Here is a 136,382-nt window from a genome sequence, read left to right on the forward strand (position 1 = left end):
TTACCATCTCTCTCTAGTAATGGGCCAACACCATTGTCTGGATTTTTTTTGTTCCTGATGGATTTAAAATTCTCTTCTTATTGTCCTTAGCCTAGTCAGTCATGGATTTTCCTAATGTCTTTAGCATCCCTTATCAATTTTCTATACTTCATAGTTTCTAATTTATATTCACTGTTGCCTAGTTCCCTGTTTCCCCCCATGTGTTATATGTTACTTTTATTTCAAACGTATGCCTTCACTTTGCCACTGAACCAGTGTGGGATGTTAGCTAAATTTGTCCTCTCTCTTTAATGTGGAATTGTGTTTTTTTGTCCACCTAATAAACTCTTAAAGAACTCCCAATTTTCATTCACATTTTCTGACCAAATCAATTTTGCCCATAGCTTTCCACAAAACCTAGTTCTCCAAAGCTGAGACGCTCCAAGCATACATATCTCTTGTTGGGCCTCTCCTCTGTTTACTCCTGGGGGAATTCTGTGTCACTGCACATGCGCAGAATTCATGTCCCCCACAGATTTATTTGCTTCCCCACAGAAAAATGACTTCTGACAGGGAAACCAAGGGAACCCACAAGAGTGGTCACATGCCCCTCCCCAACCATTCAGGCAGGTTGGTTTGCATGCCCAGAGCAGCTAAATCACCCCTGGAGGCGGGGTGGGGAGGTTGCTGGGCAGAGAGAAAGACACTCTGTCCCTTTGGTTTGCTATTGCAGTATGCTCAGCTTGGCAGGGCAGGGATTCAGGATGTTTCGGAGGAGGTAGGCGAAGGGCAGGCTATGTCCCCTCAGACAGAACATAATTTAGCAGCCTGCCTGCTTAGTGAATTGTTCCCATTGTCTTTGTGAATTCTCCCAGGAGTATAAAACAGGTGTCAACGTTTTAAGGCTCCTTTACATTGCCAGAGTGGGGTAAAGGACAGTATGGCCTTAGAAATGCTTATGGTGCTTCACTGATTAGAACTGGTCTGAATTTTTGGACTGAAAACATTTCCTATCACAATGTGCTCCATGAACTGTTTGCTATGGACCTTTCTGGAGATGGTCAGTAGCAAATATAAATTGTGAGTTTGATTTCCCAGCCCTCACTTGCTCTTCAGTTGCCTATGATGCAACACTGAGCATGTGGCTGCATATATTTGTTGACTAATAACTAGAAATAAAGGTTCAAACCTAGCTACGTTACTATTAGACGAAGGGGGTTTAGGGATCTCCTCCAATACTCCCCCCAACTCCCATTCTCCATCTATTGTATTGTAGTTTAAATAAATTATCAAAATAATTGAAACCAGCATGATTATATTGTGTTATTTTGACAAATAAAAATGTTCAGAATTTTGCAGAATTTTAAAGTATTGTGTGCAGAATTTTTAATTTTTTGGCACAGAATTCCCCCAGGTGTATCTGTTTGTCCATAATGAATACAATCTGGTCACGATCACTAGCAACCACCAACTCTCTGAGAAGCCCTAAAGCAGATGCCTTGGCTGCCTGTGTTCAGGCAGGAAGCCACTGCACGCTGCCGCAGCATCCCAGCTGAATGCCAATCTGGCTAATTAGTCTGCAAATCTCTAAGGCCCCCCATGGGTGCACACTCAAGCTCTGCTCCCTCTCCCAGGCACTGTGGGTGCTACACAGCTGCCCCCTATTTATTCCTTCGCCTGCAGGACAGAAGGAACCAAACCTTTTAAAATGTCTGATGAGATCCAACTTCAGTGTTTCCTGACAGCCGTGAAAGCCTCTCTGATCAGCCCAGAGGGGTGACAGACAGACAGATCAAGGCTCTCATAGCTTCAGAGCTAAGGCCAGAAGGGATCACTGTGATCTAGTCTGCCCCCCCCCACCCCCATAGCCCAGGCCAGAGACCTGCCCCACAGGCTCCTGCACTGAGCCCAGTCACCTGTGAAGGAGCTGGTGTCTCTTGTAGGCAGCCATCAGTCTGGGTTTAATGACTCCATGTGACAGAATCCAGCATGTCCCTGGAGAAGTGATTTCTTACCCACGAAAGCTTCTGCCCCAATAAATCTGTTAGTCTTTAAGGTGCCACCGGACTCCCCATTGTTACTGTGGATACAGACTCACCCGGCTCCCCCTCGGATACATGTCCCTGGGTAAGTTGCTGCTTAAACTCAAATTGGAAATCCAATGCGTGTACTGACAGGGAGATGTCTGGCTTCAGCTGCCTGCGCTGGCTCTCGGTCAGCCTCCGCCTGCTAAATTAGAGAGCCCCCCGGGCAGGTTCCTACAGACCCTGATCCAGTCACCCCCAAACCATCCCTTGGATAAGCTAAATACATCCAGCCCCTTACGTCTCTCAGAGTTTCTAGCTCTCCGCCGAGTCCCCCAGCCCCCGGGATCCTCCCAGATGTCTGATTCCCCAGCTATGAAAATACTAAACAAACTGGTTCCCAAAAAGTAGGGAACGCCAGCTGGAGCAGGGCTAGCAGGAACCCAACCCACCCCTCAGCATGACTACCAAGCACTCCCTAGGAGGGCCTGTGCTGGCCTCTTATATAGGGCCACACTGACCACACCCCCTTTTTTGTCCGCTGGCCGTCTCTTCCCCCAGGCTGGCGTGACACCAGTTCCATTCCCCCACGCACAGAAAGGTTCCTAGCCAGCAGCGGCCCTGCGTTCGGCTGCCCAGAGCTAGTGCAGGAGGAGCCCCCGGGGGCCTGACTGTTGCTGCCCTGCCTAACAAACTCGCTTTACAAACTGGAGAGGAAAAAGGGACGGTTCTGCAGGCTTGGCCATGATGGGAAGTGGGGGAGGGCTGGGCCCAGGGATGGGGTGCGTGAGAGTTGCCAAGTCCAACTACCGAAGGAGCCAGGCTGTTCCCGGTGCAAAGTGCAGAATGCCGCCGGGCAGCCTCCCTTGCGTGAGATGCAGCCGATCTGCCAAGCAGCCGGAGTTTCCTGCTCTGTGGGGTCACTTGTACCACAGCGGATGGATGGGAGCAGCTCCCCCCGGAGATATTCCGAGAACACCACACCCATGACTGACTGGGGGCCCACATCTCACCTGGCAGGAGTCTGCTCTGGGCTGGGCACTGCGGGAGAGCTGTGTGTGCCCGGGCAGCCTGCCCCACACTGGGCACTGCGGGAGGGCTGTGTGTGCCCGGGCAGCCTGCCCCACGCTGGGCACTGCGGGAGAGCTGTGTGTGCCGGGCAGCCTGCCCCACGCTGGGCACTGCGGGAGAGCTGTGTGGGCCCGGGCAGCCTGCCCCACGCTGGGCACTGCGGGAGAGCTGTGTGGGCCCGGGCAGCCTGCCCCACGCTGGGCACTGCGGGAGAGCTGTGTGGGCCCGGGCAGCCTGCCCCACGCTGGGCACTGCGGGAGAGCTGTGTGGGCCCGAACAGCCTGCCCCACGCTGGGCACTGCGGGAGAGCTGTGTGGGCCCGGGCAGCCTGCCCCACGCTGGGCACTGCGGGAGAGCTGTGTGGGCCCGGGCAGCCTGCCCCACGCTGGGCACTGCGGGAGAGCTGTGTGGGCCCGGGCAGCCTGCCCCACGCTGGGCACTGCGGGAGAGCTGTGTGGGCCCGGGCAGCCTGCCCCACGCTGGGCACTGCGGGAGAGCTGTGTGGGCCCGGGCAGCCTGCCCCACGCTGGGCACTGCGGGAGAGCTGTGTGGGCCCGGGCAGCCTGCCCCACGCTGGGCACTGCGGGAGAGCTGTGTGGGCCCGGGCAGCCTGCCCCACGCTGGGCACTGCGGGAGAGCTGTGTGGGCCCGGGCAGCCTGCCTCATGCGAGCAGAGCAACACACATGCCCAGTCCCAGCAGCTCACGCCTCCCCACCTCACCTCCGGGTTGGGGGCGGGGGGTTGGCTGAAAGGGCTGCTGTGTCCTCTGCCGGAGTCATTGCCTGCCCCAGAGAGCCCACGTGGGGCGGGGTGAGGGGTGTGTCCCCCCACAGGCTGGGGCTGGGGCAGTGTGGGCCTGAGAGGCCTCGCTGACGGTGACACCCAGCGGGGGCTCTGGGGTTAGGAGGGGGCTGCAGATAGGGAGGGGCTGCAGGTGGGAGTCTGCCCTCACTCTCTGGGGTCGCGGAGAAAGCCCAGCGGGGATAGCCAGTGACCGGGAGCCGGAGCACCCCGGCGGGGGCAGCCAGTGACCGGGAGCCGGAGCGCCCCGGCGGGGGCAGCCAGTGACCGGGAGCCGGAGCGCCCCGGCGGGGGCAGCCAGTGACCGGGAGCCGGAGCGCCCCGGCGGGGGCAGCCAGTGACCGGGAGCCGGAGCGCCCCGGCGGGGGCAGCCAGTGACCGGGAGCCGGAGCGCCCCGGCGGGGGCAGCCAGTGACCGGGAGCCGGAGCGCCCCGGCGGGGGCAGCCAGTGACCGGGAGCCGGAGCGCCCCGGCGGGGGCAGCCAGTTACCGGGAGCCGGAGCGCCCCGGCGGGGGCAGCCAGTGACCGGGAGCCGGAGCGCCCCGGCGGGGGCAGCCAGTGACCGGGAGCCGGAGCGCCCCGGCGGGGGCAGCCAGTGACCGGGAGCCGGAGCGCCCCGGCGGGGGCAGCCAGTGACCGGGAGCCGGAGCGCCCCGGCGGGGGCAGCCAGTGACCGGGAGCCGGAGCGCCCCGGCGGGGGCAGCCAGTGACCGGGAGCCGGAGCGCCCCGGCGGGGGCAGCCAGTCACCGGGAGCCGGAGCGCCCCGGCGGGGGCAGCCAGTCACCGGGAGCCGGAGCGCCCCGGCGGGGGCAGCCAGTCACCGGGAGCTGGGCACAGGCCCTGCGCAAGCCCGGGTGGAGTGAGGCCGGGCCAGCAGCCATGGAAGCTGTGCCAGAGGAGCCTCCCTGCCCGGTTCCTGGCTCCTGGCTGCCTGTGACCTTCCCAGGGCTCCCCACTGCCTCCCAGGTGGGGCAGGGCCCCTCTCCCCACAGAGCATCTGCAGGCTGGATCCCACTGGCAGCACCATGCCCGGGTGGCGGGGACATGGGCTGGGGCTGCTCTCGGGCACCCAGACCCCTGCCCAGGGCAGGTGGAGGGTTCGGTCTCCCCATAGCAGCCTGGGTTTCCTGGACAGCACTTACCACTGCCCAGCTCCGGCTTCTGGCCTGGCCAGGGGCAGGGAGGGCCCTGGGGGGAAGAGGCAGAGCAGGGGCTAGGGCCAGCGTCCTGGTACCGGTGGCCCCCGCCCACTTCTACTCAGGTTCCAGCATCCTCTGTGGGGCTGGGGCCACTGGGCAGAGAGCCCTGAGCCTGGGCGAGGCACACGGGGGCCGGAGGAGGGAGCAGAGACCTGACTGAGGGGCAGCTGGTGTGTTACCCTAGAGTGTGACCGGGCTGGAGGGCCAAGAGGTGGGAAGAGAGACCGGCATGGGGCGCGGGGGGCACCAGGTGGGGACAGAGCCACTGCGCCACGCTCAGCCATGACGGGCCGCACCAGCCGGGGGGGCCGGGAGGACAGGGGGGAACGCTGGCCTGTGGCACCGGCAAGAGCCCCGCTCCCCATTGAAACCGCTGGCTGTGGGCTGCCCAAGGGGGTCCCAACGTCCGGCTCTAAGGGACCGGCTTCCATGGGGACTGCGCGCCCTCAGCTCCCCTGGGTACAGAGCAGCGGCAATCAGGCTGCTCCCGCAAGGGCCCCACGAGGGGTGCGGGGCTCAGGCTAGTCACTTGGGGCTGAGCCGGCCGGCACTCCGTGCTGTGAGAAATCCTGACCTGGGGGGGGTCTCAGTCGGGACCCCAACTCCCCCTCCTGGGACGATCTTGGCCCCTGCCCTGCTTTGGGCCCCCTCTCTGAAAAGCCCAGCCTGGTGCTGCTCCATAGCCTGGCCACACCTGGCCCAGCCCGAGCCCCATGGCTATGCCCGCTCTGTAAGCAGGAGGGCTGTAGGAGTGGGGGTGGGGTCATAAAACCCCATCGCCTGAAGTCTGGGCTCCGGGCCGGGGCTCGAGCAGCATTAACTCCGCGGCTGCTGGAGAGCTGCTCAGTAGCCCAGTCAGGGGCCGCTCGCAGCCGGGGAGCAGCCACCCGTGGCCACGTGTCCACAGGTGCTGACCGCGGGAAGCGCAGTGGCTGAGGCCCTCGTGGCGAGGCTGGGCAGCAGCCGGGTTTCAATGCTTTAGATGAATGTCGATGGATAATGTTGACATTTGGGTTTAAGCATTTTTCTGTCCATTTAAATGTTCCCAGTTGTGCAAAATGAGAGTTCACCCATCTCCTCCGATGGTTATCGCTTTAAGTTGTCAGTTGTGGGCCATTACGGCGGGGTCAGAGAACGGTGCGGGGGGGCAGACGATAAAGTATTTAATGCCAGTGGATGCTGAGATTCAGAAAGGCGAAGCTTTATAGCTGTGCCATCGCGGATTGTCACCGTCACGTGTCAGAGTCCCCGGAGCAAACAACCTTACACCGAACTGCAAACAGGCTGCGCTTTCCGGCTGTAGCTCGGGGTGAGCACGGATGGAAATATTCCTTCCTCGGTTTGCGTGTTAACGACGTTTCCCCGTGGAAATCTCGTCCTTCCAGGCCGACCCGTCGCTCGCCGGGGCGATGAGGCTGAGCCACCACTAGAGGGACCCGGAGCCCTTTGGAGCCCGCCAGCCCCAGGTGCCAGGGCTGCATTTCAGGGGCCCTGCCCAGGCCCACAGGGCCCTGGCCTGGGTCCGTCCCTTGATGCTCTGCAGCCCTAGGGCGTCACAGGCCCCCCCACTGACCCCACAACCTGGCCTGTCCAGCGCAGGGCGTCAGCCCGCTTGGCAGAGCGGCAGGTGCACCTGGTGCCAGCAGCTGGGATCCCTCCCAACGCACCCACTCTCCGGGCCCCTTGCTGCAGGGTCTCCGACATGCTGACGTGTGGGGAGAGGACGGCTTGGGCTGGTTTGGGGACGCAGAGCCCTTCCCCCGCAGGCCTCTGGGAATGTACCCCTCTGCATCGGCGATGGCACGTGCCCCCACACGGCCTGTTCTGTGCCCCGTGAGACAAGGGGTCTCTCACCGCCGTGCCACAGACCCCTTGGGCATCGACGGGGCTGAGCTGGCAGCTGGATGTGTGCAGCCCCCTGCCCTGGAGCCCCCGGGAACGGTGGGGCATGCGTGGTCGCTCTCACAGGGGGCTGTCCTGGGCGCTGAGGCTCCGCTGGATGGGCAGAGGGAGCTGCCTGGCGTGTGGTGTTGCCGATGGTGTCACGGAGTGTGGGGGAGTCCGGGCCCTGCACCCCTCTTCCTGGGATTCACCGTGACTCTCAGCCAGCCAGTAAAACAAAAGGTTTATTGGACAATAGGAACACAATCTAAAACAGAGCTTGTGGGCACAACCAGGACCCCTCAGTCAAGTCCTTCTGGGGGGCAGGGAGCTTAGACCCCAGCCTTGGGGTTCCCTGTGTTCCAGCACCCAGCACCAAACTGAAACCAAACCCCCCCCAGCAGGCTCTCGCCTGCAGCCTTTGTGCAGTTTTCTGGGCAGGGGTGTTACCTCCCCCTCCCCCTCCTGGCTCAGGTGACAGGCTCTCAGGTCTCCCATCCCCAATGAAACTCCCCTGCCACATTCCCAGGTCAACACTCCCCCCTCCCTGCTGCATCACATCTCTCCCCCCTTCGAGACTGAACTGAGCGGGGTCACTGTGACCAGTGACCTGGGAAAGTTCGGGGCCCCCTCTCCGGGACAGCGCATCCGCTATCAGGTTGGCCCTTCCCTTCACGTGGACCACGTCCATGTCCTAATCCTGCAGGAGCAGGCTCCATCTCAGGAGCTTGGCGTTGGCTCCTTTCATCTGGTGCAGCCAGGTCAAGGGAGAGTGGTCGGTGTACACGGTGAAGTGTCGCCCGAAGAGATAGGGTCTAGTTCCTAGAGGGCCCACACCATGGCCAGGCATTCCTCCTTGATGGCCGCGTAGTGTTGTTCCCAGGGTAGCAACTTCTTGCTCAGGTACACGATGGGTGTGTCTCCCCCTTTTCATCCTCCTGCATTAACACCGCCCCCAGTCCCGTGTCGGAGGCGTCGGTGAACACCATAAAGGGCTTGTCAAAGTCTGGGTTTGCCGGAACTGGGCCACTGACCAGAGCCTCCTTCAGCCCCCGGAAAGCTTCCTGGCACTGCTCGGTCCAGACCACCTTGTCTGGCTTCCCCTTCTTGCATAGCTCAGTGATGGGGGCGGCTATGGCGCTAAAGTGGGGCACAAACCTTCGATAGTATCCTGCCATCCCAATAAAGGCTTGGACCTGCTTTTTGGTGTGGGGAGCAGGCCAGTCTCTGATCACCTCCACCTTGGCTGGTTCCAGCTTTAGGCGGCCGCTCCCCACCCGATGGCCCAGGTAAGATACTTCAGCCATCCCCACCTTGCACTTCTCCGCTTTTACAGTCAGCCCATTCCCCTGGAGTCGGTCCAGCACTTGTCTAACCTGGGACACATGGTCCTCCCAGGTCTGGCTAAAGACACAGATGTCCTCAATATACGCCACGGCAAAACTCTCCACCCCCCTCAGTAGCTGATCCACCAGGCGCTGGAAGTCCTCTAGGCCAGTCCTCTAGGTCCCCCCCCCATCAAAACCTCAGTGGGCAAATGGTGGTGTACCCCCACGTCCTTGGGGCCCTCCTTGACCCCCTATTTCAGGTGTACCCTTGCCACGGGCACCTTGAATAGGGTCCTGCCCACCCCCTCAGGGTCAGGTAGGTTTCGGGCACCACCCGATCTGGGGCCACCACCTCGGGCTGGGCCAGCGTCACCTCCGCGCCCATATCCCAGTATCCATTGACCTTCCTCCCATCCACCTCCAGGGGAACAAGGCACTCTCTCCGGAGGGACAGCCCCGTGCCCACCCTGTAAACGGAGCACCCTCAGTCCAGAGCCTCCAGCCCTCTGGCGGAGCTGGCCTGGGGTACTCTTCCCTCCTGTGCAGGTGGTAAGCTGGCAGCCCCCCTTGCCTGGGTTGTCTGCCCCTCGTCCAGCTGGGTCCCTACCCAGTTAACTCTGGGTAGGTTGGGTCTGTTCAGTCTGTCCCTGAGCCCGGGGCACTGGGTCCGTACGTGGCCTCTCTGGCCACAGTGATAGCAGCTCAGGTCACGTTGGTCCCCTCGAGCGGGTCGGAGGGGCCCGACGCCAGGCGTTCCTCTTTGGAGGGGGTTCCCCCTATTTCCCTGCTGGGAGGTCCCATGGTGACCCTCTCTCTGCATCGGGGGGGCCTGTTCTTTTGAGACCTGAGGCGTCCTCCTCCCTGTTACCCCTTGACCAACTGTTCACAAACTCGTTGGCCAGCTGCCCTGCGTGCTGGGGGTTCTCTAGCTTCTTGTCCACCAGCCACAGCCTCAGGTCGGAAGGGCACTGTTCATACAGTTGCTCCAGTACGATTAGGTCAAGCAGGTCCTCTTTAGCTCGGGCCCCAGCTGTCCACTTGCGGGCATATCCCTGCATCCGGTTGACCAGTTGTAGGTAGGTGACCTCAGGCGTTTTACACTGAGTCCGGAACCTTCTCCGGTACATCTCGGGGGTCAGCCCAAACTCACGGAGCAGGGCCTGTTTGAACAGTTCGTAGTCCCCTGCCTCTGCCCCTGTCATTCGGCTGTACACGTCCACAGCTTTGGGGTCCAGTAAGGGGTTGAGAAACTGGAGCCTGTCTGCAGGGTCAACCCTGTGCATCTCGCAGGCATTCTCAAAGGCCGTCAGAAAGCTGTCTAGGTCCTCCCCCTCCTTACGCTGGGCCAGGAAGCACTTATCAAAGCTCCTTGCAGTCTTGGGTCCCCCCTCAGTCACAGCAGCCCCACTGCTCCTCAGCCTGGCCAGCTCCAGCTCATGCTGATGTTGCTTCTCCTTCTCCTCCCGCTCATGCTGATGTCGCTTTTCATGATCCTCCAGCTCCATAATTTTCATCTCCCTCTCCCATTCCAGCCGCCTCCAATCCAGGGATGGGGACCTCTGCCGCGAGGATCCCCTGCTCGCTGCAGGGGTCAGGGTGCCCTCGGTATTCACTGGGCTTCCCCTAACCCTTCCCCAGGCATAGGTAGGAAAGGTCTCGGGATGTCCTCGGCAGCAGTCTGACTCCTCCCAGCCCAGTCAGGCCCCAGGGCCCACGCTGTGTCTGCCGGGCGGCTTCCCTCCGGGACAGGGATCGGGTCATCCAAGCGATCCCTCTCCTCCAACTGGGCAATCAGCTGTTCCTTGGTGGACCTCCCGATGCGCAGCCCCCTCTGCCTGCACAGCTCCACCAGGTCACTCTTAAGGCGTTTAGCGTACATCTCCCTGCTGGCCACTCGCAGGCCGGGCAGCTTTCCATGGTTTCCAGGAAGAACCCCTCGTGTGCCAGTCCTTCTTGAGGTCACCACGTCTTTGCCAGGGTCGAGCTGCAGACTCCTCCGCCCCTGGGACAGCTCGCTGCAATCCCCCGGGGGACCCTGTTACTGCAAAAGTCCTTCTTGCTGGTCACACACTCCCAGGGGTTAACCGCCCCCTGAAACCGTCTCTCTCTAAATCTTCAGCACGCCTGGTCCCCATCAATCCCCCTTCGTTTTACTGTTCCCCAGTCACTTACTGCAGGAAGCGCCGTTCACGGGGTGCAGCTCATCCCACCGCTACCACCAGTTGTCACAGGGTGTGGGGGAGTCCGGGCCCTGCACCCCTCTTCCTGGGATTCACCATGACTCTCAGCCAGCCAGTAAAACAGAAGATTTATTGGAAATAGGAACACAGTCTAAAACAGAGCTTGTGGGTACAACCAGGACCCCTCATTCAAGTCCTTCTGGGGGGCAGGGAGCTTAGACCCCAGCCTTGGGGTTCCCTGTGTTCCTCCACCCAGCACCAAACTGAAACTAACCCCCCTCCAGCAGGCTCTCGCCTGCAGCCTTTGTCCAGTTTCCTGGGCAGAGGTGTTACCTCCGCCCTCCCCCCCCCACTCCTGGCTCAGGTCACAGGTCTCCCATCCCCAGTGAAACCCCCCTGCCACATTCCCACGTCAACACTCCCCCCTCCCTGCTGTGTCACAGGTGGGAACACAAGCCCCGGGGTGCTTCTCCCCGGCTTCTGCCCCATTCACACTCCTGCCCTGGCCTTGCCCCATTACCGCTGCTGGAACAGGGATTGGGGTCTGGCCTGGCTGGAAGAGAGTCTGGCCCCAGCTGGGATGTTATTGAATGTTTGAAGCCAGAATTTCCCTGGATTCCCCCAACATGTGAACCCACCTCAGCCCAGGGCCTCTGCACCCTGGACCCTCTACACCACTCCGGATCTGACCCTCTGCCCGCCTCCCTCTTGGAGCACCCCATGGAGCACCCCGTGCTCCTCTGAACTCTGCGAAGATCCTTGCCCCAAGGAGCCACGTTACTGCCTGGGCATGCAGGAGGCCAGCCCAGATGACCAGGATGGCCCCTTCTGGCCGTCCCAGCCACAGCTCTGTGATGTCTGGTGGCAGTGAGTTCCACAGGCAAAACTTTGTTCTGTAAAAAGTCCCCAGGGGAATCTGGAGGTTTCCGTTTGGGGAATGTTTTTATGTTGCACATTGGGGCTGGCAGGGGACCCCCCACTTGTTCCCAGCATCCCTCTGGCCTTGTCCCAGAAATGTCTGCCAACTCCCCATCCCCCCTGCGGTTTGGTGAGTTTCAGGATCCCTGGATTTCGGGCAGTGCCCAGACAGGAACTGAGATTGTGACATCATGCACCAAGCCCACAGCTTCCCTCAAGCCCCAGGGAAGCACCCAGCCTCCCCAGAGCGCAGACTATGCGGGGGATCCCAGAGCAGGGGGTCCCTGGATCCATGGGGCTGTGGGTGCCCCGGGAACAGCTGCGCTGGGCAGGGTCTGTGGGGTGCAGGGGAGTCCGTGGAACTGTGCTGAAGTCTGTCTGCCCCCTTGAGACTTGGCTTCCCCCTTCCAGTGCTGCAGCCAGCGCAGCCCCCGGCCACGTGCTGCTCCCCCCACCTGCCCCTCGTGGCAGGCAGCAAGCTCCTCAGGGCAGAACCAGGCGCCCGGTGCAGTGGGCCCTGCTGGGAGCCTGTGGGTGCTGGCACAGCGGGGGGCGGGGGCAGGGGCAGGGGCAGGCTGTTCCCCTCAGGGGGTGTGCCGGGGATGTGGGGGATGGAGCACCGAGCTGGCTCACCCCGCCCACAGCAGGCCCGGTGGGCGCTCCGGGACTCACAGGTCCATTCGTCCCAGCCCTCATGCACGGGAGGCCGTAAGCAACACAGGCCCAAGTGCCTCTCGACAGAGAGCCCAGCCACCCCTGCCCCGTCGCCGAGCCCCCAGCGTCTGCAGGAGCGGGGGTCTCCACGGGGCTCCCCTCACCGGCCATGCCATGCTGTGCTCAGGAAGGGAAGCTTCCCGGGCTGATGCAGGGTGAGAGCACCCCCTCCTGGGGGCAGCACAGACAACCGCCCCACCCCAGCCCCCGGCTTGCGCTGGCCCCGGGGAATCTGCAGCTGAATTCGAGTGGCCGGGTCAGGTGTTGCTGGCCAGCTGCCTCCAGCTCTCTGGGGAGCCGTCACGGGATAGCTCTCCCAGGCGGGCGGGCGGGCGGCTATTTTGGGCAGCCCCAGACTCTTCAGCTGTTGTGCTTCGCACAAGAGGAGTGGGGAAGCGGCCGTGTGCCCCCTGCCGGGGCAGGAGAGGGCGGAGCTGAGAGCCCCGGGAAGGGCCGGGCACTGGGAGAAGTCCTCTTGGCCACAGGCCCCCACCGGGGTAAGGTGGGTGGCCCAGACCTGAGCCGATAGGGGAGGGCACAGGGCTGGGGGCAAGGAGTTGAGGATTAGGGCAGTGACTTGTGCCCGGTGTTCTCTGCCAGGAGACCTCACTGGGGCCCAGGTAGGCTGGCAAAGGTCTCGGACAGGCCCCGTGCAGACACCCACGCAGTGTCGACACCATGCTATGCTCCCCAGTGGTGGGCTCCCCTGGCACCCTGCTGCGGGGCACAAGGGGGCAGTGGCCAGGGGAAGGGAGCATGGCCTGGGTGTGTGGTGCTCCAGCTTTGTCTGGCTAGGGCCCTCCCAGCCTAGAGCAATTCAGAGCCACCTTGTGACTGCTCTGACCTACTCCAGGGCCGAATAGAGACCAGCACCAGGGGGAGGCATAACGGGGCCTTCAAGTCAGCCTTGCAGCGTCTGCCCCAGCAGGATCTGACCTAGAGGACATTATAAGTTTTCTAATGCCGCTTATTCAGACAACCTCCCCCTCCCGGGCCTGGGGCAGTTCCTGTGTCTCGGGCTTGCCAGGCCCTGGCCCCACAGCTCTGTAGGGCAGCGGGCCAGCGGGGTGGGAGGATGGGCCAGGACAAAAGCTCCCACCAGCCATGGCCAGTGCTCCCCAGGAGTGGCTCGCAGGGGGACCTCTGGCTGGGGCTGGGGGGTTGGCATGCGGTCGGATGCACAAAGCTGCAGCGAGGCTCCGGCCTGACGGGACTGAGAGACAAAGGGGACAGCACCGGGGTCTGCGGGACTCTTTGGGCAAGGAGGGCAGTGCCAGGGCTGCACAGGGCAGGGACTGGCCAGGACGTCTGCCCTGGGATTCCCTCACCCCACAGCTAGGCACGAAGGGGATAAGGAACTGCCTGGGGAACCCAGCACCCCAGACGCACCCCCTTCCTGGCACTTGGGGGGCCATGGAGTGGTGCCTGTGTACGCCAGCATCAGGGGCAGCAGAAGGCAGGCAGAGCAGCCCTGTCTCCCGTGGCTTGTTGATGCCCTCTGCCCCACGGTGTGTCGGGATGGCAGGGGCTCGCTGGGCTCTGGCTACGCTGGCCCACGGCCTGGCCCTCAGGGGAGCCAGGCCCTGGACGGCAAAAAGCCGCCCGCCTTGCCCCTCAGAGGCATACGCCCGAATCAGCTGAGAGCGGGGTGAGCGGAGCATCGGCTGTTGCACTCCTGTGTGGCTGTGTAGCGGGGTGGTCACCCAGTCCTGCCCCGAAGGGCTTGAGACCAGCCCGGGGAGAGGGCTGTGGCTAGGGAAAGCAGCAAGCCGCAGCTGACTGGGGAACTTGCGGCCACACCCCACTCAGAGCCCAGCTGGCCTTTATAACAGGGCAGTGGGCCAGGAGGCCACAGTCTCCCTCTAGACGTTGAGCGGGAGGGGCCTGACTGCTGGGAGCTGAGCAGGGCTGGGGAAAGGCCAGAGGAGCGGGGGGGGCTCTGGCCTGGGAAACCCCCAGGCCTTGATGAAGGCCTTGGAAAAGGGGTGCTGGGGTTGCAGAGGGCAGCCCAAGGGTTGGCAGAAGCAGCAGGTCCAGACCCTCCTTGCCAATGATGAGGGGCAATCACACTGCAGTCGGCCCCAGGGAGCGGAGGCTAGATGGTGCCTGGCAGTAGCCAAAGACTGAGGCGAGGTGGGGATAAAGGGTGGGGGTTCCCCAGCGGGGGAGACCCAGATCTCTGGGGGTACTGCCAGGGGACAGCACCCTGGCGTGAAAGGGGCACTGGGGTCCGGGAGGGACTCGGGGTCCAGCGGCAAGCGGGACACCACCCTGCAAAGGGCGCTCTGGAGGCTGGTGAGCTAATTCCCTGGACAACCAGCAGGAGGTGCTGCGCCGGTGAGTCGCCGACCCACTATAGACAGAGCCGTGGGGGGCGAGCGACCCACGGGGCCTGCCAGGAGCTGAGAGCCGGGCAAAGAATGGGCCAGGAAGTGTGCTGGTGCGGGGCAGCGGGAGGGGCTGGGCACAGACAGGCGCACCCTGCAGCAAGGTTACACGCCTCTCCCTGGAGCACGGCTTGGCAGGGCCGCGCTTGTGCAGTGCAGAGCACCGTGGGCAAGCCAGCGGTGGGCCCCAGCACATCCTGGGACATTGGCTGGGGCCCTGCCGGGGGCGGCGTAGGCTGTGGTGGGCACAGGGGGCTTCCTGCCAGCTGGGAAGATCGGGGTGCCCAGGCTGAGTGACAGATGCACGTGGCTCCCTTTGGCTAGGCAGCTCCCTGCGCGGGCTGAAGGGCAGAGGGCTCGTGCCCTCGGCTGGAGGCGGAAGAGGCCCTATGGTCCCTCTCCAGGCTCTCCGGAAGGATTGCTTGGCCCCGGGCTTGTGGAGGTTCCCAGGAGGGCTTGGAGTGGTGGCTGGAGGCTGAAAAGACAAGAGGGTATGGGGTTTTAACCCAGGGGGCTTTCTCCCCAGTGTTTCTCAGGCATTTGATGGACAGAGCTGCATAGACCGCGAACCCAAATCCCTTCCTCTTCGGGCCATGGGGGCATCTCCACGCCATCCTGCGTCCCGGCTGCTCAGCCTGCCAGGGAAACGGGGGACACGGTGGGAGTGTCCGAGGGAAGAGGGAATTGGAGAGAACCGTTCTGGACCCCCCCACCCCACCCCAGCTCCAAGCCCCTGAGGCCCCCAGAGCTCTGGATCATCATTGGGAGGCAGTTTGACTCGTGTGCCAACAAGGACACGTTGGGGTAGGGGGTGTAACAAGGCTGGTTCTGGCGGGATCCAACAGAGAGGCGCCAATTCAGGACAAACTGCTTAGAGCAGGGCAGTTACAGCCCTAGGCTGGGGTTCCTATGCCCACCAAGGCAAACCAAACCAGCCAGACAAAGGACTTCAGTTTTACCCCACTGGCTAACCACAAGTCACACAAGCAATTCCCTTAGACACTCCAGTTTCCCAGTATCCCCACCAGTGCCCCTCGTTATGGGGATGAATGGCTATGAAAACCAATACCCCAGTAAAACGAAAAAAGGTTCCCTCGATCCCAAAGGACCAAGCCCCAGACCCAGGTCAATATACAAATCAGATCTTACCCACAAATCACGCTGTTGCTGATCCTTTAGAATCTAAAGGGTTATTCATAAAAGGAAAAAGATAGAGATGAGAGCTAGAAGGGGTGAAATGGAATCAATGACACACAGTGATGGCAAAGCCCGGGGCAAAGTGGTTGAGTCATTACGCAAAGTAAAACTATTTCCCCTTGTTTATTCCCCCCCCCCCCCACACACACACAGTTTCTCAGACGTTCTTGTTAACTGCTGGAAGTGGCCCACCTTGATTATAACTACAAAGGGTTTTCTCTCCCCTCCCCGCCCCCACTCTCCTGCTGGTAATAGCTCATCTTAAGTGATCACTCTCCTTACAGTGTGCATGATAAACACCCATTGTTTCATGTTCTGTGTGTATATAAATCTCCTCACTGTATTTTCCATAGTATGCATCCGATGAAGTGAGCTGTAGCTCACGAAAGCTCATGCTCAAATAAATTGGTTAGTCTCTAAGGTGCCACAAGTCCTCCTGTTCTTTTTAAGTTCACTGAGAGAATACAAGTAATATCCAAAGTGTCTAGAGATGAGAGTTTACCTGCCATCCCCTGCATTCTCGAGAGATTAACTGCACAGTTGTTCTGCTCTGCAGACTCAGCTACCCAGTCTCCCCTCTGAACCTGAGGGTATGTCTACACTACGGAATAAGGTCGAATTTATAGAAGTTGGTTTTTTAGAAATCGGTTTTATATATTCGAGTGTGTGTGTCCCCACAGAAAATGCTCTAAGTGCATCAAGTGCATTAACTCGGCGGAGCGCTTCCACAGTACCGAGGCTAGAGTCGACTTCCGGAGCCTTGCACTGTGGGTAGCTATCCCACAGTTCCCGCAGTCTCCGCTGCCCATTGGAATTCTGGGTTGAGATCCCAATGCCTGATGGGGCTAAAACATTGTTGCGGGTGGTTCTGGGTACATATCGTCAGGCCCCCGTTCCCTCCCTCCCTCTCTCCGTGAGCTCTCTCTGGGAGCGCCTGGACAGACATGGGCGCAGGGACTAAATTTGGAGTGACTTGACCAGGTCATTCTCTTTAGTCCTGCAGTCAGTCCTATTGAACCGTCTTATGGTGAGCAGGCAGGCGATACGGATTGCCAGCAGTCGTACTGTACCATCTTCTGCCGGGCAGCCATGAGATGTGGATGGCTAGCAGTCGTACTGTACCATCTTCTGCCGGGCAGGCAAGAGATGAGGATGGCTAGCAGTCGTACTGTACCATCTTCTGCCGGGCAGGCAAGAGATGAGGATTGCTAGCCGTCGTATTGTACCATCTTCTGCCGAGCAGCCATGAGATGTGGATGGCATGCAGTCCTTCTGCACCGTCTGCTGCCAGCCAAAGATGTAAAAGATAGATGGAGTGGATCAAAACAAGAAATAGACCAGATTTGTTTTGTACTCATTTGCCTCCTCCCCTGTCTAGGGGACTCATTCCTCTAGGTCACACTGCAGTCACTCACAGGGAAGGTGCAGCGAGGTAAATCTAGCCATGTATCAATCAGAGGCCAGGCTAACCTCCTTGTTCCAATAAGAACAATAACTTAGGTGCACCATTTCTTATTGGAACCCTCCGTGAAGTCCTGCCTGAAATACTCCTTGATGTAAAGACACCCCCTTTGTTGATTTTAGCTCCCTGAAGCCAACCCTGTAAGCCGTGTCGTCAGACGCCCCTCCCTCCATCAGAGCAACGGCAGACAATCATTCCGCGCCTTTTTTCTGTGCGGACGCCATACCAAGGCAATCATGGAGGCCGCTCAGCTCACTTTGGCAATTAGGAGCACATTAAACACCGCACGCATTATCCAGCAGTATATGCAGCACCAGAACCTGGCAGAGCGATACCGGGCAAGGAGGCGACGTCAGCGCGGTCACGTGAGTGATCAGGACATGGACACAGATTTCTCTGAAAGCATGGGCCCTGCCAATGCATGCATCATGGTGCTAATGGGGCAGGTTCATGCTGTGGAACACCGATTCTGGGCTTGGGAAACAAGCACAGACTGGTGGGACCGCATAGTGTTGCAGGTCTGGGACGATTCCCAGTGGCTGCGAAACTTTCGCATGTGTAAGGGCACTTTCATGGAACTTTGTGACTTGCTTTCCCCTGCCCTGAGGCGCATGAATACCAAGATGAGAGCAGCCCTCACAGTTGAGAAGCAAGTGGTGATAGCCCTGTGCAAGCTTGCAACGCCAGACAGCTACCGGTCAGTTGGGAATCAATTTGGAGTGGGCAAATCTACTGTGGGGGCTGCTGTGATGCAAGTAGCCCACACAATCAAAGATCTGCTGATATCAAGGGTAGTGACCCTGGGAAATGTGCAGGTCATAGTGGATGGCTTTGCTGCAATGGGATTCCCTAACTGTGGTGGGGCCATAGACGGAACCCATATCCCTATCTTGGCACCGGAGCACCAAGCTGCCGAGTACATAAACCGCAAGGGGTACTTTTCGATAGTGCTGCAAGCTCTGGTGGATCACAAGGGATGTTTCACCAACATCAATGTGGGATGGCCGGGAAAGGTACATGACGCTCGCATCTTCAGGAACTCTAGTCTGTTTCAAAAGCTGCAGGAAGGGACTTTATTCCCAGACCAGAAAATAACTGTTGGGGATGTTGAAATGCCTATATGTATCCTTGGGGACCCAGCCTACCCCTTAATGCCATGGCTCATGAAGTCGTACACAGGCAGCCTGGACAGTAGTCAGGAGCTGTTCAACTACAGGCTGAGCAAGTGCAGAATGGTGGTAGAATGTGCATTTGGACGTTTAAAGGCGCGCTGGCGCAGTTTACTGACTCGCTTAGACCTCAGCGAAACCAATATTCCCACTGTTATTACTGCTTGCTGTGTGCTCCACAATATCTGTGAGAGTAAGGGGGAGACGTTTATGGCGGGGTGGGAGGTTGAGGCAAATCGTCTGGCTGCTGGTTACGCGCAGCCAGCCACCAGGGTGGTTAGAAGAGCACAGGAGGGCGCGGTACGCATCAGAGAAGCTTTGAAAACCAGTTTCATGACTGGCCAGGCTACGGTGTGAAAGTTCTGTTTGTTTCTCCTTGATGAAACCCCCCGCGCCTTGGTTCACTCTACTTCCCTGTAAGCTAACCACCCGCCCCTCCTCCCTTCGATCACCGCTTGCAGAGGCAATAAAGTCATTGTTGCTTCACATTCATGCATTCTTTATTCATTCATCACACAAATAGGGGGGTGACTACCAAGGTAGCCCAGGAGGGGTGGAGGAGGAGGGAAGGAAAATGTCACACAGCACTTTAAGCACAGCACTTTAAAAGTTTACAACTTTAAAATTTATTGAATGCCAGCCTTCTTTTTTTTGGGCGATCCTCTGTGGCGGAGTGGCTGGTTGGCCGGTGGCCCCTCCACCGCGTTCTTGGGCGTCTGGGTGTGGAGGCTATGGAACTTGGGGAGGAGGGCGGTTGGTTACACAGGGGCTGTAGTGGCAGTCTGTGCTCCAGCTGCCTTTGCTGCAGCTCAACCATACACTGGAGCATACTGGTTTGGTCCTCCAGCAGCCTCAGCATTGAATCCTGCCTCCTCTCATCACGCTGCCGCCACATTTGAGCTTAGCCCTCTCTTCAGCCGGCCACTTACTCTCTTCAGCCCGCCACCTCTCCTCCCGGTCATTTTGTGCTTTCCTGCACTCTGACATTATTTGCCTCCACGCATTCGTCTGTGCTCTGTCAGTGTGGGAGGACAGCATGAGCTCGGAGAACATGTCATCGTGTGTGCGTTTTTTTTTCTTTCTAAGCTTCACTAGCCTCTGGGAAGGAGAAGATCCTGTGATCATTGAAACACATGCAGCTGGTGGAGAAAAAAAAAGGGACAGCGGTATTTAAAAAGACACATTTTATAAAACAGTGGCTACACTCTTTCAGGATAAACCTTGCTGTTAACATTACATACATAGCACATGTGCTTTCGTTACAAGGTCGCATTTTGCCTCCCCCCACCACGTGGCTACCCCCTCAACCTTCCCCCCTCCCCGTGGCTAACAGCGGGGAACATTTCTGTTTACCCACAGGCAAACAGCCCAGCAGGAACGGGCTCCTCTGAGTGTCCCCTGAAGAAAAGCACTCTATTTCAACCAGGTGACCATGAATTATATCTCACTCTCCTGAGGATAACACAGAGAGATAAAGAACGGATGTTGTTTGAATGCCAGCAAACATACACTGCAATGCTTTGTTCTACAATGATTCCCGAGTACGTGTTACTGGCCTGGAGTGGTAAAGTGTCCTACCATGAAGGACGCAATAAGGCTGCCCTCCCCAGAAACCTTTTGCAAAGGCTTTAGGAGTACATCTAGGAGAACCGTGAATGCCAGGGCAAAGTAATCCTTTCACATGCTTGCTTTTAAACCATGTATAGTATTTTAAAAGGTACACTCACCAGAGGTCCCTTCTCCGCCTGCTGGGTCCAGGAGGCAGCCTTGGGTGAGTTCGGGGGGTACTGGCTCCAGGTCCAGGGTGAGAAACAGTTCCTGGCTGTCGGGAAAACCGGTTTCTCCGCTTGCTTGCTGTGAGCTATCTACAACCTCATCATCATCATCATCTTCTTCGTCCCCAAAACCTGCTTCTGTATTGCCTCCATCTCCATTGAAGGAGTCAAACAACACGGCTGGGGTAGTGGTGGCTGAACCCCCTAAAATGGCATGTTTCAGAGTAACAGCCGTGTTAGTCTGTATTCGCAAAAAGAAAAGGAGGACTTGTGGCACCTTAGAGACTAACCAATTTATTTGAGCATGAGCTTTCGTGAGCTACAGCTCACTTCTGTAGCTCACGAAAGCTCATGCTCAAATAAATTGGTTAGTCTCTAAGGTGCCACAAGTATTCCTTTTCTTTTTTCTAAAATGGCATGCAGCTCATCATAGAAGCGGCATGTTTGGGGCTCTGACCCGGAGCAGCCGTTCGCCTCTCTGGTTTTCTGGTAGGCTTGCCTCAGCTCCTTCAGTTTCACGCGGCACTGCTTCGGGTCCCTGTTATGGCCTCTGTCCTTCATGCCCTGGGAGATTTTGACAAAGGTTTTGGCATTTCGAAAACTGGAACGGAGTTCTGATAGCACGGATTCCTCTCCCCAAACAGCGATCAGATCCCGTACCTCCCATTCGGTCCATGCTGGAGCTCTTTTGCGATTCTGGGACTCCATCATGGTCACCTCTGCTGATGAGCTCTGTATGGTCACCTGCAGCTTGCCACGCTGGCCAAACAGGAAATGAGATTCAAAAGTTCGCGGTTCTTTTCCTGTCTACCTGGCCAGTGCATCTGAGTTGAGAGTGCTGTCCAGAGCGGTCACTATGGAGCACTCTGGGATAGCTCCCGGAGGCCAATACCGTCGAATTGTGTCCACAGTACCCCAAATTCGAGCCGGCAAGGCCGATTTAAGTGCTAATCCACTTGTCAGGGGTGGAGTAAGGAAATCCATTTTAAGAGCCCTTTAAGTTGAAATAAAGGGCTTCATTGTGTGGACGGGTGCAGGTTTACATCGATTTAGTGCTGCTAAATTCGACCTAAAGTCCTAGTGTAGGCCAGGGCTGAGACACTGACTGTTCACTCAAAGGATCAGCATGGAGACATTCCTCTCTCAACAACCTTGTCTCCCCAACAAGCTGGCCAGACACAGCCACTTGGTTATAGGACTGTTCAACTTTCTTAACAGCTTTCACTCCATCTGAGACCTTCTCAGAGCTATCCACACTGGATCTTTCAACAGGAGAGTCAGTGGATCCATTCACAGCAGAAAATTTCTGGCTGTTAGGAACTGAAACTTTCTTGGTTAAATCACTTTCACACCCTTCAGTTGCAGTAAACTGCTTGCAAAGACTCCATGAGGATTCCTTTCCCTAGGGGCTTTTCTATGCAACAAATCACAGAAATTCTGCTCTTACCCTTTTTACCTAGGGCTTGCTCTAGAGGAACACTTCCCTGAGCAACAACAGACTCTTTCTGGGTCTCCCTTACATCCAGAATTACCTCTGGCCCATCCGGCGGATTCCTACACAATTCCCTTTCAGGCAAACTGACAGACTTCCTAGATAAAAGGTTAGAAGCATTCTCCTTCCCTTGGCCACACACAAGTTCAGGAATCTTTTCTTTCTTGCTACAAGTTTCCACACCCTCAGTAGGTAACACAATCAAATCACCTTTCTGCTCTCCTTATGCCCTGGCTGGGTATCATCCTGATCTGTTGCTACACCCTTTCCCAGACACACATTAGCAACAGGCAAAATACAAGCACCAGAATTGTCTGGTCTCTGGGATTTTGCTAGGACACTAACTGGATGCAACCTAGTTACAGGGCCATTCTCCCGAGCAGACACAAACTTAGAACCATTCCCTTCCTGGGCTTTAGCTGAATCCAGAACCAACTCTGAGACCATTCTCAACCATCACAGGCTGAAAGGCCCCTTCTGTCCTCTCCAGACAAAGAAGAGCCAGAGACACTTTCTCCTTTCCCAGACACACAGCTTGGGATCTCATTCCCCTTGTCCCAGTGCACAGGGCTGGTCACAGACAACTGCTTGGAGACCGGGGTAGCTCCCTACATAGGCAAGTCAATACCCCTGACAGACACAGGCACGTTTCCTTCACTCTCACAATTCTCCACCCAGCTCACAGGTAAGGTCCAGGGACACTCATCTTCCACTCTCCTCGCCTTCCCACCCTGCTGACTAGACACAGCCATCAGCTCACAAGGCTGCCTAGGCTCATCCAGACTTTCCTTACCAAGCACCTTGCCACTCCCAACAGGTACCCTGCTGCTCTTCTCACTACCATGAGCTACTTCCAGCAAATCACAGTTTCCCTTTCCAGGTTCACTTTTACAAGCTGTGCTAGCCAACAATCCATCACCCATCAAAAATCTACCCTTTCCTTCCTCAATTAGGGCTTCAGCCTGGCCATCCACTTTAATCTGCTCCTGAGAAGCATTGTCGTGACCAATGAGATCTTTCTGCTCTTGATCTAACTCCAGATTCACTTCTGAGACATTAGACAGACAGTCAGAAACTTCATTCATAGACAAACAGCTTTTTTGCACAGACAAACAGCTATTTCCCTCCAGGTTAGAGTCCCCCTCTCCCTGGCCATAGCACAACTGCTTAAACACAGAAAACTGCTCAGAGTAATACAATATATCAACAGAGTTGTAAACCGGACTTTCAAGAGGATACAGTTTCTGCTGTTCTTCCGTTGCTTTTTTGACTTGGAGCTGGAGTCTAGCTGTCTCCTGTTGCATTTGTTGAGCTTTCTCTGCAGCAGCCAGCAGCTCCAGATGCCCCCTGCGAGCCCTTTCCTTTCTTTCATCAGCTTCCTTCTCCAGCTGGGCCAAGGCTTGCTTCTCTCTCATTCAAATTTCTGCCAGATTTTGTTCATGTTCCAACTGCAGGCCGTCTCTCAGGGCTTGCAGTTTCATTGCTTCTGCAGCATCTTTAGCATCAGCCCACCAAGGCAAACCAAACCAGCCAGACGGAGGACTTCAGTTTTACCCCACTGGCTAACCACAAGTCACACAAGCAATTCCCGTAGACACTCCAGTTTCCTAGTATCCCCACCAGTGCCCCTCGTTAGGGGGACAGATGGTTATGAAAACCAATACCCCAGTAAAAGAAAAAAGGTTCCCTCGATCCCAAAGGACCACGCCCCAGACCCAGGTCAATATACAAATCAGATCTTACCCACAAATCACGCTGTTGCCGATTCCTCAGAATCTAAAGGTTTATTCATAAAAGGAAAGAAATATAGATGAGAGCTAGAATGGGTTCAATGGAATCAATGACATACAGTGATGGCCAAGTTCTTGGTTCAGGCTTGCAGCAGTGATGGAATAAATGGCAGGTTCAAATCAAGTCTCTGGAGAACATCCCCAGCTGGGAGGGGTCCTTCAGTCCTTGGGTCAAAGCTTCAGTGTAGCAAAGTCCCTCCGCAGGTACGAAGCAGGATTGAAGACCAGATGGAGGAGCTGCAGAAGCGTTTTATAGTCTCATGCCATGTGGTCTCTTTCTTTGTCCCAAGGACAAGCTGTCCATCCCAAACGCCTCAGAGTTCTGTCCATGGGCAGGTCCCTGCACACCTGGCTGAGTCCCCAGGCGTGTCTGCCTTCTCTCAATGGGTCAGTTGTGTCACTGAGGGTCCTTAATGGGTCACCCAGCAGGCTAGGCAGAGCTGACACCAACTTGTCTGGGATGTCCCCCAGAAGCAGAGCACAAGTCTGAACTGCAGACAGTACAGAGCCAATATTCATAACTTCAACTACAAAAATGATACACACATACAGATCGCATCATCCTAACCAGCCAACCATAACCTCGTCTTAGACACCTCATTTGACCCCCTTTATACAAGATTTGGTGCCACTACAGGACCTTGGTTGCAACAATGATCTGTATGGTCCCAGTTCAAGTCAATAACGTCACAGGGGGTCCCGCCCCGCCCCTGATGTTGCTCCCAGGGTGGCAGCGTGATGGGATATTCCCTGGGGTGGGGCTGTTCCCACCACAGGGGCTGGGGCACCAGGCCAGGAACTTGGCTCCTTTACAGGGATTTGGATGGGGGCTGTCCCTACCCAAGACAGCCAGTGACCGGGCGGGAAAATCTCCACATCTACCCCTGGGAGCTGCTTCTCTTGCCCTGCTGGGGCAGCCCTGCCCTCTGCTGGAGTGCTTGTGTGGACCATGCTACCGAGCTGTGAGTACAAACAGCTCCCTCCGAGCCAGCCAGGGCTCAACCCATGGTCTCTCCTCTGGAGCACTGGAGGGCACCAGGGAATGACAAGGCCTATGTGCTCCTGCCTGCCAAGGGGCAAACCCACGAGCTGGGGCCACAGGCTGGAGCCACAAGGAACCCGGGCGGGGTGGGTATCTGCCCATGTGCAGAGGCAGGGAACTGCCCCAGGGCACAGTGAGTGCCAGGGGTCTGCAGACCCCCTGAGCGCTGACCGTGGGAGCTGCTGGTGACGCAGCACCATCCTGCTTGTGTGCTGAGCCCAGTGCCACGGGACCCTCCCAAGCTGGCTGCTGGGTACCACTGCAAAACGGATCGTAGGAACTGGGCACCATCCTGCTCCCCATGATGCCAGCCTCAATGCAGGCAGGGGACTCACTCTGGATTGACACCAGAGTAAGTGGGAGCAGAGCCCGGCGCTGAGGCAGCAGCGGGCTGGATTGTCCTAAGCCAGGCACAGATGTGACGTTCCGAGGGCCGCTGCGTGTTCCAGCCGACCAGCTGCCCGGCCTGGCTCCCCGAGTGGCACAGGGGTTGCTTAGGGGGATCTGAGGCACCAAGTTCCCGGAGGGGCTCAACCCCCACCCCGCCCCAGGACCCTATTCTGCCCCACCCCCACCCCATTCTGCCCTCCTCCACCTGCCTTTTCCTGCCCCCTCTCCTCCCCCACCAGCGCCTCCTGCAGGCTGCGAAACAGCTGATGGCGGGAGGCGCTGGGAGGGAGGGGAAGGAGCTGATCGGCAGAGCCGCTAGCAGGTGCTGAGCATGGCGCCTATGACGGGGATAACTTGGGGTGATCCCGGCTCACGAGCTAGCGAGAATGTCCTGAGCTAATGCGCTGCCCAGCTGGGTGGCTGATTATCCCTGAGCTAGTGCAGCAGGGAGCAGCCTGCTCTCCTCCACGCTGCGCTGGCGTGTGGCCCAGATCCCTGGGCTCAGCCGCCCATGTGCTCACAACCAACATGGGCACCCTAGCCTCTGGCCCCTCCCCATCTTCTCAACTTCTCCTGCCCCTCAAAGGGGGGTTATATAGTGACCCCCCAGGCCACGTACAGAGACAAAGACCTGTGAGCCAGGGACCGCTTTCTGCCAGCTGGCAGCAGGCACATGGGGCGCCGAGGGTTTTATAGGGATATCTGCGCAAAGTTGGTGTGACACAGGGCCAGAAAGGGTGACACAACCAGCAGGCTAATTAACCCAGATTCAACCTTTAAAGGCATTAGTAGATAATATTTGTGGTTTTGTGTGTTTACATACGTATTGTTTCAGAGTAACAGCCGTGTTGAAGTGAGCTGTAGCTCAGGAAAGCTCATGCTCAAATAAATTAGTTAGTCTCTAAGGTGCCACAAGTCCTCCTTTTCTTTTTACATATGTATTGTTAGAGGTTGACACTGTAACCAAACAGTTCCGTTCTGTCCTGTCGCTGTATTCTGTTAATTCAGAGATCAAAAGGAGATATTAACATTTAAATGAAGTGTATCATAGTGATATCACTGTCTCGATTTCTCTTTGAAGTATACAGCAAACCACCTGCAAATGGTGGGAGACAGGCAATTGCCTTACGTTAATCCATGTAGCTAATTTCCAGGGATGTTTAGGAAACAGAAGGTTACTTCCAAGACACTGTTGTTCACCCCAGGACTGCCTGGGTCAAGAGGCTGAAAATGTATAAAGGGCTTTTGGAAGGACCTGGTCCTTTCGTCTCAAATCTGCTTATGCTTCATCAGGGGAGATTTGAGCCGCAAGACTGAGCTCTCCAGTTCCATTCTGGGTCACTCTGATATTGAACATTGGACTGAAAGAACTCGGTGCACCTCTGAGCTCACCATCTCTACTGTGAAACTAACCTAAGACTTTTATTCCAGTCTGTCTGTACAATGATTTTCTAACCAACACTACTCTCTTTTCTTTTTTAATAAATATGAGTTTAGTTAATAAGAATTGGCTGTAAGCTTGTGTTTGGGTAAGATCTGAAATATTCATTGACCCGGGCGGGTGCTGTGTCCGATCCTTTGGGATTGGTAGAACTTTTTCAGATGATGAACAAGATTTTCAGTAATATATTTAACTTGGCTGTCTGAGAGGAAGCCCAAGGCTGGGTTGCTTTTAGGGAACTGTGTTTTGGCTTCCGGGTAACCAGTAAGGTGCTGTAGAAGCTGTTTTGTCACTGGCTTGGTAAATCTAAGTATTAGAATAACCACCGGTTCTGGGGATTGTCTGCCCCATTCTTTGCAGTTTGCAATCTTAGCGTAGCCATGAGATCCCAGTCACAGTTGGCATGTGAGGTCTTTCCCTTGGGCTAGTAGCCCGCTGTCATCTGAATCGTTGCAAAACATCTGTACATGATAGAGAGGAGCTATGTATCAATATGGAAAAGTGTGTTCTTAAGGCCCTGGAGTTCAGGCGTGTCACCAGGACATGACGTACGGCCGAGAGGTTCTTTCAGGCTGGACGAACTGACAATGATCACCCTGCCAGGCCATTGGGGTACTGTGCATAGGGTGATCAGATGTCCCAATAATATCGGCTTTGTCCCAGTATTAGGGGCTTTGTCTTATACACAGCTATTATCCCCCCAAAATGTCCCGATTTTTTTACACTTGCTATGGGTCACCCTAACTGTGCCTTGACTGCCTGGTTGCACAGGGGGCCAGGTGCAAATGGCGAGACTGCGGGTGTACAGGAGAGGAGATTACAGGAGGACACAAACAGCCGGGGTGCCTGTTCTGGAATAAAGGTATGCAGCTGGACTGCCCTGTCTCGGAGCACAAACCCGATGCGTCCTTCCCCGAGGAGAGCAACCGACAGCCTGCTCGTCCCATGACCGCAGGGGCTCTGGGGGCCGATGCTCTGCTAGGCGGGACAGTAACCCAGTGACTAAGTCCAGGCTCTAGAATGCGCATTATGATTTGATGTTATATGTGGCCACTGCACACTGGGCTTTGTTACATAAATGGATTCTCAGTGTCACTGTAAACTTGTTTGAGTGCTGGGAGGTCAGCTGGGTTGGTAAGCTGGGGGGTCAGCGGGGCTGCTAAGCAAGGGGGGCTCAGCGGGGCTGGTAATAGGGTGACCAGCTGTCTCGATTTTATAGGGACAGTCCCGATTTTTGGGTCTTTTTCTTATATAGGCTCCTATTACCCGCCCCCCCCATCCCCTGTCCCGATTTTTCACATTTGCTGTCTGGTCACCCTAGCTGGTAAGCGGGGGTGGGGTGGGGGGTGTCAGCGGGGCTGGTATGCAGGGTGCACTGTTCCTTTGGGATGTCCTGTATCGGCCCCAGGTTTCTGTCCCAGGCCCTGATGTCCTGTATCAGTCCCCATGTTCTGTACCGGGCCCTGATGTCCTGTATCGGCCCCAGGCTATGTTCCCTCTAATTTTTGACAGGCTGTGTGCGCAAAAAATTTCTTCTGTGCAAATATTTGTGCACGAGGTGTTTCGCCTTGTGCGCGGGGTTTAGGATCTGTCTGCGCGCACAGCTTCGAGGGAACAGTGGTCCCAGGGTTCTGTCCCGGGCCTGGATGTCCTGTATCGGCCCTAGGGTTCTGTCCCAGGCCCTGATGTCATCGGCCACAGGGTTCTGTCCCAGGCCTGGATGTCCTGTATCGGCCCCAGGGTTCTGTCCCAGGCCTGGATGTCCTGTATCGGCCCCAGGGTTCTGTCCCAGGCCCTGATGTCATCGGCCGCAGGGTTCTGTCCTGGGCCTGGATGTCCTGTATCGGCCCCAGGGTTCTGTCCCAGGCCCTGATGTCATCGGCCGCAGGGTTCTGTCCCAGGCCTGGATGTCCTGTATCGGCCGCAGGGTTCTGTCCCAGGCACTGATGTCATCGGCCGCAGGGTTCTGTCCCAGGCCTGGATGTCCTGTATCAGCCCCAGGGTTCTGTCCCAGGCCCTGATGTCATCGGCCGCAGGGTTCTGTCCCGGGCCTGGATGTCCTGTATCGGCCGTAGGGTTCTGTCCCAGGCCCTGATGTCATCGGCCGCAGGGTTCTGTCCCAGGCCTGGATGTCCTGTATCGGCCCCAGGGTTCTGTCCCAGGCCCTGATGTCATCGGCCGCAGGGTTCTGTCCCGGGCCTGGATGTCCTGTATCGGCCCCAGGGTTCTGTCCCAGGCACTGATGTCATCGGCCGCAGGGTTCTGTCCCGGGCCTGGATGTCCTGTATCGGCCCCAGGGTTCTGTCCCAGGCACTGATGTCATCGGCCGCAGGGTTCTGTCCCAGGCCTGGATGTCCTGTATCGGCCCCAGGGTTCTGTCCCAGGCCCTGATGTCATCGGCCGCAGGGTTCTGTCCCGGGCCTGGATGTCCTGTATCGGCCCCAGGGTTCTGTCCCAGGCCCTGATGTCATCGGCCGCAGGGTTCTGTCCCGGGCCTGGATGTCCTGTATCGGCCCCAGGGTTCTGTCCCAGGCCCTGATGTCATCAGCCGCAGGGTTCTGTCCCGGGCCTGGATGTCCTGTATCGGCCCCAGGGTTCTGTCCCGGGCCCTGATGTCATCGGCCGCAGGGTTCTGTCCCGGCCCTGGATGTCCTGTATCGGCCCCAGGGTTCTGTCCCAGGCCCTGATGTCATCGGCCGCAGGGTTCTGTCCCGGGCCTGGATGTCCTGTATCGGCCCCAGGGTTCTGTCCCGGGCCCTGATGTCATCGGCCGCAGGGTTCTGTCCCGGGCCTGGATGTCCTGTATCGGCCCCAGGGTTCTGTCCCAGGCCCTGATGTCCTGTATCGGTCCCCATGTTCCATACCTGGCTGGTGCTGTTACCACATTTATTAACGATCTGGACGGGGGAGGGAGCTAAATCTGCAGCCGACACAAAACGACGTGATTAGACAAGCCCTGGAGAAGAGATCAAACCCACCTGGGATCTCTTCACTCTCGGGGGTGGGGGGAGCCGAGAAGGGAAATTCGCCCCAGGGCGGAGGGCTGATCCCAGCACGAGGTACCACGTACGCTACGTAAGCAGCATCGCTGTGATGACAGTCCTGGCATCAGCTCCCTGTCCCCTCCGAGAGCCCCAGCCCGCCAGCAAGGCAGCTGGAGCGCACTGCTGAGCAAGCCGGAGCCCGGCAGAGCCAGAGGTCGCGCACCCCTCAGGCCGCGCGGCGTGGGGCTCGGCGTGGGCCGCCGCTGGGCAGGAAAGCAAACAAGCAGGAGGGGGACGAGAACGACGGGAAATGTTGCGTAAAGCCGCGGGGCGCAGCCATGGGCAGCTCTGGACGTCCTGTCTCAGGCAGAACAGAGGGGCTCAGAGCCGGATGCAGTCAGAGGCCTGGAGAGGGTCTCGCCCGAGGGGGCTGGAACTGGTTACTTCAGAGAGCTGGGGTTGAGCAAGACCCTCTAATGACTGGGGTGGAGACGCTGGGTCGCGCCCGCCAACTTCCCATGGGTCCAAGCACAGGGGGGCGGGCGGGGGAGTGGGAGGGAAGAGGCCACAGAAGCCCAAATGGAGAAAGCCGGAGTGTTTCCCACGAGGCAGCCGGGGCCTATGGATTGGGAACTCGCTGCCACATGAGATCAGTGAGGCCGGGAATCGGACCCCCAAACTAGCGCCCCCGGCCAGTGCTAGAGAGACGTGCAGTCACCCGCATCTTGGGGCTCTTTGCTGGCCGGGGGACACATGCCCTGGGCAGGGCTCACACCAGGGCCAGCACCGCTGCAGAGCCGCCCACACCCGTGAGGCTGAGCACAGGGCTCTGCCCCCGGCGTGGTGGGTACGAAGCTCGTTCCTACCCCACCCCCAGCACAGACACCGGAGGGTCCGGCTTTCCTCTGAGAATGAGAAACCCCAGAATCCCAGCAGAGTAAAGCAGGGACTGATCCTCCGGCTCACTGGCTGCCCGCTGTGCTGGGTTTACAGCGCTCCATGGAGCCGGGCCCATGCTCAGAAGGGGCCCCAGCCTGCTCTGCTTGCCCTGCGCCCCGAGACCCCGCTGGCTCCCCCCGCCCACCACTTGCTCCTCTTGGCCTGCCCGCCGGCTGCCCGAGGGCTCCTCTCTGCCCCCTGGCCTCCCTCTCTGCTCCTCTCTGCCCCCTGGCTGGACTCCAGTCTCTGCTTCCCACCATCTGTGGGGCCCCACCTGTCTCCCCGGAGCTGAGCCTCCTGGGACTGGGGCAGAAGCCTGGCCAGTCTCAGCTGTGGGGGGGGGGCAGGACATGTGGGAGACTTGGCTGGGCCCCTCCAGGCAAGTCAGTCCTGAGGGACCGCGGCTGAGGCAGGTCCTGGCCTGGCTGATCTCACCACTCGGTTCTCACCTGTGAGCTCGGGGGGGGGGGTGGTGGTGTCTCAGGGCTGGCTAGCACCCTCAGAGGCTGGGGACAAGGGGATGATTTCGGCCAGTTCCCCCCTGGACTCATGCTGCACCAGGAAGCTGGCACCTTTCACCCCTGCCCCACTGCATCCCCGCTGCACCCAGGGGTGGGGAAAGGAGCAGCGGGGTGGGGCGCCTCTAACTGCACCTGGACCCAGTCCCAGTTCCTCTAGGATAAATAGGGGAAAGGCAGAAGCCGAGCGCTGGGCTTGGCCTGCGTGAGCGTCTAACCCTGCCGCTCTGGGAGACACCTTCCCGAAAGCAGGGTGATTACCCCTGCCTCAGCACCTTGCCCCCCTAACCAGCCCCCCTACAATTGCTAGGGAGGCGTGTGATCAAACCCACCTGGGCCCCCTTAGCTCTTGGGGGGCAGGGGAGCTTAGGAGGGGAGATTCGGCCCGAGTGCAGAGGGCTGATGCCATGTCTGGGCACCTGGCGTTCAGGGCTCTGCCGGGTGGGGGGGCATTTCTGCCCTGTGAGACGCACAAGGCTCCTTCCCGCCCCAGCTGCCCCCGCCCCGGTGCTTCCATCTCAGATCCCAAAGTGTCTAGCAAGGCCTCGGCCCCCCTCAGACCCCTCCCCACCATCCACAACAATCAATGGTGGCCTATTGAACACTGCCCCCCACCACGGCGACCAGCAAGCTGTCAGGAAAGGAGGAGAAAGCAAGAGACGCACCGGGCTTCGACTGGCGGGCTCCGCCTGGCCAGGGATGGCACCGCTCCAGCAGGGGAACAGGCCTGGGCTGGTGGCATTGCCCCGCGCGGGGCATCGGTGCGAACAGGGTTATAGCCGCCTGCTGGCTCGCAGACCAATGCCCCCCCCGGCCGTCCCGTCCCACCCCCCACCGCCTGCCCTCTCCCCCTTGCTGTGACTGTGTGGAGCTAACCAGGAGGAGCTGCATTGGGGAAGCATCACGGCAGTCTCGCCCCATCCCGCAGTGCTGGCCTCCCAGGGCAGCTGCCCGAGCTGAGGGCACCCCAGTGATTTATGCCAGGGATGGGTCCAGCCCACAGTCTCCCTCCCGTCACTCGGGCCCAGGGCTGCAGTCCCCTGGTGGGAGCTGCTGTCATCCCGTAGCCACCATCCCTCAGCCGGGCACCGCGAAGGCGCTACCCGAGGCCTCGCTTGGCAGGGCCAGTGGGTGGAGGCTGTGATGCCAGAGGGGCAGGGGAGTTGGGGGTGGATAATCCACTGGGGTCAATAAACCCCCCGCCAGGCCTTCGTGAGCAGCAGCTGGGCTGCCTGTACCTGGCCCGGCACCTCTCCGGCTGGGCTCCCCCCAAGCAGTGGCTGCATCTCAGAGTCGTGCCCCAGGCCTGGCGGCACCAGGCAGAGCGGGCGTGGAGCTGCCCTGCTGCGAGGAAGCCAGCAAGGGAGAGGAGCTGGGCTTGTGCTGCCGACCGACCCGGGCCCTGGCGCCTCGGAGCCCCCTCGGAGGGACCAGGCCCAGCGGCTGGGACCACATGGTGGGTCTGGGGCCAGCTGGGGGCCCTGGCACTGCTCAGGAGAGACAGGCCCTTTGCTGCTCTGCAGGGGAATGGCCATAGAAATCTTCCCCTGCCAAGCCGCAGCGTGCAGTGGGGTGCAGCAGGAGTTGGGGGAGGGGTGCAAGGTCAGCGCTGCTTCCAGGGGACCCCAGCCCAGCCTGCTGCTGCCTCACAGTGAGAACATCACAGTCGCTCTGTACAGCTGGGGACAAACCCTCCAAGCCAGCCCCCCGCACACACACCCCCCCCGGCCATCTCCTCATGGGGTCAGGGGCACAGGGCACAGCACTCGTGGATGGATGGGGCGCAGCTGTTCAGGAGGCTGCCGGCAGCGGAGGGGTTGGCTTGAGCATGGTCCTGGGCGTGCTGGGAGGGAAGGGGCAGCTCTGGGGAGGGCAGGAGGGTGCCCCGGGGAGCTCACGTGGGGGGCTGGGCCCTGACTCTCCCGGAGCTGGGAGTGTGAAGCCAGGATTCGGAGATGTTAGTATGGGAGGGGGGCACATGGCAGGCTGGGTGCTGCGGGCAGGGCGCTGCTCCTCGTGGTTGGTGAGCGTGGCCTGGATGTCTCGGCACCGGATGCCATCCCCAGATGGCAGCATGCTGTGCTGTGCCACGCATCAGCGGGCGGCAAGACGTGGCAGCAGGAACATTGTCTGTGACAGGCTCATCTGGGCCGCACTGAGGGATCTGCCTGGTCTGGGAGCCCCCTCGCAGCGCCAGCCACGCCAGCTTGGGAGGCTGGGGGGGCTGGGCCACCTGTGCATGAGAGGGGCTGGAGTCTGCAAGGGCTGGGGGGAGGGATCATCTTCTGCTATTTGTAACTGAGGTGGGAACAAACTCGTTCCCTGTTGTGCGTGAACCAGGTCGTGCCTAGGTCCTGTGCCAGGCGCCCTGCACTGCGGTGCTTTCCGCCCATCCAGGGCACCATGACTCTAGCCTGCAGCTACCGACCAACGACTGGTGCCAGATTAATGCCACGTGCCCCCAGCCTTCCTCCCTAGGAGGGAGAGGTCTCTGCGGCCCCCGCTGTGCCTTCCAAGGACGGGGATGAGGAACATTGCGGACATTCCCTGGTGGTCAGAAAGCAGGACCCCAGGGGGTCTGGGTGCATTGAAATATCCATTGGTTAAATGTGGGGGTGGGGAATTTGAGGCCTAATTCTGCCAGATCTGCAAGGAACATAGAACTGCCAGGCCAGGTCAGACCCCAGGTCCTGCTAGTCCAACAGCGGCTAGTACCCATTGCTCAGGGGAAGGTGCAAGGTAAAATAATCTGCCTCCATGACAGTCATCTTCCGCTCTAATCGGTAGAGGTTTGCTGAAACAGCCAGATGCCAGGTCCTACATGTAGGAACAAGGGATTCTGACCACATCTGAAGAGAGGGGGGCTGTATCCTGGGAAGGATCCAGGGGGCAGAGTGGACAAAAGACTCCTTGTGAGCTCCCAGGGCCATGCTGTGAGCCCAAGGGCTGATGTGATCCTGGAGTGTATATACAGGAGAGTGGGGGCAAGGAGGGGGGTTTACCTCTGCTTATGCCATTGGGGAGACGGATTCTGGGCACTGCAGCCAGTTCTGGGGTCCATGTTTTTAAAAGGATGTTGAGAAAATTGGAGAAGGTGCAAAAACTGAATGGAGGGCTGGAGAAAATCCCTGACAACGAGAGCCGGAGAGCTCGGGCTGTCCAGCTTGTCCAAACAAAGAGAGAGGCAGCCTGGTGAGAGGACCTAAGGACCTTCCCAGGGAGAAAATCCGGTACTAGCAGACCCAGGACTGAAATCTGAAGCCAGACAAGTTCGCTCAGAGATCAGACCACATTTCTTTTTCTCTCTTTTTTTTTAAATTTTGGATTGTTTTAATTTGTGCTCTAGTTTTCGAGGCTCTACTGTTCACATTTTCAAGTGTTTTGCTGCAACCACAAAGGCTAGAAATGTCCTGATTTCTTCTTCTTTCAAAACCAAAACCAAAAACCTCCTTATTTCAGAAGTGTTAACACGATCACAAATCCTGCCATGTAAATATCAGAAACTCAACCATCATTACGAGAGTGAGCTTGTGCTTAAAGAGACATTGGACAATGTCAGATCCTTCTGTTTAACAGGGTGTCACCATAGTGCAGAGTGAGCATCATTGAACACCTGTGTCGTTTCTAGTGATTTTATTCAGTTCAGTGAAATCTCTCTATACACATATTTACCAGATCAGGTATGGCTGTTAACTGTTAATATTAAAAAAAAAAACTGGCCAGGTGTGCTGGGCGTTTTGCAGGAGAAGGTACTTTGTCTGCGTTCTGAATAAAGGTAACCAGATCCCTAAGTATCCACCTGCCCTCTGTCCGTTTGGCTGGGTACATACTTTTTCCATAACCACAACCTCCCACATTTTTTTAACCATTCCTCGATGATTGGGCTGTTTTTCTTTTTCCAGTGAGGACTGAGAGGCCACTAACAGCCAAGCAGCCACGAGCAGCTGAGAGGTTAATTCTTCATTCCTCCCCTTGTGACTGTTCCTGCTAGGAAGCCCCAGGAGGATTAGCAAAGGGTCATTTGGCAATACCCATCCGTTTGGGATGTGCGGATACGGACTGCATCCCCAGACCCTCCAATGACTAGCCAGGTCATAGAATCATAGAATATCAGGGTTGGAAGGGACCTCAGGAGGTCATCTAGTCCAACCCCATGCCCAGAGCAGGACCGATCCTCAATTAAATCATCCCAGCCAGGGATTTGTCGAGCCTGACCTTAAAAACTTCTAAGGAAGGAGATTCCACCACCTCCCTAGGTAACCCATTCCAGTGCTTCACCACCCTCCTAGTGAAAAAGTTTTTCCTAATATCCAACCTAAACCTCTCCCACTGCAACTTGAGACCATTACTCCTCGTTCTGTCATCTGCTACCACTGAGAACAGTCTAGAGCCATCCTCTTTGGAACCCCCTTTCAAGTAGTTGAAAGCAGCTATCAAATCCCCCCTCATTCTTCTCTTCTGCAGACTAAACAATCCCAGTTCCCTCAGCCTCTCCTCATAAGTCATGTGTTCCAGCCCCCTAATCATTTTTGTTGCCCTCCGCTGGACTCTTTCCAATTTTTCCACATCCTTCTTGTAGTGTGGGGCCCAAAACTGGACACAGTACTCCAGATGAGGCCTCACCAATGCCGAATAGAGGGGAATGATCACATCCCTCGATCTGCTGGCAATGCCCCTACATATACATCCCAAAATGCCATTGGCCTTCTTGGCAACAAGGGCACACTGTTGACTCCTATCCAGCTTCTCATCCACTGTAACCCCTAGGTCCTTTCCTGCTGAACTGCTGCCGAGCCATTCGGTCCCTAGTCTGTAGCGGTGCATGGGATTCTTCCGTCCTAAGTGCAGGAATCTGCATTTGTCCTTGTTGAACCTCATCAGATTTCTTTTGGCCCAATCCTCTAATTTGTCTAGAGGTCCACTACCTCTGCACAAAACCTCCTCTTTCACCACCATTTCCCCAACATGCATCCCTATTCAGTGTGTTTTTAACCTGCTGTCAAGGTTCCTTCCCCACTCTGAACTCCAGGGTACAGATGTGGGGACCTGCATGAAAACCTCCTAAGCCTACTTTTACCAGCTTAGATTAAAACTTCCCCAAGGTACAAACTATTTTACCCTTTGCCCTTGGACTTCCACTGCCACCACCAAACGTTTATCTGGGTTTATTTTTATTAGGAAAGCGTTGTTTGGAAACGTCTTCCCCCCCCCACAATCCTCCCAACCCTTGCACCCCACTTCCTGGGGAAGGTTTGGTAAAAGTCCTCACCAATTTGCATAGGTGACCACAGACCCAAACCCTTGGATCTTAAGAACAATGAAAAAGCAATCAGTTTCTGAAAAGAAGAATTTTAATAGAAGAAGTAAAAAGCAAAAAGAATCACCTCTGTAAAATCAGGATGGTAAATACCTTACAGGGCAATTAGATTCAAAACATAGAGAATCCCTCTAGGCTAAACCTTAAGTTACAAAAAGACACAAAGGCAGAAATATCCATTCCTTTCAGCACAGCTCAATTTCTCAGCCATTTAAAGAAATCAGAATCTAACGCAGATCTAGCTAGATTACTTACTAAATTCTAAGACTCCATTCCTGTTCTGTCCCCGGCAAAGGCATCACACAGACAGACCCTTTGTTTTTCCCTCCCCCCAGCTTTTGAAAGTATCTTGTCTCCTCGCTGGTCATTTTGGTCAGGTGCCAACGAGGTTATCCGAGCTTCTTAACCCTTTACAGGTGAGAGGATTTTTCCTCTGGCCAGGAGGGATTTTAAAGCATTTACCCTTCCCTTGATATTTACGACACCTGCCTTGTGTGAGGTATCACTGCAACCGTGTCTTAAAAACATTTTCTTTTTTGTGCTACAGACAGAGGTCACTGATGTCCTCTTTTCAGGATCAAGCCCCATTCCTCTGGGGTAATTTGTCTCCCCACATCCTTTTCCCAGCAGGTCGTCTATGGACCCTTTTTTTGTTAGGAAAGCTACCTGCAAAGGCTGGTTTGAATTAGTTATAATTTTTTGTTTCCTAACTGACCAGATGCCATGGCTTCTACTAAAGTTAGCTTGCTGCCTAGGTGTTCTAGAAAGTTGAGAAACCTAATGCCTGACTTGAAGTACTCGTACCAGGGGAAAGTGGGCCAGTTAAAGTTGGTTTTGATCTCTAAATAAGTTAGAGAAGTGTCTTTACTGAACGGCTGGCCATCTGTGTGTATTCCAGGGCTCTCCCGACCTGTGAAGCAATCTGGTTTGCGATTGGGGTTAAGAGCTGGATTATTTTCAGGGGGTGTCATTGGTGAGGGAAAAGAACTGATGTGGGCCCTAGTTCTAGCCCAAACCCACAGAGCAGCCTTTGCTAAAAGAGGTGTGTAAATTTCCGGTGTGATTTTTTTTTATCAATCCGTGGTAGCCTAGGGATGTTTACACTGCCCCGAGTTTCTTGTTCCATAAAGACCCAAGGTTTGTCCAGGTTAGAGTGCCCCCAGTACTGCTTTGAGCTGACTAGCTTGATAGCACCAGAGAAGATTTGGAACAGTGAGCCCACCCTGTTCAATGGTCTTGTACAAAGCATCTGCTCACTTCCCTGGTCTTTTCTTACTCCATATAAAGTCTAATAACATCCTTTGTGGTCCTGCTAGGGTTTTATCTGGGGTAACAACAGAGACATTTTGAAACAGGAAAGCTATCCTTGGTGGAATAGTCCTTTTGACTGTGGCTATTCTTCCCAACCCAGAAATCGCAGGCTTCCCCCACCCCTCCAGGGCCCTGCTCATTTCCTGATGCCATGTCTTCACATTTAAATCATAGAGCAATTCTAGGCTGTCTGAGATTTGAATTCTCACCTATCTTATAGAATTTGTTGCCCATTTTGTACCCGAACGTTTTCAGGAGGAGAGACTTTTCAGAGTCTGGCAGGTTTATAGGGAACATTTCAGATTTGGCATAATTGACTTTAAATCCAGACGCTTGCCCACAGTCCTGCACTTCTCTAAAAACAAATTTTAGGGAAATATTTGGTTTAGATAAAAATAATATGACATCATCGGCATCAAATGCGGGTTCCTGATGTGCCCTTGTGCCTTTTATTCCTGTGGTGGATCCCTTGTTCCTTATTCCGCAGCCAGTGCACAAAGTAAAGGAGACACAGACTCATTTCTAACAGTGAGGCTGATTAACCACTGGAACAAGCTACCGAGGGCAGTGGTGAATTCTCCATCTCTTGATGAAATTCTCTAGCCTGTGCTACACAGGGGTCAGATTAGATGAGCTAATGGTCTCTTTGACAGGGGAGTGGTTAATATTCCTTCTAAAACTCTTGACTATTGTTTAATATTTGTTATTATAACTCAGTCTCACTATCCAGAGAAACCGCTGATCGTTTTTCAAATCTTGCTAAGTTATGGCGTCAGTGACATCCAGTGGCAGTGAGTTCCACCGGATATGTGTGTATTTCCTTTTCTTCATTTTGAGTTTGTCCACTTTCATTGTCACTGAACTGCCCCTTTATTCTTGGGTTCAGACACAGGGTGAACAAACATTCCTCTCTAGCTTGCGTATTCCATTCATCCACTTCTGTCCAGTCCCCTCTGATTCATCCCCTCTCTTTTCACCTCCCATCTTTTCTGTCTCTCTTCAGCTGAGTTTATCCAGGCCCTTCATTCTTGTCTCCCTTCTTTGAGCCCCCTCTAATTCTTGTGGAGTAAGGTACTACTTAGCTAGAGTAATGATGGCAGAATACGGCCTTATCAGATTTATCTAATATTGATATTTTAATGGCTTTTAACTGTGGTAAAAGAAAGCCTGTATTATTTCTCTGCTGATTCACCCTTCTGAACAGCCAGCCTGGCTAACGAGCTCTAGGAACCTGAACTAAACATTCTGGATTGCAGGATTTTAGCCACTTGTAGTCATCAAAAATACCCAGAGTGTGTCAGGTTTGTTACTATGGGGAGCTTTTCTTTCAAATGTGGAGGTAAGTGGGGCTGGGCTGTAGTGCTCAGTGCCTTGGAGAGGAGCGGGGCTGAGGCTCACAAGCAGGGCCCGGCACTACCTGCTAGCAGGAAGCGTACAACTCTCTGGCTCTGTGTTTATCCCCTGGGGAGCTCAGCAGTGTTGGTCCTGGCAGCTCAGAAGTCGGAAGGCAAGGCGGATATGGCCTGCCAGCGGGAGACTCGGGAGAGAATTCCCCAGCGTCGCCTTAAAGCCATTACAGCCATACAAGAACTGTCCTGGACAAAGGCACCTAAGCAGGTCCGTCCCCTGCTCTGTGCTGGGAACCTCAAGTGTGACGGTCAGTTACTGCCTGAGGGCGGGCTCACCCCTGTGCAGAGCAGCCAGCCCAGTGCATCTCGTCAGTCCCCCGACCCCGGGAGCGCGGTTCACTGTATGTTTCAGATCCAGGCCTTCCCCGGCACGCCAGCCCTTCGCAGCACTACGAGCTAGGGCCCAGGTGGGTTTCAGGAGACAGAGGAGCCGTGTGCTGCCGTATTGCCCTGTGTGGGCGCAGCGCGGAAGGGAGATGTTAGCGCGCAGCAGATGGCAAAGCAGAGCTGCCACGTGCATTGAGGCCCACTTTGCCGTCCCCAGATCCAGCTGAAATGCTTCGCTGGGCAGCACCCTCCTTCCTGCCACGTGCTGGGGTGGAGTTTCCTCAGTTTGAACACAGGAGAAGGAAATGCTCGGTGCATTGGCCTCGCAGGCTCAGGGTCCCAGAGTGGGGAGCAGGGGGGGTTCAAGCTCTCACCCCAACGTAGGCCCCTCAGTCCTTGTTTTCTCCTTTGCCTCAGTGGGCAGGGGGTTAGGGGTTAAATGCCAGGCTCAGAGCAGAACCTTTGCAACACAGAGAAAGGGCAGACCAGACCAGCCCCCACCCACTGGCACACCGACCCCACGGCACTGCTGTGCCCAGCACAGCCCAGAGGATTTCGCCAGGGACTCAGCCCGAGGAGTCTGGGCTAGTGGTGAGAGCTGAGGAATGCGGGTCCCCGCTCTGTCCCTGACTCCCTGGGTGCCGGGAGGGGTGGGGGTGGGGGGCAGGTGTGAAGTAGCACCAGGCTGCCTGGGCAGTGCCCCTGAGCCAGGGAGCTCCCTTGGGCCAGACGCAGAGCAGCAGCCAGCCCGCAGCCCCAGGTGTGGCATGGAGGTCGGGGGGCTCTAAGGTCTCCAGTTCCGCTGGCTTCTTCCCTCCCCACTTCCGCCAGCCCCCCCAGACTGAAAGCAAACAGAGCAGGAGCAGCAGCACTGTCCTGCCTCGCCCCGAAGAGATGCCACCTTCCTACAGCGTGGGCGCCATACACGGCCTGTGCCCTCTGGGCTAAGGGGCTGGAGAGCACCAGGCCGGGAGCCGCACGGGAGAACCCGGGCACCTGTGCAGCTGAGGGCAGAAATGGAGATGCCCACACACAGAGGCCACGAAGACACCAGCTCCCTGCAGCCGGCTGGCGCCCCCCGGGGCCGTGACCTCGCCAGAGCCCATGTGCCCCGTCAGACGGGGCCGCAGTCAGAACCGGGTGGCAGACCCAGCGTCCGCAGGGGGCAGCGCGGGGCTCTGCGGGGACCTCTCCCTGGGCACAGTGCTGACCCCACTGTCCCCCCAGGAGGCAGCAGTGAAGGGGGCCCAGAAGGGGGCACTGCATTGCCCCGGGTCTGGGGCTCTGAGTGTCAGACACAGTCACACTGAGCAGCTGAGCCCTGCAGCCCCTCAGGGCCTGGAGGTCTGAGCCCAGCTGTCCCTGCTAACCCTCCTTGGGGGAATGACCCGGCCTCCCGACCGCCCCCTGCCCCTCCTGCGGCACTGGGCTTGGCTTGCTGCCCCAGCAGCTGTGCGGCGGCTGGCTCCACGCCAGAGGTGGCTGCATGTCCCTGGCAGGGGGCAGGAGAGACGGGCCGTCCAAAGACACGTTTCCGCGGCGCTTGGCAGGGAAGGCGCGGCATGAAAGCGAAGCCGATGGTGACTCGGAGGCGCCCAGCTGTGCCCTGCCCCGTTCGGCGGAGGGCAGAGCGCGCGTGACGCAGGTGTTTACACGGGGGGCCGGGGCTCAGGGGAGGGCAGGCAGCGAAAAAGCGGAGTTAGCAAATTCTCCGGCCGAATTCACTCGGAGCGCGGCAGGGGGAATTGGCCCGGCCCGGGGCCGGGGGCTGGGGGCCCTGCAGCCCCATCTGCGTCCCTGCCTCCTGCGCTTCGCTGGAAACATCTGGTCCGGATTTGGGAGGGAGGGCGAGGGGGCCCTCCTGCCGCCGAGCGCTTCCAGCTCCCGGCTGGGAAAGCGGCGCGCAGCTCCGCCTGCCCCGAGCCCGGCCCAGCGCGCGTCTGCGGCCCCCGGGCTCGCCAGGCTCGGGGCGCGCTCCCCGGCTCCTGAGCTCGGGCCGAGCGGAGCCGAGCAGGGCCCGGCGAGCCCGGATCAGCGGGTTCCAGAGCCTCGGGCTCGGCCCTGGCGGAGCCTGTGCGCAGGGCTCGGGGTCTGTCCATGGTGCTGCGTGCGCGCCCGGGGGTGGGTGGGTGTGTCCCCGCCTGTCTCCACGGCGGTGTGTGGGTGTGTGATTGTCCCCAGGCGGCGGGGTGTAGCTCTCCGTGCCCAGGGCTCTGTGTGTCCCCGTGGCGGTGTGTAGCCGTGTGTCTCCAGGCTGGTGCGTGTGTGTGTCCAGATCTGCGTGCAGGGCTCTGAGTGTGTCTCCAGGGGGTGTGTGTCTCTCCAGGGCGGGGTGTATCTGTGTGTGTGTGTGTGTGTGTGTGTGTGTGTCTCTCCATGGCGGGGTGTATCTGTGTGTGTGTGTGTCTCCATGGCGGGGTGTATCTGTGTGTGTGTGTGTGTCCAGGGCGGGGTGTGTGTGTGTGTGTGTGTGTGTGTCTCCATGGCGGTGTGTAGCCGTGTGTCTCCAGGCTGGTGCGTGTGTGTGTCTAGATCTGCGTGCAGGGCTCTGAGTGTGTCTCCAGGGGGTGTGTGTCTCTCCAGGGCGGGGTGTATCTGTGTGTGTCTCCAGGGCGGTGTGTGTGTGTATCTAGCTATGTCCATGGCTGTGTGTGTGTGTGTGTGTGTGTGTCTCCAAGGCGGGGTGTGTGTGTGTGTGTGTGTGTGTGTCTCCAAGGCGGGGTGTGTGTGTGTGTGTGTGTGTGTCTCCATGGCGGGGTGTGTGTGTGTGTGTGTGTGTGTGTGTCTCCAAGGCGGGGTGTGTGTGTGTGTGTGTGTGTGTGTCTCCAAGGCGGGGTGTGTGTGTGTGTGTGTGTGTGTGTGTGTGTGTCTCCAAGGCGGGGTGTGTGTGGCCGTGTCCATGGCTCTGCGTGCCCGTGGCGGGCCCAGCTCCCCGCCCCCGGCTGACACCAGGCTGTGTTTACACGCGCACTGAAGGAACGCGGAGCACACTCCCCCCAGCCCCAGGAGGGCGCGGGGCCGCGGCGCGGGGGGCCTCGGGGCTGGAGCCGGCCGGCGGGGGGCGGGGCCGGCGGGCGGGGCGGGGCTTGCCTGGTTTTGCCCCCCAGCCTCCCAAACTTTCCCGCAACTCGGCAGCAGAAGCCCCGCGAAGCAGCCGCCGCGTCCCCAGCGGAGCCCGGGCGGGGAAGGAGCAGCGGGGCCCGCGGGCTGGATCCGGGCTGCCCTGGGCTGACGCAACCTCCCCGCGGGGATCCACCTGGCCGGGCTGGGAGCCGGCCCCGGGCGGCATGGAGGGGGTAAGGGGCGGGGTGCGGAGCCAGGGGGCACCGGGGGGCGCAGAGCCAGCTGGGGGGGCGCAGAGTCACTGGAGGGCGAGGGGCGCAGAGCCAGTGAGGGGGCGCAGAACCAGCTGGGGGGGCGGGGGGCCGGGGGGCGCAGAGCCAGCTGGGGGGGCACAGAGTCACTGGAGGGCGAGGGGCGCAGAACCAGCTGGGGGGGCGGGGGGCCGGGGGGCGCAGAGCCAGTGGGGAGCGGGGGGCGCAGAGCCTGGGGGCCGGCGGGGGTCGGGCTGGGGGGCGCCGGAGGCGGCGCTTTGCCCCCCGTGCGCTGGTTGTTGCCGGTCCGGGAGACCGGGCGGAGCTGGCTCCGGGGGGCTCCGAGCGCTGGGGGGCCGGGAGGGGTCAGTGAGGGGCGCTGCCCGGGGGTCGGTACATGGGGAGGGGGGGTATGTCAGGCGCTGGGGGGGCGGTGTCCGAGGGGGGTGGCCAGGAGCTGGGGGGGCGGGGGGGCAGTGGCGCTGGAACTAGGGGGGCTGCCGCACCCCTGGCTTGGAGTAGTAACAACAAACAGGGAATCCATGGTTTCCATGGTTCCCGTCAGCAGCCCCCCCCCCGTCAAAATTGTTCCAGCACCGCTGGGAGGCGGTGCCCGGGGGGGGCGGAATGTCCAAGGCAGTACATGGGGTGGGGGCGGTGCCCAAGGAAGGGGGATGCCCTGGGGGCGGTGCCCAGGGGAGGGGGGGTGGTTCATGGGGAGGGGGCGGTGCCCGGGGGGGGCTCGGTCATGGGGCCCCCTCGCCTCCCCATGGGCCCAGGGTAGCTCCGCTCCTTGGTTACGTTAGTTGCTCTGAGGCTCGGCGAGCCCGACCCGCATCTTCCCGCCTCGGGTCGCCCCAGGCCGGCGGGGGCCGGAGCTAGCCTGGGTAGCCCCCGCTGTTCCCACGGGGCCCGTGCTCCGCCCGCTGGAGACCCGGGGGGCCGGGGTCGGTCATAGCCGGGGCCGGGGGGCAGGGGGACCCCGAGGGGGGCGGGACAGGGGGTCCCCATCTCAGTAATTTTCCACCCGGCATGTGGAGGGGCAGGGCCGAGGAGTAACCATGTGGCAGCTGATGTAACCCCCCCCCCCATCCCGCTGCTTAAAGGAGCCGGAGCCTCTACTGGGGATGGCTTTGGGCTCTGCTGGGGCCACCGGGGGCTCTCCTCCCTGAGAGCCACTGGCCCCCCCATAGGGACCTGAGGGGCTCTCCTCCCTTGGGGCCACTGGCCCCCCCATAGGGATGTGGGGGGTTCTCCTTCCTGGGGGGCCACTGGCCCCCCCATAGGGACCTGAGGGGCTCTCCTCCCTTGGGGCCACTGGCCCCCCCATAGGGACCTGAGGGGCTCTCCTTCCTGGGGGGCCACTGGCCCCCCTCTAGGGATGTGGGGGGGGCTCTCCCCTGCAGTCAGTTGCCTCGCAGAGTCAGGACAAAGTGTTATGTTGGATTAAGACCCTACTGGGTGTGGGGGGCGCGGGGGTTCCTAACCCCGGGCAGCAAGAGGAGCCGTGAGAGCCCCTGACTCCGTGGGCTGGGGGGCGGCATCCCAGAGCTGGTGTGGGGCTGGGGCCGTTGTGACCCGGTCTGACCCCCTGTACAGCCCAGACCAGAGCCCTGCCCCCGGTCACTCCTGTTAGACAAACAGCCAACTTTGGTTTGGGTTGCCAGCCCTGGAGAATCCACCCGACCCTGGGGAAATTGTTCCAACAGATAATTACTCTGGCCGTGAAACATGCGCACCTTATTGCCAGTCCGTCTGGCCTCAGCCTGCAGCCGCTGACGGGGGGAGGACAGGGGCCATGATGGGGTGGCGCTGGCGGGGGGTGCCAGGCCGTGGATCTGGTCAGTCACGCCCATCGCCCTGTGTGTGAGTGGGAGTGGGCAGAGCACTTGAGCTGGGCTCAGTGAGGCTGGAGCTTCCAGACGGGACGGGCTTGGAGCTCGTGGGCGCTGGGTGGTGATTAGTGCTAGCACCCGGAAAGGTCAGTGCCAAGGGCCTGGGGGGGTTGGGAGGGAGGGCAGGGCCTGGGGTGCCATGTCCCGTGGCAGACAGAAGGCCAGCGCCAGGGGAGTGGGCAGGTCCGGTTCGTCTGATTCCCAGACCCTGCAGTGCGGCGGGCTTGACAAACGCTCAAAAAGGAAACAATTCACGATGCGCCATGTGACCCACAGCGCTCCCTGCCCCAGAGGCTGCAGAATCCGGACCTGAGGCTACGTTTATAGGGGGCTGGCTGAGCGTGTGACCAGTGGGGTAGCTGTGTGAGCTGCAGGAAGGGGCATCAGCTCTCAGGCATCGGGAAGGCCTCTGGCTCCCTGAAAGACACAGTTCTCCTGCCACTCTCTGGGATGTTCTCCCCCCTCGCTTGTGGTCGGAGTCCAGCCCCGAGCGGGAGCCATACCGCCACTGAGGGTCGGATGCATTCTCCATTGCTGGCCACTTTGAAGTCACAGGAGCACTTGGGTGTCAGGCCCCGGTGAGCCAGGTCCATGGTCAGGCATCTGTGGGTGACGCAGCCCCCGCCAGCCCTTAAAGGGGCCATGCACCCCTGAGCTCGTTCTTGAAAGGGCAGTTATCTGGGCCTGATCCTCTGAAAGGAACAGTGTAGTCCAGCAGGTCTTGGAGAGGCAGGACGCCGTGCCAGAGCCCAGTCCCCTCTGAAAGGGATGGCACCGCTGCCCACCGCCCCAGGATCTAGTTCCGGAGGAGATGAGAGAGCCCCTTTAACTCTTAAAGGGATGCTACCTCTCCCCTTCTGTCTCAGCCCCCTGCATCTCTGTACAATTCCCTACGCCCCCTAGCCAGTACCTAGCGGAGAACAAGAACCAGTGGCCGGACAAATGACAATGAGAAGCCAGGCACACGTGTGTGGCATGGGTGGTGAATGGGCCCTGGGCAGTGCTGCTCTCAGATCCAGCCCTGCTGCCAGACACACATTCTCGGGCTCAGTACAGGGTACCTGGGTGACGTTCTCTGGGCCGTGCTAGACAGGGCGTCGGGTGGGACAATCGCCGGCGTGGTTCCTTCCGCCCTTGCGCTCTGGGCCTTTCTGACTCGGATTCTGATCTAGAACTGGGTCTTCACCAGTGCTTGGAGCAGGGCCAGTGGCTCTGATTTATGTCCCTCCCCTCATGGGAGTGAGCAGGGCTGGGCGTGGGGTGGGAGAGAGACAGCAGAAACCTGATTTGCCTACATGCAAATTGCCAGAGCCCAATCTTGGTGGTGGCATTTTCCATTCCGGAGGATTGGTAGCTGGGACTGTACCCTTCGCTTACCACTGAAATGCAGCCACCTCTGGGGTGGGGAGCAGTAGCTCTTTGACCAGACCAGAGGTTAGGAGAGGCAGGGGAAGGAGGCTCCTGTGGGGAGAGGAGGGGCAGAGAGGCAGGCTGCGGTGGCCACGGTGCAGATCCAGGGCAGCAGGAGGGAAGGTAGCTTGGGGTGGCTAGTGTCCTGTGTGCCAGGCAGGCTGTCGGTTCCCGTCTCGCCTGGAAGCCCCTCTCTGAAATAGACGTGCCGCACTGAGGGCCCGGTGACTGCTGGGGCAGCAAGATGCTGGGAGAGGTTTTCTAGCATCCTTACAGGGGGGCGGGGGGGACAGGGAGGCGACACGGAGCCAGATCCCTGCCGACCCCGGAGCTCAGCAGCAGCTGGGCCCTGCTAGCCATGGGGGAGGGTGGGCTGGGGCCTCCTGGAGGGAAGAAAGGAGTTGGGAGCATGGCCCAGGGCGTTGGGCTGGGCTCAGCACCAGGGAGGGGTTGAGTAACCCCCCCACCCTGCCTGCTCTGTAATGCTCCGGTAATGCACCTGCTCCAAGCAGCCGGTGCCCTGACCAGGCCGGCAGGGCTGGGGGCTGTGCTTGGGTTCGTGCCCCCGCTGGGCCCCCGCCCGGGACCCCGTCCCTGCACCCTCAGAGCTCCTGGGTAGGAGGCAGGGGCTGGGGGTTGGTCCAGGAGCCATTGGCCCTGGGCGGTGCCTCCTGCTCCTTATCTCACCCGCTCAGGTCCTGCTGCAGCCCAGCTGGCCTGGCTCCGGGGGCCCTGCACCCTGCTCCAGCCCCACCTCCTCCCTGCAGGCCAACGCCCCCACCCCAGCCTGCTCCAGGCCCTGCCAGGGGGTGGCCCCACTCCCCCGGCACCTCCCCTGGCCCTAGCTCGCCCTCCGGCGGGGGCTGGAGCCATGCTGGGGTGCAGGACAAGGGGCAGGGGAGTGCGGGGCACTGTTGAGGTGGCCCTGCCCCTGCAGATGGTGCTGAGTCTGGGCCCTGGCCAGAGGGCTCCTGGCAGCCCGGCGAACTGCGGGCAAGGCGCGGTGACAGCAAGGCAGGGCTTGGTCAGGGCCCGAGCAGCGGCTCAGACTGTGAGCAGGGCAGCCCGAGCGCGCGGCCCGCTGAGGAATGGGGGGTGGCAGCATCCCCCCAGGTCTGGCAGCAGCTGGTCCCTGGCAGCAGCTGCCAACTCCGACCCAGGCAGTAGCATGCAGGGGGCAGCGGGGCAGAAGGAAATTGCCTCCCATCTGTGCCCTCCACGTCAGTTGAGCTCCAGGCCGGCCCTGCTCCGGCCGAGTCCCTCTGCCCCCGGCAGCACCAGGCACAGCCACGTGCCATCTTCACCTCAGTCTTTGTGTGGGATGAGCATTGGGCAAGCTCCCCCCCTCCAACTCTCCCCGTGCCCCTGGGTCCCGAACCGCAGCCCCTGCTAGCCCAGCCCTGCCCCCCAAACTCTGCCCGTGCCCCTGGGTCCCAACCCGCAGCCCCCTGCTAGCCCAGCCCTTCCTCCCAAACTCTGCCCGTGCCCTGGGTCCCGACCCACAGCCCCCTGCTAGCCCAGCCCTGCCCCCCAAACTCTGCCCGTGCCCCTGGGTCCCGACCCGCAGCCCCCTGCTAGCCCAGCCCTGCCCCCCAAACTCTGCCCGTGCCCCTGGGTCCCGACCCGCAGCCCCCTGCTAGCCCAGCCCTTCCTCCCAAACTCTGCCCGTGCCCTGGGTCCCGACCCGCAGCCCCCTGCTAGCCCAGCCCTGGGCCTTCTCCTAAGCATAGCTGCAAGACGGTTGATTCTCTGATGGCAAGAAGTGGCCCCCCAGAGACCAGCCTGACTAGAGGAATGGGCCCTGATCTAGGAATGAATCCAGATTTTGGAGGTGCAGGATGGGATGCCCCCCCGGGAGGGTGCAGGAAGAGAGTGCCCCCCCCAGGAGGGTAGGGGTGGGAGTGCTTCCCAATGAGGGTGGGGGCAGGGATGCTTCCCGACCGGCTCTGCTCCCCCGTGACCGCAAGTCACTCCCGTCTTGTTTCTCCCCAGCTCTCTCCTGCGCTGTCTGTGGACTGAACAGCTCGGTGCCGACGTCTCCGTGCCAGCCGGGTGCGGCCAGTGAGACGGAGGGTGGGCAGGCAGGAGCCCCCGTGGCGGGCTGCGCAGAACATGCCCGAACCCCCAGCCATGGTGGATAAATGCAGCGGGGGGTTACTGGTGAGTGCTGGGGGTCCCATTGCCTGGGCTTTGCTGGGGGTTGGATGGTGCCAGGCACCCTGTGGGTCAGTGGCTGGCAGTCTAAGTCTCTGGGAGAAGCCGGGAAGGCCAGCTGTGCATTACTGCAGGAGGGTTGCGGGGGCGATGCCACCTGACTCCCTGGAGCATGAGAGCTGACTGTTCTGGGCCAGGCTGTCACAAGGGAGAGGCTGGAGCAGGAGCCTGGTGGTCAGGACTCCTGGGTCCTCTTCCTGGTCCTATCCTGATTTGTTGCGTTCCACCACCAACCCGTGCCTCAGTTTCCCCATCTGTCTGGCAGGCTGGCCTGGAGGGGCTGGGGGAATGGCTGGCATTGCAGTTGCTCTGTCCCGGGGTCTGTCCGTGGCATTTCTGGAGGCCCCTGCTTTCCATTTGCTGTCTGGGCAGCTGTGGGGGGATCGGCAGCTCCACCCCATGCCCCAGTTGGTGCCGGTGCAAGGGCTGGGCTCTGCCCCACGGCGCCCTGCTGGACTCTCCGTGTGGTGGCTCTGGAACTGCCCGTCCCCGTTGTTCTGGGGGGGGGCGCCAGGCGCGGGATCCGGGCGGGAACTGGGCTGACTCCAGCTTGCAGAGTGCGATTTAGATCCCGGCGCTGCTGGCTCCCCTTGGAATGCATTGAGTGTGCTGATGGGGGGCTGTGCCCCCCTCCCTCCCGGTCGCTGTGCCCCCCTCCCTCCCGGTCGCTGTGCCCCCCTCTCCAGTTCCGGCTGGGGGCGTGGAGCGGGAAGTCTTGTGCACAAGCCCATGGCTGTCTCTGGAGGGGTGGGGAGGCTGCATCATGGGCTTGTCTGGCAGGGGAGGGCGGGGGCTGTCCTGGAGGTGCCAGGGCTGACCACAGCCATCCCCAGAACAACGCCTCTTACTCAGTGGTGAGGGCGCTGGACCGGGATCCAGGACTCCTGGGTTCCCTACTGACTCATTGTGAAGGCTCCGTCCCTTTCTGTGCCTCGGTTTCCCCTGGGAAGCACGAGCTGGATGGTCCCAGCTGGTCCCCCTGGGGCTGTCTCTGGCAGGGCCCCTGGCAGCAGTTGCTGTGAGCCCGAGGGGTGGCCCATAGAGACTCCATCTCCCAGCATGCACTGGGGGGGGGGGGTGAGTGTGTGCCCTGTTAACCCTTCGTGGCGAGAGCCCCCCCGCGAGGGAGTCCGAGTCGCGTGGTGCTCGTACGTACGACAGGGATTGCCCTGGGCTGCGCGAGGAGCCGCGTTCCGGAGCGAGGGTTCCCGGCCTCGCACGTCCGCTCGCGTGAGTCTGTGCACGCTCACCGGTGGGCTGGCCCCACAGGCTCCCGTACCGGCCCCGTGCACAGGGAGCAGGAGCTGCTGCCGTTCCCATCGGCTCCCACGGTGCCCCTGGACCCAGGGGCCGATCGGCTCACAGGACTGTGCTCTGACCACGAGGACCCACTCCTGTGACCTCTGGGGGGCCTGTGGGCGTGGTGTCCGTGGTATCGCCTTCCCAGGCGCTCCGCTTCTCCCTTGTCACCCCTGCCCCGGGCTCCTCCGGACGCGGAGTGGAGTCCCCTCCCCATCGTCGTCTCCATTGTGCTCGCCTGTGGCCCCCCACTCACAAAGGGGCGCTGACCCTGAGCCTAGACAGTACCGGGGGTGTCTGGGGCCCACGGGCACCTTCCCTTGCCCCTCTCGTGTGCTGCCGTGGCAGGGTGCAGAAAGGGGGCTGAGTGGGGGCAAAAGGCTCTGGAGAGCCCCGCCCTGCCCTGGGGTGTGGCGTGGGGCTGGGCAGATCTGCAGTGAGGGGTGGGGAAGGGGAGAGGATGTCTCTAGTTCAGGGCGCTGCAGAGTTGTCCCCAGGGGTTCCTGTGTGTGGGGATGCAGTGCAGCCTCCCAGGGCTCGGGGTCCCCCCAGGCAGGCCGGGGCGGGATCCTCCTATTGCAGGGCAGGAGGAGAGCCTGGCTCTGCCTCCCCACATCCCCCCCCCACCCCCACGCGGGCTGGGGACGTGGCAGGAGATGTGGTGCCTGCCCCGGGAGAGGCTCCGGCTGCAGGAAACGCTGGAGCAGCTGCGAGCTCAGCCAAGCCTGGACCCACCCCCCGCCCAGGCCAGGTCTCCGAGGGGCTGGGGAGGCTCCCGGGGGCAGAGGCCGGCTATGGCATTTGTAACGGGTCCAGCTGCAGGTGCCCGCGGGGGCGGGGGCTGCTCTCAGTGAGGGGTGACTGCAGGTCCGATCCCCGTGGGTGGGATGCCAGGTCCCGCCCCGCCCTGCCCCCCATGCCGGTGCACCCTGTAACCCTGTGCCCATGTCCTGCTCCCCATCTCTCACGTACAGTCAGTGTTGATGCCCCTGCCCAGGGCGCCGCCCTCTGCCACCCCCCTCTGCCCCAAACTGCCTGCCCCGGAGCCTCCCCCATCTCAACCTCTTCTCCTGGGAGCCGCTGGCCCTGCCCCCTCCCCTGTCGCTCGCTGCCAGCGGGCACCCGAGCGGGGGGGCCAGGAGTCCCCTCTCAGCAGAGGCCTCTTGGGGCGCTGTGGCCCTCGCGGCTCTGGGCCAAGCAGAGTGTGTGGGCTGTGCCCAGCTGGTGACCTGCCCCGCGTGTGCCACGGCCCCCGCTGGATGCACCGCAGTGTCTCAGGACCCCGTACTGCTCCCAGCAGGGGAGAGTCTCCTGCAGTGCAGGGAGCAGCGCCCGGGGGCCTCCCTCTCCCTGTCGGCGACTGAGCCTGGGCTTGTCCCAGAGCCTGCCATCTGCCTCGCCTGCCCTCACCTGCCCAGCCCTCCTGTTCCCCTGGCAACAGGCGATAATGTCACCGGTACCCAAAGCAGCATCACTGGGTTCTGGGGAAGGTGCAGGTCCCGGCAGGTCCAGGCGGCCCGGCCCCTCCCTGCACCTGGGCTTGGCTGTAGTTTTATTTTCCCCAGCAGATGGGAATAAAGATCCCAGGATGAATCGGGGGCTGGTCCCTCCCACTCCCGGGGGCCTCCCAAAATAGCCGTGCGCCCCAGCCAAAGGGAACAGAGCCAGGACTTTCCTGGGAAGCATGAGAGCTGGTGGGGAGGGAATGGTGTATGCCAGCGAGTGTGTGTGGTGCTCCTACGCACGCACAGTCCTGCCTGTGCACACGCGTGTGCGCTCTGCACACACCCGTTCAGAGGAGTGTTTGTGTGAGCTCTCCCCCTGCGTGGGTGGGGGAAGGGTGCTCACGCTGGGTCTGGGCTCGGCTCCGGGCTCCATTTCTGCCCCGGGGCAGGTTGCTCCAGCACATGGGGCCGTGTCTCTGCGTCCCTCGGGGATGGGGCATGCAGTGAGACAGAGAGGGGGAAAGGCACCAGGCGGGGTGTGATTCGCCGGTGAGACTCCTGGCACGGGGGCCTCTGGGGCCAAGCGAGAGCTGGGTTGTTCCGGTGGCTATTGGAGTGTTTGGCGTTATCGTGGCGAGCGCGAAGCTGTCCGTAGTCAGGGACAAACCCAACCTCTCGCTGTCGGAGACCAGGAGACCTTCTGGGGGTGGAGTACGCTGCAGCGTCTCCGGCAGGGTTCTGCGGCAGCCGGGCCGGGGCTGATGGGCGTCGGGGTGGGACACGCCTGGCGATTGTGGGGCCAGGCTGTTTCCCCGGTGGCTTTGGGAGGAGCAGATTTGGCCGGGGAGCAGGGCCCCATAGCCTTGCCGCTTGTAACAGCCTGCCCCTGGGTGACCAGCTCACGCCCAGCTGAATACCCCACCCTCAAGCCGAGATCTCCCCCTGGCAGGCTGAGGAGCCAGAGACCCCATGGCCATTGCTGTTGGTTGAGGTGGAGGGGCCCAGAGGCTGTGGTGATGGGCAGTGGTATAAACCCCCGATCTTAGCCAGCTCGCCCTCATGTTCCCTGCCCAGAGCGCGCGGGAATCTCGCCCTGTGCCTGCTGCAATGGGAGGCCTGGGCCCCAGGGGCGGCACGGGGGCTGGGCTGCACAGGACGGGTACCCCCCTTTGACACCTCTCGGCTCTGGGCACGCACACCCGCTCTTGCACGCACGCCTGTGGCTGGCAGCACGTGGCGTGGCAAGGAAGTCTGCTGCTATGTTGCCCGTTTGGCAGGGGCGGCCGCTGTGGCCCTGGGTTCAGCTCCGGGCTCGCTGTCAACAGGCACTGGGCCTCAGGTGGGCATATATTTCACGCAGTATAGGAGCCCCCGACGCACACGCCGTGCCTGCCTGTGCCCGCCTCCAGTCCCTTGCCCTGCGGGGCACCAGGGGGAGGCTGGCCTGCTAGCACTGCCAACCCCACAGGTCACCAGGCTCTGACGCTGGCTGGCCTCTCCAGCCCCCCCGCCCCAGTGCAGTGGGGCACAGGCTGCCCTCGTGCACACAGCTGCTCACGCTCATGTGCCTGTGCATTCATGCGCTGCCCCCGTGCGCTCACGCACAGACCCCCGTGCACTCACGTGCTTCCCTGCTCCCCTTTGCCCTGGCACAACTCCCTCCCAGCACCCCAGACACTGCTTTGCAATTCCCTGAGCTGGGGGGAGCCCAGCAGTGACCCCTGAGTGTGCGGGGGGGGGGCTGGCACAAACGCCTGTGCAGGGAAGCCCTGGCACCGATACATGGGGGACGGGGGGCTGGCAGGGAGCCAGGCAGGCGTGAGGTCCCAGATCCTCTCCGGGTGAATCTTTAACAACTTCCTGGAAAATACCCCAGGCCCAGCTCAGTTCGGGAAGGCAGGATGTCAGTGAGGGGAGGAGGGACTGGAAGTCACCTGGCTGGCCCACCCCAGCTCTGCTGATGCCCCTCAATCCTGACCCGCAGCGCCTTCTATCCCAGCCCTGGGCTTCCCACCCAGCCCCCTTCCTTCTTGGTATTGGGCTTGTGACCTTTTCTCCCTGTCGGGGAGGGGTGCCCCGGCCCCCAAGCAGGGCTGAGGTAGAGAGGGTCCCGGGGGGCAAGCCAGCGGTGCGGGGGGCAAGGCGGGAGCTGTCAGGGCTGAGGGGTGGCAGCCCACAGCCCTGTTTGGGATGGGGTAGGTCAGGGCCCCCCCTGGGCGACTGCTCGCAGCTCAGCTCCCAGCAGCACGCGGGGAGTGGGGGTCCTGGGGGGCCAGCAGGAGGGGCTCCCTGTGGTGCCCTGCCCTGGGCCGGAGGCGGTGGCTGCTGAGCTCTCGGGGCCATAAGGAAGGGAGCTAATCCCCTTGGATAGCCTCCAAGGCCATAGAAATAGCATCGTAAACCCGGCTGCACCCGTGGCCCAGCCCTGCCCCCTAATCCTGCCAGCAGGTGCGTCCCCCCCAACCCTCCCCCGCCGGTGCTGTGACTGCAGGCAGGGCCCAGCGCTCACCAGGGCAGCCTCTGACCCTGGCGGGGGCCCGGTGCCAGCCTGGGGTGTCTGGCCCTGCTAGCACCCCCCAAGGCCTTTCCGGGAGCGGCTGCCGTGTGGGGATCTGCCTGCCCGGGGCCAGTCACACTGGTCCCAAGCTCGAGGGCTGAGCCTGGGGCCCCGGCTCATGGCCTCCAAGTCTATGCTGCCCAGAGCTCTGGGTGGGGGCACTGCCCCATGCCTCTGTGGGGCATTAACTGTGCACCCCATTGCACTGGCTGCCCCAGCGCCACGTCTCTGCCCTGCCCGGCGCCCGGCTGCCCACACGGCACCAGGGAGAGCCAGGGGCTGCAGGTCGGGGTTGAGGGGCTCCAGCAGAGCAGGGCTGCAGTTTGCAAATCCTGTGCCAGCCCCGGGAGCTGCCGTAGCCAGACTTCTCCCCCTGGCTCTGCGTGTGCGTGGGGGCGTTCAGCGCTCAGGGGGCAAACTCACCCCCACCCCAGAGAGGGAGGCGAGGAGGATGGGCCCGATCCTGTGCCCCCTGGGGCTCTGGAGGGGTGAGGCTGGGGAGCCGTGCTGATGCCAGGGCGGGAGGAGGCAGGGCTGGCAGTGCCCGAAGGCCAGGAGAGTACCCTGCGCATGCCCCGTGCCCAGCTGGTGGGCTCTTCTTGAGTCCCGTTGGCTCTCAGGGGCAGGGGCTGCAGAGGGGCCTGAGGACGGCAGCCCGCTGCCCCTGTGCCCAGCGAGAGTCCGGGCAGCGCAGGCCCGGGTGCTGGTACCCCACTGCAGGAGGGAGCTCCTTGGGCCACACTCCCAGCACGGGCAGATCAGCGGGGGAGCGGGCTGCTGTCTCATCAGGGGCAGCGCCCACCCCAGTGTTGGGGGGAGCTCTGGCCTGGGGGAGCGAGGGGGCGCCAAGGGGCTCCAGGGAAAGTCCTGAGTGCGTCGGGGCATTGGCACAGCTCCCTGCTCCTGTCCGAAGCGCTCCCGGGTCTGGTCCCCACGCCCGCAGAGGGGCTGCGGTGGGTTCTCGGGGAGCCGCCCCCCACCTGCTCTGGGGGGTCGCCCCAGCCAATGGGGCCAGGAGGAGGAGCTTGTGCCGCACCCGACTCCGAGTCCTGGCTTGGGCGCTGGTGCCACCTGGGTGCGGGCGCCCCAGCAAAGCCGTGGGGGGGAGGGGGTTAAGGACTAAGGGGGGGCGGAGCCCCAGGCTTATCCCAAACAACCCCCCCGCCCCCCACCTGCTGCAGCGGTGCACAGACCACCCTTGGCTGGAGCGCGCGGCCCAGCGTAGCAAGGGGCCGCCCGGGCGGGGGGCACTGGGGGATTTTCTGCCTGAGCGCCCCGGGAAAATGGAGTCCGCGCCCGTTGAATGGAAGAGTCAGCTCAGGGCTGGCTGTGCCTGGCCCCGGGGCCCACGGTGCCCAGCGGTGCCCCTCTGCACCAGCAGCTGGGCCCTGCCCAGGCCCCACTCTGCACCCACCCTCGGGGCCCACTGGTGCCCCCAGGAGCGTGACCGCTGGTGTCACGAAGCCAGGGGGTCTACGGCCCGATCCTCCACCCCAGCTGGGGACGGGCTGCCCCGTGGCACCCCCAGAGCCTGCTGCCTGCACCTGGCACGCTGCCCCGGGCCTCCCCCAGGGCTGGAGCCCTCCACGCGCTGCCCTCGCCCGTGGCACCTGGCGCCAACCTCCAGGCCGCTGCTGTGAGGCTGCTCGGCCTCCTGGGCGCCAGCTCCACGCGGCACCATGTGGCCAGGGCCGAGGCTGGGGGGAGTTGTTGCCGGGGGGCAGCCCCATGGATGGGAGTGGAGGCAGCTGCGGCTGTCCAGCTGGAGGGGGCTTGGCAGCACTGCTCTTCTGTGGGGATCCCAAGGCAGCAGTGGGTCCCACGGGATCCCCCACATCCAGTCCCTGGGGCAGGCTCAAGGGGGGCAGCAGGTACAGCCCCTGGCACCCCTCCGGCCAGGGCCTGCTGGGGCTGGGGGACGGCAGAGGGGGCGGGCAGTGCTGGGAGGGGGTGATCCCGCAGGCTGAAGCACTGGTGGGTGAGGGCCAGTGGCATGGGGCGGGGGAGTGGGGGTTGACGGGACTCCGCCCCGCTGAGGTAGCTGGGATCTCGTGCCTGGTCCAGGGGAGACACCCGGGAGAGCCCCCAGGCAGTGTGGGGAGCAGTCTGTGCTCCCCCAGGTCTGGCCCAGTCCCGAGCCACCAGGCCAGAGAGATGGGAAGAGGGGCTGTCCGTCGCTCCTCCCCATTGGGCACTGCCTGCCCTTGGCCCCTCGGACACCCCACTCCCAGGGGCGCTGTGGGGCAGAGGGCAGCCAATGCGGCCTGAAACCCCCCTCTCAGCAATGAGGGACTGGGGGAGAACTAATGCCCCTAGGGAGGAAAGGAAGGGAGCGCACAGACACCCCCCTCCCCAGCAACATGGGGGGCTGGGCCAGAGACCCCGAGGGGGAGCAAGGAAAGGGCATGAATGAATGGGGGGCCAGAGACTTCTGCGGGGAGGGGGAGAGGCAGGGAAGCCGGGATCCCCAGTGCTGGAGGAGAGACCCCCAGGAAAAAGGCAGAGCGGGGGCGCCCTGTGTGGACACCCCCAACCAGGGGAGGGGGAGAGACCTTCGGCAGGAGGTGCCCGTGGTCCGGGCAGGTGAGCGGCAGGGAGGTCCTGGCCAGTGCTATGCATGCGGCCGCAGCCTTAGCCCGCGAACACAGCAGTCACCAGGCGCGCTTAGCCCCCACGCTGTCTCCACCAGCCCAGCTGCTGCAGAGGTTGGTGCCAGAGCAGATGGGGGCTGACCCACCCCATGGGAGGTCTCGTTCTGGTCTCCGACACTGTTTTCCACTCTCCCCGCCGGCGTCTTTATCAAGATCTCTGGAGTGTCTTGTCACCCGCGCAAACATCCAGTCCCTCTTTGAACCTCACAAAGGTCTTGGCCTCGACTTCCTGTGGCAGGGAGTTCCACCGGCTGATTGGGATGGCCTTTGAGTTCCCCCCTTTCCATTTAATTAAATGGCCTCTGAGTCTCGTGCTGGGAGCAAAGCCCTTTGTTTTCCGTTGGTGTTTTGTTTAAACTTCCTGGGGATGGATCAGGGTTTAGGATAATAACTGGGTGAAAATCAGCACACAAAGGTAGCCCTGTCGGTTTGTGGGTAAATATCAACATCGATATTAGGGGATGGGAGGCAGAAAAAAGCAACGAAGGAGGGCATAAGAGTACTGAAAGCAAAAGCAGGTGACGGCTGTGGTTTATTTCCTGGACTGGGCTCCCGGTGCACACTCACACACACACGTGTCTTCCACGCCATTGCCTTACGCTGAGACAGCCTGGATTTACACTTGGATTAGCTCCTTGTTAACGCAACAGTAGCTAACAACAGAGCCTGGATTATCGAACCAGGATCGTACCTTCCTGGGCTGGAGGGGTCCAATCAGTGAACCCTGGGTGACAATCAGTGAACCCTGCAAAGGAGGGGCCGTAGCTGGGAGATGGGGGAGCAGCCGGGCCCAAACCCTGTCTCTGGCCCAGTCAGTATTTTACAGACTTGGATGCCGTCTCCTCTCTGAGGGCCCCTGCTTGTTCCCGTTGCTCGTCTCTGACCCCCTCTGGCTCCTGACGGGGTGGGGTGGCTGGTGCTGCAGGTAGCGTCCAGCTGAGGCTGCCCCACTGATTTCTAGGGTCTGGGTAGTGGGGACGTCGTTCCCCCCGGTCTGTGGTTTGGGGCCGGAACAACCACCGTGGCTGTGTGACTGCACAGGGCTGCAGGGGACCCAGCCGCACCCAGCGCGGGGGCAAGAGGGGAACGTGCCTGGGGGCTGTTGTGTAGTTCCTCAGGCATCTGATGGGAGCACGGGAGGGAGTGAGCACCGGGGGTGGGCGTTGTAGGGGGTGCCCTGGGCCAGCGCCGTGGCTCGGATGCAGGTGGTGACGGCCCACATGGGGCAGCTTTACAATTAGCATTTCGGGTCACCCACCTCCCCGTCCCCTGGGCATTTCCTCGCCCCCCGCTGCCCCATGCTGCTGGCGTCTCTCTGGCTTTGCCAGAGCTGGCGAGTGGGGGCAGGCCGGGGCCGACCCGGAGGCGCATGCTGCCTGGCGAGCTGGCGCCCACGTGTCCTTGCGCGTGACAGCCCGGCGCTGGCCCGTGCCCATACACGTGTGCTGTGACGTGTGGTCGTGTGGCCTCCTCCACCCACTCCCCGGACCCCAGATGGTCTCCAGAAAGCCCAGCCCCCCTCCACGGTCTGTCATTCACGCCTCGCTGGGCACCTTGGACGTGTTCTCCCGAAAGGGAGCTTGGCTGGCTCCCGCCTGCCCGGGAACAGCTGGGGTGCTCCGAGCTAAGCGGGGGGGCATGTCAGCGCCAGCACGCCGGGCGGCCGGGGCAGGGACGTCTCATGGGGAAGAGAGGGACCCAGGCGCGAGCCCCCTGTGGGGCAGGCTGGGCAGGGCTGGTCCATGCCAGGGCGCTGGCAGAACTGCACCGCGGCTGGGGCAGCTGGGTGAAGGGCTGGAGGGGAGACGGCCCCGGCCCCCCGCATGAGCCCAGGGTGCCCGGGCCGTAGGGGAGCGCTGGCTTCCCACACCGCCGAGGGGAGCCCGCCTGAGAGCCAGATGGCCGGGCTGATGGGCGGTGACCTCGCCAGGCATTGCCATGGAGACAGGTGTGGGTCGCAAATGGGGCCTGACGATGTCAGAAGAGACTGAACAGCCGGTGCTGGGCTCCTGTTCCCCACAGAGCCCCCGGGGGGGGAGCAGCTGGGGGCCGCAGCTCGCTAGGGAAGCCATCGCCCAACCGTGCGGGGTGGTACCGGCCTCGGCAGGCCCAGCTCTCCACGGGGCAGCCGCGGAGCCAGGCCCCGCAGACCCACCAGGCTGCCCGCAGGCACCAGGGGGTGAGGGGCGAGAGCCTAGAGAGACGCTCCGAGCCCCCAGTGTGTGTGCGGGGGAGCAATGCCCAGGTGCATCCTCGGCAAGACGTCCGAGCCCATCTGCCCTGGGCACCGGGCAGCTCCTCTCTGGGCAGTGCCGGAGCCTCCCTTCCCCCCAGGCCTTCCCGCACACCCATGGCCCCCAGCCCTGGGACCCATCGGCTGCACTGCCCCCCAGGCGGGGCTGGCTGAGTGCATAGGCCTTAGGCCGGTGGCCCCAGTATGTCCTGTGTCCTTTGGGCACCAGTGGCTGGCACATCCTGGGCCCGGCCTGCCCAGATCTCCTTCCTCACCCAGCGCCCCAGCGCCAGCCCTCTCGCTCCCTGTGTGCCAAGATCAGGACCCTCAGGCTGCCCTTTCTGCAGCCCCCCACCCCCTCTGACCTGCTCATCCTGCCCCTACCCCCACCTCCAGCCCCTTTGGTCTCCTCCCTCTGCCCTTGCTGCACGGGCCCCCAGCCACCCCCGCCCTGGCCAGGGGCAGAGTTTGGCTCAATCCTGTTAATAACAGGTCTCGGTCTAGCTCTGAGTCACCGACGATTAGTGGCTCTTACACCACCGGGCACGTGAAATCACGGGTACAGGTCAGGTCACGCTCCTTATTTAATCACCCTCATTTTTTGTTTTAACTTCATTATTCGCCATGTTTAGCAGTGGCCACTTACAGCTCAACAAGAGCATAGAAGCCAGCCCGACCCGAGCACCTTCCTGCCCTGAGCCCGGCTCCGGGGCCTAGAGACACACACGCGCTGCCCTCGCCGCCCCAGTCCCTCGCTAACGCCTGCCCCTCCCCATCTGCCTCAGCACCTCCCCCTCCCGCGTTACCTGCCCAGGTCCTCCGTCCCTGCCCTGGGCTTGTCCCAGCCCGTGCCACGCTGCCACCCGAGGCCACTGGCACCCATCCGCACCTGGGCCCGTCCAGACCCGTGTTTGGGGCAAGTCTCTCATTTTATAGGGTAGTAAAACTGAGACGGCCCCAGGTGGAGCCGTGCTGGGAGGCGCAGGAGCTGCCTTCCCCCTAGGCGTCCCATGTGGGGAAACTGGCCCGGAGGCACAGAGCACCTGGCATCACCAATCGCCCCCCAACGGGAGAAATCTGGGTGCCCCCAAGCGTCACCTCTACGACGTATCCAGTTTTGGGGGGACAGCACGCCCCAGTCTCTGCCCCTGGCCCTGGTGCCCACCGCAGGGGGAGGAGACGTTAAAGGAATGCGACCAGCCAGCTGGGCTGAGCCATGGTGCAGCCCTGGGCCCCCTCGACGCTGGCTCCCTGTGTGGCACTGGGTGCAGGCTGCCCGCTAAGTCGCCCCTGTCCCAGTCTCTCTCCAGCTAGCCTGCTTTGCCCTACGGTCCGACCAGCTGCTCTTCTCCCCGGGGCCTGGGAAGGGGCACTCCGGCTCTGCGCTGGTGGATGCCAATGTAAGCGCCCAGGCCGATGGGCACATGGCAGCTGCTCCCTCCCCAGGGAGGCTGGGTCCCAGAGGGGCAGGCGTGGAACCAGCTTTCTGGGCTAATGAGCCACGTCTTCATTAATGTGGTGAGGAGCCACTCGCACCCTGGGGGCTCAGAGGTGGTCATGCTGAGTGCTAGGCCCAGCATTCCACTGAGCCATGCCGCCTCCCGCCACGCCATCCTACCGCCACGCCTCCCCCCGCTGCCCCATCCTCCCACCACGCCTCCTCCTGCCACGCCTCCCCCCACCACACCTCCCACCACCATGCCTCCCCCCGCCACCCCATCCTCCCACCACGCCTCCTCCCGCCATGCCTCCTCCTGCCACGCCTCCCCCACCACACCTCCCCCCACCACCCCATCCTCCCACCACGCCTCCTCCCGCCACGCCTCCTCCTGCCACGCCTCCCCCACCACACCTCCCCCCACCACCCCATCCTCCCACCACGCCTCCTCCCGCCATGCCTCCTCCTGCCACGCCTCCCCCACCACACCTCCCCCCACCACCCCATCCTCCCACCACGCCTCCTCCCGCCACGCCTCCCCCACCACACCTCCCCCCACCACCCCATCCTCCCACCACGCCTCCTCCCGCCATGCCTCCTCCTGCCACGCCTCCCCCACCACCCCATCCTCCCACCACACCTCCCCCCGCCACCCCATCCTCCCACCACACCTCCTCCCGCCATGCCTCCTCCTGCCACGCCTCCCCCACCACACCTCCCCCCACCACCCCATCCTCCCGCCACGCCTCCTCCTGCCACGCCTCCCCCACCACACCTCCCCCCACCACGCCTCCCCCCGCCACCCCATCCTCCCACCACGCCTCCTCCTGCCACGCCTCCCCCCACCACACCTCCCCCGCCACACCTCCCCCCGCCACCCCATCCTCCCACCACCACGCCTCCCCCTGCCACCCATCCTCCCACCACGCCTCCTCCTGCCACGCCTCCCCCCACCACACCTCCCCCGCCACACCTCCCCCCGCCACCCCATCCTCCCACCACCACGCCTCCCCCTGCCACCCATCCTCCCACCACGCCTCCTCCTGCCACGCCTCCCCCCACCACACCTCCCACCACCACGCCTCCCCCCGCCACCCCATCCTCCCACCATGCCTCCTCCCGCCACGCCTCCCCCACCACACCTCCCCCCACCACGCCTCCCCCCGCCACCCCATCCTCCCGCCACGCCTCCTCCTGCCACGCTCCCCCCGCCATGCCTCCCCCCGCGACCCCACCCTCCCACCACGCCTCCTCCTGCCACGCCTCCCCCACCACACCTCCCCCACCACGCCTCCCCCCGCCACACCTCCCCCCGCCACCCCATCCTCCCGCCACGCCTCCTCCCACCACGCCTCCCCCACCACACCTCCCCCCACCACGCCTCCCCCCGCCACCCCATCCTCCCGCCACGCCTCCTCCCGCCACGCCTCCTCCTGCCACGCCTCCCCCCACCACACCTCCCTCCGCCACCCCATCCTCCCACCACGCCTCCTCCCGCCACACCTCCCACCACCACCCCATCCTCCCACCACACCTCCCACCACCACGCCTCCCCCCGCCACCCATCCTCCCACCACGCCTCCTCCCGCCATGCCTCCTCCTGCCACGCCTCCCCCACAACACCTCCCCCCACCACGCCTCCCCCCGCCACCCCATCCTCCCACCACGCCTCCTCCCGCCATGCCTCCTCCTGCCACACCTCCCCCCACCACGCCTCCCCCGCCACGCCTCCCCCCGCCACCCCATCCTCCTGCCACGCCTCCCCCCGCCACCCCATCCTCCCACCACGCCTCCTCCCACCACGCCTCCCCACCACACCTCCCCCCACCACGCCTCCCCCCGCCACCCCATCCTCCCGCCATGCCTCCCCCACCACACCTCCCCCGCCACACCTCCCCCCGCCACCCCATCCTCCCACCACGCCTCCTCCCGCCATGCCTCCTCCTGCCACGCCTCCGCCCACCACACCTCCCACCACCACGCCTCCCCCCGCCACCCCATCCTCCCACCACGCCTCCCCCCGCCATGCCTCCTCCTGCCACACCTCCCCCCACCACACCTCCCACCACCACGCCTCCCCCCGCCACCCCATCCTCCCACCACGCCTCCCCCCGCCACGCCTCCTCCTGCCACACCTCCCCCACCACACCTCCCCCCACCACGCCTCCCCCCGCCACCCCATCCTCCCGCCACGCCTCCCCCACCACACCTCCCCTGCCACACCTCCCCCCGCCACCCCATCCTCCCACCACGCCTCCTCCTGCCACGCCTCCCCCCACCACACCTCCCCCTGCCACCCCATCCTTCCGCCACGCCTCCTCCCGCCACGCCTCCTCCTGCCACACCTCCCCCACCACACCTCCCCCTGCCACCCCATCCTCCCGCCACGCCTCCCCCCACCATACCTCCCCCGCCACACCTCCCCCTGCCACCCCATCCTCCCACCACACCTCCTCCCACCACGCCTCCTCCCGCCATGCCTCCCCCCACCACACCTCCCCCGCCACACCTCCCCCTGCCACCCTATCCTCCCACCACGCCTCCTCCTGCCACGCCTCCTCCTGCCACGCTCCCCCCGCCACGCCTCCCCCCGCCACCCCATCCTCCCGCCACGCCTCCCCCACCACACCTCCCCTGCCACACCTCCCCCCTCCACCCCATCCTCCCACCACACCTCCTCCCACCACGCCTCCTCCCGCCACGCCTCCCCCCACCACACCTCCCACCACCACGCCTCCCCCCGCCACCCCATCCTCCCACCACGCCTCCTCCCAGGCACTGGTACTACTGGGACACGGAGCTGGAGGAGCCTCAGGGCTGAGCCCACCTGGCAGTCCCTGTGTGCCCAGGAGCCCAGAGTCCCTCCACCCTGGGGGGCGTCACACCCCACGGCCCCATAGGCTAAGGGGGGCTCAGTCCCCAAGTCACCTGGTGTGCATACATGCCCAGTGCGTGTGCCCGTGTCAGAGGGTGTCACGGACTCATTCTAGCTGCTCGGCCCCCCCCCCATGTAGTTGGCAGCTCCCCCCTGCCGGTCTGCACCACACCTGCAGGCCCAGCGCCAGCCGTCACCCTGGGGTGTGCTCCTGCCCCTGCCCCCAGCTCCGGCCCCCAGCGGCGCTGCCAGGCAGGATGCCCCAGAACAGGTGGGCCAAGGCCAGGGCAGGCGAGGGCAGGGGATTTAAATAGCAGCAGGAATCTGTGCACATGGTGTGCAGGCAGCCGGGGGAGGCGTGCTGGGGTCTGTGGATGAGCTGGCTGGGCCAGGACACGGACATGGGACCCGGGCCAGGGGCTGCCCCATGGAGCCAGGCCAGGGTGACCTGAGCAGCGTCAGCCTCAGCCCTAGGGGCGTTGGCAGTGTCTTGGGGACAGGCTGGGCCAGAAGGCCCCATGCGAGAGGGCCGGCAGGAGGGGGGGAGCGGGCTGGGGGCAGGGCGGTTGGCGGCTCAGGGGCAGGCGACACTAGCCCAGTGCCTGCAGCCCTGGTGCCGATCTCTGATGTCTTGGTCTAAGCTAATTCTCCATTCCCTGCCGTCGCCCTCGCCTGCCTGTGGCGGGGAGTTCCCCAGGCCGATGCCATGCGGCAGGGAGAAGGGGGAATCGTGGTGCGGGGAGCTGCGTGGAGATGGGGCAGACGGGTGGGATGCCAGGAGCAGTGACCCCAGAGTGAGTCCGAGGCGCTCTCCTTGCTTTGGGATCCTCACGGCACCGACCGAGCCCCCTTCCCGTGGCCAGCGGCTGGCGGGGGGCAGGGGGGCGGGGCAGGCACCGGAGGGGCAAAGCAAGGCGGATGCTCCGCAGGGCTCTCAGCGAGGGGTAGCCGGCAGGGATGGGATGAGCCCTGGGACTGTTCCCGGCAGGGTGGGGCCCGGAAGCCCCAGGCAGGGCCAGGCCCTGAGCACTGGGGCAGGCAGGTCTCCAGCAAGGTCTCAGCCTGCCCTTCTCTGGTGGGGTCCCTGGATCCCTGTGGCAGAGTGTGGGGGCACTGGTAAGGTCCATCTCTCTGGGGGGAGAGGGAGCTGGACGCCGGCTTGGAGACAGGGTCACCCCAATGCTGGCTCCTCTCGCGGGCACAGGTGGGATGGCCAGCAGCCCCCAGCACCCTGCACTGCACTGCCCCCAGGTAGATGCTATGGGCTGGGGGGGGAGGGGAAGGAGCTCTGCCAATGCAGCGGGGAGGGGCTGCCAGCAGCTGGGTCCCACTAATGAGGCTTCGTTAAGGCCAAACTGCCCTGGCTGCACAGCCAGGAAGGGGGGCACCCCCAGCTGGCAGCTCTGGTCTCAGGGGAGCGGGCACCCAGCCTGGCACTGGGGCGGTTTGTCAGGTGCTGCCCCACTGGCAGAGCACTGCCCTGGAGCAGAGCCCAGCGGGGTGGGGCAGGTCTCCGGGGCTTGTCAGGGGGCAGAAGGGTCTCTGGCCCGTGCAGGCTGAATCCCTCCTGGATCCCAGCTCCCCCGGTGCCGTCCTGGGGGAGCCCAACGGGCTGCTGGGCCCCTGCGCCGCTCACCCCGATTTAGCAAAGGGCCCCCAAACGCTGAGGCAAGAGCTGTCAGCAGGGGGCACCCCTGGGCTGTGAGTCCCTCGGGGCTAGGCCACGATCCTGGGGGCTGGGAGAGAAAGGGCGAGTCAAGCTCGCCCTGCCCCCAGCTGGGGCCCCTCACTCCCGACCTGCAGCCCCCCGCTGTCCTAGACCTGCCCCCCAGCTCTGCCAGGCCCCTCACTCCCAACCCGCAGCCTCCCGCTGCCCTAGACCTGCCCCCCGGCTCTGCTGGGCCCCCTCAATCCTGCCCCACAGACCCCCTACGAAGCCAGCCCTGGGCTCCCCCCTCCCACAGCTCTGCCTGTGCCCCTCAATCCTGACCCCCAAGGAGCCCTCTCTGTCCCTGTCCCTAAGTCTGTCACCAGCAAGGACCAGTAAATCCTCTTCCCCAGAGGGTAGGGGAAATGGGGAAACTGAGGCATGGTGAGGTGTGTTACATGGGGTTGGTGGCATCTCTCTTCGGGAGTTCTCTCGGCCAGGTGACTTGGCCCAAGGCCACTGACAGGCTGGAGTCACTGGTGATAGGAGTGGTGGGGCCTGATCCTGATCTCAGCCTGCGGGCGTGCCAGAGAGCAGGATCGGGCCCACGGGGGGGCCAAGGAGCTGTTCTGGCTCCCCAGTGCTGCGTGGGGTCTGGTGGGGCAGGGTCACGTCAAGCCCCATAGCCTGCACCTGCCTGGCGCTCGGAGCCTGTGAGTGACGCTCCAGGCCCCCCCATCTCCCAGTCCCTGGGGTGCAGCCCCCCGCTGGGTGCTGGCCTCGCTGCCTGCTCTTGGCTCAGGGGCTGGAGCCCTGTCCTGAGCTCGGGCCGCTACCCCGGCGACCCTCACGGCCCCGGCCAGCGAGCGGCTGCTTCGGGGAGCGGGCTGCACAGTTGTGCCATGGCCCTGAGCCAGAAGCTCGTGCCCGCGGGATCTGGGGGGGGGGCAGGGGAGCCCTGGGCACTGCCAGCCCCCTTGCTGGGGGGCGAGCTGTTCTGCTAGCGAGAGAGCAGAGCCGGCTGGGGGACAGTGCCGCACCAGAGGAGCTGAGCCGAAAGTAATGCAAGTCCCCGAGCGAGCGAGGAGCACGCAGGGGAGGGGACGGGGCCGCTGGCCACGCTGAGCCCAGGGGTGTGAATGAGGTTGCAGAAGAATAGCGGCTCCAAGGGTCTCCCCCAGGATGGCGGGCGCCGGCGGCCAGGCCCGTCCCTGCCCCACTGAGCAGGTCAGTGGGGAGCTGGGTCGGGGGACGGGGCCCAGGTGAAGGGAGCTGCCTGGCTGGGAACCACGCTCTCCCTCACAGCCCCTTTGTGCCTGCACCAGGGAGACGGGGCCAGGCTGAAGAATGGCATTGTCTCTGCCCGGCTGGCAGCAAGGGACGGGCCTGGGGTCGCGTGTGGGGATGAACCCCTCAGCCCTGCCCCGGCTGCGGGGTTTGGGTGGGCTGGATGTGCCGGGGGTGTCTCAGGGGACAGGGTTCAGAATGACATGTCCCCCTCGGCTGGCTTCATAGGGACACCAGCCCTCCCCAAGCCGAGAGCCACCCCCCTGTGCCCAGCTGGGGCCGGCTCCGGGCCATGCGGGCCCCTGGGCTGGCCGGGGGGAGCTGCCTTCCCCGGCTTCTCTCACCCACCTCTCTGGGACCAGGGCACCAACTAGATCCCAGCACGGCTGCGTGGGGCAGGGCAGCCATGTGAACGGCCCGCTCCCCTGTCACACCCGGCCCTCATCACACCCAGCCCCCGTCACACCCAGCCCCCTCCCCCATCACACCCAGCCCCCCAACACACCCAGCTTTGTCTGGGCTTTGTGGAACTGGTGGGGCTGGGGCTGTGGGCATGGGGGGGTGCATGGGGGGTCATTGTGTTGTGGGGCCCCTCAGCTCATGCAGGATTTCAGCTCTGGTTTTTGCCCAGCCTGGTGCGCTACCCTCACTGTGCCGTTAACCCTGGAGCCTAGTGACAGCACCTGTGGGCGAGGCTTGAAGTTGTCGGTGAAGTTCAGGTGAGCCCACCCCCGTCGTTACCTGCGGGCAGGGCTTGCATCCCCTTATTCAAAGCCAGGGTGTTTGCACCCCCCACCCCCTGACGGTCCCAGGCGAGTGAGAGGAGACCCCAATCGGGAGCAGGTCCCGCTGCGCTAGGTGCTGTGCAAACAGACTCCCGCTGCCCCGGGGAGCTGACAATCCAAGCATAAGATAAGAAACAACAGCTGGGTGCAGACGGGGGAGACAAGGAGACAGGCGATGCTGGGCAGCAGGAGAGGCAGGTCTCAGTGCCAGTGACCCACCCCGGCTGTGTCCGCAGGCACGAAGGCAGAGGAGGGTTCTCAGGAGGGCTCGGAAGGAGGCCGAGAAGCTGGCGTGTCTGGGGAGCTGCTCCCTGCAGTGCGGGGTGGGGGGGGCGGGAGCACAGAGGGGCTGGTTTGAACCTCCAACACGTGGGCGCAGGGGCTGGCGGGAGCCGACCCCTCAGACTGGCAGGTGCTGGGTAAGGCCGTGCAGACGGCTGAGCAGGTTCCCTTTGCTGCAGCAGAGAAGGGGCAGGCCGCGGGGGGGTGCAGAGAGAAGGGATGTGGGCAAAGGGCCGGGCGAGGAGCGGGAGCCTTGCAGCAGGGCTCCGAAGGGAGCTGAGCGGGGCAGGGCTGCGTTTGTCCTGCCCACAGTAACAGGCCCAAGGGAAGCCGGGAGACCAGCCTGGCTGAGGGTTTGAACCAGCAACAAAGGCCGCATCTTCCAGGTGTCCTGCAGAGAGAATCAGGGAGATTCAGGCCCAGCTTGGCCTGGAGGAGGCCAGGGTGGGTCTGAGTTGCTGGTGCCCGGGTTATAGGCTGGAGAGCTGGACGTGGCGGGGAGGGCTGGGCGTGGGGAGACGCTCTTCGCTTGAGGGTGTAGTTAAGTTGGTGCCCCCTGGTGCCCAGTGTGTCTGACCCGGCCAAGCTGCTGCAGTCCCCTAGTCCTGCGGTGCCATCCTGTGCCCACAGGGGCAGAGCAGCCCTGACCCGTTCCGTGGCAGACAAGGGCTTTGAACAGGTGCTGCCCTGCCCAGGGACCAAGCTCCTTGCCTTTGCCTGCCATTGGCTGCAGCGACTCGGTCCCACTCTGTGCCTCAGTTTCCCTTCAGCAGAGCAGACGAAGACAGGCCTTGAAGGCAGCGCCTGGCCCCAGGTCGCACTATCCAGGAGCAAGGGGTGGAAACACCAGGCAGGAGCAGAGCCTCCAGCTGGGGATTTTGGGGGATGTGACGAAGTGGGACTGTTCTTAATGTTTCCTCTGAATAGTGTGGGGGTGCCTCAGTTTCCCCTGTGCAGTTCTTAAGTATCTAGGGGGTGGGGTAAGGGTGTATGATCCTTGCAGAGCCCTAGAGGGCAGGTGTGTGCAGGGGTCTGGACACAGAGAATGGCCGACACCCTGTTTCCTGGCCACTGATGGCCTGGGCCCTTCCCCCCTGGGAGGTGAGAGCTAAAGGGGTTGGAGAACAAAGGAATCCGGTGACCTCCTGGCCCGGGAAAGGGACAAAGCCCAGAGGAGGGGGGGCTGGAGGGAGTTTCAGTTTGGGGCGGGCTGGAGACATAGAGTGAAGGGCAGACGGGGTTGTCTGGCTCACTGTCTCCCAAGATGGACCCAGCTGAGGGGTCCGGTTCTCTGCACTTACAAGCTCTGTGTTAGACCATGTTCCCGTCATCTAATAAACCTCTGTTTTACTGGCTGGCTGAGAGTCACGTCTGACTGCGGAGTTGTGGGCAGGACCCTCTGGCTTCCCCAGGAGCCCTGCCTGAGCGGACTCGCTGGGGGAAGCGCACGAAGAGGCAGAGGATGCTGAATGCTCCAAGGTCAGACCCAGGAAGGGGGAAGCGGGGTGAGCTGTGTGTCCTGCAGACAGTCTGCTCACAAAAAGGATACTCCTGCCTGGCTTCATGGGGAGCAGTTCCAGAGCATCGCCCGGGGACTCTGTGACAGGGAGGAAGGGGAATGACCTGCTTGAAAGTCTGTGGCTCTGTCACCTGGGCCCTCGCTCCCTCCTGGCCCCAGCGTGGTCGGCTCCTGCGCTCTCCCATCACTGAGCTGCAGCCAGCTCTGGGCTGGAACGCAGCAACCCTTTAACAGCCGTGTATCTGCTTAGGAAGTTAAAGCCAATCCAAGGGGAGCAGTAGGGCTGAGGTATCTGGGCAGGGTGCTCCCCATGTGAATGGCCTCAGCTTCTCGCTGGGGACGTGGGGAGGACGGAAGCCCAGGGCCCCGAAGGGAAGCTGAGCTTCCCCCAAACTGGCCGGGCAGTTGGGACATGGCGCAATCTGGATGCGGGGTCTTTGCATCTCCGGGGCTGGCAGAGCCATGTCTTGGTGGAGTCAGCACATCCACACCGGGGTTTGCATCGGTTCAGATATCTCCGTGTAGACAGGCCCTTGTGTGGAGAGCCCAGGGCTGGGATAGCAGGGGCTGTGGGTCAGGAGTGAGGGGCACCGGCAGAGCTGGGGGAGGGGAGTTACGCACAGAGTTGCACACAGATGCACAGTTACACACAGATGCAGAGTTACACACACAGTTACACACACACACACATTTGCTGTGTTCATCTGCCCCTCTCGGGTGGCCTGTGACACAGACAGTCGCACCCGCTGCTGGGGTGGAGCCCAGCCTGCTCCCAGTCTGCAGCAGGGGATCCGTGGCCGGGGTCGCGTGGCACCGGGGTGGCGGGCGGAAGGGGCCCAGTGCCGGCCCGGGCCCCGAGCTGCCGTAGGAGGTGCAGGCTGGCAGGAGCCGTCCCCTGCAGCCAACCCCGGAGCGCCCCTGTCCTCGTGCAGCTAGAGGAGCAGGAGAAGATGGGCCCGGGGCAGGCAGTGCCCCGCACCGGCGGGCTCCAGGAGCTGCCAAGGGAGAAGGACATGTGGGCCGAACAGCCCCCTGCCCCGTGGCTGGACTGTCAGCCCAGCACCCCCTCCCCGGAGCCTGTGCTGCTGTGGGGCTCCCTGTCCCGGGGCAGGGTTGGGACCCAGAGGATGGCAGGCTGGCCCAGGAAGGCCCCCTCGGTGCAGCGTCCCCTCCCCCAAGCCGCGCTGGGGGGTGTCCCTGGGGAGGTGCTGCTGGGGGAAGGGCTGGGAACTGGCTATTTAGAAACATTTAATTAGCGTCTGGTTATTCCTCATGTGCCCCCCCCAGCTCTCTGCCTGTGACCTCACAGCCCTCCCCACGGGAACCAGCTGTGAGGTTGGCGCCAGAGGCTGATGATGTCGGGGGGGGGGGGTTCTCGGTGCCCAGGGCGCCCTGGCCTGGCTGCTGCCCCCAGTGAGGCTCACAGCCAGGCCCCGGCACAGAGAGGGGGCAGCTGGTCCAGAGCCTGGGCCTGGTGACCCGCTCCTCCCCCTGCACCGCCGGGGGTGACTCCTGACTGAGGTGCGGTTGTGACTCGGGGCAGTCTGGCCTAGTGACCCTGCGGGGGCTGGGGTCAGGTCAGGGATCAGTCTGGCCCCGGAAACGCTTGTGACCCCAGACGCGGGCGGGGATGGGGCTCTAGGTGGGGAGGGCTCTGAGTCACTGCAGAGAATTCTCGCCCGCGTGTCTTGCTGCGGGGGTCTTGCCATGCTCAGGGTCTAACGGGTCACCAGGTTTGGGGTGGGGAAGGAATTTCCCCTGAGTCAGACTGGCAGAGACCGTGAGGGCGTTTCGCCTTCCCCTGCAGCACGGGGCACAGGGCACTCGCTGGTTTGAAGGAGGGTACATGGCAGATGCTCTGTACTGTGACGTCTACCCCATGACTCGAGGGCGTCAGCGACTCAGCCAGAGGTTGGGGTCTGTTACAGGAAGGGGGGTGAGGGGCTGGGCCATGTATGGGTCAGGCCGGATCACGATGGCCCCTTCTGCCCTTTGAGACTATGAGCTGCGGACTGTAACGGGCCTGGGAGCACGTTGGGGCGTGATGCCCGCCTGGCTGCCCTCACGTGCTGCTCACTGGGCCAGCCTGGGGGGAGGGGTGTTTGGCGAAGGCAGGGGAAGGAGCCAGGACGCCTGGGTTCTCGCCTAGCCCATGCGTGATGTCGGGCAGGTCCCTTCCCGCCGGGGCCTGCGGGAGCGAGTGCCTGGCCCTGGCCCACCCCACCGGCGTCGGTGTGAAGGGTGAGGCTCTGGCACCAGGGAGGGCAAAGGGCTGGGATAAGCTGGCTCCGGTGTGTGTGTACCTGCACCAGTGCAGGGGTGTGCGTGTAAGCGTGTGCGTGTAAGCGTGTGTGTGTAAGTGTGTGCGTGTGTGTAAGCGTGTGTGTGCGTGTGCGTGTAAGCATGCATGTGTGTAAACGTGTGTGTGTAAGCGTGTGTGTGTAAGTGTGTGAGTGTGTGTAAGCGTGTGTGTGTGTGTGCGTGTAAGCATGCATGTGTGTAAACGTGTGTGTGTAAGTGTGTGAGTGCGTGTAAGCATGCATGAGTGTAAGCGTGTGAGTAAGCATGTGTAAGTGCGCGTGTGTGTAAGTGTGTGCGTGTAAGTGTGTGTGTGTGTAAGCATGCATGTGTGTAAGTGTGCGTGTAAGCGTGTGTGCGTGTGTGTGTGCGTGTAAGCATGCACGTGTGTAAGCGTGTTTGTAAGTGTGTGTGTGCGTGTAAGTGTGTGTGTGTAAGCGTGTGTGCAAGTGTGTGTGCGTGTAAGCATGCATGTGTGTAAGCGTGTGTGTAAGCGTGTGTGTAAGTGTGTGTAAGTGTGTGTGTGTAAGCGTGTGCGTGTAAGTGTGTGCGTGCGTGTAAGCATGCATGTGTGTAAGTGTGTGTAAGCGTGTGTGTAAGTGTGTGTGCGTGTAAGCATGCATGTGTGTAAGCGTGTGTGTGTAAGCGTGTGTAAGCATGTGTGTGTAAGCGTGTGCGCGTGTGCGCACCCACTGCCGTCAGCCGGACTCAGTCCACGGGGCCTGGCTGTGAGCGAGGCCCCCTGTGCGTCGGGGCTCAGAGCAGAGCCACCTTCGAGCCGGGCTGGTGCCAGGGACCACGGGGGGCCGTGGCTCTGGTTACGCTGGTTGCTGGGTTCCCAGTGGGGCCTGTGCTGTGGCTGCGTTTGCTTCAGGGCTGAGATGGCCCGGGGCAGGCCGCGTCTGTCCATGCAGGCTGCGGGGGGAGGCAGGCGGGGGCCTGTCCATGGCTGGCTGTGGGAGCGACGCGGACCGAGCTGGGGAGGCAGCCGCCGGGGGGCCGGGGGCGTGCGGGATCCAAGCAGTGTGGGGCACGGGGCAGTGGGTGCCGACAGCTCGGGCCTGCGCCGGGATGGGCTGCCGTGCTCCCTGGCGCGCAGGTGCCCCTGTCCAACAGGCCTGGCCGCGCACTGGGACTGCCCGCGGCTGGGCTCACGGCAGGGGCTGGCGCGTCTCTCCCGGGGCAGGGCTCTTCCCAGGGGGCCCAGGCAGGGGTCCCAGGTGCCTGTCCCAGGCCAAGGCAGGGCCAAGGTGGGGTGAGGGCCATAGGCACGGCCCTGGCGTCCCGCCGCGTCTCATTGGCTGGGCATGACTGTGGCAACATTGCGCCCCGTGAGGTCGTGGGGTGAGTAGGACTTGGGCTCTGGGCCCCTCCCCCGGGAGCAGAGCTTGAGGGCCCTGTCTGCCAGGGCAGGGGGGCAGATAGGGCCTCGTGGCAGGGGCCGGGGCGCTGGGTCTGGCCCGACAGGCTGCTTTGCCCCCTTGCCCCCCTTAGTGCTGCAAGGGGCTGCCCATGGAGCCAGGGCCCCCATGCCAGGCACCAGGCACTCCCTGGCACGGCTGCCCCCAGGGTCATCGCCTGGGTCTGAACCTGACTCCTCATGGCTTCACCTGCGGGGGCGGGCGCCCAGCCCCTGGCCCAGGGACGCTGCTGCTGATTAGGCTGAACAGCAGCCAGCCTCGTTAGCAGTTCTTCCACTGCTCTGCAAGTCAATCAGGCAATTAGCCTGCGCACGTGGGCTGCACAGTCTCCCCCCCTCCCCATTCCTCCTCCCCCGGCAAAGGGGTCAGGGCCGGCACACCCCGTCTCGCAGAGAGGCTGGCAGCACCCAGGGAGACCTGCTTGCCGCACGTGCCAGCCCTCGGCTCCCTGCCTGTGGGGGGCAAGAGGGGCCCGGGCAGGCCCAGAGGGCAGAGGTAAAGGCCTACAGTATAGAAGAGGACTGCGGGGGCTGCGGGAGATGTGGGCAGCTGTTCCCTCAGCCGGGCGCTGCAGAGACGAGCCGGGTGCTGCTCTCAGCCCACAGCTCCATGCTGAAATCCCTGTGCAGTTGTGCATCTCGTGCCCCCCACGCAGGCTGGGCAGCCAGGCATGTAAGCCCGCAAATGGGGCAAGCAGCTGTGTGGCCCGGTCACATGCAGGGCCAGCCTTGTGTCTCGAGCTTGCCGGGATGGGGGTTGGGGTCACTTCCTGCCCCTCTAGGCCAGGCTCCCACACAGCCCCCATTGCACCCGCCATGGGTCAGCATCGAAGGCTCTGGGAGTGGCAGGGCGAGGCATGGGCTGGCAGCCTCCTGCAGTGTGTGGGGCTGGAGAGCCGCCCTGGGCCCTGGTGTGCAGCAGGGAGGGCCAAGCGCCCCTCTCCAGATCTGCTGGGCTCTGAGTGCCCATGTGGCATGTGGCAGGGCAGGGACTGGGGGCCCACCGGGAATGGGGCAGGCTGGGAGAAGAGAGCCCCGACGCGCCCCCTCCCATGCCCTGTGAGCTGGGGGACCCCCATTCACAGCCCTGGGGCCAGGATGCCCACTGGCTCAATGGGGCTGTGGCTTCTCTCTGGGGGTAGGACATCCCGCCCGTCCCCCTGCCCAGGCTGGGTCTCGGCTGGGGGGCAGCGGTGGTGGGGCTGGGCGGCTCTCAGCAGATGCTGGCTTGGCCGAGCAGCCGCCCGGCTGCTAATGGAATAACACGCTCCGGTGCTCCTCGCGCCTGAGGCAGATCCGAAGCACGGCTGCATTGGCAGGGCGCTCGCAGCAGCTGTTAGCGATCGGAGGCCACACGTGCTGCGGGGCGAACGGCCGGCATCCCCTCAGCTCCCAGTGCAGGGCTGAGAGCTCACCTGGTGCCCCCACCCCACGCCCCCGGGGCAAGGAGACACAGATCCCCTAAAGCCCTGGGGCGCCGTCTCCCTGCCCAGCCGGACATCGGGGTGCTGGCCCGGGGTCACTGCCAGGCCCAGCCTGGGAGCTCACCAGGTGGGAGCTGTGGCAGGAGGGGGCCCCTCCCTGTACCTGGCTGGGCTCCGTGGCGGTGGCTGGGCTGGGGGCCGCTCAGAGCGGGCGCTGCTCCGCAGGGGCAAGGCCAGGGGCAGGCGGGGGGCAGGAGACAAGCGCGGGGGTGCTGTGTCTCTGGAGGGGGAGCCTGTATGCAGGACACAGGGGCGCAGCCAGTGAGCAGAGGGGGTTCACCGGAGCTGGGGGCTCCACTCCCAACAACCCTGGGGAGGGCAGGGGCTTTCTTGCGCCCGTGAAGGCGAATCAGTTCGGCCTGGGCCAGGGCACACGAGGCAAAACCGAAGCAGGCCCAGCCATGGTGAGTGAGGGCACCGGAGGGCTGGGTTCCCGGGGGGCCCTTGTGCAAAGTGCCAGCCTGGCCAAGGGCAAGGTCACAGTGCATGCTGTGTGCCCCTCGCTTGCAGGGTGCTGGGCCCCCCAGGCTGCCGCCAGCCGCAGCCGCTCCTTTGTTGGGCCCTGGTGTGAGGCTGCATTGTGAGCCCAACACAGCGCCGACACCAGCCGCCCCGCAGCAGGAGGGGGCCTTAGGCCCGGGACAAAGCGCCATTCTTGCCCCCAGAGAATGAGCTCATTCTGGGATGTGCTGGAAGTGCCCACCTGGCATCGGGCACCCAGCTCCCGCCCTGCCACTGAGCTCTCGGTGCCATGGGACAGGGCCCAGGGCCCCTGCTGGGGGGTGCAAAGCTGGGCGCAGGCGTAACTGAGAGCAGCCCCGGACCCCGTAATCTCCGCTGTGCATTCTCTGGGCAGGGGTGCCAGGGACTTCTCTCACAGCAGGGGATGGGGCTTGCAGGGGGGCCTAGAGCTCCCCCAAGGATTTTGTCACCCCCCAGGAGCCGGTCTGGTCTCCCCTCTGGTGGTGCCTGGGGTGACCTAGAACCCAGGTGCCCCTCCCGATTCCCCCCCTCTCCCAGCAGGGTGGGCTGGGTGCCCACACAACCTTGCTACTGCCCCCCGTCTCATCAGGACATCTGCAGCCCTGTCCCTGTGGGCTCCGAGCATCGGGGTGCAGGGCTCACCGCGCACGCTTCCCCTTGGCCCATCCAGCCCCTTGTCCCAGCGCCGGCAGTGCCCAGCACCGTGTGTGGATGGGGGAGCAGGAACCCCACAGCAGCAGATGGGGGACGATCCCCCACCCAGGGCCCACCCTGACCCTCATGGTCAGAGGTCGGCTTCAGGACCCTGTCCTGGAGAGGGGGTCCACCCCCCCCCCATGCTCTGCGCAAGCGTGAACTGTGATGACTCTGGGCCAACACACACCTCATCCCTCTCTGAGTCGAGCCTGTGACCTCGACGACTCCCTGTGGCAGCCAGTTCCGCAGGCTAACACAGGCTGTATGGCAGCGCCTCTCAGTCTGCCCAGACTGGGACCCCTGGCAGGAGGCGGGGGATGTGGATGCCACCTCACTGCCTTTGAGCAGGCCGGCGATTTGAACCAGGCTTGTCTTGTGGACCCCACGTTTCACCTCCCTTAGAAGTGACTTGCTCCCATATCAGCCCTGGACACACACTGTCCCAGCGCCCTGCTGCTGAGCCATCTGCCTTCCTCCATCTGAGCCTGCACCTATCGAGTGACCAGAGAGATTGACGTGTTCTCCGACTGGTTTTGAATGTTATAATTCTACCAATGTGATCTATGCCATCATGTGCCAGCAATGCCCCTCTGCCATGTACATTGGTCAAACTGGACAGTCTCTACGTAAAAGAATAAATGGACACAAATCAGATGTCAAGAATTATAACATTCAAAAACCAGTCACTTCAATCTCTCTGGTCACTCGATTATAGACCTAAAAGTGGCAATTCTTCAACAACAAAACTTCAAAAACAGACTCCAACGAGAGACTGCTGAATTGGAATTAATTTGCAAACTGGACACCGTTACATTAGGCTTGGATAAAGACTGGGAGTGGATGGGTCATTACAACAAAGTAAAACTATTTCCCCATGTTTATTCCCCATCCCCCTTCCCCCCACCCCCCCACCCCCACCCCCGCTGTTCCTCAGACTTTCTTGTCAACTGCTGGAAATGGCCCCCCTTGATTATCACGACAAAAGGTCCCCGCCCCTGCTCTCCTGCTGGTAATAGCTCACCTTACGTGATCACTCTGGTTACAGTGTGTATGGTCACACCCATTGGTTCATGTTCTCTGTGTATATAAATCTCCTCACTGTATTTTCCACTGAATGCATCCGATGAAGTGAGCTGTAGCTCACGAAAGCTCATGCTCAAATACATTGGTTAGTCTCTAAGGTGCCACAAGTCCTCCTTTTCTTTTTGCGAATACAGACTAACACGGCTGCTACTCTGAAACCCCAGGAATGTCTCCCCATTGACCAACACCTTCTACTCCCACTGGGGGTCCAAGGGGCCTGAGCCCAGGAAACTCCACAGACATATAGGTTGGGGTCAGGAGTGGGAGCCTGTCCACCTCCCCACCCATCTGGCTGACGGAGTTTATGGCCTTGGGATCCAGCAAGGGAGCTAGACACCGGGGCTTTTCCGCAGGGTCCCCCTGGTTCAAATCGCCGGCCTGCTCAAAGGCAGTGAGGTGGGCATCCACATCCCCCCCCTCCTTAACCAGGGGCAGCAATTCAGTGTCAAGGTTCCCTGCAGAACTGGCCCCCCGGGGTCTAGCCCCACTCACCCCGGGAGGTCCCCTAGGCCTCTCTGCTCCCCCACCGCCAGTTCATGCTGCTTCTGCTTCTGCAGCTCTTTCTCGGGCTCTCGCTGTCTCCCACGGTCCTCTTGCTCTCTCAGACTCAGCTCCAATCCCGTCCGTCTCGATCCCCCGATGGGGAACCCGATCGTGAAGACCCCCGTCTGGTCGGGGACAGGAGTCTTGGGGATGCCTGGCTACCACTCCAGCTGCTCCCAGATCCTGCTATAGCCCCATTTGGGGTCAGGAATCTGCTCCTTAGAGCGGTCATCCTCCTCCAGCTGCACGATGAACTCTGCTTTGGTGAACTTTCCAACGCGCGACCCTCTCTTTCTGCACAGGGTTACAGTGTCCTTCTTCAGGAGACGGTGACAGGCCATCATTCCGCTCTTCCCAAGTTGTTGTGGACTCACAGGCCTGTGTGCTCTCAGCTCCCCACGGTTTCCAGGGAGAACCCCTAGTGTGCCAGCCCTTCTCGAGGTCACCACCTCTTTGCCAGGGTCGAGCTGCAGACTCCTCCGCCCCTTGGACTGCTCGCTGCAATTCCCAGGGGAACCCTGTTACTGCAAAAGTCCTTCTCTCTCCCAGGGCCAAGCTGCAGGCCCCTCCGCCCCTGAGACTGCTCACTGCAGTCCCCAGGGGGACCCCAACACTGCACAGTCCTTCTCGCTAGTCACACACTCCCAGGGGTTAACCGCCCCCCAAAACCGCTCATCTCTGAGCCTTCAGCACGCCTGGTCCTCGTCAATCCCCCTTCGTTTTACTGCTCCCCCGTCACTTACTGCAGGAAGCGCCATCCACGGGGTGCAGTAGATCCCACCGCTCCCACCAGTTGTCACGGAGTCCCCGGGCGATACTCTGGAACTGCTCCCCATGAAGCCAGGCAGGACTCTTCTCTCTCGGGGAGCAGATTGTCTCCAGGGCAAGAAGTTCACATGGCTTCCACCTTCCTGGGTCTGACCTCGGAGCATTCAGCCTCCTCTGCCCCTCCGTGCGCTTCCCACAGCGAGTCCGCCCACGCGGGGTCCTGGGGAAGCCAGAGGGTCCTGCCCCCCAACTCCGCAGTCAGACCTGACTCTCAGCCAGCCAGTAAAACAGAAGGTTTATTAGACGACAGGAACATGGTCTAACACAGAGCTTGCAGGTGCAGAGAACAGGACCCCTCAGCCGGGTCCATTTTGGGGGGCAGCGAGCCAGACAACCACGTCTGCCCTTCACTCCATGTCCGCAGCCAGCCCCAAACTGCCTCCCCCTCCAGCCCCTCCTCCTCTGGGCTTTCCCCTTTCCCAGGCCAGGAGGGCACCTGATTCCTTTGTTCTCCAACCCTTTAGCTCTCACCTTGCAGGGGGGAAGGGCCCAGGCCATCAGTGGCCAGGAAACAGGGTGTGGGCCATTCTCTGTGTCCAGACCCCTGCACACACCTGCCCTCTAGGGCTCTGCAAGGATCGTACACCCTTACCCCACCACCTAGATACTTAAGAACTGCACAGGGGAAACTGAGGCACCCCCACACTATTCAGAGGAAACATTAAGAACAGTCCCACTTCGTCCCACCCCTGTGGGGCCCCGTGCACTTGCCCCTTAATGCCAGCCCCCTAAACCTGCCCTGTAAGGGGTCACAACCCCAGCGTGAGAAACACTGACCTAGATGAGTTGACATGCCCCCTGCAGGACCTCTGCGTGCCCCAGGGGTACCCCAGGTTGAGACCCACGGCCCTGCTGACCGGGCCGGAGAAGGGAGGTCGGGGCTCTTGTCCTCCTAGCACCACAAGACGGGGGAGACACTTTCCCATGGCGCAGTGGGTCTCAGCCAGGGATGCATGTACCCCGGGGGGCCCCGAGCTCTGCTGGGGGAAAGGGATTTGCCTGGGCCAATGAGAAGCACCGGCCGAGTCAGTACAAGCTCCGGTTGCACAGTCAGGGAGCTGTGCCTAGTCCTGGGTGTGCTACACACTGACACACAAGGCCAGTGTTGTATTCCAGCCCATCGATTTCTCCTGATTCGGTACCAGGAGAACGGAGGAAATGGTCCAGTACCAGCAGCTGGGGCACGTCTGTAGTTTCGTGTCTGAGTCTGGATCAAGTGGTTTTTAAGTGAGGTGTAACTTGGGGGGCGCCACACACCTCAGCCCCTGCAAGGGGTACAGGAGCCTGGCAAAGCTGAGAGCCCCTGCTCCCCGAGCTGGGGTGGGAACCCAGGAGTCCTGGCCCCCAGCCCCCCAGTGCCAGCTTTCTGGCACTGCTGCTGTCCCCACCTTGGGGGTGTCACTTTGCCACCCACCTGTGGATGTGGTGGGGGCTGGGGGGTCAGTCCCCTCCCCCCGCGGCTCTAAGCTCACCGTGCCGGAGGCTCCGGCTGTCCAGCGCGGCCCCGCAGGCTGGGCCGGGGGGCGGGGGGACCGTGGGAACAGAGGCGGCTTTGTGCTTCCTCGACTCAGCCCTGCTTTGTATGAGTCGCAGACTCCAGCTTCCCTGCAGCAGGGGCGGGGGGTAGGGGGCACAGCTGGGGACCCACTGCCTCCTCCCCCTGCAGGGGCTGGAGTCCCCCTCCCCTGCCCCCTCTCTGCAGAGCCGGGGTCCCCCTCCTCCTCCCTACAGGGGCCGGGGTCCTCCCCCATCCCTGCAGGGCTGGGGGCCCCCACATCCAGGGCGGAGGATTGGAGCAGCCACGGGGGCCGAATAGGGGGGAAGCTGGCTGCGTAGTGCAGTATCTCCCCTCCCCCATTTTCTCCCACGGGGGGGCTGCTTCCAGCTGGGCAGGGCCCTGGGGGGCACCCCATTGCTAATGGCACCTGCCCCCTCTCTCCGCAGAATGGCGCCGTCCCTGGGGAGGTGACCAAGAGAGACGAGAACGTGAAACGGGGCAACTGGACCAACCAGATTGAGTTTGTGCTGACGAGTGTGGGCTACGCCGTGGGGCTGGGCAACGTGTGGCGCTTCCCCTACCTCTGCTACCGCAATGGGGGAGGTGCGTGCCCCTGTGCGGCCTGGCAGCAGGAGTGGGTGGGGTCAGCAGGGGGGCGCTGGGCTGCGGGGAGCAGGGTGGGGTCAGCAGGGGGCACTGGGCTGCGAGGAGCGGGCTGGGTCAGCAGGGGGGGCACTGGGCTGCGGGGAGCAGGGTGGGGTCAGCAGGGGGACACTGGGCTGCGGGGGGTGCTGGGCTGCGGGAGGGGTCAGCAGGGGGGTGCTGGGCTGCAAAGGGCACCGGGCTCCAGGGAGCGGGCGGGGTCAGCAGGGGGGCACTGGGCTGCGGGGAGCAGGGTGGGGTCAGCAGGGGGCATTGGGCTGCGGGTAGCAGGCGGGGTCAGCAGGGGGGCGCTGGGCTGCAGGGAGCGGGCGGGGTCAGCAGAGGGACGCTGGGCTACGGGGAGCAGGTGGGGTCAGCAGAGGGGTGCTGGGCTATGCGGGGTGCTGGGAGCAGGGTGGGGTCAGCAGGGGCCGCTGGGCTGTGGGGGGTGCTGGGCTGTGGGAGGGGTCAGCAGGGGTCGCTGGGCTATGGGGAGCAGGGTGGGGTCAGCAGGGGGCGCTGGGCTGCGGGGAGCAGGGTGGGGTCAGCAGGGAGGCACTGGGCTGCGGGGAGCAGGGTGGGGTCAGCAGGGGGGCACTGGGCTGCGAGGGACGCTGGGCTACAGGGAACAGGCGGGGTCAGCAAGGGGGCGCTGGGCTGCGGGGGGGTGCTGGGCTACGGGGCGTGGGCAGGGGTCAGCAGGGGGGAGCTGGGCTACGCGGGGCGCTGGGCTGCAAGGAGCGGGCGGGGTCAGCAAGGGAGCGCTGGGCTGCGGGGGGGTGCTGGGCTACGGGGCGTGGGCAGGGGTCAGCAGGGGGGCGCTGGGCTGCGGGGGGGTGCTGGGCTACGGGGCGTGGGCAGGGGTCAGCAGGGGGGAGCTGGGCTACGGGGCGTGGGCAGGGGTCAGCAGGGGGGAGCTGGGCTGCGGGGAGCAGGCGGGGTCAGCAGGGGGGCGCTGGGCTGCGGGGGGGTGCTGGGCTACGGGGCGTGGGCAGGGGTCAGCAGGGGGCGCTGGGCTACAGGGAACAGGCGGGGTCAGCAAGGGGGCGCTGGGCTGTGGGGGTGTGCTGGGCTACGGGGAGCGGGCGGGGTCAGCAGGGGGGAGCTGGGCTACGGGGAGCGGGCGGGGTCAGCAGGGGGGCGCTGGGCTGCGGGGGGGTGCTGGGCTACGGGGCGTGGGCAGGGGTCAGCAGGGGGGAGCTGGGCTACGGGGAGAGGGCGGGGTCAGCAGGGGGCGCTGGGCTGCGGGGGGGTGCTGGGCTACGGGGTGTGGGCAGGGGTCAGCAGGGGGGCGCTGGGCTGTGGGGGGGTGCTGGGCTACGGGGCGTGGGCAGGGGTCAGCAGGGGGGAGCTGGGCTACGGGGCGTGGGCAGGGGTCAGCAGGGGGGAGCTGGGCTGCGGGGAGCAGGCGGGGTCAGCAGGGGGGAGCTGGGCTACGGGGCGTGGGCAGGGGTCAGCAGGGGGGCGCTGGGCTACAGGGAACAGGCGGGGTCAGCAAGGGGGCGCTGGGCTGTGGGGGTGTGCTGGGCTACGGGGAGCGGGCGGGGTCAGCAGGGGGGCGCTGGGCTGTGGGGGGGTGCTGGGCTACGGGGCGTGGGCAGGGGTCAGCAGGGGGGAGCTGGGCTACGGGGCGTGGGCAGGGGTCAGCAGGGGGGAGCTGGGCTACGGGGAGCGGGCGGGGTCAGCAGGGGGGAGCTGGGCTACGGGGAGCGGGCGGGGTCAGCAGGGGGGCGCTGGGCTGCGGGGGGGTGCTGGGCTACGGGGCGTGGGCAGGGGTCAGCAGGGGGGAGCTGGGCTACGGGGAGAGGGCGGGGTCAGCAGGGGGCGCTGGGCTGCGGGGGGGTGCTGGGCTACGGGGCGTGGGCAGGGGTCAGCAGGGGGGAGCTGGGCTACGGGGAGAGGGCGGGGTCAGCAGGGGGCGCTGGGCTGTGGGGGGGTGCTGGGCTACGGGGCGTGGGCAGGGGTCAGCAGGGGGGAGCTGGGCTACGGGGAGCGGGCGGGGTCAGCAGGGGGGCGCTGGGCTGCGGGGGGGTGCTGGGCTACGGGGCGTGGGCAGGGGTCAGCAGGGGGGAGCTGGGCTACGGGGTGCGGGCAGGGGTCAGCAGGGGGGCGCTGGGCTGCGGGGGTGTGCTGGGCTACGGGGAGCGGGCGGGGTCAGCAGGGGGGCGCTGGGCTGCAGGGGGGAGCTGGGCTACGGGGCGCGGGCAGGGGTCAGCAGGGGGGCGCTGGGCTACGCGGGGCGCTGGGCTGCGGGGAGCAGGGCGGGGTCAGCAGGGGGGCTGGTATTGCAGCCCAGGGCTGGCTCTCAGGGCCAGAGGGCAACGGGCCCCAGCCCGCCCTGGCCCTGCCCCACCCTCACCTCTCTGCGCCTCCCGCCAGGAGCCTTCATGTTCCCCTACTTCATCATGCTGGTTTTCTGCGGCATCCCCCTCTTCTTCATGGAGCTCTCCTTCGGCCAGTTCGCCAGCCAGGGCTGCCTGGGCGTCTGGAGGATCAGCCCCATGTTCAAAGGTGAGAGGGCGCTCACGCCTGCCCTGTGCACGCTTACACCCGCCCAGCACACACTCACGCCCAGACGCTGCCTGCTCACGCCTGCCCTGTGCACGCTTACGCCCGCCCAGCGCACACTCACGCCCAGACGCTGCCTGCTCACACCTGCCCTTGCACACTCACGCCCGCCCAGCGCTCTCTCACGCCCAGACGCTGCATGCTCACACCTGCCCTTGCACACTCACGCCCACCCAGCGCTCTCTCACGCCCAGACGCTGCATGCTCACACCTGCCCTTGCACACTCACGTCCACCCAGCGCACTCTCACGCCCAGACGCTGCCTGCTCACACCTGCCCTTGCACACTCACGCCCACCCAGCGCTCTCTCACGCCCAGACGCTGCCTGCTCACGCCTGCCCTGTGCACGCTTACACCCGCCCAGCGCACACTCACGCCCAGACTCTGCCTGCTCACGCCTGCCCTGTGCACGCTTACACCTGCCCAGCGCACACTCACGCCCAGACGCTGCCTGCTCACACCTGCCCTTGCACACTCACGCCCACCCAGCGCACTCTCACGCCCAGACGCTGCATGCTCACACCTGCCCTTGCACACTCACGTCCACCCAGCGCACTCTCACGCCCAGACGCTGCCTGCTCACACCTGCCCTTGCACACTCACGCCCACCCAGCGCTCTCTCACGCCCAGACGCTGCCTGCTCACGCCTGCCCTGTGCACGCTTACACCTGCCCAGCGCACACTCACGCCCAGACTCTGCCTGCTCACGCCTGCCCTGTGCACGCTTACACCCGCCCAGCGCACACTCACGCCCAGACGCTGCCTGCTCACACCTGCCCTTGCACACTCATGCCCACCCAGCGCTCTCTCACGCCCAGATGCTGCATGCTCACACCTGCCCTTGCACACTCACGTCCACCCAGCACACTCTCACGCCCAGACTCTGCCTGCTCACGCCTGCCCTGTGCACGCTTACACCCGCCCAGCGCACACTCACGCCCAGACTCTGCCTGCTCACACCTGCCCTTGCACACTCACGTCCACCCAGCGCACTCTCACGCCCAGACTCTGCATGCTCACACCTGCCCTGTGCACACTCACCCACACCCTGGGCACGCTCATGCCCACCCTGGGCATGCTCACGCCTGCTCTGTGCACGCTTGCACCCAGACTGAGCATGCTCACGCCGAGACTGTGCACGCTCATGCCTGCCCTGTGCACACGCGCACCTGCCCTGTGCATGCTAGCACCTGCCCTGTGCACACTCACACCCAGACTGTGGATGCTCACGCCCACCCAGTGCACTCTCATGCCCAGACTGTGCATACTTATGGCCACCCAGTGAACACTCATGCCTGCCCTTTGTACACCCCAGTGCACTCATACCCACCCTGAACATGCTTATGCCCAGCCCTGCGCACACTCATGCCCACCCTGCCCATGCTTACACCTAACCTGTGCACACTTATGCCTGCTCACACCTGACCTCTGCATACTCACCCTGAGCACGCTCATGCCTGCCCTGTGCATGCTCACAACCACCCTGCACACACTCATGCCCGGTCCTGCACATGCTCATGCCCTGCCCAGTGCACACTAATGCCCTGCCCAGTGCATGCTCTCAACCACTCTGTGCATGCTCATGCTCACCCTGTGCACACTCATGCCCCCCAGTGCACGCTCACCCCGGGCCCTGTGCACACTCATGCCCCCCAGTGCACGCTCACCCCTGGCCCTGTGCACACTCACGCCCACCCCTGCGCACGCTCACACCCACCCCTGCACACACTCACGCCCACCCCAGCACATACACACCCGGCCCTGCGCACGCTCACACCTGGCCCTGCGCACGTTCATGCCCCCCAGGCACACTTATGCCTGGCTGTGTGCACACTCATGCCCAGCCCTCCTCATGCTCACGCACCTGCCCTCAGACGCTCTTGGGAGCACATGCTCAGGTTTGCACACACCATTCACGCTCCTCCATGCTCTCCTACACCATCAACATGTGCACGTGTGTTCCCTCTCATGCACCAACACGCCCACAGGCTGCACACACTTTGGCACGCTTGCTCCTGTACACTCAACCTGCACACTCACCTGTGCATACACTCTTATTGCATGCTCATGTGTACACTTTCTTACACCCTTGACCCTGTAAACACACCCAGCTTGTCCATTCACATGCACACACTCACACATTCACTGCTGTACACAAACACACTCATCTCTGAACAGCCTCATTGCATCCTCACCTGTATGTTCACACGTGCTCTGACACACTCTTGCACATGCACACACGTGTTTGCATGTGTCACGGAGTCCCCGGGCGATGCTCTGGAACTGCTCCCTACGAAGCCAGTCAGGACTCTGGGGAAGTCTCCTCTCTGTGAGCAGCCTGTCTGCAGGACACACAGCTCACCCGGCTTCCCCCTTCCTGGGCCTGACCTCAGAGCATTCAGCATCCTCTGCCCCTCCGTGCGCTTCCCACAGCCAGTCCGCTCAGGTGGGGTCCTGGGGGAGCCAGAGGGTCCTGCCCCCCAACTCCGCAGTCAGACGGGACTCTCAGCCAGCCAGTAACACAGAAGGTTTATTAGACGACAGGAACATGGTCTAACACAGAGCTTGCAGGTGCAGAGAACCGGACCCCTCAGCTGGGTCCATTTTGGGGGGCAGTGAGCCAGACAACCACGTCTGCCCTTCACTCCATGTCCCAGCCAGCCCACACCTGAAACTCCCTCCAGCCCCTCCTCCTCTGGGCTTTGTCCCTTTCCCGGGCCAGGAGGTCACCGGATTCCTTTGTTCTCCAACCCTTTAGCTCTCACCTTGCAGGGGGGAAGGGCCCAGGCCATCAGTGGCCAGGAAACAGGGTGTCGGCCATTCTCTGTGTCCAGATCCCTGCACACACCTGCCCTCTAGGGCTCTGCAACAATCATACACCCTTACCCCACCCCCTAGACACTTAAGAACTGCATAGGGGAAACTGAGGCACCCCCACACTATTCAGAGGAAACATTAAGAACAGTCCCACTTCGTCACACAGACACACACTTGTTGCACACATTAATACACACTTATATGTGAACACAATTGTTGCACACGTACTTGCACACACACATACTTGCTCTGGTACAACCCCACTCGTTTTGCACACTCACCCTGCCCTCACTTTTGTTCCGCACTTGCACGTACATGCTCGTCCCCCCAGGTCTGCCCCTCCCCTCACGTGCTGCCTGTCCCCCCAGGTGTGGGCTATGGGATGATGGTGGTCTCCACGTACATTGGCATCTACTACAACGTGGTGATCTGCCTCGCCTTCTACTACTTCTTCTCCTCCATGACGCGGGTGCTGCCCTGGACCTACTGCACCAACCCCTGGAACACGCCCGACTGCTCCGGGGTGCTGGACGCCGCCAATGGTTCCGCTGCGCCCCCCCTCAACCTCACCCAGCTCCTCAACCACACGCTCAAGCGCACCAGCCCCAGCGAGGAGTTCTGGAGGTGCCAGCCCCACGGGGCCCTGAAGCAGAGCCCAGCCTGGCCTTGCCAGGCACAGGGGAAACCCGGGCCCCGCTGGCAGTGGGGACGGGGGTCAGGGTCTCCTGACGGCCTAGGGCAGAGGGGATTGCACTCCCCATTGCAGAGGGCTGAGGGCTCTGGGGGAGGGGCAGGGCTGCTGTGGCCAGAGCAGAGGTCCAGGGTGGGGCTCTGGGGCAGAGGGACGGGGCTCCAGAGAAGAGGGGCGGGGCTTTGGAACAGAGTGGGGGCTCCAGGGCAGAGGGGTGGGGCTCTGGAGAAGACAGGGTGGGCTCCAGGGCAGAGGGGTGGGGCTCTTGGGCAGAGGGGGGGCTCTGGGACAGGGCTCTGGGGCAGAGGGGCTCTGGGGAAGACAGGTAAGGCTCTGGGGCACAGGGGTGGGGCTCTGGGGAAGATAGGCAGGGCTCTGGGGCAGACAGGTGGGGCTCGGGGAAGAGGCGTGGGGCTCTGGGGTAAAGGGGTGGGGCTCCGCGGCAGAGGGGTGGGGCTCCGGGGCAGATGGGTGAGGCTCTGGGGAAGAGGGGTGGGGCTCCAGGGCAGATGGGTGGGGCTCTGGGGAAAACAGGCAGGGCCCTGGGGCAGAGGGGTGGGGCTCCGGGGCAGAGGTGTGTGACTCTGGGCAGATGGGTGAGGCTCCGGGGCAGAGGCGGGGAGCTCTGGGGCAGATGGGTGAGGCTCTGGGAAAGAGGGGTGGGGCTCCGGGGCAGAGGCGGGGGGCTCTGAGGCAGACAGGTGAGGCTCTGGGGCAGAAGGTGGGGCTCCGGGGCAGAGGGGTGGGGCTCCGGGGCAGAGGCGTGTGACTCTGGGTAGATGGGTGGGGCTCCGGGGCAGAGGCGGGGGGCTCCGGGGCAGAGGCGGGGAGCTCTGGGGCAGATGGGTGAGGCTCTGGGAAAGAGGGGTGGGGCTCCGGGGCAGAGGCGGGGGGCTCTGAGGCAGACAGGTGAGGCTCTGGGGCAGAAGGTGAGGCTCTGGGGCAGAAGGTGGGGCTCCGGGGCAGAGGGGTGGGGCTCCGGGGCGGGGGGCTGGCAGACGGCTGCAGCTGGCGTCTCACGCGCTGTGTCCCGTGGGGCAGGCGGTACGTGCTGAAGCTCTCGGACGACATCGGGAACCTGGGCGAGGTGCGGCTCCCCCTGCTGGGCTGCCTGGGCATCTCCTGGGTCATCGTCTTCCTCTGCCTCTTCAAGGGCGTCAAGTCATCAGGAAAAGCAAGTAGAGTCTGTCCTCCCCCTCCCCTCCCTGAGCCTGGCTCCGCCCCCTCCATAGCTCCTCCCCTCCCTGAGCCTGGCTCCTTCCCGTCCATAGCTCCTCCCCTCCCTGAGCCTGGCTCCTTCCCCTCCATAGCTCCTCCCCTCCCTGAGCCTGGCTCCGCCCCCTCCATAGCTCCTCCTCTCCCTGGGCCTGGCTCCTTCCCCTCCATAGCTCCTCCCCTCCCTGGGCCTGGCTCCTCCCCCTCCATAGGTCCTCCCCTCCCTGAGCCTGGCTCCTCCCCTCCCTGTGCCTGGCTCCTCCCCTCTCCATAGCTCCTCCCCTCCTTGAGCCTGGCTCCTCCCCCTCCATATCTCCTCTCATCCCTGGCATGGCTCCTCCCTTCTCCATAGCTCCTCCCCTCCTTGTGTCTGGCTCCTCCCCTCTCCATAGCTCTTCCCCTCCCTGTGCCTGGCTCCTCCCCTCTCCATAGCTCCTCCCCTCCCTGAGCCTGGCCCCTCCCCCTCCATAGCTCCTCCTCTCCCTAAGCCTAGCTCCTCCCCCTCCATAGCTCCTCCCCTCCCTGTGCCTGGCTCCTCCCCTCCACATGTTTGTCTCTTCTTCCCTTGTGCCTGATCCCAGACCCACAGGCTCTGTGCTACACCCCAGCTTTTCGACTGTCCCTTGGAGAGGGCTTCAGTCCAGCCGGAGCTGTGTGGGGCAGAGCTCCAGGAAATATTTTCTTACCCATGGGGCAGAAGCCACTAGCCCCAGCACCCCCCTGCCCCCCGTCCCCATGGCTAAAGCCCAGAGTCCCACTGCCCTGCAGGGCTGAAGCCCCAAGCTCCCACACACCCCGCCCAGCCCAGCGGCTGAAGCCCGAAGTCCGGACCCCGGAGCCCCACCCACTGGGCCCTAGAATTTTTATGGCATGTTGAGGGGTGGGGGTGGGGGGCTCCAGGAAATACTCAATGAGAATTTAAGCCCTACCCTTGGAGGAACTCTCAGTGCACTGGCCCCCCAAGGGGCCCTGCCCCCTTCCTCCAGGGCAAGCCCCGCGGCCCCACCGCCTCCAGGCTCCAGCCCCCCCGTTCCGCAGTGCAGCTCTGTGCAGCAAGCCCCCCGACACAGGTGCCTGGAGGAGACTCTCACGCTCTGGAGGGCTCCGTGACCCCCGGCAGCCCTCTTCGCACGGGCCGGGTTTGGCACCCACCTGGCCTGGCACCGGGAGCACTGGGTTAGCAGGAGAGGCGCCTGCCGCCCTGTCCCCGCGCCACGGTTCTAGCAGTGCCGGGTCAGAGCCCCACGTCTCCGCAGGTACCACAGACCCTGCCCCCCCCCGCGTTCGCCAGGCTGCGATCCCCTGGCCAGCTGCCTCGTCGGTCGTGAGGATCGCTTTGTGTGCCGGGCCCGCGGCTGACTCCCTCTGTCTCGAGCGTGGGAGCAAACGAATCTGTGATGCCCCATGGGTCGCTCTGCCAAGGGGGTGGCACGGAGCCATACAGTTCTCTCCTCCGGGTATTACCGAGAACTCCCACCTTCGTCACACAGGGCTCCCCCCGGCCCCACCCTCCTCCTGGCCCTGGGCTCGCTGAGCCGCCTTCCCGGGCAGCCTCCATTGTGGGTTCAAGTGGTGCCCCCGGCCGAGCCCATGGGGGGCCCCTCCTCGCTCCCTGGCTGGGCTGGACAGCGGTGGGGGGCCGTGGATGAGCCGTGGCTGTCTGTCTGTCCGTCCAGGTGGTGTACTTCACAGCCACCTTCCCCTACGTGGTGCTCACCATCCTCTTTGTGCGCGGCATCACCCTGGAGGGCGCCGTCACCGGGATCATGTACTACCTGACGCCCCAGTGGGACAAGATCCTGGATGCCAAGGTGGGTCTGAGCTCTGCCCTTCCAGCACCCAGTGCGGTGTCAGTCCCCACTGGGCAGGGGGTCCTGCCCCTCCCTGGGGCACAGGATCCTTCCCTTGCTCAGGCCCGGCTGTGAACACCACAGGAACGCCTCACCCGGGCCCCTGGCCCCCAGTGTGGTCACCAGGTCCCCCGCCCTGCCCCAAAGACAGATGGGAGGGGAAGGGAAAGACTCTTGGCCACACAGGAGCCGTGAGGAGGCAGCATTGGGTCCCACATGGGCCTGACCCCAGGCTAAGCCAGGCCCCCTGCTAGCCCAGCCCCTGGCCCACAGCGCTGCCAGCGCCCCTCGGTCCCGACCCGCAGCCTCCCCACTATCCAGCCCTGGGCCATCTCCGGCTACCAACACTGGCTGTGTGATGTGAGGGTGACCCGGGGCTGGGCTCCTGCCCCATGGCATTGTGTAGGGGAGAGCCCGGTGCCCTCTCTGCCAGTGGTAACATCTCTGTGTCTGCCAGGTCTGGGGAGACGCTGCCTCCCAGATCTTCTACTCTCTGGGCTGCGCCTGGGGGGGGCTCATCACCATGGCATCCTACAACAAGTTCCACAACAACTGCTACAGGTGAGCCACGCCTGCCCAGGCCACGCCCCCGACTCCCACCCCCTGCTGGGCCACGCCCCCCGACTCCCACCCCCTGCTGGGCCACGCCGCCCGACTCCCACCCCCTGCTGGGCCACACCCCCCGACTCCCACCTCCCTGCTGGGCCACACCCCCCGACTCCCACCTCCCTGCTGGGCAACGCCGCCCAACTCCCAACCCCTGCTGGGCCACGCCGCCCGACTCCCACCCCCCCTGCTGGGCCACGCCGCCCGACTCCCACCCCCCCTGCTGGGCCACGCCCCCGACTCCCACCCCCCCTGCTGGGCCACACCGCCCGACTCCCACCCCCCCCTGCTGGGCCACGCCGCCCGACTCCCACCCCCCCCTGCTGGGCCACGCCGCCCGACTCCCACCCCCCCTGCTGGGCCACGCCGCCCGACTCCCATGCCTGCTGGGCCAGGCCCCCCGACTCCCACCCCCCCTGCTGGGCCACGCCCCCTGACTCCCACCCCCCTGCTGGGCCACGCCCCCGACTCCCACCCCCCTGCTGGGCCACGCCCCCGACTCCCACCCCCCTGCTGGGCCACGCCGCCTGACTCCCACCCCCCGCTGGGCCACGCCGCCCGACTCCCATGCCTGCTGGGCCACGCCCCCTGACTCCCACCACCCCTGCTGGGCCAGGCCCCAACTCCCACCCCCCCTGCTGGGCCACGCCCCCCGACTCCCACCCCCCTGCTGGGCCACGCCCCCCGACTCCCACCCCCCTGCTGGGCCACGCCGCCCGACTCCCACCCCCCGCTGGGCCACGCCGCCCGACTCCCATGCCTGCTGGGCCACGCCCCCTGACTCCCACCCCCCCTGCTGGGCCAGGCCCCAACTCCCACCCCCCCTGCTGGGCCACGCCCCCCGACTCCCACCCCCCTGCTGGGCCACGCCCCCCGACTCCCACCCCCCTGCTGGGCCACATCACCCGACTCCCACCCCCCTGGTGGGACACGCCCCCCGACTCCCACCCCCTGCTGGGGCACGCTCCCCGACTCCCACCCCCCTGCTGGCCGTGCCCTCTGACTCCCACCCCCCTGCTGGGCCACACCCCCCAACTCCCACTCCTGATGGGCCATGCCCCCTGACTCCCACCTCCCTGCTCGGTCACACCCCTTGACTCCCATCCCCTGTTCCGCCACACCCCCCGACTCCCACCCCCCTGCTGGGCCACTCCCCCTGACTCCCACCCCCTGCCTGGGCCATGCCCCCCCGACTCCCACCCTGCCAGGCCATGCCCCCCTAAACTCTCACCCCCCTGCTGGGCCATGCCCCCAACTCCCACCTCCGCGGTCTCACTGCACCCCCCACTTCCCTCTGCCTGGCTGTGTTCCCCCCAGGCCACACACCCCCTCCCTGACCCCACCCTCTGCCAGGTGAATTCTCTCCCCAACCCCGGTGGCCCGAGCCCCGCTACCCCTTCTCACTCCCCCTGCTCTGTCTGCGCTGAGCCCCCGTCCTGACTGCACCCAGCCCTCCCCAGCCGGCCAGGTCAGGTCCCCGCCCCCCGGTGCACCGAGCCCCCGGCTCTCTGACCCGCCTGCCCTGCAGGGACAGCATCATCATCAGCATCACCAACTGCGCCACCAGTGTCTACGCCGGCTTCGTCATCTTCTCCATCCTGGGCTTCATGGCCCAGCACCTGGGCGTGGACGTCTCCCAGGTGGCCGACCATGGGCCTGGCCTGGCCTTCGTGGCCTACCCCGAGGCCCTGACGCTGCTGCCCATCTCGCCCCTCTGGTCCATCCTCTTCTTCTTCATGCTCATCCTGCTGGGGCTGGGCACGCAGGTACCAGGGCCTGGGGCAGAGGGGGGAGGGGAGGGGAGGGGCGCCAGAGGGGTGGGGAGGGCAGAGGGGGGAGGGAAGAGGCCGCAGGGGGTGGGGAGGGCGGGGGGGGGTGAGGGGAGGGGCCCCAGGGGGGTGGGAAGGGCAGAGGGGGTGTGGGGAGAGGCCCCAGGAGGGTGGGAAGGGCAGAGAGGGGTGCAGGATGAGGCCCCAGGGGGATGGAAAGGGCAGAGGGGGTGCGGGGAAGGGGCACAAGCGGGTGGGGAGGGCAGAGGGGGGAGGGGAGGGGCCGCAGGGGGTGGGGAGGGCAGAGGGGGGTGCAGGGAGGGGTCCCAGGGGGATGGAAAGGGCAGCGGGGGTGAGAGAAGGGGCCCCAGGGGGAAGGGAAGGGCACAGGGGGTTGGGGGCAGCAGGGCGGGGGGGCTGGGGGTGGCAGCTGAGGGTGCTGGGGGCAGCCTGGAAAGCTGGAGGGGCTGGGGGGCAGCCTGAGGAGCCGGGGGAGTTGGGGGGCAACCGGGGGGCTGGGGGCAGTGTGAGGAGCCGGGGGAGTTGGGGGGCAGCCAGAGGGGGCTGGGGGGCAGCGTGAGGAGCCGGGGGAGTTGGGGTGCAGCCAGAGGGGGCTGGGGGGCAGCGTGAGGAGCCGGGGGAGTTGGTGGGGCAGCCGGGAGGGGTGGGGGCAGCGTGAGGAGCCGGGGGAGTTGGGGGCAGCTGGGGGGACTGGGGGGCAGCATGAGGGGCTGGGGGGCAGCCAGGGGGGGGCTGGGGGCAGCCTGAGGAGCCGGGGGCACCATGCCCAGGCCAGGCACTGGCTGACCCTGGCTCCCTGCCCAGTTCTGCCTGCTGGAGACGCTGGTGACGGCCATTGTGGACGAGGTGGGGAACGACTGGATCATCCGCAGGAAGATGTTTGTGACGCTGGGCATGGCCGTGGTGGGCTTCCTGCTGGGCGTCCCACTCACCACCCAGGTACGGGCGCGGGGCTCCCTGCATGGGCACCAGGGCACCCGCCAATGCCCTGTGGGGGCTCGCCCTGCTGAGCCCCCTTTGACCTGCCCCCTCCCCCCCACTGTCCCTCCAGTGCCCCAGGGGCTCTTCCCCCAGCCCCCTTCCTTCCTGCCCCCTTGGTCTGTCTGCTCCCCACCCGTGGGCCCCGCGTGGGAGCGTTATGGACCCTGCTGGGCAGTGTGGGAGAGAGAGAGCCGGAGACATGGGCCTGGCCTGAGGCCTGAACTGAAGCAGTGGGCGAGACGAGCCTGGCTGATGGAAAGCAGCGAGCAGAACTTGGGGTGTTGGTGATGCAAGCCGGGCTCCTGCCAGGTTCAGGGTGTGCAGGCTGGCTCCGCTTTGCAACGTCTAGCTCCAGCTGGTCCCCATCAGGTGAGGAAGGCGGTCCCCAGACTATCTGACTCTGACCCCCGCTCTCTCCAGGCTGGGATATACTGGCTCCTGCTGATGGACAATTACGCCGCCAGCTTCTCCCTGGTCATCATCTCCTGCATCATGTGCGTCTCCATCATGTACATCTACGGTAGGTCCCCACCTGCTGGCGCCATGGCAACGGTGGCCCGTAGCCTCCGCCCCACGGTCACAGGTGGGGCACCTGGCCTGTCAGCAGCCAATGGGAGCCCAGCTGTCACAGACACCAGAGTCATCAGGAATAGGCCACGTTCTGATTGGCTGGGCCGCATGCCCAAAGAGCAGCTCTCAGGGCAGTGCCAGACAGGAGCAGGACTCCTGGGTTCCATCCCCAGCCCTGGGCGGGGAATGGAGTCTAATGGCGGGGGGGGAGGGAGCCAGGACTCCTGGGTTCTGTTCCCACTGGCCCCTGCCTCTCTGTGTTGCTCTGTGGGGTGCAGGGCTGAGCTCCTGAACTGGGGGTGCTGGCGATGGGCAGGGGGTGCCGGCAGTATTTCATTTATTATGGAAGAGGTGCCAGGGCTCAAGCAATTGTTTTATATTCATAACCTGATGAAGCAAGCCCAGCGGTGCCGGGGCTCTGACCTGCCAGGCCCAGCGGTGCCAGGGCTCTGACCTGCCAGGCCCAGCGGTGCCGGGGCTCTGACCTGCCAGGCCCAGCGGTGCCGGGGCTGTGAAGTGCCAGGCCCGGAGGTGCCGGGGCTGTGAAGTGCCAGGCCCGGAGGTGCCGGGGTTGTGAAGTGCCAGGCCCAGAGGTGCCGGGGCTCTGAAGTGCCAGGCCCGGAGGTGCCGGGGCTCTGACCTGCCAGGCCCAGAGGTGCCGGGGCTGTGAACTGCCAGGCCCAGCGGTGCCGGGGCTCTGACCTGCCAGGCCCAGCGGTGCCGGGGCTGTGACCTGCCAGGCCCAGCGGTGCCGGGGCTCTGACCTGCCAGGCCCAGAGGTGCCGGGGCTCTGACCTGCCAGGCCCAGCGGTGCCAGGGCTCTGACCTGCCAGGCCTGGAGGTGCCGGGGCTCTGACCTGCCAGGCCCAGAGGTGCCGGGGCTGTGACCTGCCAGGCCCAGCGGTGCCGGGGCTGTGACCTGCCAGGCCCAGCGGTGCCGGGGCTGTGACCTGCCAGGCCCAGAGGTGCCGGGGCTCTGACCTGCCAGGCCCAGCGGTGCCAGGGCTCTGACCTGCCAGGCCCAGCGGTGCCGGGGCTGTGAACTGCCAGGCCCGGAGGTGCTGGGGCTTTGAAGTGCCAGGCCCAGAGGTGCCCGGCTCTGACCTGCCAGGCCCAGAGGTGCCGGGGCTCTGACCTGCCAGGCCCGGAGGTGCCGGGGCTCTGACCTGCCAGGCCCGGAGGTGCCGGGGCTGTGAACTGCCAGGCCCAGCGGTGCCGGGGCTGTGAACTGCCAGGCCCAGCGGTGCCGGGGCTCTGAAGTGCCAGGCCCGGAGGTGCCGGGGCTCTGACCTGCCAGGCCCAGAGGTGCCGGGGCTCTGACCTGCCAGGCCCAGAGGTGCCGGGGCTCTGACCTGCCAGGCCCGGAGGTGCCGGGGCTGTGAACTGCCAGGCCCAGCGGTGCCGGGGCTGTGAACTGCCAGGCCCAGCGGTGCCGGGGCTCTGACCTGCCAGGCCCGGAGGTGCCGGGGCTCTGACCTGCCAGGCCCAGCGGTGCCGGAGCTCTGACCTGCCAGGCCCGGAGGTGCCGGGGTTGTGAACTGCCAGGCCCAGCGGTGCCGGGGCTCTGACCTGCCAGGCCCAGCGGTGCCGGGGCTCTGACCTGCAGGCCCTGGCACAAATTGAGCACTGTGCGCGGTGGTTCCAACCCAGATCCAGGTTTCCCAGGGAGTGCGTGTGCGTTCAGGCGGCATCGCCTGCCCCCAAACCCCCAGGCGCTGTTCTCCTAGTGAGTGTCCCTGTCTGCTCCCACCAGGACACCGGAACTACTTCAAGGACATCGAGATGATGCTGGGCTTCCCGCCTCCTCTCTTCTTCCAAATCTGCTGGAGGTTCTTCTCGCCCGCCATCATCTTCGTAAGTGCTGCGCCCCTCCTGTGGCAGGGTTGGGGCGGGGGGGGCCAGCCCATGGGAGGGTGGGGGGGCTGGGCAAGGGATGTGACAGACCGTGGGGAGGGGGGTGTGGAGATCTGTGCCAGCCCATAGAGGGGTGAGGGAAAGGCAGGGGGTTGCCAGCCCATGGGGATGCCAGCCTGGGGAGAGGGGTGTGCCAGCCAATGGGGGTGTGAGGGCAGGGTAGGGGTGTGCCAGCCTGGACAGGGACAGGGATATGCCAGCCCGTGGAGGGGTGGGGGTCAGAGCAGGGGTGTGCCAGCCCGTGGAGGGGTGGGGGGCAGAGCAGGGGTGTGCCAGCCCATGGGGGGTAGGGGTTGCCAGCCTGTGCCAGCGCCCAAGCCTGCTCTTACGGGGGCAGGTGCAAATCCCAGCTCATCTCACAGCAGGGGTAGGCGTCCCTGTGACAGCGAACAGTCCAAAAACTCCTGCCTCGGGGTGAGACCTGCCCAGGGGTAGCTCATCCCCACCTTGCTCTGCTGGGCTCTGCCCCTCTGTGACGATGCTGCCCATGGGAGCCAGCTGAGGTCACTCAATCAGGGTGCACGGCAAACAGACCAGGGCAGACAGACCCCAAACGCTGGTGGATATTCCACTCCTTAGAGTTACCCAGCCAGCCCAAACCAGCCTCTGTATTAGAAAAGGTTCTCCTGACCCCAAAGGACCAAGCCCCAGATCCAGGTCAAATGATAACTTCGATCTTACCCCAAATACACACTTACAGTCAATTCTTATTAACTAAACGAAAAATTATTTAAAAAGAAAAGAGAGAGAGTTGGTTGACAGACTTGAATTCAATTCTTGAGGTCCAGGTACATAGCAGAGATGGTGAGTTTATAGTGGCCAAAAGTCCTTTTAGAAATAGTCCACAGGTTATAGTCCAGTGTCCATATTCAGGGTGACTCCAGTCAGTGACTGGGGATCTCAATCCTTATGGCTCAGGGTTTCCCTTCTTGAAACCCAAAGCAGATCTGAGATGAGGAAGGATCATGTCCCAAGGTTTTTATACATTTCCAGCAGTCTTTTGGCCTGAGAAAACAAGAAACTTAACTTTCTTTCTCCTAAACATTGTGGCAATTAGCACAGGGCAATTTATCCATTGAACAGTTCAGATACAGGTTACCCCAACCTTCAAAGAGACATAGAGACAACAATACTATGTCACTCAAGTGTCTTCCTAAATGTTAATATTACCTTTTTGATCTTTGAATCAAAGCCATAGACAAGACTTTTTGCTGACCTCACAAGACCTGAGCAAACATCCCCCCTTCTCTCTAACAGTGCAGACTTGCATTTCAGGGCCCTGTTCATTTCCATCTCTTCCTATCAAGTGTTTAAAGTTGGGCCCTGGGTCAGGTCAGGCTGGGAGGTAATTAACTCTTTCTGGACCTGTGTCACCTTTCAATGAGATATTGTATTACACTCCTAACGTCACACCCTCCCTTGGCTGCACCCAGCCCTGGCCACTGTCAGAGCTGGACCCACCTGGCGATCCCTGGGTGCTCGGCTTGAGGGGTGGCAGGTTGGGAGGGAGTTTATGGCTCGGGATGGGGCTGCTATGGGGGGGGCATGGCAGTGGCTGGGAGGGTCTGGGGGCAGGGCTGGGGACACCTGCCCCACTCTGCTGGCAGCACAGGTGCTCCACTCCGGGCTCTGGGGGCCCCACTCGCCCCTCAACCACCCAGTGCCTTGTCTTCTGGACACCAGCCGGTGCACCCATCCGCTGCCCACGTGGCCGCAGCACTGTGTCCCAGCGAGGCCAAACGGCCGAGCAGGTACCCGAGCAGGAGAAATGGAGAAAGACCAGACGCAAGGGAAAGGATTGGAAATGCCGGGCTAGGGACGACCCACAGCGCAGAGCCGCTCCGGATCCTGGGCTCCCCTGGCACCGACCCCGGCCTGGCAACCTCGCCCCACAGGGGAGGAGTTTGCACCCTCTGCAACAGTTTGGTTGGCTTCATCCCCCTAGATGCAGCGAGGCCGATGGGGAATTCTGCCAGCCCAGCTTCTCCTTCTCGGGGGGCTTCACAGCACTGGGGACCCTGCCGTCACCAGAGCAAGCGGCGCTGGGCCCTGACACGCTCATCACGTAGACGTGGCCTCATTAGCATGTTCCAGCCCAGCTCAGAGGGTGTTTCAGTGCTTGGCCAGTGCAGCGAGCCAGGATCCCCTTTTCACGGGACCCCCACCAGTGTCCCTCTCATTTTCCCAGCCATGTGTGGAATTAATTTTATTAAGTGCACCAATATGAAGGTGATGTGTGACATGACCCTGTGTGACCCATCACCTCCATATTGGTGCACAGAACAAAATTCATGGGGCAGGGTGGGGCTGAGTGTGGGAGGGGGCTCAGGTCTGGGGCAGAGAGTTGGGGTGTGGGGGGGTGAGGGCTCCAGCTGGGGGTATGGGCTCCAGAGTGGGGCCAGGGATGAGGGGTTTGGGGTGCAGGAGGGTGCTCTGGGGCTATGTTGGGGAGAGAGGACTCCTCCCCCCCAGTTCTCTCTCCCCACAGCAGCACTTGGGTGGGGGGGGTGTCTCTCCCCACCCCGCCAGCTCTGGGGCTGGGGCTGCAGGATAGGCGTCCCTCCCCCGGCCCGGCAGGTCCCCAGGCAGGTTCCCTGAGCACCTGCAGGGTGCTAAAGAGGCCGCAGCCATGCAGCTAGCAGGAAACGTGGACCCCGACCGTGCAGGGCTTTGCCTCTGTCACGGGTGCCAGCATGTGCCCTTCGCTCAGCTCTCCTGCTGTCCCAGCCGTGGCATCTCACTCACGCCAGCTCAGCCCGGAAGGCCCCTCGTCAGAGCCTCTCGTGGGGTCGCTTGCTCCGTGCCAGGCTGGAAACCCGGGCTGGGCTGGGTGCAAAGCCGCTGCTTGATCACCGCGACACCGTGATGGGTGGGTGCAGGGTACCCGGAGTGACCCTTTGCCAGGAGAAATCACTTGCCTTGCCAGGCCACATGGGGGTGGTGATGGGAGGCTGGTGGGGATGGCAGTGATGGGGCAGGGGTGATGGGCTGGCAGGGATGTGGGGCTGGTCGGTGTGGGGCCTGTGGGACACAGGGACCTGCTCTGCCCTTCACCCCGGTGCAGGGGCCACGGGCAGGCCTGGGGTTCATGGCTGAGCCCGCACTCCCCCTTCTGTGCCCCCCAGTTCATCCTGGTGTTCACGGTGATCCAGTACCGACCCATTGCCTACAACACCTACGTCTACCCCACCTGGGCCGTCAGCATCGGGTTCCTCATGGCGCTGTCCTCCGTGCTCTGCATCCCGCTCTACGCCGTCTACAAGCTCTGCCGTGCTGACGGCAACACGCTGCTCCAGGTGCGGGGGAGATCCAGGCCCGGCTGCTACTGTGGGGCGGGCGCCGGTGACCTGGCCAGGACTCCGGGGTTCTCTCTAGGAGGCAGTGGGGTCTAGTGGGTTGGCTTGGAGATTCCTGCCCTGGAGGTGGCTGGGGGTCCCTGCCAGCCCCTCGGGCCTGGCTGAATGTCTGGCTGTTGCCCCGCTTGGGGGTCATGGAGGGGTCTGAGGTGGAGGCGGGCGATCGAGGCTCTGGGGTGGGGCCCTACGGGCACAGGGCCGGTGCCCACGTGGCCAAGCTAACGCCCCTTCTCCCTCTCTCTAGCGTTTGAAAAACGCCACCAAGCCCAGCCAGGACTGGGGCCCAGCGCTGGCTGAGCACCGGGCCGGGCGCTACGCCCCCACCCCCGCGGTCTGCCTGGATGTGCAGCCGCTGAACCCCGAGAAGCCACGGAGCGAGGACGTCGCCCTCCCGGTGCAGGGCAGCAACGGCTCAGCCCACAGCCAGGACTCCAGACTGTGACCCGGCACCAGCCCATGCGCCCCCGACCCGCCCTGCTCGGTGACGCGCTGCAGAGCCCCCTGCAGGCTGCCCCGGGCACCGCCAGGGGCTCCCCGTGTGTGCGTCCCCGTCCCCCCCCACGGTGTGTGTCACCCCTCGTGTTTACAGTAAGGGCCCCGCAGCCGGGCCCAGCGCACCACCGTCAGCAGGGGAGCTTGGCAAGGGCCCAAGGAGCCGTGGCGGGCGTGCGGACCTGGGGGGGGCAAGCCTGAGCCCAGGGGCGGCTCAGCCCCTGCCCAGTGTGTGACTGGGGGACGGGGAAGCCGGGGCCCAAGCGTCTGAGCTGGGGGCCGTGCCCTGTGAGATGGGGGCTCCCAGCTGCTACGTGGCCCAAAGCAGCACAGGGGCCACGGACCACGCAGGCCGTGCAGCTGGGGCTCTGGGAGGAGGGGGCCTAGGAGAGCGGCTGCCAGGGCCAGGAGGAGCCGCGCCCCCTGCGTAGGGGGAGCGAAGGGGAGGGGAGCAGAGAGTCAATGGGGTGGAGGTGGGGGGTGGCAGGCAGGCAGCAGCTGGGTCAGGCTAGCCCAGCCCTTTGCTCTGCCTTCCAGGCCCTCCCCTCCTGGCTGGGCCGAAGCGGGGTGGGGGCTGCTGTTACCGTGGAGGGAGATGGTGTCTGGCTGAGACTGGCGGGGGGCAGTGCCGAGGCCAGGGTTGTGTCTGGGGCAGGCAGGATTCAACCCACCTGGCAGGACTCCTACCTGTGCCCCAGGCATGGCCCAAGCCGTAGTGTAGCACCATCTCCCCGGGAGCCCCCCCAGCTGGCGCCAAGGGAGGGGCACTTGGAGAGGGATGGCAATGGAGATGCAGGGCGGGGGCTGGGGGGGAGCCCTTTGCTAGCATGCGTGCCCACATGCCCTGCCCCCCCGGCCCATGCACGGCCCACGTGCAGACACGCACGGCATAGAGCACACTCGCCGCACTCACAAAAGCCCAGCGCACACGCACGGCACGTGCAGACACGCACGGCCCGGACACGCACAGCACACGTGCCGACACACATGCACGGCCCAGGCATATGCATGCACACACGCCCATACCCCCCCCCACAGCGCTCTCATGCACACTGCCTGGGGGTGCAGGGCCAGCCCCGGCCAGGTCCCCCCCCGCCACCCCCCGTGCTGTGTCCCATGAGGGGCTGCAGTTGGGCTGGGTCCAGCCCAGTGGCTGCACCAGCTGCAGCAGACTGCAAGGGTTAGGCTGTGCTGGCATGGCGGGGTGGGGGGGGCCTCTACATGGGCTCAGCCCTGCCCTGGGGGCTCCCCCTTCACCGAGCAAGCAGGACCCATGGCCTTGTCTGCTCCCTGCTGGTGCGGCTGAGCATGGGGCTGCAGGGTGGCCCTGCACCCTCATGGCTCTGCCCTGGGGAGGGGAAGCACTTTATGGGCCGGGGGGGCCGGTTCCAGACCCCACTGCAAAGGGGTTTGCTTGACCCAGCTGGATTCACCCTGGGCCCCACAGCCCCCATGGTGGTGAGGGGCAGCCAGCCAGGGGAAGGGGCATTGCCCCAGCCTGCTGCTAAGGAGATGCACAGGAGGCCCCTGGGGCCAGAAGCACTACGTAGGGGGGCTTCCCCCAATAGGCCTCTGCGTCAGATGAGTGTTAACGGGGGAGGGGCTGCATACAGCCCCTCACTGCAACGGGGGGTGCTCCCCAGATCACTGCCCACAGCCCCCCCACAGGAGGGTGCCCACGGCATTGGGCTGGGCTGGCTCAGACAGGCCCTGGGTCCCTGTACCCGCTCTCCAGCCGGGCATGAGGGGGACCGGCCCCCAGCCCGCATGGTGCGTGGGGGTGTCCAGCCATGGCTCCGTGTGTGCCAGGGGCCGGGGAGCAGCTGGGCCTTCCCCCACCCCCAGCTTTGGGCCTGGCCCAAGCAGGGGGGCAGGCACACTCCTTTGGGCGCTCCCCCTCCAGCCGGGAGCCCAGTGCCCCCCTGGGCCAGGCATGGCCTCGCCACCACCATGCCCGGGCACCGAACAAAGCCGAGCCTCATGGGCGGGGCAGGTGGCAGGCGGTGCCCTGGGGCTGCTCAGGCCACCAGTGAAGTGAGTTTGGTGGGACTTACCCACGCCCCAGGGACAGGGACCACGGGCAGCGGAGCCGGCCCCACTTCTGCCACCCAGGCAGCGGCTGGGGAAGGTGCCCACGCTGGGTGGGGGCCTGCGGCACCCTGTGGGCACCTCTCCCCACCCCCCACCCGCCTTGCCCCCCCCCAGCCGACGCGGAGCTGCACTACTTCCTGCATGGATCCTGTGCCCTGCCCCGTGTGCCCGTGATGCCCACGCTCCTCTTCCCGTCTAATCGTTAGCAATACGGTGCTGGGGCCTGGGCCATGCCGCCCGCGCCAGTGATGCCCCGTGTAGAGTTTTAAAGTCTGATAGATTTTAATGAAATTTATATTCCTGCGTCCGCGTGCCGGCTGCCTTTCTTTGGCCGGGGGGGGAGGCACGCGTGAGCGACCCTGGTACCGCGTCCCCACGGCACTGCCCGCCCAGGCCTGGCCCAGATGCTGTGGTCCGGTGCAGCCAGGAGATCGGCGGGTCCCGTTCCCAGCCGCCAGACTGCACGGAGGGGCCCAGGCCCTGCCCCCCTCGCCTGGCCTTGCTACCTGCTGGCGCTGGGCAGAGGCACCCGGCATGCCCACAGCAGGCCCCAGCTCCCCCCCACAGCTGGGCAGAGCTCCGAGCCCCATGGGGCAGCTGTGTGGGTCCTGCCCAGGGTGGGTGAGGGCAGGGGGCCCCGCAGAGAGGGCACGGTGCCAGACCCCAGCACCTGCCTCTGGCTCCAAGGGCCCATCCCCCCCAGAGGCAGGAGCACTGAGAAGTGCCCAGGCCCCAGGCAGCTTCCCTTCCCCCACTGCCCCCCACCCCCTGGGCACATGGTACCTGCACCCCTCCCCCACCCGAACCCTAGGCCAGTGCACGCTGCACGGCTCCCCGCGCACCATGGCAGGGGGCAGCCAGGAGGGGGCGTTGCAGGCCAGGCTCAGGGCTCAGCTCAGGAGCTGCCCCCCAAGACGCGGAGGGGGCTGATCCCGGGCTGGGGGAGACGACAGTGCCCCTGCGGGTTGGGTGCCTCCAGGGCAGAGCAAGGCCGAGCCGGGGACCGGGGATCCAGCGGGGCAGGAAGCGGCGCTGGAGCTGCGGGGGAGATGGGGCAGGACCTCCTGCCCATGCCAGGTTGCCCCAGGCTCCCTGCCCCATACCCCAGAGAGGCTCCCTACGCTAGCTTGGCCCCTGGCACCCCAGCAGCCTCAGGTGGCGGCCGGAGAGGGGGCGCAGGGGCGGGCGCTGCTCTGCGGGTGGTGATGGGAGGAAGGCCAGGCTGGGCCCTGCTGGCAGGGGGGCCAGGTGGCTGCAGGCTGGGCTTGCAGGGGGAACCCGAGCTCCTGGGGGTGATGGTGCAGCCAGGTCCTGGTGCCCAGAGGCCCAGCCGGGGGTCGCAGCCCCTCCGTGGAGCCCCCTAGCCAGGCTGCCCAGAGAGCAGCTGCACCCGTCGAGGGGCACTCGGCCCAGCACAGTGCCTGGGGCTGGCGGGGCTGGTTCTCGGCGGCCCGACGGGGACGGAGCGGCTGGTGCCAGGCGGGGGGACACGCTGGCTGGTGCCGGGCTCCCCAGGCCCACGGGACACCTGCAGAGCCAGGGAGACAGTGCCGTCAGCAGAGACCCGCCGGGACAGAGCACTGCCCGCCCCGCCCCGCCCCGCCCCACATCCGGAGACAGGCTCACGTCCAGGGGGCAGGGTTCAGCCAGGACCGACCCCGAACCCACCGCCCCAGCCTGCAGTGATAGCCTGAGGCCCTGCAATAATCCTGCAATGGGGCCCCCTACAACCAGCATGGCCTATGTGACCTGCCACCCCCGGGGGTCCCAGCCTGCCCCCTGCAGCCCTGCCAGTGCCCCTCACTACAACCTGCTGCCCCCCAGGGCCCCAGCCAGCCCCCCCCGGGGTCCCAGCTTGCAGCCCTGCCAGTGCCCCTTACTCCAACCTGCTGCCCGCTGGGGTCCCTGTAGCCCTGCCAGTGCCCCTCGATCTAACCCACAGCCCACCCCATCCCATCCCTGGGGCCCCTCTCCTCCCCACACACAGCCCTGCCTGAGGTGCTTGTATTTGCTGGTACGCAGGGGTCCCCCTGGGCAATTTATTCAAAGGGGGTTACCTGGGCTGTCGGGGGGCCACAGGCTCAGGGCACTGGACCTCCTGGGAGAGGCCAGGCCTGGGGTCCAGCTGGCCCAGCTGCAGGTCCCGCTCCATGGCTCGTCTCTGCTCCTGCAGCTCTGCACAGAAGGGAAGTGCTGGTGAGAGGCAGAGCGCCCCTCGCTGGCCTGCCCCAAGCACTGCCCGGGGGGTGCAGAATGGGGCCTGCGGTGGTGCTGAGTGAGCTCGCCTCCCTCGGTGCCACTGGCTCAGCCAGCTCCTGGCTGCCCTGCACGACGGGTATTGTCCCTGTGTGGCTGTTAAACACCCTGCAACCCTCCCCAGAGCCAGCTGCATCTCCGTGATGGGGACACGGCGCTGCACCCCGACCGGGGCAAGGAGGCTGGGCCGGGACACTGGCTTTGTGCTCCCCAGGGAGAGGTCGGGCAGGTCCCTTACCAGCCATCGTTGGCTCCTGCGCTGGCCCCGCAGCGGCTCGGTGTTCCTCCTCCAGGCAGCGCTGGGGAGAGGGGGGAGAGTCAGAGCACTGCCTGCCCCACTGCCCCCAGAGTGTGGGAGGGGAATGTTATTGTAGGGTCTCTCAGAGCAGGGCAAGCCCCCCCACCAGGAGTGTCTGCAACAGCCAGCCCTGCACCGATTGCCTCCAGGGGACCGGAGCAGTCCCGCGGGGGGCTGGCCCTGGACCATCACCATGGCACTGCCCAGAAGAGGCCCGGTGAAATATTTCACCAGCACACGCTGGACTGGGAAACCCAGAGCACAACCATGCCGTGGCCAAGCCGCCGGCCCCCAGCAGAGGGCGCTACCATTTCACTCAGCCACAAACCCCTCCCCAGCACAGTGCCAGAGAACCCAGGAGTCCTGGCTCCCAGCCCCCTGCTCTACCCCACTAGACCCCGCTCCCCTCCCAGAGCTGGGGATAGAACCCAGGAGTCCTGCCTCCCAGCCCTCCCCCGCTGTAATCCACTAGACCCCACTCTCAGAGCTGGGGACAGAACCCAGGAGTCCTGGCTCCCAGCCCTCCCCCACTGTAATCCACTAGACCCCACTCTCAGAGCTGGGGACAGAACCCAGGAGTCCTGGCTCCCAGCCCTCCCCCGCTCTAACCCACTAGACCCCACTCCTCTCCCAGAGTCAGGGATCAAACCCAGGAGTCCTGGCTCCCAGGCCCAACTCCCAGTACTCCTGCCAGCAGCCCTTCCCCTGCACACACGCCCTAGGGACCAGGGTGAGGGTGGCTGTTGTGGGGCAGGGCAAGTCCATCCCCGCACGGCCCAGCAGGCTGCCCCGTTGGGGGCCATGGCCTGGCGTGACCAGGGGCAGCCTCCCGCCTGGTGAGGTGCGCAGGGTGGCTCAGGGTGTGTCTCTCTGCGCTCCCAGACAGCCCATGGCAGGGCTGTGACGAAGCGCATTAATTGTTAAACATTAATTATTAATGTTTCCTCTGAATATTGTGGGGGTGCCTCAGTTTCCCCTAGGCAGTTCTTAAGTATCTAGGGGGTGGTGTGACAAAGTGGGACTGTTCTTAATGTTTCCTCTGAATAGTGTGGGGGTGCCTCAGTTTCCCTATGCAGTTCTTAAGTATCTAGGGGGTGGGATAAGGGTGTATGATCGTTGCAGAGCCCTAGAGGGCAGGTGTGGGCAGGGGTCTGGACACAGAGAATGGCCGACCCCCTTTTCCTGGCAACGGATGGCCTGGGCCCTTCCCCCCTGGGAGGTGAGAGCTAAAGGGTCGGAGAACAAAGGAATCTGGTGACCTCCTGGCCCGGGAAAGGGACAAAGCCCAGAGGAGGAGGGGCTGGAGGGAGTTTCAGTTTGGGGCTGGCTGGGGACATGGAGTGAAGTGCAGACGGGGTTGTCTGGCTCACTGCCCCCCAAAATGGACCCAGCTGAGGGGTCCTGTTCTCCGCACCGACAAGCTCTGTTTTAGACCATGTTCCTGTCGCCTAATAAACCTTCTGTGTTACTGGCTGGCTGAGAGTCACGTCTGACTGCGGAGTTGTGGGGCAGGACCCTCTGGCCCCCCCAGGACCCCGCCTGGGCGGACTTGCTGTGGAAAGCACACGGGGGGGGCAGAGGATGCTGAACGCTCCAAGGTCAGACCCCGGAAGGGGGAAGCCGGGTGAGCTGTGTGTCCTGCAGACAGGCTGCTCCCAGAGTGGAGACTTCCCCAGAGTCCTGCCTGGCTTCATGGGGAGCAGTTCCAGAGCATCGCCCGGGGACTCCGTGACAGGGGCCAGTGCCCCCTGCTGATCCCACCATCCCAGGGGTCCTACCCGGAGGTGGCAGATGTGTCTCTCCAGGGCACGGCACTCCTCCTCCAGCAGGGACCTGGCAGAAGAGACAGGTGGGTTAGGTGGGCTCCAGATGCATGGGAATGAGGAGGGCCGGGACAAGGGGTCAGCGTCTGCTTTAAACATTTCCTGCCATGCCCTGGGCCCCTGGGCACAACCCCTGGCACTTGGGCACGTGCCCCCTCACAGCACATGGCAGTGGGACCTTGTCTCACCAGATGCCAGGTTTAACCCGCCTCCCAGAGACCCCCTAGCCCTGGAGCTGTGTGGCTGGGCAGGGTGCCTGGGAAGGGTCACAAGAGTGGACAGAGGACCAACCTCCTGGGATGGGAACCCATGTTTGGAGGAGGGGCTGGGCAGAAGAGGTTCGCCTGGAGGCTGGGTACAGGTAACCCCTGGTGCCCACATGGGAGAGGCCTCTCCGTCCTGGGGCTGGGAGCCATCACGACCCCTGACCCTCGGGACAGGCACAGAGCAGGGAAGGAATGCACCCCAGGGAGCCAGTGGCAGAGCCAGGAATGGAGCCTGACACCCCAGCCCACGCTGGACCCCCCAGCCCTGGGCCCAGGCCAGGAGCAGTGCAGCGGGGTGGTGAGGGGTCCTCTCCCCTCTCTGTGCACAGCCCATCCCACCGAGGACCCTGGGATGGCAGGATCAGCAGGGGGCACCGCCCCACCCCAGGCTGCCGGGGAGCAGAGAGACACCCCCTGCGCACATCACCAGGCAGGAGGTTGTCCCTGGCCCTGCAGGGGTGGAACAGCCACTGGCCCCCAAGTGCCCCTCCCCTTCAGGAGGCCTGGCTGCCCCCCAGCTGGCAGCACACAGGGACCAGGCAGCGAGGGGGCAGGGCAGCCCAGAAAGACCACAGGACCACCTGCTTCCCCTCTGGCCCCGTTGGTTCCTCATTCCCCACAATCCGCCCTTTGTCTCTCCAAGCCACGGACCCAGTCCCGGCTGCCAGGCTCTGCACACGGGAGACAGCACCAGCCCTGCCAGGGAAGGAGGCCGGGGGACAATGGGGCATGGCCCCCCTGTGACGTTATTGACATAATCTGGAACCGTATAGATCATTGTTGCAACCAAGGTCCTGTAGTGGCACCAATCTTGTCTACAGGGGGTCTAATAAGGTGTCTAAGACGAGGTTATGGTTGGCTGGTTAGGATTATGGTGTCTATATGTGTGTATCATTTTTGTAGTTAAAGTTATAAATATTGGCTCTAGACTGTCTGTATTTCAAACTTGTGCTCTGCTTCTGGGGGACACCCCAGACAAGTGGGTGTCAGCTCTGCCTAGCCTGCTGGGTGGCCCATTAAGGACCCTCAGCTACACAACTGACCCATTGAGAGAAGGCAGACACGCCTGGGGACTCAGCCAGGTGTGCAGGGACCTGCCCATGGACAGAACTCTGAGGTGTTTCCAGGCCATGGGATGGGCAGCTTGTCCTTGGGACAAACAAAGAGACCACATGGCAAGAGACTATACAAACCTGCTGCAGCTCCTCCATCTGGTCTTCAATCCTGCTTTTGACCTCTGGAGGGACTTTGCTACATGGAAGCTTTGACCCAAGGACCGAATGACCCATCCCAGCTGGGGATGTTCCCCAGAGACAGGATTTGAACCTGCAGTTTATTCCATCACTGCTGCAAGCCTGAACCAAGAACTTGGCCATTCCTGGATGTCACTGATTCCATTGAACCCATTCTAGCTCTCATCTCTCTCTTTTTCCTTTAATGAATAAACCTTTAGATTTGAAAGGATTGGCAACAGCGTGATTTGTGGGTAAGATCTGATTTGTATATTGACCTGGGTCTGGGGCGTGGTCCTTTGGGATCGAGGGAACCTTTTTTTCTTTTACTGGGGTATTGGTTTTCATAACCATCTGTCCCCATAACGAGGGGCACTGGTGGGGATACTGGGAAACTGGAGTGTCTACGGGAATTGCTTGTGTGACTTGTGGTTAGCCAGTGGGGTAACACCAAAGTCCTCTCTGTCTGGCTGGTTTGGTTTGCCTTAGAGGTGGAAAAACCCCAGCCTTGGGCTGTAACTGCCCTGCTCGAAGCAATTTGTCCTGAATTGGCGCCTCTCAGTTGGGTCCCACCAGAACCAGCCTCGTTACACCCCCCTCAGGCGCTGATATTCCCCTTCCACAGTCCCACCTCCGGCACCTCCCACACAAGGGGCTGCTCCCCGGGGAGGGTCAAGATATTGACATGCCAACGCCGCCAAGAAAACAACCCATTACCCAGCGGGGGGCCAGACTCACCCCAGCTCTGCCAGTGCCCCTCACTCCCACAGCCCCTGTTATCCCAGCCCTGGGCTCCCCCCCAACAGCTCTGCAGTGCCCCTCAGTCCCAACCCTCAGCTGGGGCGAGCACCCAAAGGGAGGCGTTAGCACTTGGCTCTTGCCAGGAGCCTGCTGCAGGGCAGGGCGCAGCGATGGGGGCAAGGCTGGGAGGCTTTCTGGGAGCAAAGCCCAGAGTGAGCCCACAGCAGCGCTGGGCTGGAAGGGCAGAGCTGCAGCACTGGGGGCATCACTCTGAGCCCTGGCATGGCCCCTTGCTCCAGCCCACCCCTCCATTCCCCGTGCCCCGCTTAGGCACTCACTCCAGTCCCCCTCTGCTCCCAGGCCCAGCCGCTGGGCCTCTCCCCGGCTCCCCGAAGGCGGCTCTGGGTTGGGGTGGGGTGAACGGTCTCTGCCAGCCCTGGCTCACCTACCGGAGATGGGTCTGCGCCTGGTGGATGCGGGAGACGCTCAGCTTGTCCTTGAGGGGCTCCAGGTGGTGGACGAGGCCGGGGTCTGGGCTGGGGCAGAGGACAGACAGGGTTTGCCAGGGGACTATGGCGGGGGGCCCCTTTCCCAGAACCATTAGAGGTGTAGGGAGCAGCACCTCCAGTGGGGGAAGGGCTGGCAGCTCTGGCTCGTCCCCCCCTGACTGGGGCGGGGGCATTCCACGCGCTCACAGACCTGGGCCCCAGGCTGGGCCCCACAGCCAGCCCCCAGGAACGCCACAGAGAGGCCGCTGGTGAGCGAGTGGTTCAGCCCTGGTGCAGAGCTGGGTGGCAGAGTCGCTGGCAGGGAGGGGCGGGAGGGTGGGAAGGGGATAGCAGGACTTTGAGTCCTTGGGGAAGTGTCAGGGGCAGTTTGGGGTCCGAGATGTGTACACGTTCCCACCTTAACCAGAGCACCAGGAGCCGGGGGTTCGGAAACAGCCAGTTGGCAGTATCCTGTCATCATTAGGTTCCAGAGTTACCAGACAGCGGGGACGACTGGGGCGGAGCGCTCGGGCGGGTGGCATCCTCACGGTGCCCAGCTCCAGGAGCGCTCCAATGCAGTAGCCAGGATCTGGCATACACAGGGCTGGCCCCACACTGACTGCACCCCCCGCCCTCCGGCCACCCCCCCCATGCCCCAGGAGCGCCCTGCTGCTGACCCACAGGAGGGAGGGCTGCCCAGTGGGGGGTCAGTTCGTGGGTGGCCCAGTTCCCATCTGTCCAGTGGAGATGAGCCCAGCCCTGCTCCCAGGGCGGAGGGTGACTGGGGCCCAGACACCAGGGGATGGGGGCCAGCTAGGTAGACCATCTGTCCAGCTGAGGGACAGGAGCAGCACTCGCCGTGCCCGGGCACAGACCCACCTCGTGCTGGTGCCCCCAGACAGGGACCTGTCCTGTGCTGCGCACTCCCCTCCAGTGTGTGGCCCCAGGGCGAAGCTGACCACATGGGGGCTGTACTTGGCGATGGCCCCAGCTGCGTCCCTGTGGCGAGGAGGAGACGTGGTGTGAGCCCCCTGACCTGGGTTGGGCCCTGGGGGGCTGGGCTGGGGAGGGTCACCAGCTGGAGGGGCTCAGTAGCCATGGCTGGGCCAGGCTGGGCAGCTCATGGGCTGGGGGGCTGTAGGCACCCCAAGAAGCAGGCCCAGGTGGGCATGAAGGGCTGGAATGAGGGATGCCCCCCAAGCAGGGAGCCCAGGCTCCGGCCAGACATGGCCCAGCACAGAGCACCCAGCGCTGCTCATGCCGACACAGACGGGCACGGTGCCAGCCTGGGGCTATCGGGATCGAGGGGCACTGGCAGAGTCGGGGGAGAGGCACAGAGAGTCAGCGGCAATGGACAGGACCCGGCGCCCTGCTGCCTGGTGGAGTCCTCAGTGCCCAGCACATCCCAGGGCACCTCCCTACTCTGCCCCGGCCCCCTCCAGCTGCAGGTGCCCCACACGTGGCCCCTCGCGCCTGGCCCAAGCAGCGTCTCCAGCGCTGCCGGGGGACTGCTCCGCCCCAGGTGCTGCAGCTGGCTAATGCCGGCTCCCGGAGCCCTTTGAAGTGCGTCTGGAGGCTAAGCTGGCCCAGAGAAGGGGCTAAGCCAGGCGGCTGCTGCGTCAGCGGTTCTGCAATCCCAGCCCCCGGGCAGGGAGAAGGGCTCAGCCAGCCGCGAGCGCAGCCAGGCAGACAGGCCCAGTGCCCCTGCACCCCCCGGCACTGCCAGGCAGCCAGGAATTCCAGCTGGGGCTGGCTGCGTGTGGGTCCTCGGCTCCCCACCCCCAGCAGGGCCCTTCCAGCAGCACCATGCAGAGCACCAAGCCCTGCAGCACAATGGGGGCAGCGCCAGGGTAACCCCCATCCCAAAGGGCCCCCCATGCCGACTGGGGCATGCAGGTCTCAGGGTGGGATAGCTCCCCACACACAGCGCTCCTGCAGCGGGGCAGCGATCAGGAAGGGCTGGGGGCCCTGGGGAGGCTGGAGTAAGGAGACGGGGCTCCATTGGTGGGTACCGAGCAGAGACAACTCCCCCCCCGGAGGAGTCTGACAAAGGGGGAATTTTCTGTCCTATTTTCACGAAGCGTCTGTGTGCCTCAGTTTCCCCTCTAGTGTCAGTGTTACCGGGGTGGGGAGGGGGACAGGCAGGCTGGGAGACGGAGATAAGGATGGCGCAGCTGTTTGAGCCAGGATGGGCCATGGAAAAGGACTGGTGGAGGGGCCCAAGGGAGCTGGATTGCCCACCTCTCCGCAGGGAAGCTGAGCCCAGAACAAAGGACTGGCAGGGGAGGCTGCAGGAAGGAGTCGGGGGCTCCTCGGGGTCAGACCGACACAGGCCAAGCCATGGGCTTGGGCTGAGCAGGGAGGCCCATGCTGCATCCGGCTGACCAATAAACCCCCCTGGCTCGGCCCCGCTGCGGGAGCCTCGCTGCAGGCAGGGGGTGCGTGTGTCCCTGCGCCGGGCACCAGGCTCCCCCGGGGGTGTCTCGGTGGACGCGCTGGACGGAGCAGGAGGGTGCCCAGAGCTGTCTCGGAGGCAGTGGTGCCGGCCCTGGAGGCAGAGAGGGGCCCCATGGGGGTCTGGTGCACTGAAGGCTCCTCCCAGACACGGCTCCCAAGCAGGGGGAGGGGCACGGTCCTGGGGGTCCATGACAGGGCCATGGGGGGCTCAGTGCCCAGGACGCCGCCCGGCCCTGGTACCTGCCCTCCTGGGACGCCTTCTGCTGGAGACTGAGCAGCAGCATCCGGAGCTCCCGTCTCAACAGCTCCTTGAGGTGGGTGGGGGCTGTCAGGAGAGCCCAGCCCCCGGCCCCCTGCGGGGGGCACTGATCCAGCCCAGCGCAGGCCGAGCGCTCCTCCCGCCACAGCTCCACCAGGGTCTCCACCTAGACAGCATGGGGCAGGAGAGGCGTTACCTGGGAACGCAGCCCCGAGCCCCACCTCAGCCCCATGGCACCGCACCGGGTCTGGCCCCACCCACGGCTCAAGTGGGACTCTGCATGGAGGGAGAGGGGCAGGGAGGCCCCCACGGGCCCCTTCCTGCAGCAGGGATGAGGACACCCCTCCCACGTGCATCCCACACACACAGGCAGGCACCCCCGCCATCCAGTCCCCGGGCAGGAGCCCGCAGCACCATCCGGCCCAGGGCACCATGACCCCACAGCCGGGGCAGAGGGCACAGGCCCGCAGCCAGCAGCTTTTGGGCTCCCAAAAAGGCCTGAAGCTGCTGCCCCGTGCCCTGCCCCCAGTTCTGAGGCCACTGCCATGGAGAAATGCGTGCTGGTCACGGGGGGCAGGGTGAGGGGCAGGGGACAACGGGCTGGTCGGGAAGGGCTGTTTATGGGCCTGCAGGGAAGCATGTGAAAGGAGCCGGGCTGCAGCTCTGGCCATTGCCCCGAGGGCATCGCAGGGCAGGCCCAGCAGCTGACAACAGAGACGGGCCTGAAGGAGGGTGAAGAAGACACCCCCCCCTCCCCGTGGGGGGCGGGGATTACATGGAAGCCCTTCACCCAGGGGCCCAGCCTGGGCTGGCAAGCGCCGGAGGACGGGGGCCCTTGGGTGTGTGGCCGGGGCTGGGCGCGCTGGCAGCATCTTGGCGGGGGCTGGGTGGGGAACACAGAGTTAAGGCTGCCCAGTGGCTACAACGCCCCCATCCAACACCCCACGTTCCCTGGGTGCGGGCGTTTCTGTTCGGGGCTGGACTCTCGACGCAGGAGGGTCCCATGGCCAGGGTGGCACCATCCACAGTGCCAAAGAATGATGCTTCTCCCACTGGGAAAATGACTGTCTGTCCGTCCCCCCCGCCCAGCCCCCCACAGCTCGCCAGGGAACAGCTGAGCCCAGCCCTTGGCATGGGATGGGGCCCCACTGCAGGGGATCGGGGAGGGGGACCCACATCTGCAGAGGCTGTGAGCAGCTCTCGTGAAGGAAGGCCGCAGGAGAGCAGGGGCCTGGCTCTCCGATGGGCACGCCCCACTCCCACCCCACCTGGCAGGGTTGCCCTCAGGCCGCGTCCCTGATATCCCAGCCCGGCTCGTTCAGTGCCAGGATCCTGCCTCGCCCCACAAGGCCCCCTTGCCCCACTGGGAACCCTCCCCACCAAGCAGGGGAGCTGCCTGCACCCAGCCAAAAGGGGCACTGGGCTGGGTGCAGGCGGCTAAACCCCAAGGGAAATGAACTGCTCCTGCGGGACGGGGGCAGCTCCCTGGGCTTGGGGCCGGACCCAGGGCTGGCAGGGGGGCTCACCTCCGCGTGCAGCTCCAAGCTGCGCTCCACCACGTCCACCCCTAGGATGCTCTTCACCTCGGGCTTCTCGCTGGGCACTACCTGCTCCTCCACCAGCCTCCAGAGCGAGGGCAGCGGCTGCAAGGGGGCAGAGAACATGGGGGCAGCGCCCCCTGAGGGGCAGAGAGAGGGGTGGTCAGGCTGGCTCAGCGCAGGCAGGCCCCTAATCTTAGGCTGAGCCCCACACCCTGCCCCTATCCCCCGACATCTCCCGCAGCCCCCACCCCGTCTGCTGCCCCACTGCCCCACCCCTTCTGCCCCCCACCCCCTGTCTGCTGCCCCACTGCCCCACCCCTGTCTGCTCCCACACCCCGTCCGCTGCCCCACTGCCCCACCCCTGTCTGCTCCCACACCCCGTCCGCTGCCCCACCCCTTCTGCTCCCACACCCCGTCCGCTGCCCCACTGCCCCACCCCTTCTGCCCCCCACACCCTGTCCGCTGCCCCACTGCCCCACCCCCCTCTGCCCCCCACACCCTGTCTGCTGCCCCACTGCCCCACCCCCCTCTGCCCCCCACACCCTGTCTGCTGCCCCACTGCCCCACCCCCCTCTGCCCCCCACACCCTGTCTGCTGCCCCACTGCCCCACCCCTGTCTGCTCCCACACCCAGTCCGCTGCCCCACTGCCCCACCCCTGTCTGCCCCCCCACACCCCGTCCGCTGCCCCACTGCCCCACCCCTTCTGCCCCCCACCCCCTGTCTGTTGCCCCACTGCCCCCCACCCCCTGTCTGCTGCCCCACTGCCCCACCCCCATCTGCTACCCCACTGCCCCACCCGTCTGCCCCCACACCCCGTCCGCTGCCCCACTGCCCCCCACACCCCGTCCGCTGCCCCACTGCCCCACCCCCCTCTGCCCCCCACACCCTGTCTGCTGCCCCACTGCCCCACCCCTGTCTGCTCCCACACCCCGTCCGCTGCCCCACTGCCCCACCCCTGTCTGCTCCCACACCCCGTCCGCTGCCCCACTGCCCCACCCCTGTCTGCTCCCACACCCCGTCCGCTGCCCCACTGCCCCACCCCTTCTGCCCCCCACACCCTGTCTGCTGCCCCACTGCCCCACCCACCTCTTCCCCCCACACCCTGTCTGGTGCCCCACTGCCCCACCTCCCTCTTCCCCCCACACCCCGTCTGCTGACCCACTGCCCCAGCCCCCTCTGCCCCCCACAGCCCCACACCCCGTCTGCTGCCCCACGGCCCCACCCCCTGTCTGCCCCCCCACACCCCGTCTGCCCCCCACACTACGGATCTACCGCCCCACTGCCCCACACATCCCTCTATCCCCAGATCCCATCTACCCCTGCCCCATCTACCCGTCTACCCCGCGCCCCATGGAGCCCCCCCAGGCCCTGCCCCACCGAACCCGCACAGCCCCAGGCGGGGGGTGGCTCCGCCCCTTCCAGCCCGACGCTCCTCGCCCCGCCCCCCCGTTACCAGGATAAACTCCCCGTCTCCATAGTGACGCCCCGCCTCCTCCCGCCCGCTGGGCCCCTTAAAGGGGAAGCGACCAAAAGGTGCCGGTGGCCCCCCCCCCCCCACCCCGAGGAGGCGGGACTCGCAGCGGGGCACAGGGGGCGAAGCTGGGGGCTGGCGCGGGGGGCACAGGGGGCGGGGAAGGGGAGAGTTAGGGGGCTGGCGCGGGGGGCACAGGGGGCGGAGATGGGGGGGCTGGCTCTGGGGCGCGGAGCTGGGGGGCTGCGCGGGGTCACGGGGGGCGGGGCAGCGGGCGGAGCTGGGGGCTGGCGCGGGGGGCGGAGCTGGGGGGCTGGCTCGGGGGCGCGGGGGGCGGAGCTGGGGGGGCTGCGCGGGGGCGCGGGGGGCGGGGCAGCGGGCGGAGCTGGGGGCTGGCGCGGGGGGCGGAGCTGGGGGGCTGGCTCGGGGGCGCGGGGGGTGGAGCTGGGGGGGGCAGGTTCGTGGGCGCGGGGAGCGGAGCTGAGGGGGCTGCGCGGGGTCACGGGGGGCGGGGCAGCGGCCGGAGCTGGGGGGGCTGCGCGGGGTCACGGGGGCGGGGCAGCGGGCGGAGCTGGGGGGGCAGGTTCGGGGGCGCGGGGGGCGGAGCTGGGGGGGCTGGCTCGGGGGCGCGGGGGGCGGAGCTGGGGGGCCGGCTTGGCGATGCGGGGGGCGCGGCAGGGGGCTCGCCCGGCCGGCGGGACTCGGACCGGCGCCCGGAGCCATGCGGCCCCTGCTGCTGCTGCTGCTGCTGGCGGCGGCGCTGCCGGGCGAGGCGGCGGCGGGCCCGGCGGGGCTCTGCGAGGCGGGCGGGCGGCGCTACTCGGCGGGCGAGCGGTTCGTGCCGCCGGGCGAGCCCTGCAGCCGCTGCGAGTGCACGGCCCGGGGCCCCGCCTGCGCCCGCGCCCCCTGCCCGGCCCTGCCGCCCGCCTGCATCCACGTGAGCCGCTACCCGGCCGCCTGCTGCCCCCGCTGCGAGCGCGTCGGCTGCGAGCACCGCGGCCGCGTCTACGGGCTGGGCCAGCGCTTCCAGGTGCGCCCCGGGCCGGGCACTGGGCGGGGCTGGGCGCCGGGGGGGCATGGAGCGGGATGGGGTTGGTTGGGGAGTGGGCACTGAGCGGGGGGGCTGGTCGGGGGGGCGCACCGGGGAGTGGGCACTGAGCGGTGGGGCTGGTCGGGGGGGCGCACCGGGGGGTGGGCACTGAGCGGTGGGGCGGGTCTGGGCACCAGGGGGTGGGCACTGAGCAGTGGGAGCAGGTCGGGAGAGCGCACCCAAAGGTGGACACTGAGCGGCGGGGCTGGGCTGTGGGGGCTGGTCGGGGGGGCGCACCGGGGGGTGGGCACTGGGCTGTGGGGGCTGGTCGGGGGGGCGCACCGGGGGGTGGGCACTGAGCGGTGGGGGCTGGTCGGGGGGGCGCACCGGGGGGTGGGCACTGAGCGGTGGGGGCTGGTCGGGGGGGCGCACTGGGAGGTGGGCACTGAGCGGCGGGGCTGGGCGCAGGGGGGTGGGCACTGAGCAGTGGGGGCCGGGATGGGGCTTGTCAGAGGTGGGCACTGAGCGAGGGGGCAGGCTGGGTACCAGGGAGTGGGCACTGAGCGGGGGGGGCCGGGATGGGGTTGGTCAGGGAGTGGGCACTGAGCGGGGGGGCGGGGCTGGTCAGGGGGGTGAGCGCTGAGCGGTGGGGGCCCGGATGGGGCTGGGTGCAGGGCTGGCCAGTGTTGGTTCGCAGTGGGTGGGTGCCGGGCACCAGGGTGGGGCTGGGCGTTCGGTTGGACATAGGCCCCTTGCCCTGAGGGGGCAGGGATGGGCACTGGGCTGGGGGATTTGCTGCAGTCACGGGCCAGGGTCTACAGGCTCGTGCCACTGCCAAGGGGCTGGTTAAAAGGCCCCGAGGGCCAGTTCCGTCTCCAGGGGCAGCGCCAGAGGGAGGACTGGTGGGTCCAGCTGAGCACCAGGAGTCCTCTGGGCTCTGTTCCAGGCTCGCGGGTTGGGGGGTCTGGTGGGTGGTGCCGGGGAGGTGGGTCCAGCCGTCTGTGCCCGTGTCCCCATCCCGGAGCCGACGGGGATAAGCGCCGGGACTGGCAGAGCGGCATGGACGTGACTGTGCAGGGGATTCTAGCAGAGCGGAGTCAGTCCGATCCCCGTCCCTGGGGCACTGGTGGGGCCTGGCCAAGGGCCCAGCCCTGCTCTGGCCTGTCAGGAGCACGGGGACGCACGACCCCGCTGGCCTGCTCCTGCCAGGTGGGATCCTAGAGCCAGGGAGGGGTTGGCACCTGGGCATCCCTGGGCTCCTATGGCCAGTGCCCATCTCCTCGAGCTTCAGTGTGCCCCCGGGGCATGGCCCCTTCTGCTGCCACGTTTCCTCTGCCAGCCAAATGTGCGAAGGGGCACGTCCAAAACAGCCTGGCCTGGGAGTTGGCGCAGCTCAGTTCTGGGCACGCCGGGCTCTGACAACAGGTGCGCTGGAGCCGGCCAAGCCGGGGTGCTGCCAGCGGGGGCTTCCCAAAGCCCGGATGCCGGGGGCTCGTGGGCGTGGAGAATGGGGTACAGAGACTTCCCCTGGAGGAGGCACCGGTTCCCAGTCAGCCCCAGGGCAGAGGAACTGGCTGGCTCATGGGGTGTTTCCCATCTTGGGCTCCCACCTCCCCTTGTGGGATCGCTTCATGGGGGGCGGGGTGTCACGGAGTCCCCGGGCGATGCTCTGGAACTGCTCCCCATGAAGCCAGGCAGGACTCTGGGGAAGTCTCCTCTCGGGGAGCAGCCTGTCTGCAGGACACACAGCTCACCCGGCTTCCACCTTCCTGGGTCTGACCTCGGAGCATTCAACATCCTCTGCCCCTCCGTGCGCTTCCCACAGCGAGTCCGCTCAGGCGGGGTCCTGGGGAAGCCAGAGGGTCCTGCCCCACAACTCCGCAGTCAGACGTGACTCTCAGCCAGCCAGTAAAATAGAAGGTTTATTTGGCGACAGGAACATGGTCTAACACAGAGCTTGTAGGTGCAGAGAACAGGACCCCTCAGCTGGGTCCATTTTGGGGGGCAGTGAGCCAGACAACCACGTCTGCCCTTCACTCCATGTCTCAGCCAGCCCAAACTGAAACTCCCTCCAGCCCCCCCTCCTCTGGGCTTTGTCCCTGTCCCCGGCCAGGAGGGCACCCGATTCCTTTGTTCTCCAACCCTTTAGCTCTCACCTTGCAGGGGGGAAGGGCCCAGGCCATCAGTTGCCAGGAAACAGGGTGTCGGCCATTCTCTGTGTCCAGACCCCTGCCCACACCTGCCCTCTCGGGCTCTGCAATGATCATACACCCTTACCCCACCCCCTAGATACTTAAGAACTGCCTAGGGGAAACTGAGGCACACCCACACTATTCAGAGGAACCATTAAGAACAGTCCCACTTTGTCACAGGGTGCCCCCCCAGGGTGCAGAGCCTGGCACTGGGCCTGGCGGCTAGGACAGGTGCCCGACGACTGCTGCTCGAGCAATGGCATGTGCGGGATTAGGGGTCCCAGAGTGCATGTGGGTTTGTGCCCACTCGGCTGGGCCACCCAGCTGGGAACAGAGCTGGTGGATTTCAGAGTGGGGCCAAGAGGGGCACTGAGGGTGTTGGGAGCCGAGCCCGTGGGGGGCAGCCCTGTACCCCCAGCGAGGGAGTGGGGAGGATGCTCCCCTGGGGCCAGCTCACCTCTGACCCACGGCCCGTTGTCCCCCAGCCCTCGGAGTGTGAGCAATGCACCTGTGACCCGGACGGCATCGCTCGCTGCCTGGTGGCCGACTGCGCCCCCCCGCCCTGCGTCAACGCCGTCTACGAGAAGGGCCGGTGCTGCCCCACGTGCCAGGACGGTGAGCATGGGGAAGGGGCTTGGGGGAAGGCTGAAAGCACAGGGGGTGTGGTGGCCCTGGGGCGGGGCCATTTTCAGAACCCCCAGAGGCAGTGAGAGGGGCAGCTGTTGTGGGGATCTGGGCCGTGGGGGGGAGAGGTGCTCAGCTGTGGGGCGGAGAATGAGAGGGGAGGCCAGGTAATGGGGAGGGGAAGGCAAAGCCTGAAGTTTGGGGAATGGCCCTGGGTGGGGTGGGGCTGGACAGGGCCCTGCTCTGGGCCCATGGGGGCACCAGGCTCTGCCCGGCTGGGGGGGCTGGAGTCTCCGGTGGCAGGCGGCCTGGCAGGACCAGGAGCCATCCGGCCGTGCCCGCTGCTGACCGGAGCCCCCCACCCCCCAGGTCCCAACTGCTACGCGGACAGGAGCCGGACGCGCGTCATCCCCGCCGGAGAGGCCGTCTGGGTGGAGCCCTGCACCCGGTGCCGCTGCCACGACGGCCAGGACGCGGGATACTGGGAGGGCAACCGGGTGGCCCAGTGCGAGAGGCTTCGCAACTGCCGCCCACTGGACCGGCACAACTCCTGAGCACGCCCCCCGCTGGGCCCCAGAGCCCCCGCCCCCCGCAACACCCCTCGCCCCCACTCCCGCTGGGCCCCAGAGCCCCCGCCCCCCGCAACACCCCTCGCCCCCTCCCCCCGCAACACCCCTCCCCTTCCTCCCGCTGGGCCCCAGAGCCCCCTCCCCCCGCAACACCCCTCCCCCCCACTCCCGCTGGGCCCCAGAGCCCCCTCCCCCCGCAACACCCCTCGCCCCCTCCCCCTGCAACACCCCTCCCCTTCCTCCCGCTGGGCCCCAGAGCCCCCTCCCCCTGCAACACCCCTCCCCCCCACTCCCGCTGGGCCCCAGAGCCCCCTCCCCCCGCAACACCCCTCGCCCCCTCCCCCTGCAACACCCCTCCCCTTCCTCCCGCTGGGCCCCAGAGCCCCCTCCCCCTGCAACACCCCTCCCCCCCACTCCCGCTGGGCCCCAGAGCCCCCTCCCCCTGCAACACCCCTTCCCCCCTCCCACTGGGCCGCAAAGCCCCCATTTCCCCCATAACACCCTCTCCCCCATGTCCCGCTGGGCCCCAGAGCCCCCTCCCCCTGCAACACCCCCTCCCCTTCCTCCCACTGGGCTGCAGAGCCCCCTTCCCCCCATAACACCCCCTCCCCCATGTCCCGCTGGGCCCCAGAGCCCCCTCCCCCTGCAACACCCCCTCCCCTTCCTCCCACTGGGCCGCAGAGCCCCCTTCCCCCCATAACACCCCCTCCCCCATGTCCCGCTGGGCTGCAGAGCCCCCACCCTCCACATCCCGCTGGGCTGCAGAGCCCCTCTTCAACCTGGCCCAATCACAGACACCCCTCCCCCACCTTCCCCTTGGGTCGCGGAGCACCCTCAGCTGCACCACTGACCCCTTCCCAGCCATGCCACTAGGCTCCTCTGGACCATGGGCCCCACCCCAACCCTTTCCCAGCCCCATGGCTCTTCCCTAACACCCGCTTCCCCCAGCTAGGCTGCACCACGGGCCCCCTCCCCAGCCCAGCTCCATCGCCTGCCTCCTCAGCCCTGGCCAGGCTCCCTCTGGAGTCCCCCCACCCGCCCCCCAGCCTTGTGGCTGGGAGCCAAGTGGCAGCGAACCCACCCATCCCTGCCACGGACCCCGCAGGGTGGGCTCCCAGTCTCTCCCTGAGCCGTGCCCCTGTGGGGCCTGGGATGCCCACACCAGCAGGGTGCTTAGGGGGCACCCCAGAGTCCCCCACGCCCCTCTGCCGTGCAGCTCCCGCCTTCAGCCTTGCTGGGAAGACACTGAAACCCAGCCCCCGCCTGGGGTCCGAGCAGCTCCAGCATGGACAGCCCTGAGCCCCTGGCAACAAAGCTACTTTCTGGTTCGACTCCCTCTGGCTTCTTCTTGCCAGGACCTGCCCCCACCCCGGGCCTGAGGAGTTGTGGGGGCTTGGCTGGCTCACAGACCTGGGGGCAGAAGATGGCCCTGCCCCACCGTCAGATTTGAAAGTTGCTAGGGTCCCGCAGCCTAGTGGGGGGGGGGGGGCGGCTGCAGGGTTGGCCCCACCACCCTGGCTTTAACCAACACAAAGGGGGCCCAGGTTGGGGGGCGGGAGGGAGAACAGACATAATTACTCTGCCCGGGGCCTAGCCTCTGTCCCCTTTCCCTGACTCCACATTACAGTCTCTGAATTTTTGAAACTTTATTAAATACAAAAGTCTGGTCGCTGGGACCAAAGGCTGCATTCGGGATACGCTCAAAACCGGTCAAACATTCAAACGGACAGAAGGCAACGGTGCCCCTGGCCTGGGCGTGCTGCCCGCTGCCTTCCCTGCCCCCCAGCGTCCGGAGGGAACATCACCGCTGGGGGCAGGGGCAGTCGCCCCACCCAGGCACTGGTTGCTTCTCTCTCATCGCTCCAGGATAGGGCTGGGACCAGGCCATGACTCTGGGGCTCAGAATGTGGGGAGGAGCAGTGGTATGTGGCAGGGCTTGGGGGGCAGCAATACAGGGGGGGTGGCAGGATGCTGTGCCCCCCACTTCCTGGCAGTCAAGGTGGTGCTGGTTCCTTGCCCCCTGGCAGTGTTCTCGCACGCATTGGGCTTGGGGCCCAGGCAGGACAGGCAGCGAGGGATGGGGCCATGTCTTGGGGGGGTGGACAGGTTAAACTATACATAGAGCTCCATGCCGGTGCAATGGCCCTGGGCTGGAGAGAGGGAGAGAACCCCCAGGCTCTGCCCCACCACCAGCTCCTGCCCCCCAGGGCCAGCAGTGCCCATTCCCACCAAGGAGCCCTCCCCTTCCTAGAGCACCAGGCAAACTAGTTCTGGAGATTGTGTCCGCCCCCTGCTGAGGGCCCGGCCCTAGAGAAGAGCTGGGCTGCAATGTTCTGTGTTGGAAAAGGGCCCTTGGGTCGGTGCAGCACCAGGCGCAGCTAGAGTCGGCGGGCGGGGGAGGCACAGGGCTGCCTGGCAGGAAGCACCAGGGGACAGCGAGCGAGGGGCTGGGTCCAGGCTTGCATTGCGCCCCCGCCCACAGCTGGGGATATCCACAGAGCCGCCAACCTTCCTTCCAGAAGCAGCCCTTTGGGTGTGACCCACCTCCCCAGGCTGCGAGACGCCTTCCCCCGCTAAGTGGAGCATCCGCACAGTGGGGTTGTAGGGAGTGAGCGGGGCAGACAAGGGCTCCCCTGCTTTGTGACACCCTCAGCGTAGCCCAGCAGCAGGGCCAGGATGGGAATAGTCCCTTTGAAGCCTCTCAGGGATACAGTACACCCACACACACAGCCACAGCGTGCGGGAGGGGCCAGCCCCTGAGCCCCTGGTATGGGGGAAACTGAGGCACAAAACTTGCCCAAGGCCTGCCCCTGGGGCAGAGCTGAGATTAGGACCCAGGTGTCCTGGCCTGGGCTCTAAGCACTAGCTGACACGGCTGAGGAAGACAGCGAGAGGGGCTGCGTCTATGCTCAGAGCCCTGTGCCCCGCTGGGAGCAAGGCATCCACAGGGCAGGGCAGGAGGGGGAGCAGGTAGCAGGGAGCCTGATGGGGCCAGGCAGAGGGCACTGGCCCCTCTCCCAGTCACACTGCCCCACAGGAGCCCTGCGAGCACCCACAGAAACGAGCCCTGGCCCAGCTAGAGCTGAACACGCAAGGCACAGAGCCCCTTCTGCCGCCGGCCCAGACTGAGCTGGTTGGGGCAGCGATGGACCCTGCGGGTGACACGCCCGGCCAGGACCACAGCGCAGAGCATGCCCTGTCCCGAGGAAGCTGCAGACGGAGTTCAGTGCTTGGATCTCCTCGTCAAGGGCTGGGGTTTGTTAGCCAGAGCCTGAAGCTCTCACAAGCCCCTGGCTGGGGCCGTTTTGGATAGTGGGGGGCTGCTGCATTGTCCCCGGCCCGCGGGGCAGGGCTAACCACCGCGCTGTGAGGGGGGATTCTGGCACACAGCCACATCCAGAAGGCAGACAGAGTGGGCCGAACACGTCCTGGTTCGATCCGCACCCCTGGGCCAGGGCAAGGCGGCTCCGCATCCAGCCAGCCCAGGGCACAGAGCCTCCCCTGCCAGGGCACGGCCAGCTCCCGTGGGCTGGGGGAAGGTGCTAGCCCCGGGCTGGGCGTGGGGGCGGCTTGCCAATGTCCACCGTGATGTTCGTGTACATGGGCCGGCGCGTCACCTCCACCAACTGGTACTGCAGGGAACTGATGCCGTCCCGCTTCATCGTCACCTTGGTGTTCTGGATCTTGGTGAACCTGCCAGAGGCGCGGAGAGGTGTGAGTGGCACGCTGAGCTCTCCCCTGGCCAGCAGTAGCGCCAGAGGGCACAGTCCTGGGTGGCCACTGGGGCTGTGGTCCCTGCCTGGCAATGCCAGCCCAGGGTGAGGAGCCCAGTGCTGCACAGCAGGGCTTCCCTCTCACCCAGCCAGAGAGCACCAGGGGTGCAAAGGAGCAGGTTCACCCGGGGGTGGGGGAAACTGAGGCACAGAGAAAGGGGCGGGGGTGCCTCTCCAAGGCCACACAGTGAGTCAGTGGCAGAGAAGGGAAGAGAACCCAGGCATCCTGGCTCCCAGCACCACACCCCAACGTTTACTCCGCGGCTGTCCCCACCCTCTGCTGCTGAGGTGCCCATCTGGAGGCAGAGCCGGCTCCCCCGGGTCCCTCTCCAGCAGCCTCAGCTGGGGGCGGGGTGGGGTCTGGGCCTGAATGACCCCAGGGCCTGGAGAGGGCTCTTGGATGGTGTGGGGGGAGCCTTCCTAGGCAGGCTTCCCGCAGGCAGTGCCAAGCCACGGAGCCAAGGCAACACACGGGGCGTTGGAGGCGGTGACCAGCTGGGGGGCGCGGGGCAGGCCGGGCCCGGGGTCTCACCTCTGTGGGTTGGGCTCGTTGTGTTTGTCACGCTCATGTTTGATCATGCGGTACCTCCCGATGCGGGCGTCGGGGCGCGACACCTTCATGCCGTTCAGAGAGATCCTGGGGACAGAGTGAGCCGAGCTGGCAAGAGGGGCACACAGTTTGGGCCAGCTGGGATCTGGCCCCAGCCCCGGTGGGCCCGGCCCTCTGCTGTCGCTACAAACAGCAAAGGGATTGGACCCCTATGCCCCCCGAGTCTGTAGCGACTGGCCTGAGCCCCTCCGCACCTCCACCAGGTCTGTGCCCCTCCCCACTGCCCGCTCCCACGGGGTCCAGCTGGCACCAGGGCTCCTGCCGCTCCGAGCGTGACTGGGGAGCGGAGCAAGGGCAGGGCCAAGGCAGCGCAAGGCCAGATGCTGCTGGCTGCTCAGGGAGACCACCATGCCCACAGGCCCCACCTGCACCACCACTGGGACGCCAGCAGGGGGCAGTCACAACCAGGGCCCTGGAGCAGGACCGCACTGCTGAGCGGGGCGAGGGCAAATCCAGGGGCTTTGAAATACGTTTCTTTGTGATCATCCTGACTGACATGAACTATGAAATCAAGTCAAGCTGTGTGCCGCAGCCAACGCTCCCACCCCGCCCGCCCGCGCCGCAGCCAACGCTCCCCGCACCCCGTTAACATTGAAATAAATACTAAAAAGTGGCTGCACACGGAGCCCTCCGCGCACTGGGGAGTTCAAGGCCCGGCTCCTTACGTAATTGACACAAACGGGGAAACCTCTCAGCTTCCGAGGTCAGCTCCAGCTTCGGAACTGCCTGAACTAGCCAGACCCAGGGCTTCCCCCTCCACGACGGAGACAACGCTGCCAGTCCCGCTTGGCCGGGTCAGCGCCATCCCTGCCAAAAAGCCATTGCCACTAGGCCTTTAGGTGCCAGGTTGTCTGGCAGGTGCATCGGACCCCTCCCTCCCTTTGGACTAGTTCATTCCAGATCGAGGAACCCACCAGGAGGTGAGGAATCAGGTCAGCTGGTTTCCCCTTGCAAACCAGGTGGGAGAGGAGGAGAACTCCCAACTCCCACACAAAGGCTGCGGCCAGATGGTCGAAGGTGGGCAGGCATCTAAAGAGGAAGCCAGGGGGCAAGGGGGGATTTCAAGAGCTCCTGAGCTGGATTTCGTGGGAGTTGGGCACCTCACCTAACCCTGCTTCCAAAGTCCCACTAGCCACCTAGCTGCATCTTTAGGCTCCTAAATCCCTTTGGGGCCTGGGCCCTGGGTAGCATAAACAATCTCAACTCAGTAACTACAGCCCACCCGCCATTGCTTTAACACAGCCCCGTCAATACCAAACACAGTCTGAGGGCTTCTTTCTTCTGGGATCTCCAGCCACCAGGGTGGGTTTCAAGGTTTGGGTTTTGTGCATTTTAACTGACCTCCAATTTCCATCCAAATCCAGTTTGAGCCCAGCCAGGAGTAAAACGTCACCACTGAGCAAACCAGAGCCGTGTCCCTCCCCATGTTCTAAGCTGGGCACGGGGACCCAGGGACACGTACATGCATGCTAAGGGAGGGAATTGCTAACATCAGCCCCAGGCCAGCTGCAGACAGCAGCCCCGGGCTGAGTGGGAGGCTCTCTGGGGTTACAAAGCCACGTAGTCGGTGCTGGTCCCCCACCAATGGACAAAGAACTCAAATGGACCAATGCAAACCACGACTGAACCCGAGGATTTCAATTAACCCACCCTGCTGCTGAGTGGCCTCCGGGCACGAGTCTAAGCCACCTGGAGCCAGCCACTGCAGGGAGCTGCTGCCTAGGGAATGAGACTCACCCAGCCCCCACCACTTCGCAAGCACTCCCTGATCCATCAGTGGCAGCTTCTCCGTCTCCCCAGGCCAGGCGCTGCCCTGCTCCACGCCCAGCCTGGTGCAACACACTGACACAGCCCCTCTCCCCACGTGCCCCCATCCCAGCTGTGTCTTGGGCCCACTACCACGCGTTGGCTTGGCCCTGTGGCAGCACTAAGCCACATCTCCACCTCGACAGCATCTACGTGGCCACCGAGGCGACAAGTCCCGCAAGAGCCGGGAAACCGCCAGGGCAGCAAGAGCAGCTCGGGGGCAGATCCTGCATCGGGCCCACCAGAGATGCCAACAGGGCATGCCCAGCTGGGCCTGACCAGCCCCTCCCAACGTAAGGCAGGGCACAGCAACATGACGCAGCCATGCTGCACCACGGAGGACATGTGAAATGCCAGGCAGCTCAGCGGGGCTCGCCGGGCCGGGCACACTGGGCTGGCTGCACGGCTGGCTCCTCTCCCCGGCAGTGGGATGGACGAGACTGCAGAGATGGCGTCTCCCCTCCGCGCCCCGGAGCTGAGCGCTCCACCCCACTGCCTGGCACAGGTGCAGCACACAGGCCCTGCCGGGGGAGGCAGCAAGCGGCAAGCCGAATGGCGGGCAGGACCCAGGAGCCCTCGCCCTGCCCAGCCCGCTCCATGGGGCCCCAATCCAACGCAGCTGCGTTCCTGGCCAGACCTATACACGCCCCCAGCCAGCCGTGTCCATCCCGAGTCCGGCCGCAGGGGGGCAGAGCGCCTCATGCCGGTGCCTGTGACATCCGTGGGTGGGGCTGCCTGGGAGCCTGACCCACGGGAGGTGCTTTGAGGGGCAGGTGTCTGTTTCAGGGCCTCACGGTTGGGCTCCGGGCCCTCCAGCCGCAGTGGAGGGCTGGGCTCTGGGCTGGCACAACGGCACTGAGGGGAGCTCACCAAGGGACCTGGCACGCAGCACCGGGGGGTCACCCACCGGTTAAAGATGTCGTCATCCTCGCCTCCCCAGCCCCAGTACTCATTGGGGAAGCCGTTGATCTTCAGGAACTGGGACCTGCTCAGGCCTGAGACGCCCCCGAAGTAGCCAGCGTACGGCAGCCTGCAGGGACAAGCAGCAGCCGCGTCAGCACGGGCAGGCCAAGGGAGAGCCGGGGGCAGTGCTCACTGCCCCCCGGGCGCTGTCTGGGCTCTGCTCTGGCTCAGGAAGGGGGCCAGGCTCCCAGAGACCGAGAGCCTGCAAGGAAAGCTGCTGCCAGCCCACCAGCCCCCGTCTCCCTCTCCCCCCATGGCCCGCTTCTCTGCCAAGTGGCACCCCTTGCCCCTCTGCGATGCCCAGCACGGCACCTCCGCCACCCACTCCCACCCCTCTGCCCCCATGCTCCCCGCAGTCCCAGGCTATGCGCCACCCCTCCCACTTAACCTCCCTCCCGGAGAGCCACCTCCTTGCCTGCCGAGCGGGGCCCTGCACACGGGGCCAGGGCTGGCTCGCGCCACGGCAGGTGCCTGGGGTCCAACCCCTGCCGGCTCCATCCGCGGCCCCCCCGGCACTCGCCTGAAGCTGAACTTGTCCATGGCGATGGCGAAGTGCCGCGGCTGCTCATAGCAGCGGTACAAGTTGCGGTCGTCCATGGGGACCAGGTCCACGTCGCTGAAGACGAAGCAGTCGTAGTCGTCCTCGTCCTTCAGGGCCTCCAGGAAGCCCACGTTGAGCAGCTTGGCCCGGTTGAAGGTGTCCTCGCCGTACTGCGCAGGGGTGAGGGGACAAGCGTTAGGGGGGGCTACCAGGCCAGCGCCAGCCGCCTGCCCCCCCAGCACTCCTGCCCTACACACTCAGACGCGTCGCCCAGCTGTACAAACAGCCCCACCCCCCAGCCCCCGAGCACCCCACTGTGCTGCCCCGTTTCTGCATGCCCCGCCGGCCCCAGCAGCCCAGCACCCCCGCACTGGGCTGTCCCGCCAGGGAGAGGCGCTGAGTGAGTAGTGATAGGAAAGGGCCCTCGGCCGCCCGCCCAGCCCACGGGCCCTGCCCAGTCTCTTCTGGGCAGCAGCCTCGTGTCCCCGGCTTGCCCTGCTTGGCTGGAGCCACCGTAACCACGGGCACTGTCATGCACAGGCCAGACTGCAGGGCCCTCCTCGTGGGGTGAGTTCTGCCGGGGCTCAGCCTCCCGCTGGGAATGGGAGAACCCTGAGCCGGGCCCCTGAGATCTGGGGGAGGGGCTGTTGCCCTGCCCCCAGGCCCCCCACCTGGTTGATGATGTAGATGCCGTAGGCAACCTTCTGCCGGCGCAGGATGGGATGCAGGTAATGCAGCCAGTAGGGCAGGTGGTGCTCCCGGTGGCGGAAGGGGATGAGGATGGCGACCTTCTGGCGGGGCTGGCAGTCTGGGGGCACGTACTTGCCACCCTCCCTCACGTCTGGGTTCTCCCGCTGCACCCGCTCCATGCTCATGGGCGAGCTGAACTCGATGAGGAGCCGGCCAACTGCAGGGAATTGGGGGAGCCGGTTACCAGGTGCCCCGCGCGCAGCCCCTGGACCAGCAGGCAGGGCGCACTGCCAAGAGGGGGTGCTGTGACAGCTCTGCCAGTGCCCTCAGTCCCGACCCACAGCCCCCGGCAACCCCGCCCTGGGCTCCCCACCCGGGACTGGCAGTGCCCGAGGAATCGGGTGCAATCCCTTCCAACGGGGCAACGGTGAACCCACTGGCATCAAGAATGCAAACCCCCAGCCCCAATGCCCAGGTCAATCAGGTGTGCCCAGGGACCCCCCCGGGCCAGGCTCCCTCTCCCCACCCTGGGGTGCAGGGCTGCTCCCAAGTCAGTGCAGCAATGCCCCACCCCCCACAAGCCCATTGGCAGCCCCGCTAACGGGCAGTCAGTGCCAAGGTGCTGGGAGAAGGGACCTGGCATCAACCCTTTGCAGACCTGCCCCGACCCCGCCGTGCAGCGGGGCTGGACGGAGGTAGCGGTGTGGGCTGAGGAGACAGTCACCTGCCAGGACTCCGACCTCCGCGGTGCTCCCCATGTCCATGGCTATTTCACAGGGCGATCCCCGAGGGGAGACGTGGGGCCAGTCGGGGCCCAGCCGGAAAAGGCCCAGCCCGACCATGCGCCAGCAGGGTTAGCCTCCAGCATGCGCCAGTGAGCCTGGCTGGTGCTCCCAGGGACTGCGCCCTGGCAGCTCAGCGAGCATTGGCAATGAGCCCCACAACACACCTCAGGCTTGCAGCTGGTGGTGCCCTCACCCCGATGGGGCCTGTGGCAGGATGGGCACACCGGGCAGGGAGCTCAGTGCTGGGCACTGCAGGGGGGAGCCATGGTACAGGCAGGGCTCTGTACCCTAGCTGGCTTCAGGCCTGCTCCACTTGGCCCTGGCAGGCGACCTCCTGCCCAGCCCAGGGGTTCGTCTCATGGTGCCGACCCCGGAGCGGGGCATGGGGGAATCTGACGTGCCCATAGGGCCGCGGCTGTGAGCCCCTGCTGGCTGGGGGCACGGCCAGGGACTGGGAATGGCTAGGAAGCCAGATCCCAGGCGGCCCGCAGGCCACTCCCAATGCTGTGCAGGGCAGTCACCCTGTCACCGAGTCCCCGGGCGATGCTCTGGAACTGTTCCCCATGAAGCCAGGCAGGACTCTGGGAAAGTCTCCTTTCTGTGAGCAGACTGTCTTTGGGACACACAGCTTCCACCTTCCTGGGTCTGACCTCGGAGCATTCAGCCTCCTCTGCCCCTCCGTGCGCTTCCCACAGCGAGTCCGCTCAGGCGGGGCTCCTGGGGAAGCCAGAGGGTCCTGCCCCCAACTCCGCAGTCAGACGTGACTCTCAGCCAGCCAGTAAAACAGAAGGTTTATTAAACGACAGGAACATGGCCTAACACAGAGCTTGCAGGTGCAGAGAACAGGACCCCTCAGCTGGGTCCATTTTGGGGGGCAGTGAGCCAGACAACCCTGTCTGCCCTTCACTCCATGTCCCAGCCAGCCCACACCTGAAACTCCCTCCAGCCCCTCCTCCTCTGGGCTTTGTCCCTTTCCCGGGCCAGGAGGTCACCTGAGTCCTTTGTTCTCCAATCCTTTAGCTCTCACCTTGCAGGGGGGAAGGGCCCAGGCCACCAGGTGCCAGAAAACAGGGTGTCAGCCATTGTCTGTGTCCAGACCCCTGCACACACCTGCCCTCTCGGGCTCTGCAATGATCATACACCCTCACCCCACCCCCTAGAGACTTAAGAACTGCCTAGGGGAAACTGAGGCACCCCCACACTATTCAGAGGAAACATTAAGAACAGTCCCGCTTCGTCACACTCCCACCCTCACAGCCACAGGGCAGCGAAAGGAGGCAGCTGGCAGCTCTGGAAGAGTCAGTCTCAACCCCACAGGGCCAGGCCAGCATCGGCCACACATGGGCATGCCCAGCCGGCCCAGCCCCGCCCTGCCGTGCCCCACCCCAGCCAGCCCAGCCCCGCCCTGCCGTGCCCCACCCCAGCCAGCCCAGCCCCGCCCAGCTCCCCACCCTCCCCCAACCCAACCCAGCCCAGTCCTGCCCCGCCCCGCCCAGCCATGCTCCTTCCAGCTTCCCACCCTGCCCCACCCCAGCCAGCCCAGCCTCGCCCCATCCAGCTCCCCACCCTCCCCCAACCCAGCCCTGCCGCAACCCGCCCTCCCCCGGCCCAGCCAACCCAGCCTCGCCCCTTCCAGCTCCCGCCTTCGCCCTGCCCCAGCCAGCCAGCCAGCCAGCCCGCCCCCCACCCCAGCCAGCTCCCCGCTCCGCCCTGCCCCAGCCAGCCAGCCCCCCACCCCAGCCAGCTCCCCACCCTCCCCGCCCCAGCCAGCTGCCCACTCTCCCCCAGCCCAGCCCAGCCCCCCACCCCGGCCCAGCCAGCTCCCTTGCCCCAGCGGCTCACCTAAGCCAGGCGGCACCTCCTGGCAGGGCAGTAAGGGCTTCTCGGTGCCAGAGTGGTTGGCGCTGGGGGCTGGGTCAGCACCGGCCGGCCCACAGCTGGGGACGGTGCTGTTGGGCCGGGAGGAGCTGGAGGAGGGCTGGGCCCGGGAGACGTTCCTGCCACTGAAGTGGCTGAAGAAGTCCAGGTGCTGGGCGTAGACGTCGAAGTAGAGAATCACGATGATGACGAAGTGCAGCAGGCATAGCAGCAACACTGCCTTGCAGATCCTCTCCAGGGTCACCCCCAGGAGCAGCCTGGTCATCTTCTGGGCACTGGCGGGCATGCATGTGCGCCGAGCTCCGGGGCAGCTCCCGCCAAGGCACCGGTCCTGCCCAGGGGACACCAACAGTCAGGACAAGGCCCCTGCACCCCAGGGAGCCCCTGCACTCCACCCAGAGCAGGGAGAGGTCGGGCCCCCACGTGTCCTGTAACCCGGTGCCCCATCCGGACGCATCCAGCCAGCGTACGAGCATGCCCCAGCTCAGCCACTCCGACTCCAGCTGCTTGTTACTCCCCAGCCCCATGCTGGTCTCCCCCAGCGAAGCGACCCCAATGACCTGCAGGCCCGCCCAAGCCGTCTGCCTCGACGTGCCCAGCCCTCTCCTGGGGCACAGAAAACTCTTAGGTTTGTTGCTCCTGCGCAAAGACAAAAGCCCGGCCCCCCAAGTTCCCGATCCCGCCCGTTCCCAGCCAGCCCCGCGCCGGGAACCCGTTTATGAACACTGACGATTTTAGGGGAATTCAAGTACCAGGGATAAAGACAAACCAGCTACAAGCAAATCGGAGTCACACGCTTCCGAGGGGCTCGGACTGAACTTTGCAAGCTACAGCCTGGGGTCTTACTGGTCCTCCCCCTTCCAGCCGTGGCCGGCTCTCTGCCAGGGCCTGCCAGAGGAGCAGGAGGGGCCGGGCAAGCAGCTGGGGCGCACCTCTACTCAGGCCCCAGAGACTCCAAGGCCCCTGGCAGAACAGCCCTTCCTCCTCAGCTCGCACGCACTCCAGCCCCTCACGTCCGTCCAGCCGTTGCACTCCAGCTCATCTCAGCTTCCCAAACACACTGTTCTGTCCCACGTGCAGGGTGAGCTCCTGCTGGTCGCCTCTTCCTCGGCACGCAGCTGGAAAGGGGGCACACTCTGGCATAACCTTGCTGTAGACAGGGAGCCAGCCACCGTCCCCCTCCCGTCTGGGAGAAAACCTGCTCCTCTGGGCTCTGATGGGGGCGTAACTCACCGCCAGCTGGCGCCTCCTCCTGGCCACGTTGGGGCCTGGCTCGTGAGGTCGATGCCCCTTCACTGTCCCTCTACCCTTGTCTGCAGCCCCTCTCGTCCCAGGAGCCGCCACGGCCTCAGGACACAGCCTCCAGCTAGGTCACACTGGGGGTTTCCCCTTCTGGGGGCAGGAAAATCTCTTCTCACGAACAGGCTCAAGCAGTCTTCCTGTTCACTGCCCCGCCGGTGCCACGTCCCCAGGGGCTGGGCCCGCCCTTTACTCTCAGTTCCAGCTCAGGGACCCTCCCGTCTGCAGCCCAGGCCTGTTCCACCCCAGAGCTTGCTGCATTTCCCTGAGCCCTTTCCTACCCTGGCACTCGCCCTCCCAGCCTACATGTCTCTGCCACCTCCAAGCCCCCCCTCCACCCAGGGAGCCACTGCAGCCTTTCCCCACGGCCTGCTCCATAGGCAGCGTCTTCTTCCAGGTAAGGCTTCCCTGTCGTCATTCCCAACAGCCCCACTGGCCGGCTGGGCCCTTCAGGGCAGGCTTGGGAGGACCCCCCCACCGCAGGGTCACAGACTTGAAAGCACTTGAAAGACTTGAAAGATCAGGAAGGAGCCGTATTCTCTCAGCTAGTGTATAAACCCTCCCTGCGCCCACCCCCGGCCTGGCTGGCTGGCCGAGCGCGGGAGAGCCCACGCTTGCCCTGATGGCACCTCTCCGCATGCCTGTCCCGTCACACCTGGAGCCCTGGCATCCCCCAGGCACAGACACGGCTTCCAGCACTGCTGCAGTGGTCTCCAGATCACAGCCCTGGCTGAGGGCAGCCACTAGTGCCCCTAGCCCACCCTGCCCGGCCCCAGGAGAGGTAACAGGCTGGCACCCAAAAGAACGTCTCTCCCAGAGAGACCAATACGAACGGTGGGGGGAGGGGAGGAACAGAGCCCACAGCACCGGGGCGGGGGGGAAGGAAGAGGGGACACAGAGCCTGTGGCGTGGGAGGGGGAGAGGAAGTGGGGGACACAGAGCCCAGGGCATGGGGGGGGCAGGAGGAAGGAAGATGGGGCACAGAGCCCGCAGCACGTGGGGGAGGAGGAAGGAAGGGGGGACACAGAGCCCGTGGCACATGGGGGAGGAGGAAGGAAGGGGGGGACACAGAGCCCGTGGCACGCGGGGGGGGAGGGAGGAAGGAAGGGGGGGACACAGAGCCCGTGGCACGCGGGGAGGGAAGGAGGAAGGAAGGGGGGGACACAGAGCCCGTGGCACGCGGGGGGGGAGGGAGGAAGGAAGGGGGGGACACAGAGCCCGTGGCACGCGGGGGGGAGGAAGGAAGGAAGTGGGGACACAGAGCCCATGGCACGCGGGGGGGAGGAAGGAAGGAAGTGGGGACACAGAGCCCGTGGCACGCGGGGGGGAGGAAGGAAGGAAGTGGGGACACAGAGCCCGTGGCACGCAGGGGGGAGGAAGGAAGGAAGTGGGGACACAGAGCCCGTGGCACGCGGGGGGGAGGGAGGAAGGAAGTGGGGACACAGAGCCCGTGGCACGCGGGGGGGAGGGAGGAAGGAAGGGGGGGACACAGAGCCCGTGGCACGTGGGGGGGAGGGAGGAAGGAAGGGGGGGACACAGAGCCCCCGGCATGTGGGTGGGAGGGAGGAAGGAAGGGGGGGGGACACAGAGCCCGTGGGGGGGAGGGAGGAAGGAAGGGGGGGGACACAGAGCCCCCGGCACGTGGGGGGGAGGGAGGAAGGAAGGGGGGGGGGACACAGAGCCCCCGCTAGTCTATTCAGAGTCAGCTGGGCAGGGGAGTCACCAGCTTGCTTGCGTCTCCCCAACTCCTGCCCGTCCCCTTGGCAGACCCCACGGTGTTCAACTCAACAGGGCAGCCCTGCGACCCCCAGCTGGCCGCATGGGCAGGTCACAGAACCCGGGGGCAGCTTGCCACACAGCCCCCAGGCCCCGACTCCCTTTCACGTGCCTTTGGGGCTGCGCTGCTCCAGGAGTGTTTCATGTGAAGCAATGTCTCTGCAGTTGGTCTGGAACTACATCTTCCTTCTCATACGCCTTCCCGACCACCCTGTCCCCGGGGCCCACAGGAGCCTCGGCCTGCCTGGAAAGGGACCTCATCAGGCCACGCTGGAAATCAGCCAGGCTAGCAGGAAGTGCCCCTAAGACACAGAGCCTGTTCTGAGCGAGAGAGAAACACCCCTTCTTTACCGGCAGGCTGAGGCGTCCGCTGGGTACACCTAGGAACAAAGAACACCGGCCGTACCTACAGGAGAAGGGACTCGATCCCAGGGAGCCGGGACTCTGAAAATGATTTGGGGGTGGGGAGCGAGATCAGCTGAACCTGAGGCGAGGCTGTGAGAATTGGACCTGGGGTGCATAAAGAGAGGAATCTCGAGTAGGAGCAGAGAGGTTCTTGTACCGTGTTGGGCCCTGGTGCCATCGCGGCGGGAATCCCGTGTCCAGGGCTGGTGGCCACAGTTCAGGGAGGATGTTGATAAATTGGGGAGGGGTCAGAGAAGAGCCACGAGAATGAGGAAAGGGGTGGAAAACCTGCCAAGGACACCATTTTTCAGAGTGAGGGTAATTAACCCTTCAAGGGTGGGGGTGGATTCTCCATCACTGGCAAGTATTAGAAAAACATCCAGACTCAGTTTAACAGCTCTGCTCCAGGAGTTATGGGCTGGTGAGACACAGGAGGTCAGACCAGCTGATTGCAATGGTCCCTTCTGGCTTTGAGATCTATGAGTCTAAACACAAGTGAACTTTGCTAAGGACCAGAGCAGCTCTGCCTCCCACCCCACAGCATCCACAAGCCAGTTTCCTTCCTATTTTACCTTTCTTTAATTTAAATTAATTTTTTTTTAAAGGCAGCAATTCAGTGGCTGGGATGCTAGGAACCCCGGGGTGTGGAAATGCAGGGTCAAGGGTGGCCCATCTGAGAAATTTTCTATTTCTTTCCCGTTGCCATGGAGCGTGGAGGAGTCCGGGCCCTGCAACCCCCTCTTCCTGCGATTCCCCATGACTCTCAGCCAGCCAGCAAAACGGAAGGCTTAATGGACGACAGGAACACAGTCGAAAACCGAGCGCGTTTGGTACAACCAGGACCCCCCATTCAGGTCCTTCTTGGGGGCAGGGAGCTTAGACCCCAGCCTTGGGATTCCCTCCATTTCCCCAGTCCACTCCCAACTCAAAACCCCCTCCAGCCGACTCCCCCCGACTCCTCCTCCAGCCTTGGTCCAGCTTCCCGGGCAGAAGGCGTCACCTGGCCCCAGCCCCGCTCCTGGCTCAAGTATCGTCCCTCCAGTGAAGCCACCCCCTGCCATCCCATCCCCAATGCCGACAGTCCCAGGTCAATCCGCCCCACTCCCTGCTCCCTCACACCCCCCTTCTAAAGTGTGTAGCTCAAAGGAGTCGCTAAGGCCTGGCCCAGGCAGGATGTGCCAGCAAGCGGGGAAGGAGGCTGAGGGTGATTTGAATAGGCCATTAATGGAGTTTGCAGCAGCTGAGCAGAGCCAGGCCAGTTACTTGTTGTGAATAAGTGGGTCAGTTCAGGCTTTTTGCAAACTGCCCCTGAGAACAGCGATTGTCAGTCAGGTCTCTGGGCCTCAGAAACAGCTCATTTGGGGCTGCCGGCCATTCTGACCAGCCAGGACGGGTCGCCCAAGGCAGAAGTTCCCTCTTCCGCGGCCCGACCGGATGAGGGAAACTTTTGGCCCAGCAAATACCTCTCTTGGAGCCCAAATACCCCCGGTCCGCGTGAAGGCCGGGATCAGCAGCCACTCCCAGAGAGAAACGCTGCTGGCAAAAACACTGGCAGAGTGCAAAGAAACAGGGTCACGGCTGGTCAGGATTCAAGCCAAGCCTCCCCGCAGCATGGGTGGGTGGCCGTCCTCCCCGCTCCGGAGTGCGGGCAGATGGCAGGTGCGTATGCCCACGTGTACCCATTGCCCAGAACCTGATTTGAGCGACACTCCTGCACTGGCGGGTGCCCCGTCCAAAGGCCACTCAAAGCTGGACGCGCTTCCCCCCGGGGAGCCCCATCCAGACCTGGCAGCCCGACCCGCTTCCGCAGGCGGGCGCCCGGAGCAGGGCCCCAGAGCTGCTGGGGAAAGGCGAGTCTCCCGCAGCCCCCAGAGCAGCCAGCGCTGCTGGGTCCCAGGACCCGGGCGACAAGGCGGCCGGGGTCATCGCTTTGCTTGGACCGGCGCCTGTCGGGGGCTTGTCTCTCGCACCCGCAGTCACCTCCCCCGGTCTCTGCCCAGGGCCCTCTGCTGAGCCCACCCAGCTGCCAGAGACAAGGAGCAAGTGGCGCCAGGGCACAGCCCCGCTGGGAACCCGGCAAACCCCCCTCCCTTCCCCGCAGGCGGCCCGGCCCGGCCCCGCTCCCGGCCCGCGGGCCCCGCAGGCGGCCCGGCCCGGCCCCGCTCCCGGCCCGCGGGCCCCGCAGGCGGCCCGGCCCGGCCCCGCTCCCGGCCCGCGGGCCCCGCAGGCGGCCCGGCCCGGCCCCGCTCCCGGCCCGCGGGCCCCGCTCCTGGGGGGGCGGCCCGGGGCGCCGCGCCGGAGCCATTTTGGGTGGGGTGGGCGAGACGGCGGGGGATAAAGGCGAGGAGGAGCTAAGCGGGGGGGGCGCTCCGGGGGCGGTGCTAGCCCGGGGGGGCCTGAGCAGGGACCCCCCCGCCCCGGGTTACAAACAGGGGCCCTGGGGCCGCTCGCTCTGCCCCCGCCTGCGGCCCCGGGAGCTGCGGCCCCCCCCGGCAGACACGGGCCGCCCCACGGGGGGGGGGGGAGGGAGGCGGGGGGAGCTGGGGGGCCCCGCCCCCGGGGGCTGCTGACTATGGGAGGACGGGGGGGTGGACAGGTGGGGGGTCTCGGGCGGGGAGCCGGGGGGGGCCCGGTGTGGGGCCAGGGGGGCTCGGTGTGGGCCCGGTGTGGGCGGGCCGCACTCACCGGTCCGGGTGTCGGGGGCCGGGCGGCTGCGGGACGCGGCGGCTCCCCCGGCCCGGCCGGGCTCAGTGCGGGCGGCTCCGGCTCCGGCTCCCCCGCCAGCCCCGCAGCCCGGCCCCGTCTGCAGCGGCAGCGCCCGCTCCGGGCCGCGGGGCGCCCATCGCGGGCTGCGGGGCCTCCCGGCCCGGCCCGCTCCGCTCCGCTCCGCTCCGCAGCGACCAGGCCCGGCCGCTCCCGCACCGCAGCGCCACCGCCCTGGGCCCCGCCCCCGACCCGCTGGGCCCCGCCCCCAGGACCGGCCCCGCCCCGATCCGCCTTCACTGCCCTAGGCCCCGCCCCCGATCCGCCTTCACTGCCCTAGGCCCCGCCCCCGATCCGCCTTCACTGCCCTAGGCCCCGCCCCCAGGACAGGCCCCACCCCCGCTTTCCCTAGTCCCACCCTTGCTGCGCCCCCAGGACCTGCCCTGCCCACTCCTCCCATAGGTCATGACCTCTCTGCCCCCACCAAAGACCAGCCCTGCCCCCTCCACCAATAGGCCCCACCTTCAGGCCTGGCAACGCCCTTGCTCCGCCCCTGCCCCCTCACCCCATCCCTGCCCCCAATCCCCTCCCCTTCCCTCAGCCCCTGAAGCGTCGGGCACCGCCCCTGCAATGGGACCCCCAAGGCTGACTCCTGGCGGGAACCCCCCCTTGTCTGGGGACAGGGCCCTGGAGCTTGGGCACCAGTGAGCGAGGACAGGGCAGTAAGGGGGCACCAGCAAGTGGGGGTGGGGCAGGGCAGGGTGGAGGCACCAGGGGGACAAGTGTAGGTGGGCACCGCTGGGTGGCGGTGATGCAGGACAGGGGGCACCAAGGGTGTGGGTGGTGCAGGAAGGGGCACCAGGGAGCAGGTGGGGTGGCACCACTGGGTGGGAGTGGGGCAGGGTGGGGGCCTGTGCACCAGCGAGTGGGCTGTGGGGCAGAGGGCCGTGCCCTGGGGGCGGGGGCCTGGGCACCAACACCAGACTCCTGGGTAATAGACAAGAGGAATTAGAAACACTGGTGTATGACACCAAATGTGCTACACAAGGGCGGGGGGGAGTCCCCGGCTGCGATGTTCAAGGCTGGCTCCGCCCCATTTAGGAATGGGGGCTGGGGGTGTCACGGGCAGGCAGGTGGCCCTCAGCCTTGGAGGCACCATCCCCTGCTCTGGCATTACTGCTACCGCAGGACAGGCTCCAGGGTGCTCCTAGGTCAATGTTCCCACACATCCCAAAACGCGAGAGGGCTTGGCTAGAGCCCCCCCGTCAGACAGGGAACACGTGGAGCTGCTCCTCCAACATCCCACTGTGCAGAAAGAAACCCCGTGTGATCACGGGGGATTTCAGGGTGTGGGACACAAGCTGCAGAGCTCAGTGGGCCAGTCGACAACAGAACTTTCTACACAAACAGTATTGCAACCAGCAAGAGCCAAGTTTGTATTAGACACACTGATCCCACTGAATTCTTCACTGACCTAAAACCTGATGGATGCAGGGTTGCTATAGCCAGGTGGGACTCAGGCATTAGACCAAGCTGTCTAGTTCTGTGTAAGCTCGACAGCGTCTCTCTCACCCCCAGAGGTTGGGCTAATACACCCACCTTGTCCCTCTAAAAAATTATGGCTGCCTGGTGTGAGGTTGCACTCCATATGTTTATGGAAATATGCTTATAGAGTGTGAATATAATGTAACTGGAATATGCTTTACACAAAAGGTCTCTTGTAAGGTATCATTACAAAGCTTATAATCTACTGAATGTGGTCATCCTATTCGTATGTATGTATCAGTCTTGTATCTGAAACTAGAAATATAAACTATAATTCTGGGGCCCTACTGTAATTATGCAAAGTGTGAGTCATTAATGGTGGTTTAGAATCTTGATGGCTCCCATGGACTAGGACAATTGGTTGTAGTTTTTTTTCCACTGAATGCATCCGATGAAGCGAGCTGTAGCTCACGAAAGCTTAAGCTCAAATAAATTGGTTAGTCTCTAAGGTGCCACAAGTCCTCCTTTTCTTTTGCGAATACAGACTAACACGGCTGCTACTCTGAAACCTGGTTGTAGATGGGTTATTTACCTGCAAGCCTTC

The 136,382-nt window shown here is 64.1% G+C and overlaps 4 protein-coding genes across 7 annotated transcripts; 2 read left to right on the forward strand and 2 right to left on the reverse strand.

The window, feature by feature from the left end:
* Positions 1-40,673: 40,673 nt before the first annotated feature.
* SLC6A9 (solute carrier family 6 member 9) lies at positions 40,674-100,119 on the forward strand. 3 transcript variants are annotated; one of them, XM_077823779.1, is made up of 15 exons: positions 42,112-42,344; positions 47,660-47,827; positions 65,946-66,033; positions 78,680-78,836; positions 81,255-81,386; positions 84,629-84,884; positions 85,993-86,125; positions 87,843-87,977; positions 88,474-88,577; positions 90,151-90,388; positions 91,217-91,351; positions 91,814-91,913; positions 93,717-93,817; positions 97,003-97,173; positions 97,478-100,119. In XM_077823779.1, the coding sequence occupies exons 5-15, from the start codon at positions 81,263-81,265 to the stop codon at positions 97,673-97,675; spliced, it is 1,695 nt and encodes a 564-aa protein (XP_077679905.1). In that variant the 5' UTR covers positions 42,112-42,344; positions 47,660-47,827; positions 65,946-66,033; positions 78,680-78,836; positions 81,255-81,262; the 3' UTR covers positions 97,676-100,119. The 3 variants fall into 3 exon arrangements, with proteins under 3 accessions (XP_077679904.1, XP_077679905.1, XP_077679903.1); XM_077823778.1 differs by lacking the exons at positions 42,112-42,344; positions 65,946-66,033 and adding an exon at positions 40,674-40,693; XM_077823777.1 differs by lacking the exon at positions 65,946-66,033.
* A 514-nt stretch (positions 100,120-100,633) lies between these two features.
* CCDC24 (coiled-coil domain containing 24) lies at positions 100,634-113,372 on the reverse strand. The gene is made up of 10 exons (XM_077825391.1): positions 113,337-113,372; positions 112,632-112,688; positions 111,163-111,279; positions 109,618-109,802; positions 107,800-107,919; positions 106,882-106,968; positions 104,149-104,203; positions 102,311-102,371; positions 101,874-101,991; positions 100,634-101,344 (listed from the first exon to the last, which is right to left on the reverse strand). Exons 1-10 carry the CDS (start codon positions 113,370-113,372, stop codon positions 100,939-100,941), a joined length of 1,242 nt encoding a protein of 413 aa, XP_077681517.1. The 3' UTR covers positions 100,634-100,938.
* Positions 113,371-117,049, forward strand: LOC144268656 (von Willebrand factor C domain-containing protein 2-like). Its single transcript, XM_077823756.1, has 3 exons — positions 113,371-113,679; positions 116,357-116,486; positions 116,865-117,049. Exons 1-3 carry the CDS (start codon positions 113,371-113,373, stop codon positions 117,047-117,049), a joined length of 624 nt encoding a protein of 207 aa, XP_077679882.1.
* A 1,646-nt stretch (positions 117,050-118,695) lies between these two features.
* B4GALT2 (beta-1,4-galactosyltransferase 2) lies at positions 118,696-134,469 on the reverse strand. Of its 2 annotated transcripts, none has more exons than XM_077823866.1 (7): positions 134,276-134,469; positions 128,075-128,441; positions 125,429-125,664; positions 124,737-124,927; positions 124,161-124,283; positions 121,370-121,474; positions 118,696-120,757 (listed from the first exon to the last, which is right to left on the reverse strand). In XM_077823866.1, exons 2-7 carry the CDS (start codon positions 128,394-128,396, stop codon positions 120,607-120,609), a joined length of 1,128 nt encoding a protein of 375 aa, XP_077679992.1. In that variant the 5' UTR covers positions 128,397-128,441; positions 134,276-134,469; the 3' UTR covers positions 118,696-120,606. The 2 variants fall into 2 exon arrangements, with proteins under 2 accessions (XP_077679992.1, XP_077679991.1); XM_077823865.1 differs by having other exon boundaries at positions 121,370-121,495.
* Positions 134,470-136,382: the final 1,913 nt, after the last annotated feature.

This window comes from Eretmochelys imbricata, chromosome 8 (assembly GCF_965152235.1).
Source record: "Eretmochelys imbricata isolate rEreImb1 chromosome 8, rEreImb1.hap1, whole genome shotgun sequence".
In the NCBI taxonomy this organism is placed as follows: domain Eukaryota; kingdom Metazoa; phylum Chordata; order Testudines; family Cheloniidae; genus Eretmochelys; species Eretmochelys imbricata.

Coding starts and splice junctions, on each gene's coding strand:
- B4GALT2 (XM_077823865.1), bottom strand. CDS start 128,396: ATGCCCGCCAGTGCCCAGAAGATGACCAGGCTGCTCCTGGGGGTGACC. Junction 124,284..124,736: donor ATGGACAAGTTCAGCTTCAG/GCGAGTGCCGGG, acceptor TTGTCCCTGCAG/GCTGCCGTACGCTGGCTACT. Junction 120,758..121,369: donor AACGAGCCCAACCCACAGAG/GTGAGACCCCGG, acceptor CGCCTCTGGCAG/GTTCACCAAGATCCAGAACA.
- SLC6A9 (XM_077823778.1), top strand. CDS start 47,780: ATGCCCGAACCCCCAGCCATGGTGGATAAATGCAGCGGGGGGTTACTG. Junction 81,387..84,628: donor GATCAGCCCCATGTTCAAAG/GTGAGAGGGCGC, acceptor CTGTCCCCCCAG/GTGTGGGCTATGGGATGATG. Junction 87,978..88,473: donor ACAAGATCCTGGATGCCAAG/GTGGGTCTGAGC, acceptor TGTGTCTGCCAG/GTCTGGGGAGACGCTGCCTC.
- LOC144268656 (XM_077823756.1), top strand. CDS start 113,371: ATGCGGCCCCTGCTGCTGCTGCTGCTGCTGGCGGCGGCGCTGCCGGGC. Junction 113,680..116,356: donor GGCTGGGCCAGCGCTTCCAG/GTGCGCCCCGGG, acceptor GTTGTCCCCCAG/CCCTCGGAGTGTGAGCAATG. Junction 116,487..116,864: donor CTGCCCCACGTGCCAGGACG/GTGAGCATGGGG, acceptor CCCACCCCCCAG/GTCCCAACTGCTACGCGGAC.
- CCDC24 (XM_077825391.1), bottom strand. CDS start 113,372: ATGGCTCCGGGCGCCGGTCCGAGTCCCGCCGGCCGG. Junction 104,204..106,881: donor CAGGCGCAGACCCATCTCCG/GTAGGTGAGCCA, acceptor CTCTTCTGCCAG/GTCCCTGCTGGAGGAGGAGT. Junction 101,345..101,873: donor GTGGCCCCCCGACAGCCCAG/GTAACCCCCTTT, acceptor CTGGCTCTGCAG/GTGTCCCGTGGGCCTGGGGA.